Source organism: Euprymna scolopes, chromosome 1, assembly GCF_053919585.1.
Source record: "Euprymna scolopes isolate OS-2025 chromosome 1, ASM5391958v1, whole genome shotgun sequence".
Lineage (NCBI taxonomy): Eukaryota > Metazoa > Mollusca > Cephalopoda > Sepiida > Sepiolidae > Euprymna > Euprymna scolopes.
In genome coordinates this window covers 43,630,049-43,766,036 of record NC_136482.1, presented here as the reverse complement: position 1 = coordinate 43,766,036, position 135,988 = coordinate 43,630,049, and the positions used below count along the sequence as shown (strand labels likewise).

Here is a 135,988-nt window from a genome sequence, read left to right as displayed (position 1 = left end):
TTTAGACGCAAAATTGTCGGAGGAGTTTGGTAGAGTTCTCAAAGATAAAATCCTTTAACTTCTTTAACCCTTTAATCGCCAAATTTCTGTCCGAAAACCGATCACATCGATTTTCCCAAATCTCAGTACCCTGTATATTAAATTTCCAGTCTGTAGATTACAATTGCCAGTTATTGCATAGGGAAATGTAGACAAACACACACATACACACAAAGACAGACACGTTCACTTTTATAGATATATATCTAGATAGATAGACTAGCATTTCAGCCCGGCGTTTCCCGGATGTTTGGATGTGTATGCTGAGCAAAAAAAAAAAAAAAAAAAAAAGAGAATGATCAATTTTTTTAAAGTTGACCTCTATTATGACCCCTTAACATTCATTGTTTTGGGCTCATATCATGTTATTAAGTTAGATCCATATCCAAGGAATCTATATCTAAAATTCCAAGAGTTTAGACTCAAAAATTCTCGGAGGAGTTTGGTAGAGTTCTCAAAGGTTATTGTTGGTTTTTTACCCCTTATCAGCCATATTTCTGACCGAAAATAGATCACATAGATTTTCCTTAATCTCAGTACCATGTATATCAAATTTCGAGTTTGTAGACTAAAAATTAACAGAGTTATTGCGAATGAAAATGTACACAGACAGACAGACATGTTCACTTTTATAGATGTATAGATAGATTTAACGAAAGGAAATTTACATTAAAGCCATAACCTAATTATCATATTACATAAAATTTCAATTTTTATAATTATCTCAATGTTATGTATTGTATATAATAATAGGCTTATTTTGATAATTATATTTTTAAATATTATTTAATATTGTTTTATTTTATTTATTTGTAATTTAGTTTAAATTTATATTTAATTAATTTTTTTCAATTTTTCTTTACCGGTACAGATGCTTCTTAAACGGAAGCAAGTTTATTTATTTAAGCCGTGAGATTTATTTCCTTTTTATGCTATGAGAGTTATGTTCAGTTTAGTTTTCATAGAAGGAAAGAGATGTGTTTTATGCTTCCATAAATCTGACATGTGTTTCACATTCAGTAAAATTGTAACGTACGTTATTCAGTGGATTTTTAATATTATGTGACTAAACCAGCCGCCATCCAATATGTTAGAGCGTGGTAACGCGGGGTATATGCAACTACTTGGGATATTTCCACTTGGACATGACAGACTACTAATTGGGATCATGCCTGGAGGTGACTATGTGGGAAGTTCATCCGCGAGATGTTTGTTCGCGTAATATTTTTAAATCATCTCTACGCATCAGTACTGTCACAAAACATAAGCTAGAAGGGAATTCTAATATTCTTGCAGTGTCTAGAAGAATTAAATTGCCAGAAAATGCGTTTGATTTTCTGCGTATCGTGTAAATTGGGAGTATGTACGTCGAAGAGGGACAAATGTGGTGTGAGCTCATCAGACAAGAAAAAGTAACAAGAAATTGTTAGAATAACGCAGGAAAAATATCTCGTATGAAGGCTGTCTGTATAAACATTACACAACGGAAAGTAATGCTAAAAAATACCCAGTCTCAGTTCATAAAACGAATTACCAACGTAAGAACAACTAATATCCAAGACTGTTAAAAAGAACTAGAACAGTTTTACTAACGGTCAATTAAATATTTTGTCAATATTAAAACTAATGTTTATATTAGTTGATAAAGCTAAAGCTATTTCGGCTCTTATTCAGTGCCATTTCTGAAAGTCTAAAACCAACGTTTCCGCTATTAAAAGAATCAACAGACTTTATACCCTTGAACGTGTAAAACCCTAATTTCTAAGTATCCAGAAATTTGGAATTCCTTTATAAAAAAGGAAATTTTGACAAACGGAAAAAAGGTCAAGCAATTCATATGGGCATTGTATTTTTTATTTATTCATGTTTTTGCTTTGGAATGTTAGATTATATAAAACGATTTTATAGGATTGTTTGGGAAAAGGATGTAACGTAGTCAAGACGTTTACAGTGTTGCGTGAATGTTACGTTACAGACTCATATGCATATATCTTTATTAGAATCGTAAGAAGGAGAGAAGTAAATTGAAGATTTTGGAAAAAAATCGTGGTGGTCGATAAGTTTAGCTTGATGGCCACCGCGAGTCTTCTCTCTCCTACACTCTCCCCTTTTTAAATCCGAACTTCGTGAAAATTATCGATGTGTCGAGGCCATTTCAGTCATAATTTGTGTCTGGTGTAATGAGAACCAGTTTGGTTGTGTTCTATGTTTTAAAATTCGGTCGACATGGCGGTCAGTTTGTGAGTACATTTGCCACCATCGTTGAAATATGCGACTTGCGTGATAGAATGAACGAAATAAATACCTTTACTTCCTCACTAGTGTGGTTTCAAGTTTTTAATGCATTTACAATTCTCTAAACACAACGCCCACTTTAACAGTGACAACAACAGATAATTAGTGAAAACAAAGGATATCAAACATCAACTAAAGAGTGTTGTTATACGTCAACCTGACTACTAATTAAGCATGACCTGCATAATTTGAGTGCTAACGCCGACACATATTTTAATGGTCTTTATAATAAGTGAAAACGTTTGGTATTATAAAGCTGAGGTGACCACACCGCACCCCCATTCCAAAACTTTACTCCGCATGTGTCTCACATAGTTTACTCCTAGGATTTATCACGATAAATCTGGAAATATCGGTTTCGAGCCATAGACTACGTAAATCATATCTCCAATCTTTACAATTAGTTTTGTGTCTGAGTTTCTATAGTAATATTATCCAATTGTTTCTGAATGACATCCCGATTTCATCTCGCAATCTCCGCTATTTGGTATTTCTATGTTCATACAAAGAAACTTACATATTTGTAGTCGGGCATAATTTATATTTATTAATACTAATTTATATTTATTAATACTAATTTATATTTATTCATACTAATCGCGGTGCCGTTTGAGATTGTTTTTATTTTTTATTTTTTGCTTAAAGCTGCAAGCTATGTCTGTTACTTTATTTACATAACTTTTTTCGATACTCCCTTGCTTTATTTTAATTTTTATTGTTTCTCTCGTAGTTGCGTGTTTTCAAGATTTCGTTACGAATTACCATGTTTTTTTAACTTCCTTGTTGATCTTCTGTATATATTTGGTTTCTAATGAAGTATATAGATTATTTTATGTCTTTTGTTGTTTTTCATGTTTTGGATTTCGCTTAATTTTCGTATATCATATTTACGTGTCAGTAACTTTCTTAGCTTCTATAGTTTTGGCCAAAGTTGACCGAAGAATCACAAATATTAAAGTGATGTATTCAATCTAGTCGTCATCAATTTTTGACGCTTCTTATTTGTTGTAATTTTTTTAACGTAAGGTTTACAATAATTTCACCCTATAATGCAATTTTTGTGGCAAATACTGATCTAACAAATTTGTTGGTTGATTTATTCAACTTTCTACATGTACACAGGTTGATTATAAAAACCCACAATCTAGTTGTAATTTGACGTTTTATTCATTTTTCATTTACTTTATTATTTACTTGTACATACTTTCTGATATTTGTCCCTTCTATTTGCTCAGATTATATAGATTTAAGCGCGGGTTTTATTTCCTTTTTTCATACTTCAATATAAAAAATTATGTCCAATTTTATTACAAATAAATAAGAGCTAAAACGGTATGGGCGATCATTAAACAAATGAAGGGCTCCACAGGAATTCGTTGTGATTTTCAAGCATTTTTATTAGAGCCACCTAATTTTTATTTGATACCAGCTTTACATAAATATTACGCATTTGAGATTATTAACGCTAACTTCAGAAATTTTGAAATCGTGACTGTGTTTATTGACGTTGGAGGCAAACTTTATATATTCTTTGTTTACTTGTTAAGTTAAATTCAGACATTTCCACTTTTTGTGGAAAGGAAAAGTTTTTGAGCTAAATAGATTTGTTAGAATTTTAACACATTTATCAAAAGTTAAGTCGTTATATTTTTGTGGGTAGGATATAGTCAACGAAATTGTTATATGCAGCGGTACGTAATTTAGAGTAGAAAGTTAACGTTTTAGAGTTAGCTAATTTTTCATAATCTATTTTACAAAGGTCTTTATACTTTCTGAAATATGTAGCGAAGGTTTTATCCTCGGCGTTTGAATAAGTATATAATTTTGTGAAAAAAGTATTATTATTTTCGATATTTTGACCCTATAGAACAATTCTGTAATAGGTATTATTTAACTTTTTACTATCTTAGCTAGTTATTTCGCTGTCGTTTATTTTGCTGATGTTGCCACATTTCTTAATCATTTTTGTTGTTATTTCCATAGATGATTGAATGTTTCGTTGTTTTATTGTTGCAGCTCAATTTCCTATTTAACATCGTCGTGCATATTGACTTAAAGTCTTGCATATTTTGTTCGTGTACAACTTATAGATTATAAACCTCCGTTGCTGACGTTAGAAAAGCAAGCAAGGTTAAAAACTTTTGCTTCTTATGCCAAGAAATAACACTATATTTTTGTACATTTTCCTGTAAAAAATATTTATGGCACGACTGCAAGTTAGCAGTAAAATGAATGTGTATAATTTCGACGGTGATACTTTTTCCTCGTTAGATAAAAAAAAACATCTATATATTCTTTATTGAATAAATTTGGAATTATCTTGAGACGAGTAATATGTCTAATTTGATTTTATTTAATTATTTGGATTATTATCCTCATTATCTAGTTGTTGTTTTCACTACGTTTCGGCCAAGTATTTGTCTGGCTTTGGTCAATTTTACCGCGACGGGATAAGAATGCTGATTGCTCCAACTACACTACTCAATTACTGTATTCAATAGTTGTTGTCATCTCATCACGATTTGACCAACAAATCATCTGACCTGCTTTGGGTGAGATTGAACCCGCTACCGCCAGACAATGCTCACCTGGAATCATAGATATTCTACGTCTTTATTCACTCCGCTACGGGCCCAGAAGGACAATCAAAGTTGTATTATGGGTCTTATAAATCCAGATTTTCATATTATGTTTGGTCTTCCAATTGCCCTGTCCGTACCTATTATATTATTGAATTGAGGAACATATTTTCCTGGTATTTATAAAAACTAGAAAGATTCATAATTATAATTGTACAGTGGACACACAAGACAATGTTCTGTATTGGCATAATATATTCTGATTTAAAAAAAAATACGACGTCACCTTTTGTAAAACAGGTAGTATTGAGGGTAAATAGTTCTGTTGGATTGTTAACACATTCTGCAAAAGTCATGTCGTTGTTTTTCAAGGGAGAATATAGTCAACGAAGGTGTTATGTACAGTGGTCCTTAATTTTCAGAGGAAAAAGTGAGCCTTTTTAGAGTCAACTTATCATGTCGAGCAGTTATTTAAATAAACTTACATTAATGTCACCTGCATGAAAACATATCGACGCCTCTATTATAAACGTTGCAACTTTCTTTTTTTTTATAACAATTTCACCCTAAACAAGGCACGTTGCCACTTTGGTGCAGGGGCTACTATCAGGTGCAATAACTACTGAGGTACTATGTTGGGATTTGGGCAGCAAGATGTCGGTTCACGTTACACTTGAACTTCTGCATGTCAGTACAGTTGGAGAAGTAGTGGCCTGGGGAAGAAACTACAGTAATAGAAAGATCTTTTACATCTATGGATCTCAACTGTGTGGGGTGAGATTTAGCTGCCTATCCTGTTTGTCGATGGTGTCTACGTCGTGGGGGCACAAGTTTCTGCAGTTCGCCAGAGCATTCACAATTAAAATACTTGTAGAACAGGCAGAGAGATGCAACATGTCGTTGATGGGACAGAGGCTGAAGCTTAGATGCCAGTTAAGGGCCTATCAGATTGGCGACTATCTTTTGAACCTTGTCTAGGAGCGAGGGACTAGTAGCAGATGCACCAGCCAAATGTGACAGCAATACTCCATACATGGGCGAATGGTGGCCTTATAGAGGTACAGGATACTTGCGAGTGTTAGTAGTTTTCTAGCTCGGTAGAGAGGGCCTACCTTCTTCGCAGCGGCCCTGTCAACGCTTTCAATGTAATTGTTCCAACTCATGTTTCCTGTAAACGTAAGGCCAAGGAGTTTCAAAGATATACTCTCAGATAAAGAGTCACTGGCCATTGCTATTGGTGGTAGAGAAGGCTTCCTGTAATTATTGAAGAGAACCAGTTTAGTCTTGGCAGCATTGAATGTGGCCATCCATTTTTGTTCCCATTCCACTACAGATTGGAGGTCATCCTCTAGTGTTTTGCCATTTCTTTAGATATAGGTTCATTTGTTTTCCTGGCATGCCTGTTATAGAGTGTGGTGTCATCAGCATATATACCCATCTCAGAGGCAATTTTGTCGGGGAGGTCATTAATGAATATTAGGAACAATAGAGGCCCAATGATAGACCTCTAAGAAGGATTTAATTATGTTAAGTATTCTACCAGTGATACCGTATGAGCTAATTTTCCTGAGGAGACCCTTATGCCATACCCTGTCAACAGCCTTAGATATATCTAGAGCTACAGCTCTGCCCTACCCCGCTTTGTTCAGCGAATGGTATATACGTTCAGAGATTACAGTGAGGATGTCTGTTGTGGCACGGGCTTGTCTAAATCTATATTGTTTTTCAGCCAGAAGTTTAGCATATCTAAGGTGATGGATTAGATCGTGGTTAATTAAGGTCTCAAATATTTGGCAAAGAGTGGGAGGAGGCTAATGGGGCGATAATTAGAGGGTCAGGTTTTTCACCAGAATTCTTGAATACTGGTACCACACAAACAGTTTTCCAACAGTCCGGAAAGCAAGATTCATTAAGGCATTTGTTGTAGAGCTTGGAGAGAACTGGAGCTACTTCGGCTGAGCACTTTTTAATAGCATCACTGGGATGATATCGGGTCCACATGCTTTTGAAGTGTCAAGGTTTTTTATGATAGCATGCACCTGAGCAGGGGTGATTTTTAGATCTTCTAACGTGACGTCTGTCCGCAAAGGAAAGTCAGGCAGGGGGTGGTTGGAAGGGTCCAGTGTGGAGTTTGAGCCAAACTGACTGGCAAGCATATTAGTTTTGTCGGTTGCTGAGCAAACAACCTCGTGATTGTTGGTTAGTGGGGGAATTGTTGATTGCCTATTATTTACTACACTGTTGTAGATTTTTCAGAAATCACGAGTTCTTAATTTTTGTGCTTCGATGCGGTTTTTAGTGGTTTCAGTAAATTCTCTCTTAGCTGTCGCTATTTCTTTCTTAACGTTACTTCTAGCTTCTATATACTTCTGTCTATTTGACTTGGACTCATGTCGGTTAAATCCGTTGTATGCATGCTGCCTTTGAGAAATGGCAGTTGTGCAAGTAGAAGTAAACCACTGGGAAGAGTGGCGCTTGCTATAAAATTTCCGCACGGGAACATGTGCTTCCATTGCTGTTTTGAACCATTCAGTGGTCTCATTTGCGCACTGTTAAGCCCGAAGAGAAAAATATTTCCCCATGGGGCATCTCTGACAAGATATCTGATGGCTTCCCAGTCAGCCTTTTTATAATATCTCGTGGTTTTGAGCACTTGCTCTCCAGTCTTGGGTCTAGAGTTTATGGCGATTTCTACCATTATCACTGCATGATCAGCATTCCCGAGTAGATCAACAACAGATCTAGAAATGATGCGTGTTGTTCTTGCTGGTCAGAGAAACGGGTTGGAAACGTAACCATTAGTGATACGGAGTGAGATATATCGAAGCTATGTGTTGTGCTACCCGCTGTTTCTGTGTAAGTAGAGAATCCAAGCCAGTTTTTGTGGTGGACATTGCCGTCACAAAATACATGTACTTATTCGCTAGTGTTTAGGGAAAGTGCTGTGTCTATGCTGTCAGAGACTTTGTTAATTATGGTGCAGTCCTGGGTGGAGGGAGAGCGGTAGAGAAAATAAAAGTAGGTAATGTTATGTTGTATGTGTAGTCTAAAGCACATAAAAGCTTGATCGTCCGATTCTAGGTTTGTTTCTCTTGTCAAGGGTAGGGTGTTACGAATGTAGACTCCAAGTCCGTGCATATGTCTGTCAGAGTCCTTCCGGCAGAGGGGCAGATAGCCAGGCATGTTAAAGTAGTTAGAGGGGATGGAGGAGTGTAGGTTAGTCTCACTTACTGCTAAGATATCCAGGGTGTTTGTTATGAGAAATGTTTCGACATCATTTTAATTAGTTCTAAGCCCACGGATGTTTGTAAATGCAAGCCTCAAGGGAGAAGGCAGGTTGGTTTTGTTTGAGCTAACACCTAGTTTTAGCGTAATTTTTGATTGTACTGTAATTTTTATTTTAGAGTTTCAGTTTAGGTAAGGGATGCTGAACAAGTCTTTATGCAGAATACCAGACACTTGAAACAACACTATCTATTATTGATATTGATACAAGCAGACCATCAGTTGTCCTAAGGTAAAATCTGGAATAAAAAGTTAGCGAAAGTAAAACTTGAGGCTTTGTCGTTACTAGGACGAATCTTCTTTGCAGCTATCCGTCAAACAAGTCCAAAATCGGTCCAGATATGTTCCCGACTTGCGAGCTGTTTAAACTCCAAATAAGTGTTTTTCATGCGTTATATTCTAAAGGTATTTATGCATATTATTTTTTCGTCATGAACTATAATTAAATTTACATAAACACACAGCAAACACTCGGATAAACTCCTACACTGGACTTTAATAGAAAACCATAAATATATACACTCATGTTATACAGACGCTTACAAGACATATTCATTTTCGACGCCGCGGCTAATTATATTCGTAGAGGAATAAAAATTAATCTCAGTTACTACGAAAAATGGGAACAAGTAAGAGTGGTACTTAAATATAAACATGACTGTATTTAAAAAAAGATTGAACTGTTGTACTGTAATCAAAATGACAGAAATAATACATTACACGCACACACACGGAGACTGCAAAAAATAGATATATGTTAAACTAGGTTGGAAGAAATAGAAAGAGATAAGAATTAAGGAAACACAAACAGACACAAGGTAAACGAAGGGAAACATTAAAAATACATGACGTATAGTTATGACCTAATGCACCGACCGCTAGATCCTCTTTCCTTGACAAGCTCAACTTTCTGTCTCTCCAATGCCCTCTTGCATCGCTGTGTTTGTTTTACAAGGACGTCCACGAAATGTGCTTCAAGATATGTCCTGCACCTGTATTTTTTTAGCCTACATATCCTTAACAAATCTAACTTGCAAAAAAATTCCACTTTCTCATATAGAGGTCGCTAGATGCAGTAAACATACCTGATTAGCTTCTTTGTTACGTCCGTTTGTTTTTCATTCCTTCTATTAATCTAATATTTACAACTGCTTCTAAAACCTTGAATAAAAGTAAAAGCAATAACGGAAATTAATTAAATTTTACATTGAGAGTATGAATAATCAAGTAACGTAATATTCCCTAATTTCTTAAACTCTTATCTCGAAATGTTTTCACCTCTGATTAGCTTTCTTCATTTGCCTTTGATCGCGTTTAGTTTATGCGTTTCATTCTGTTATAATATAGTATGTTTCGATATATTAGTTTTTTTCACATGTACACGAAATACAACAATAATTACGAAAACGATGCTTTAAATAGTTCTCTTTTAATAGAAAGTATAAAAGCGTTCTTAAAGAAGTTCCTGAAGAAGCAACTATTTTTGTAACTGTTTTTAGTTTTAAATCAATATTGCATCACTGACAGACCCTTTGAGAAGGTATGAAGCCATCCATCTCAAAACCGCCTCTGTAGTAGTCTTGGGTCTAGAGTTTATGGCGATTTCTACCATTATCACTGCATGATCAGCATTCCCGACTAGATCAACAACAGATCTAGAAATGATGCGTGTTGTTCTTGCTGGTCAGGGAAACGGGTTGGAAACGTAACCATTTGTGATACGGAGTGAGATATATCGAAGCTATGTGTTGTGCTACCCGCTGTTTCTGTGTAAGTAGAGAATCCAAGCCAGTTTTTGTGGTGGACATTGCCGTCACAAAATACATGTATTTGTGCGCTAGTGTTGAGGGAAAGTGCTGTGTCTATGCTGTCAGAGACTTTGTTAATTATGGTGCAGTCCTGGGTGGAGGGAGAGCGGTAGAGAAAATAAAAGTAGGTAATGTTATGTTGTATGTGTAGTCTAAAGCACATAAAAGCTTGATCGTCCGATTCTAGGTTTCTTTCTCTTGTCAAGGGTAGGGTGTTACGAATGTAGACTCCAAATCCGTGCATATGTCTGTCAGAGTCCTTACGGCAGAGGGTCATATTGCCAGGCATGTTAAAGTAGTTAGAGGGGATGGAGGAGTGTAGGTTAGTCTCACTTACTGCTAAGATATCCAGGGTGTTTGTTAGGAGAAATGTTTCGACATCATTTTAATTAGTTCTAAGCCCACGGATGTTTGTAAATGCAAGCCTCAAGGGAGAAGGCAGGTTGGTTTTGTTTGAGTTTAGACCTGGTTTTAGCGTAATTTTTGATTGTACTGTAATTTTTATTTTAGAGTTTCAGTTTAGGTAGGGGATGCTGAACAAGTGTTTATGCAGAATACCCGACACTTGAAACAACACTATCTATTATTGATATTGATACAAGCAGACCATCAGTTGTCCTAAGGTAAAATCTGGAATAAAAAGTTACCGAAAATAAAACTTGAGGCTTTGTCGTTTCTAGGACGAACCTTCTTTGCAGCTATCCCTCAAACAAGTCCAAAATCGGTCCAGATATGTTCCCGACTTGCGAGCTGTTTAAACTCCAAATAAGTGTTTTTCATGCGTTATATTCTAAAGGTATTTATGTATATTATTTTTTCGTCATGAACTATAATTAAATAAACACACAGCACACACTCGGATAAACTCCTACGCTGGACTTTAATAGAAAACCATAAATATATACACTCATGTTATACAGACGCTTACAAGACATATTAATTTTCGACGCCGCGACTAATTATATTCGTAGAGGAATAAAAATTAATCTCAGTTACTACGAAAAATGGGAACAAGTAAGAGTGGTACTTAAATATAAACATGACTGTATTTAAAAAAAGATTGAACTGTTGTACTGTAATCAAAATGACAGAAATAATACATTACACGCACACACACGGAGACTGCAAAAAATAGATATATGTTAAACTAGGTTAGAAGAAATAGAAAGAGATAAGAATTAAGGAAACACAAACAGACACAAGGTAAACGAAGGGAAACATTAAAAATACATGACGTATAGTTATGATCTAATGCACCGACCGCTAGATCCTCTTTCCTTGACAAGCTCAACTTTCTGTCTCTCCACTGCCCTCTTGCATCGCTGTGTTTGTTTTACAACGACGTCCACGAAATGTGCTTCAAGATATGTCCTGCACCTGTATTTTTTTAGCCTACATATCCTTAACAAATCTAACTTGCAAAAAAATCCACTTTCTCATATAGAGGTCGCTAGATGCAGTAAACATACCTGATTAGCTTCTTTGTTACGTCCGTTTGTTTTTCATTCCTTCTATTAATCTAATATTTACAACTGCTTCTAAAGCCTTGAATAAAAGTAAAAGCAATAACGGAAATTAATTAAATTTTACATTGAGAGTATGAATAATCAAGTAACGTAATATTCCCTAATTTCTTAAACTCTTATCTCGAAATGTTTTCACCTCTGATTAGCTTTCTTCATTTGCCTTTGATCGCGTTTAGTTTATGCGTTTCATTCTGTTATAATATAGTATGTTTCGATATATTAGTTTTTTTTCACATGTACACGAAATACAACAATAATTACGAAAACGATGCTTTAAATAGTTCTCTTTTAATAGAAAGTATAAAAGCGTTCTTAAAGAAGTTCCTGAAGAAGCAACTATTTTTGTAACTGTTTTTAGTTTTAAATCAATATTGCATCACTGACAGACCCTTGGAGAAGGTATGAAGTCATCCATCTCAAAACCGCCTCTGTAGTAGATAATAGATTTTAGACAACTTGCAACCTTTGATTTTACGATCATTGCATGAGAAGAAAAACTTGGAAATTTAACCAGTCTTTTCTGCTTTGCTCTTTATTTCATTTTATTACTAATATCATCCTTTGGAATATGTGATTCATTAAAACGTATACTCTGTAAATGCATGCAAACTCATCGATTCAATGTCATCAAATTTATTCAATAACGACTAACCAATCATCAATCACCATTAAAGAGAGATGAATTCAAATGATGAAGTGCACCTATTATTTATGTTTAATATTCAAGAAATCAGTACATTTCAAATGTTTTTATTTTCATATTTTGTCGTTTATGTTTTTGTTTTACGATATTTTAATTTATTATCAATCTTACTGCATGAAACTAAGCAAACATTTCAGTACCAAAGTCTTTTTCTTTAAATTGTCTGTCTAAATAATACTATACATCAAGATTGGTGATTATAATATGTCCGTTTCAAGCATAACGTGAAAAAGTTCTTATAGAATAATTAAACACAAATTTAACTATCACTGATAATCACGGTGTTGTCTCATAAACCAATTGAAACCCATTAAAGTTTATCCTCTTGTTGCTTTCGAGTCTTGATGTGCGATGCCCTAACTAAGTAAAAAAAAAACAAACTCAAACATACTTTTACGCATACATTAGAACATTTTTCCGATCATCTAGCCCGGGTACGTGTATACAATAGTTATTTACCTTTCTAGTATCGCGGGTTCGTGACAAAAGAAGTGAATAGCAAAGCTGGCCCCCAAAAAGGTCTTACTATTGTTGCTACAAGGGTTTTCCAATAAAAATATCTTTTCTGAATGTGGAAACGTAAACCCTGCGACAAAAGAACTTCTTAGGACAGCACAGCTTCAGCGTTCATCTCGATAGAATTTAAAAACTTACTAACTTTAATATAGTCCAGGCATTTCGAACAGATTGCTACGTATCATCAACTGGAATGACAAAATCTAGGCGGGATATGCATATAAAGGAATGTAACGTGTTACCTCCATTAATGAACAGAATAATATTGTGTAAAAGTAACTCTAAACAATTGGCATTTACTATCTGAAGTGTTCCTGGTTTAGGACAACAAAATTAAAGAAAAAAAAAAAAAGAATTCGTCTTTGCAAGCCAATAATCGCCGGGTTTTAGATCACCACTGTCACCAACTTCCGTCTGTCTGCCTCTCCCGACCTAACCTATCAACTCCTTTTATACATGTCTCCCGCGTGATTTCGCGTAATTTCGCGTGACTTCCACCAGAACACACTTTTAAAACTACGGGCGCCATCTTGATTTCTCTCTCTCTCTTTCGCCCAACCTCGCCCGACACACACACATGGTAAGACCTCTGTTCGTTTGATCTGTTTCCCCTTTCATTTTCTCCTTTCCTTCTGCTAACTTGAAACAACACTATCTATTATTAATAATTTGTAAAGTTGTATACTTCATATCGTGTTTTATTTTGTATTTATAACAATGTATTCAGTTTAATATCGACACATCATCGTTTTCACTTACAGATTTGGAAAAAAAGTATCAATCTCCAAATCGATTAATCAAATAGTTTAATTTACTCCCAAACCTTAATATGATATCAAATATCAAGTTTGATGTTCTATAAACGAAAATGCTGTGAAACCGATCCGTCTGGGGATTTCAGTTTACTTAGCTTTTATTTGTGTGACTTTAAAAACGTAATATGTAGTATGGATTGAGAAATATATGCACTTATATCCCAGAGAAAATACGAACTATTGAGTGTTTATTAAAATAGTAATCGAGTAGCGTATTTGGACACACACTTGGCCTGAGAAAAAAATCAGCTAAGTAAAACGTACAAACACTTGGGTGGAAAATAATAACCGGTGTTTGATGCAGCGACGAGTATAACTGCAGTCGTTACTTAATCAGATTCTAACCCCCTATTGTTAGCTAAATCGCGTCGGCACATTCTGGCATAGTTAGGTAAGCGGGCGGAGAATTTTCACAACGCCTAGACGGTTGGAGATGATATTGTGAGAATGTTGCGTTGTAATACAACAGCACAATATTACATAATTAATGGATAAATGCACAAAAAATATTTATTATAAATTTACTTATATGAATAAAAAAAAATATTTTTAAAGAAAAGTATGCAAACATTTGGTTGTTTATTGCAACAAAAGTTTAAAGTGAATTTTATTTTTTCTTAAAAAATAGTTTAAGGACGAAAACGGGAGACAACTGCAAAAAAAAAACAAAAAAAAACAACAAACAAATGCATTTTTATTTCTCAATTATTCTTTTAAAACACAAATTCATAAAAAAATATTGTTTATTGATAACTGATTGTCCAGTGGCCAATCACGTCTGCATCTTTGGAATGTTTCCGTGATAACGCCGGAAGAGGTTTTTGTGATGTTTCCAGAACTTTAGTTCGAATCCTAATAAGTATTACATTATCACCGAACTTGACCTTTAAATGAAAATACGTGAGTCGGTAAATAAAAATACAGTTTTGGAATCTCGGCACCGTTGGGATATTGATTATCTTTCTACTGCATATATACGCTTTGATGAGCAGTGTGGTTTTAGTGCGTTAATATCCAAAATGTAATATTAACTAATCGGAAGTATAAGCAACAACAGATCGCCAGGAAACACATTTTACATAACAAATTTACTCAATTCTCCTGATCTTTATACTCTCTCAGCGTGTATGTTCGACACAGCCGAGCAATTAAATATGCCATTATATTCCATTCATGAACGCTTGTCGCTTTTAAATCAAATATAGAACAACAGTGCGTTTTAACTTTCTTGACTGGGACGTTTTCTTAATTTTACTTTACATATAAAAACGTTTTCCTGTTATATTTCTGCTTCTACGTTAACAGGTGAAAATCTATTTTTATTGTTTTCTTTACGATAAATGATTCCCCCTTAGCTTACATTAGTTTTCAGAGTGAAACGCTTTTTTTGTTTCTAATTTCTACATTTTATTGACATGTAAAAGTAATTAATCGTGACTTATACTTTAATTAAGTTTTTCCTCATCTACAATTCGTGCTTCTTCTCAGACTGTATGTCTACGTTTCAGGAATGGATAGGTTTATTACATGACAACTGGCACTTTCCCAAGAACTCTCGAGGGGATCGACTAAGATATTTTAGGTTAAATTGGCATAATAGTCTTTTACAGTATACATTAGCTTTTACGGATCTTGTTCTGTCAACAAATTTTGTAGTTCCTCTCGGATATAGAGTTATCGATTGACGTTTTCCATTACCGCAGTGCAAAGCGAGAAATAGTTGTACTTGACCGTCAAATTTTATACAACTTACAATGTATTTTTAACGGATTCAGAGTTTCGAAATTATTTTTGGTACATGCACTTTGTTACCGTGATAAATCCGGAGTTTCACGAGCGTTTCCAGGCAGATAACGAACAAAACCAGAGTGTACCAGTGCAAAAACGTCTCAAGACAGAAACCACAAATAACCAAAAAAGTTTATAATATTTTAAGAGGAGAATAAGTAAAACACTACTGGTAATTTTAAACTTTTGTTTTACTAGAAAACATAAATAAAATAAAAGAATAGAAATAACAAAATATGAAATATTTCTTTTTTATATATGTTTTTATATTACATGAACGAACACAACGTAATAAGATCTTGTTTTAGATTTATTAGTTTGAGGTTAGTATTATTTGGCAGACATTGTTATCATTTTTGCCTTAATGTGTGTAAAACGAAGTTTTTGTTTGTTTTTAAACGTGAACAAAAACCTAGAAAAAAACAAAATAAGACTTTTCTACTTTTATTTTGAGATTTAATATATTTTGTGGCACACTACCAGCAGTCGGACACGACTTGTTCCAAACACAGTTTATTTTTATTATTAGTGAATGGAGAGGTTTGGTATTCCGGTTTCATACGAAAACTATAAAACCCTCCTTCTCTGCAGGGCTGTATCACACATAATATTTACTTTTTTTTTAAAATTCAATTTCCACCCCAAACAAGGCACAGTTCCACTTTGAAGCAGAGGACTACTATTAGGGACTTTATTAGAAGGGACATTATGAAGGGAGATGAGTAGAAAGATGTTTATTCACATTACGCTTGAACTTCTGCATATCAGTACAGTTGGGAAAGCAGAATCCCGGAAGGGAATTCCAAAGACCTGCAGTTCTAGGGAAGAAACTATTGGAGTAAAAGGCTTTCTTACACCTGGGGATCTCTACTGTAAAGAGATGAGACTTAGTAGCTTGCCGGGTTTGTCGGGGGTAGTTAGGTCGAGGAGGTACAAGTGCTTGCAGTTCGTCAGAGCATTCACCATTAAAGTATTTGTAGTACAGGCAGAGGGATGCAACATCTCGTCGGTCGGACAGAGGCTGAAGCATAGATGACAGTTCAGGACCTATCAGGTTGGCGACTCTCTTTTGAACCCTGTCCAAGAGCGAGAGACAAGAAGCAGACGCACCAGCCCAGATGTGACAACAGTACTCCATACATGGGCGAATGGTGACCTTATAGAGGTACAGGATACTGTCAGACGTAAGTAGTTTTCTAGCACGGTAGAGGGAGCCAACTTCCTTGCAGCAACCTTGGCAATGCTCTCAATGTATCTATTCCAGTTCATATTCCCTGTGAACGTTAGGCCGAGGAGTTTAAAAGAAGTACTTTCAGGCAATGTGTTCTTGGCCATTGCTATTGGTGGTTGAGAAGGTTTCTTGTAGTTATTGAAGGAAACAAGCTTAGTTTTAGCAGCATTGAATTGACCATCCATTTTTGTCCCCATTCCACTACAGATTGTAAATCATCCACTAGTGTTTCTGCCATTTCCTTTGATATGTGTTCCTTTGTTTTCCCTCATATCTGTTATAGAAAGTGGTGTCATCGGCAAATATACCCATCTCCGAAACAATTTTATCAGAGGTTATTTTTGACTATCAGGAAGAATAGAAGTCTAAGGATAGACCCCTGAGGTACTCGCGCATTTATGTCATATTGTTTAGATGTACGACTGTCGAGGACAAGTTGGATTTTTCTCTTACTTAAGAAGGATTTAATTACATTATGAATTCGTCCAGTGATTCCATATGATCTAATTTTCCTTAGAAGACCAGCATGCCATACCCTGTCAAAAGCCTTAGATATAACAAGGGCTACCGCTCTACCCTCCCCTGTTTTTTCCAATGAACGGTATATACGTTCAGAAACTACAGTTAAGATATCTGCTGTGTAACGGGCTTGCCTGAATCCATATTGTTTGTCAGTCAGGAGTTTAACAGCTGTTAGGTGCTGGACTAGAGCTTGGTTAACTAAGGACTCAAATATTTTGGCGAAAAGCGTGAGGAGGCTAATGGGGCGATAATTTAGTGGGTCAGTTCTTTCACCAGAATTCTTGAAGACTGGTACCACAGAAGCGGTGTTCCAGCAGTCGGGAAAGTAAGATTCGTTAAGGAATTTATTGTAAAGTTTTGAGAGAACTGGGACAACCACGGCAGAGCATTTTTTAATAGCACAGCCGGGATAAGATCTGGTCCACATGCTTTTGAGGTGTTTAGGTTTTTTATAATAGCATGTACCTGAGAAGGGTGATTTTTAAATCATGTAGTGTGGCGTCTGTTCGCAGAGGAAAATCAGGGAGGGAGTGGTGTACCGGATTCAGTGTGGAGTTTGAGTTAAACCGACTGGCAAGCAGATTAGCCTTGTCAGTTGACGTGCAAGCAACCCCATAAGTGTTTGATAGTTGGGGAAGAGAGATTTATCAATCTATACTGCATGCCCTTGGCCTACCATCTATCGAGGGTCCCAACGAAAACTGTTTCTTCAAAACGTTTTGTCTCGTCAGATAGTGTATGTTCGGACTTGATGTCAAACTAACGGCGAAAGTGTTTTAAATATCGCCATCTCGTACGGCTATAGATATATGAATTTTATACTTTGCCTAACTGAAGGATGAGACTATAAAGAAAACGTTCCTTCCTGCAACTCAGTCCACATCCTGCATTTCGGATTATGACATATCCAGACAGCTTCTCTTTTTTTCAGATGATAAGGATACTCATATGCTCGACATTTTTTCAACATGTCGATCAGCTTCCCTTAGCATATTGGATAGAAGACCTCTCGAATTTAAGTTATTTGCTTACCTGCGATTAATTAATTTTGATGATTGCTTGTGACCTTTGGCAAGACATTTATTGATTTGAATGAAAAAATGACTTGTTTTCCCGTCTTCTATTATAAATTTGATTTGATAAGCAGTTCGGCATATCCCAATCCTTTCCTTTATCTGCCCGAAAACCTTGTTAAAGTTCAGATTAATCGCGGTAACAAAACTGGGTAAGTACCATTATTTTTCTTTACAAGTTTTATAAACAGATACTCCTTCATCATTATTGTGTCCATGTTTTTATACTTTGTTTGTGTTGAATTGTGAAATAAACTTCCTTAATGAAATAAGACAAAGTGATAATAAAGTTTCTGTGTCGTGGCCATCATGAATATGATAATGATGGTGAGACTTGCGTATGACATTTTTATAGCAAGCGTTTCACAATCTGCAACGCCTCTTTTTGACACTGCTTTCTAGCAGTCCTCTTTCTCTTTATATATATCTTTATATATACATATATATATATACATATACAAACATATATACACACATACACACACAATTATATATATATATATATATATATATATATATATATATATATATATATATATACTAGCGTAAACGGCTAGCCCGTTCACCATGACTAGTCTTGTGGCCAAGAATTAACATAAGTAAATATTATCTGTCCGTTTTGTATGAAACGATTGAGTGAATTTAACAATATTTTTTCTTTGTATCCATTTTATTTTTCTGCATTATTTCAACAATATTCGAACCATCTTTTCTTCACTTATTTTAAAGTAAATTACTAAAACCAGTGTAGTCTATTCACCATGTTTAATTGATAATATTACTTCAATCTCTAAATATTTTATGCTGAATTATTTAGAAGAGGGCAAAACTTTATTTAAGTGTGATACTTATTATCTTTTCTAGCCATGGGATGGCGATATGATACCTGGTATTGACCCCAGGCGTATAGTTATCCCTTTTAACGTGAGGGATCCATAAATATTGTCAGCTTACGCAACTGCGTTATGTTATGCTGTCGTTCTATTTATTCATAAATCGTTTACTAAAATGCTCGGCAAACGCATATAATAAACACTATCAATATAAGTATATAAAAAAGTGTCAATTTTATTCTTGCAATAATACTTCCACAAATATACTATGGAGTGACGGAGAGAGAAATGATGTGTGGTGGAGTGTTGTAGGTGACGGCAAAATGACAAAAAGTTGATGGGCTCGGTCTCCGTCACTCTCTCTCTCTCTCTCTCTCTTTCTCTCTCTCTTTCTCTCTCTCTCTCTCTCTCTCTCTGACTGAATTCATCCTTGGCTGGCATTGTTTTTATTTACAAAAAGGTTTTGGTAGGAATTTCGTTTTTCCATGCCGCATTCCACTGACCCTAATCAAATTCGTCTAAGGCCAAAATTCAATATGACTATTTTCCAAACTTGTTAGTTGAAGAATGTTTATTTCAAAGGTTCTGCACATTTAAAAAAAATTATAACGTTTGATGACATTCCTTGCTTTGCCAACAATAAATCCAGGTCCATATGCGTGTGTGCACCCAGCAATAATTCCCGTGAGGCTAGAATACCATTCAACAAATGAAAGAGGGTAGGCTCTGATATAAAGCTTATGTTTTTGATTCCATGTCACTGGAATCAAGTAAAAACATAGCTGACTATCATGCTGAACGCAACGTGTAGTCGAGAATTCTTATTCTCTTTGCTTACTAAGTATTGTGAAATTATTGGTTATTTACCTCAACTTATATTTCGTGCTCATAATATTCTGGTACTTCCCCATTCTTTTGAAGCTTTTAAACAATCATTCTCCGACTATATGTATGCTTAAATATAAAGCCTATAACTGTTGTAAGTATATGGTTCATTATGGACGAGACTGTAATAAGATCAAATGTCTTTTTTTAAATATCGCTTTTAAAGGATTGGGTAATTTGCCTTCGAGCTGACTGTCTGTGTCTGTTTTGCATGCTAAACATAACGTCTTATAATTATTAATTCTCCCCTAATTCCTTATGTATTTTTATACAATATTCTCGGAGGTTTGATTATCTCTTTTGTTCCAATTGGACAAAAACCAGCTATCGTCTTCGCAAGCTCATATAAAATCACATATATTACACTTTGAACGTACCATGGAAGAAATGGTTTATCTGTCGGTCAGTAACTTTAGAAAGCAGAACATTACAATCAGATACTATATTAGTAGACATGCATTATCTATAATATACACTTCTACTATTAATTATCTATAAGATGAATAATCAGCCATAGTTTGAACTTATACTAAAGGTTATATTAAGTAGAAACCCAATCATTTTCTTGACTTTAGGTGGGCAAAATTACTGGTGCTTGTATCAACATGAACACTTAAATCTTGAATCATACCCTTACATCTTACAGACTATTTTTTCAATATATTATTTAACCCACGACGCTATTTATCCTCGTTTTACTTTAGAAGAAAATAACCTTAAATCTAAAATCCATATTCATAAATAACTCCAAGCTTCATAACTACGACTTTCAATCTTTATTCTATTTTGAAAAGTGTTACTTTGATACTAACTCAATTAATCATAACTTCGCAGGCAGTGGCGTAGAAATATCTGGCGTTGAAACCATGTATACGTATATGTTAGTATTAAGACTGTAACCTTTTTTCAAATGAATATATCAAAGTTCAGCTGTCGGTGGTAAATAGGTACATAACAAAAATGTATACATATACATACATACATATATATATATATATATAGAGAGAGAGAGATAGATAGATAGATAGATAGATAGATAGATTGATAGATAGATAGATAGATAGATAGATATACGAAGCTAAGGGGTTGCTTTTGACTGTTACGATCACCTTACCAGCGATATTTTTAATTTTCAGCACGGATAATTGCGTAAGCCATAAACAGTTGTGTCGGTAGGTATTAAGATCTATAGAAATAAAAATGAAATTGTTCGTATGTTACTAATTCATAATCGAAAAGAACGTACATTAAAAAAAATGTCTTAATATCTCTAAAAGTACTTGTCTCTGCCAAATTTGAATAGGAGTTTCCTCATCAGCATAGTCGAAAATTGGTATAACTCATCATTCTAAAGAAGGTTGTAGAGGTGGACCTAATGTACACATTTACCCCCCCCCCCAACAAGATGACGTGTACGCAATTCCGAGAATCAGTCCGGAAAAGAAAATTAAATACAATACTCCCCAGAATATAAAATTGGTGAACACGTAATTATATAACAAAAAATTGTTTCCTATGTAATGAAATTTACGATAAAATGTTGCGTAAGTAGTCAGTGTAATCAGTAATTATGCATAAAAACAGACCCAATCATAACAGTAGAAGCCAGAAGATTACATTATGGTCACGGCCGGCAATGTCCGCAATCTTTAGAGATAATAATGACTGTAAGGAAAAACTTCTGCTATCTTTCTGTGTTAAGATTTTTTTAAACTGTCATTCCATATAAGTAATATACGTAACTCACATACGATAGTGTATTAAATAATCATTAGTTTTCGAGTGGGGCGTGGTGGTGTGATATTTTATTTACAAAATTTGTTCTTGCATTGTGTCATATTTCCTCCGGGCAACGCCCATACGCGCACTCAGTACAAATACATTTTTTTTTCAAATCAACCGTAGAATCTCTACATTGAAACGAAATGTAGACTAAAATGTATTGTGGATTACGTAACTGCGGGTAGACCTATCCAGCTTCTTTCTCATGCACCGTCGTGGATCCTTGAATAGAGCATGCAATCAATCGATTTGATTTGAAAATAGGGAACATTCACCGATCGACGAGAATTAGATGTGTGGAACATTGCTTGACTCTAATTCAATGTTGGACAACGCCGGACATGACTGCTAAAATTTAATATAAATACTATTTTTAATTTTCTTTTCAAGTCCCACACCTAGTCGTTTAAAGAGTCCGTATACTGTTGTTGAAGCAACCGTGTTCAGGCAACTTCTTTTATTCCGATATTTTCAGGCATCAGTGTTCCTTTAAAACATAGGTAGCAACTTTGACGGTAAACTTCGTAAGGTGCACATCTCATTGAAAAGAAATATTATACAATGATTGCATTAAACATACATTAATCAAAATCGATTCATTTCAGTTTCTCAATAAACAGATTGTTCTTTTCACCGAATCTATCTACAAAACAATATTCTTTTACAATATTAATATTACTGAAGACCTTGTAGCGATTGGATTTGTTCAGATTATTAACGAAAAGATATCACAAAAATATGCATTACGTCTTGAAATACTAATAGTTTTTAGCAAAAGAATATTTTTAGAAAAATAATTTACCGATTAAAGAAATCTCAAGAAATTACATTTAAATCTCTTATAAAACTTGTTTGCTATTCTCATTAATTATTTGTGAAATAAAAACATTATTTAAAATAGATATTTTTTCGCACAAATTATTTTTCTAATATACTTTAGTTTTGTATAAAACATTTCGTTTTTCAAGACGATTGTAAGCCATTTTAATTTTGTTAGTATTTAACAATGATCGGAAAAATGGACTTAATAAAAAAGTGAATAAATCTAAATTGCAATCTGTTCGCTAAAGTGATTTGTCCCCCGTGTATTCTCGACTTTTCGCCTGACAACCAATTAGATTTAGTTTTTCATTTTACTTTTATCTAATCTTTCATTTGTTTCACATGTTTATTATGAATCTTTACTATTCTCATTTATTCCTCTACGCTATTTCCTTAAATGAAAAATCTATTTGAAACTGCATTAGGCTTTATAATCCGCCACTTTAATGTATCATGAAACATTAATGCGTTGAATTATATTTGTTCGTGTTTTATTTAAATATTAACTACACCCTATAGCTACGCCAAGTAGGAACTTTTATTACATACGTATATAACTATTTCACCTTCACTTATCGCGTGAGAATTCTAAACGTTTCTAAATAAGGACAAATGCGTATTTCTTTACTTTGGAGACTAAACATTCTTAATAATAAATAGGATTTCTTTTTCATTTAATACGGCAGTCACTGTAGCCTTAATGAGTGGCACTATTGATTTTTAGACAATAATAATTGGAGGTCCATCAACACTTGTACATAGCATGGTGAAGATAGAACATACATACATACAGATGTGAAAAATAATATTTATTAAAATAATTATATGCAGGGGGGAACGATAGATTTGTCGCCCTAAAGAAAACAACACTACACTTTATTTTAACACTTTTATTGAAACTATTAATTACAGTAACTTGATTATGTAGCAGAGCTGGCATCTATTCAATGTATTCACCTTCAGCCTCAATTACCGCCTCGATACGAGTCCGGAACTGGAAGGAAGCGAGGAAGAGGAAAATGGCGTCGGTCGGGCTGGTATTGGTGTTGTAGGAGGTCAAGTTCTTGACATGACCAAAGGAATGAGTCCAGCTGGTTTATGTCGGGGAGGAGGGGGCCCACTAGGAGAAAGGTTTTAAGTCGTAGCACTCCGTCTGAAGTCTAGCCTTGGTCTTTTTGAACTTGTGGGCAGGCGCCGAGTCCTATTGCCACGCCTAGGGTATACCAGCGACCGACTGATTGCACAATGTTGATGACCAGGATCTTCAGCACATACAGGTACTCCTTTAAAGCCAACGGCGAAGATGTGAAGTGGCTTTATGTGGCTATTACTTGAAATAAAACCAAATACCCTAACCCTGGTCGGAAACTTCGTTAAGCTGTTCCCTCATGCGTTGAACCGTTCGGATTTGCATCTTGAGGGCGCTGGCATTGATGTTGTTGTAATAACTTAAGTCGGTAGAGAGTATGAATTATACAGCGTCGCATCTCCGATCTCGCTTGCTGAACATTGTGTCACTCTCAGACATGATAGAAGGCTTTTATCGCTCTTGAGATTTGTACACAACTGGCCAACGAATAAATGGTCTGCAACAAAAAACCGGTATTTATGAAACGGAAAAGGTATGATATTAGCTTTTCGAGGGTGTATAAGAATATACACATAGAATTATTTTTAATATATAAAATATGTTGTAATTATTGGTTATACGAAAAATAATATCCCTAAGAGTTTTTTTTTACCTTTTTATAGAAAAGTACAATATCCCATGTTTATTATTAGTAAGTCATATTGATAGCAATTTAAGTTATATATAAATCACAGTTTCGCTTATCTGTCTGGCGGTTGGAATTTCAGTCAGATTCTTCCATGAAAAAATTAATTTGATAGTGAATATCCAGAACTTTAGTGAAACTCAATCATGTTAATCATGACATTGTTGGTAGTTATTCAAGAGTCCCTTGATTTTATATTCCATGAATCACTATATTGTAGTACTGTCATATTCAACTCACTATATTTGATACATGTATATACGATTTATCCATATACTTCCCATTTTCACAGATTGTGGGGACGTGGTGTTCCGGAATAGGGAAGAATTCAATTTTAACATTTGCTAATGCGGCTACATTAGCTGATTATTAAATATAATTAAATTTATACGCCCATGTAATACTAGATATATATCATTTATAAATAAAAATATACTGTCATTGCTATACCGACTACTTCTAGTGTTACTGCCAATAATAATAGTGTATGGGCCTTACATCAATATTGCCCAAGTTTCGAACGATTGCTGTTTTAATAATTTCTACTTGTCTTTGAATGTCCCTATTTACTTATTTCTTCACTAAGGCCTTGTTAAAAACAAGGACAACTTATAGTATATTGGGGAAATCAGCTACTCCAAAAAGATTGAATGGGGGTGAACAAATTAAAATTGCATCAGTGTCATTCACTGAAAAAGATGATATGTAGTATCAGAAAAAATGCTAAATTTCGTTCCTACCTACAAGGTCAAAGTGTACAAGTTTGTAATTTGCAATTGTAATCTCAATGAACATCAATTCGCTTCTATTCCTTGTTACAAATATATATATTTATTTAAGGGCTTTAATAAAAACATTGTTGGCGATTCGGTCCCTGCGAGGGTATAAGATCAATTATGTTAACTAGTTTGCATAGCTAAATGCAAAAATGTTAGAAAATAATAAACATTTTTACAAGAATGGAATTGGTAGCAACTAAGCAAACATATAACCATGGCAATCAGAAATATTTTGATAAACGATAGAATATCATTATATACTGGAAAAATATTTGCAATAACAGACGGTTGGTCTTTAATAGATTAAAGTCAGCATTAAAAACATTAAACATATTTATTATAAACATTTACAAAAACTGCATAAGAGAGAGAGAGAGAGAAAGAGAGAGAGAGAGAAGGAGAGAGAGAGAGAGAGAGAGAGAGAGAGAGTTTCCAGATCTAGGAGCCGAGTTTGGACTGAGAGGTCTCCCTGCCCAAATGACGACGACTTAGCTTCCGGGATTCTAAACGGAACATTAAGGTGCAAAAACTAGAAAATAAAAACTTGAGTTGCGACTCCAAGCAGCAATGAACATAGGGCTGACATAGAAGCTAAAGTTTATGAAAGTATTTTGTATTATCTGCGAGACGCTACTTCATTAGATGAAAAGTCCCTATTTCATGACAAGAAGGACTTATAATAATATGCCCTGGAGAAACCAATGGCAAAACAAAAGAAGTACGTAAATTAAAAAAAACTTAAAGCACTGTCTTACATGTATATTTATCCAGTCTTATGTGGAATGTAGTTTATGATAAAAAAATTGTGAGTTTGTGACACATGCCCGCACACACTCACTCACGCAGTGAAGTGGGTGTATTGTAATACATTTAAGAAGAACACTTATGCCAGTATATGCGCAAGAAAAACGATACGATCCGTATGAAAAATGGATAAATAAGACTGTATATTAAATCTTATCCCTTAGTGGCTTCCGGGACTTGATAAGTGGTGACCACTGTGTAACAAAACAGTTACAAACTCGAAAATCTACAAAAGTCTCAGTTGCTTTCACAAAGACAAGATTGATATGACGCTGGTTGCAACAGTTAATTATCCTTTCTCTTTTTCTTCCTTTGTTTTTTCATTAAGTTAAGTTGCAAATAATAATAATAATAATAATAATAATAATAATAATAATAACTGACCCTGCAAATAATAATAATAATAATAATAATAATAATAATAATAATAATAATAATAATAATAATAACTAACTAACTCTGGTTGTAGTTCTCGTATGAAATTAATTATTCACAAGAAGAGAAAAATAAAAAAAAATGATTATCTCGTAAAGATTTTCACAGGAGAATTAAAAATTAATAGAATAAAAATGTTGATAACAACCTTTTTGTCTGGTAGTTACGATACTCGATGAACTAACCTTGGCTTGTTTTCAACAACCGATTCATTGCTTAGCAATTGTTAAAAGGACAAGTGCTTTCTCTATCGGGCTGGGATGTTCACGGTGGACAGTCACCCTCCGAGCTCAGACACTCCAAACATGTTCGAACTGATTTCCTTTGCTCTGCAGTGCCTTACATATGAAGGGCGTTGTCGTTGTGTGCGTCGAAGCAGCTATGGGTTTTCTATCTATCCAACCCCCGATCGCCCCCTCACGCTTTGGTTCGCCCTGATTGAATAATACGCCATCTCGATCATCCTAACTAGGTATTTTTCCACAGAACATGGTTCACAGCGATTTTGTTCTCATGCGCTTTGCCGCATTAGTCCTTGAACCTTTTATTTCAAACAATCGACCAGATATATCCAAGTAATCACCTCTATAGTTCATATTTTCGACTTTTCCGTTACAAGAAAATGTATTTCACATCTAGGACCACGCCATCTCTCTTTCTAGCTGGCAAGGTTATCTGCTGCCATCCGGGATCTTCCAGTAAATTAAAAAAGGCTCTAATTCATCTTTCATTGGACCCTTTTTTGGGATAATTTTCAATCATGGCTCTAATTCAGCCTTACTAAACAACTCATCTTGGGGAATCTCTTACCATCCTGGCTGGTTGGGTCACAGCATACTGTAACCCCAAAAGCGGGGTCTTTTCAACCATGCTATAAGACTCATTTGGGGATGAGAAAAATTACATCATTCCTTTTCACATTTAGATAGATCAAAAATCGCAAAACGGGAGCGCCTCTTACAGTCTTGTGCCAGTCCCATGACTAAAAACCAGTTGATAGGTTTATATAATTTTGAGTAAACAAATAGTTCCGGGGATTCGTATTTTATTGTAGTATATAATGAATTCAACTTCTTTGTTGATTGAACTTTTTTAAATTATTATTATAGAAATAAAGGTGAACACAATATGGAAAGCATAATTAAACTCATCCGTGATAGATTACAGATGTGGCAACTATTACTATCCACAACTCACATTTTCTGTAAGTATTAGATACTAATTATTACTCAAAATTCTCTAGAAATCACATGAAACCTATACGTCAAACATCTGCGCCGTAAACAAACTATGTTGAGTTATCCACATCTATATCCGAAGCAATAAGAACACACGAAGTCCTCATTAAATAGTTACCTGAAACAAGATGAAAAGACAACAGTATATGTCTAGTACGTAATATAAAGTTTACAATGCGAAACGTGCGTATACTTGTACATCAGTAACAGCGCTCTCTTCAAAGAACATCGCAGTGTGTTATCGACCTTACATACATATAAAACGTAATCAAATCATTCTATACATCAGGTCAACTAGCAGGGCAATATTTTAAAAAGGCTTAACTCAAGCTACATATTTTTAACACCTACACAATGCAGACTTATGAATGTTACACACGAATACAAGCGCCACTTGACACGAATATAAAATTATACTGACATTTTGCAAATTATATTTATCAGTCTTATACTCATGACTGCAATTTTACAATAATATATTCACAAAAGAGCAAAGCGTTTCTAAATATATTGATTTTTGATAACGCATCCACACACAAACGAAACGTATAGCCATATTATGACCCTTTAACATTTATTATTTTGTGCTCAAATTGAATTATTAAGTAAGATCCATGTCCAAGGTACTATAACTAAAATTCAATTGTTTATACCCAAAATTGGCGGAGAATTTTGGTAGAGTTCCAAGCAAAAAATTAGAAGGGAGGGGATGACTTTCGAAAATATCGGCGAAGAAAGCGACCCCTCCCTGTTGAAAAGTTCCCAGTTGGGGGTGATGAAATTAATGTTTTTAGCCAATTCTTCGGTATTTTTCGTCCGAAGGGTCGAGCTTCAAAACGATACTGATCTTTTGAAAATCTGTCGCCTCTGTCGAAAGTTTTATGCAGACATGCAAACATACAGGCATTTATATATTAGTAACAAAAATTTTCGACCCAAACCGATGAAAAAGTTTGCCCTATCTCTGACTACTCTTTATGTTAAATTACAAATGTTTCAACAAGAGATTGTCTGAGTAATTTGGTAGAGGCCGCAGATAGCAAAATTTTTATAAACACTGACCTCTATTATGACCCCTTAACATTTATTGATTTATTTGCTGTTAAGGGGTAAAAGTTCAACGATTTGACCTTTAAGAACTCTACCAAACTTTTCCGATAATTTTGGGTCTAAACACTTGTAATTTTAGATATAGGTTCCTTGGAGATGGATATAACTTAATAACTAGATTTGAGCCCAAAACAATAAATGTTAAGGTGTCATAATAGGGGTCAAATTAAAAAAAAATTGACCTTTTTTTCGTTTTTTTTTATCAGCATACACCTCCAAACACCCGGGCAACGCCCGGCACCCATGGTAGTATATCGATAAAAGTGAACGTGTCTGCGTGTCTGTGTGTGTGTGCGTGTCTGTCTGTGTTTCTGTGTGCATTTTCTGTCGCAATAACTCTGTTAATTTTCAGTCTACATATTCAAGATTTGATAGACAGGATACTGAGATTTGGGAAAATCGATGTGATCGATTTCCGGCCAGAAATTTTGCTGCTACGGGGTAAAAGTTCAACTATTTGAACTTTGAGAACTCTACCAATTCCCTCCAACAATTTTGGGTTCAAACACTGGAAATTTTATATTTAGATCTCTTGTGCATGGATCTAACTTAATAACTAATTTAAGCCGAAAACAATAAATGTTAAGGGGTCATAATAGGGGTCAAAGCTAAAAAAGTAGACTTTTTTTTCTCAGCCTACACCGGGCACCCATGCTAGTATATCTATAAAACTGAATGTGTCTGTGTGTCTGTATATGTGTTTCGGTCTGTCTGTGTGTATGTATACTTTTCCCTACGCAATAACTTTGTCAATTTTTAGTCTACAGACTTGAAATATGATATACAGTGTACTGAGATTCTGTAAAATCGATGTGAATGGGTTTGGGCCAGAGATTTGGCTGTTAATGGATAAAAGTTCAACGGTTTAGCCTTTGAAAACTCTACCAAACTCCCCCGAAAATTTTTGGTCCACACTCTTGAATTTTTAAATATATGTTCTTTGTACATGGATCTAACTTAATAACTTGATTTCAGCCCAAAACAACAAAGGTTAAGGGGTCATATTAGTAGTCAAAACTAAAAAAAAATTGACCGTTTTTTTTGCTCAGCATACATCTCCAAACACCTGGACAACGCCAGGCTGAAATGCTAGCATATATATATATATATATATATATATATATATATATATATATATATATATAAAGGTTGACCACACACGGTAACTGGGTGCCTTGCGGCCCCAGGCTAAACTTCTAGGAGATCTTGGAGTAGTAGGGGACTCCAGAAGCAATGGGTTATGGCCCACTGATGTGTGGACATTCCCTGGCACACTACCAACCCCCCTACCCCACTGTCTTGTGTGTGCCCCTGGTTGAGCGAAGACTAGGCGAACCAGCCCCCAAATTAAACATCACTGCCTTGTGGACCTTATCACAGCAAAATGCTATGAACCACTATACACACACAAACACACACACATGTACATTAAATATATATATATATATATATAGTCATCCACATACAGTACTGTTTCGCTGTTTCACAGCTCATCAGTGCGGCTAGACAGGCAACTACCTCAAGCCAGGATTGAAACCCGACCGTTTTTACGGCAGTCAAGGCTCCTAACCATTACGCTATTGGCGGTTGCTTGAACGAGTAGTGAGTTTAACGATGTTTTGATATCGTCCGAAATACCTCCGCTCGATTTGTTTACACAAAGAGCGTCGCTTATATGCTAATGGTAATTCGTGTTTCACTTCTCAATATGCTCAACTCAAGGTGAGGAGCACTATAGTCATCCACATACAGTACTGAACTGGTCGTTTATAGCAGGTATCTCAAAATGTAATTAATTTTATTAGTAATATTAAAAGTTAAGAATATCTATTAAATATTGGTATTATTTAAATTCTTTGGGCTACTGTTTTCATATTGATTTTTATTTCCATAATACTTCGGTCGATTCAAACTTCGACCTTCTTCATCTGTGCCTTATCCGCAAGGATCTGTGACCTGGTGAATACAATATGTGGCAAAATTCCGTTGGTACATGTACACTCTTGTGGAGATTCAAAGTTTAATCCCACTGCGTGTGCCACTCAAAATATACAATTGCAAATTACTTTAGAATTCTACCTAGTTATGTCTGGCGAGAGCATACTGACAAGTTGATTTAATAAAAGATTGCGTCAAATAGTTATATGCAGATATTTAAGATGAACAGAAAAAATCCCAAGGTCGAAAGAAATGTTATTGAGTTCAACAGGATGCCCCCAAAGAACTGCGGAGGTTATCGATCGATACATTGTGAACACGAAACTCATCTAAAATGTCAGACACGTAATATCCAACAATTTATGCTGAATTCCCCACCTCCTCATGAAGATAATAATGCACTTCTTTTAGTCAATTACGTGCGAACACTCTAGTGTAAGCGAACAATTTAATAAATAAATTTCAACTATAATACTCTTGAACTTCCACCCCTATTTTAAGAGAATTTCGAGCTATCAACACTAAAATAATAAATTAAAACCAATAGTAAAAATATTCAAAACCAACAAGTTACACTTTATAACCAGCAACACCATTTTTAAATAAATAACATAATACAAATCCATCCTCTATCGCTAACTCTAGCGTTGAAGTTATTTAAATTGTTGAGGTTGTTATTGAAATGAGAAAACGTTTGCTTGGCGTTTAAATTCACATGCCTGTTTCCAGACTACGTCTGTAGTAAATACGGCTCTTTCCTTAGCGTTTTGTAATATTTGCTTTCTCAGACGATAGCGACACAACGAAAAATTGAAAATATCCATGGTAAATATGGGATTTTTTTATTTTGACACAAAACACATCACCAAAGTAACTGAAATTTCATGTAGATCAGGAAGGAGTTGGGCCTAGATACCCCAGCATTAATACTGTGAGCTTCTGCTCTCTTATAAACCTATTAGAGAGAAATGATTTAATAATTGAGAAGACATTTTCAGCTATACCATAGCTGGAGTCTTGTGAAGTAAACCTTTATGTCATCCCCTATTAAAGGCCTTCGATATGTCAAGAGCAATTGCTCTAGAAAGGTTGCCTATGTCGAGAGAATCGAGAGTTCCCGATTCAAAATTTTATACTCATCTCTATTTGCTACCTAAATGCTATTTCTCTTTCCCGCTTCCTGCAGATTCCCTATCGAACATTCTCATCTCAGTCTAATTCCTTTAGTGAATCGTTTGCTTTGACTATGGCACAAGTCACAGATACGCCATATAATCGGCTGTCGAATTCAGAACTTATTTCCTCAACTTGATACTGTTTCCCTGCTCATTCAACTCTAATCGTACCACGTACGAACATGAGTTGTAGTACCACAATAAATTTTGATCTAATCAGCAAAGAGAAGTGTTTATCTTTTTCTAATGCAACATACTAGATCTTTAGGCTCAGAACATTTAACTTATAGTAAATGTGGACGTAGTTTTTAACCAATCATACCCCAAAATAACGTTCCTTTTTAAGTTCTGTACTACAAACAAATGGCGGTGAGGTATTATTCCTCAAACTCCAACGTCGTTTCTCCTTTCATTTTCAAGTCGCTGTCTGTAAACCTATTTTCTTGTTTGTTACGGTATGAGTCGGATTTATCGATTTTATAAACCTACTATGTACTACCGAAACTTTGGCAATACTCTGTTGTCTTTGTGCCTACCCTAACTGATCGTGTTAGGAGAGCCTTCCGTCCTTAATACATATATCGGGGTGGTAACTGACGTCTGTTGTCGCTGCGTACTTCGCTCGGGCGAGGCCCCTTTCTCAACTTTTATCTTTTACACTTTCTAGCCACGTGACCTATTTCGCCACCGTTGGAACAAACTCACTAGCAAGTTGTGCGCCTATCAAATTGTCTTTCATTCGACGCTGGATACCTATTTTTATATCTCAGTGGCACTTGATTGAATCTTGAATCGAATATTTTAAACAAACGCATTTCAGTTGAAAATATTATTATATACTTATGCATCATGCCAAATAAGTATAACTTCCAAAACTATGGAAAATGACTCAGAACAAAACGAGAAAAATAAGGTGTTGTGTAATTAAGGGGCCTTTAAAAGAAACGCATTTAAGATGTAACTTTATTAAGTGATTAGAGAGACGTATATGTCTCTCACAATTTTAGTTGCTTAGTGATTCTAGACAGTTGAGTGCTTGTCGGTGTCTCCGTGCTCGACTATAAACCCAGTAGTAACGAAAGTCCTTCCTCCAACAAGAAAATAAAACATCAGTAAATAGCCAGATTTGGAAAAAATACGACTATTTAATTTAATTTTATTTAATCAGAAAGGAGTTTTTTTGTCTGTGAGATATGTGCAAGTCATGGTCTCTCGTAACTGGGAAATCTTCCGCGACTGAGCCAATTCTTTTTCAGCATTTTTCATGAAGAAACCCCTGCGAATGAATATATTAAGTTTGTAAATATTACATATTCATCCATTATTATTATTTATCCATTTGCATGGACTTCATTAGTAAAAGATTGAGTAATTTGTCCGTTAAGAGTTTTAATATGCCACTCTGTCTAGTGCAGATTTTTACGTCGTGTGATGGAATCCTAATTACGTGATAATTTTGAGCAGCAGCAATTTAGCCTGCGAATAACATTCTGGAAATCACGGAATCGTTGCTGAGATTGAGTGGGATTTTAACGTCTTTGGACGGAGTCTGACAGGAGCGACAATTACGGGCAGCAATTATAGTGACTTGCGGAAACACTGTCTAAATGGTGTTATTTTAAGGGCTTTCCCGAATGCTCCAACTTATTCACTGTCGACATACGTGAATAGACAAAATATAGACCCAAGGATTTGTGCGTAAAGGGACGCATTACGACTGGTGACAAAATCAAATTGTTCTTGAAATTAATAAATTCCGGGCGAATAGATTCTTTTGACTACGTGAGGAACGACTTCATTTAGCTGTGTAACGCTAAAAAAAGAAAAGATGAGAGCAGTGTTATTGGATGTAAGCGTACGCTGCTGCTGGTGTTGTTGTAGACGCGTGACTGTTGGTATGAAACTTTAAAAGCGAATCGTTCAGAGTTCATGCAAAAAAAAATGTGTGCAACGAGTTTCCGTTAGCGTGACACTATGTTTGCAATCAGCTAAGACTATGTAACCGTTCGAAAATCTTTGACCATCGAAAAATAATGGATTAAAGGATTTTAAGAAAACAACTTATGAAATTGGTTGAAGTCAGGTAACGACTGCAAAGTGGCCGGCCATTGTTTTCGTAAAAAAGTATTAGTGTTCAAAAGAGGGAAAAAGTAACGATTAAAATGAAATAATCCCTGTAATTAGTGGCCATGTATTACTATGAAATAATACCCCCCGTGTCTGATGGGAATGTGTAAGGAGAAAGTGTTGAGGGAGTAAGTAATGCGCTACGCCCTCTATATGTATATCGTTTGGGAGAGTGATGTTTGTTTAAATTAATATAGGAAGCTACGATACTAGTTAAAAAAAAAGAAGCGTAATAGCCGGAAACATGCAATAGATATAAGGAAATTGTGTGAGCATATAAATTGTCATGCGTCGTCTTTCTTTTTCAAAACTATACTGTCTTTACAAAAGAGGGGAAAATATTTATCGTTTTAATATATTAGAGATTAATCGGTTTAAAAGAAATTCAAAGAAAATGGAGCGCATTTTCAGATTATTTTTTGAAACCAACGCATTTCAGGGGAAACATTATTGCATACTGATGTGCCATTTCGAAATTAGTACAATTTTTATAAAATATGGATAATGAACCAGTAAAAAAAAAAACTTTACGATAAATGTGGTGTTAGTGCAGATGTACGATCTTTTAAACCAACGCATTTCAGATGAAACAATATTATCTACTTACTTGTTTTATCGAATCTAGTATAAATACTTACATTATGGGAAAACAACAGAAAAATTTAATAGGCGAGATCGAAACTTGGTGTTAGTAGTGTGTGGATTCCTCCTATATTCAGGATTTCGGTAGAGCTATACCTTGCTTTTTTTCCGTTACTTACTTATGAAATACCTTTTGTTTTTTTATTATATTTTGCTGTAATATGGTACACAAACTATGTTTTAAAAAATAATTTCCAGAAAAATGAGAAAAAGTTTTAATAGAAATCTGTTTATCATACATTTTTACTATTACTTTTTATATACGACATAATCACGTTGACACACTGGTTCCCGTCAGATCATCGAAGTTAAGCAACGTTGAGCCTTGTTATTATCAAAATGGGGGATCACTTTGGGAATATGAAGGCGGTGTATGTAGAAAGACGTCGACACCTCCCTGCAAGTGTTGCAAAAACCTAACATCGTCATCTCTCCTAACGAGGATATACATGAAACTGGAGACCGCTTGTGAATCTCATACCTCTATGAAACTTCCTCTTCTGGACGAAGCCCGTTAAACCCGGATAGAGTTAGTGCCGACCGACATTATTATTTTATCAATAATGTGAAATACATTATTATTACAATGGGGCACTCGATATATAGTGTAGATAACATAGTGCTGAAGATGTTTTATGTATCAAGTGCGAGCAATAATGAATTAGAACGTGCTTGATGCTGAAATCAAACTAAAATCTTTAAACACAGCTGGTATATGTTATAGTATTGGTTTACCCTTATTGAGTCTTCTGTTGTGTAGAATAGTGTACCATTATCGAGACAAAATATATATATGAAAGCTGAGAGAGAGGGAGAGAAAGAGGGAGAGGGAGTGATTTACGTACATAAGGCAAATAAAACTGAAAAAGATGTAGAAATACACAAGAGTAGATTTCTTTTTCTCGTTGTTATTCTATATATCAAATGTTAATATGTTTTCTCAAAAACATTACTATTCAACCAAGTAGAATAGGGAAGCAAAAATAATTTCAACTTCTTACAGGCATAAAAGAGCATATTTATTTAAAAAAAAATAAATAAAAAGCAAATAGGTAATATATCGTCTTAATAGATAATAATATAATTTAGAAAAGCGTTCTTTGCAATGGATAGAAAATTATTTAACAAATTGCTTTCAAAACAGAGATTAATGATAAGATATTAAATTTGAAATTCCAAAGTGCACTTTTGTAAACTTTGCAGAGTAAATATAAAACTTCAATTTAATTCTAAAAATTACCTTGGATTTATTGTACATTATGTTCATTCCATTACACTTCTGGAAAATTAAATTATCTAATAGTTAATGATCTATAATCATTTTAAATAAAATAAAAGAACAGTTTAATGAAAAATTGCAGATAAACCAGACGTGAACTCACCCCCCCTTGATGCTTGCACACACGAATATACGTGGGCTTAGTACTAGTGTAAATGATGTTGATGATGTAGAAGTTCGATAATCAAAAAAATCCGGTCAAAGAATAAACAATTCGATTTGGACAAAAGTTAACACCCTCACACTGCCGAACATCACAATTGCATTTGAGAATGTTTATCACATCACAAGCGGAAGGGCCCCCCCCCCGTATAAAATGAATAGTAGGATTATTGGTAAGACAAGGACGTGTTAAAAATGAATGTTTTTGTTTAGAGCACTGTTGAACCATAACAGTTGACCTTTGAATTTTACACTTAATTCAATCCATAAACCTAACAGCCAGCCATGGTTCTCCCCAGAATGTGCTGCTGCTATCGCGCACAGAAATCACTTTTTCCATAACTACCAACGTAATAGATGCACTGAGACTAAAGCTGCTTTCAGGACTGCCAGCAACCACTGTAAAAGAGTAATAAAAAATGCAAGAGAGCTATATGCCCAGTCTGTTAAATCCAAGGTAGCTGATCAGCGGCTTGGTTCCCACCAGTTTTGGCAAATAACAAATAGGATCCTGAACAGAAGTGTGCGTTCTATCCCAACCATTATCAATGGACCAGAGGTTATCTCGTCAGCGTCAGACAAGGCCAAACTATTTGCAAAGAACTTTGCAGCTAATTCTACCCTATGCGACGAAGGCCATCAACTCCCCATATTTCCTCCTATAACACAGAACAAGCTAGGTAATATACAAATATCCGTGCATGAGGTCGCCAAGCTAATAAAAAACCTAGATTCCAGTAAAGCAACTGGCCCTGATGGCATCCCAATTATAGTGTTAAAAAAGCTTCAACCAGAACTTGCTCCCATACTTACGAAACTATTTAAGCGCTGCCTTAAGGAGAAGTGCTTTCCGACCCCCTGGAAGACCTCATCAGTTTGCCCTGTATTTAAGAATTCAGGTGATAAGTCATCTCCCTCTCAATACAGACCAATAAGTCTTCTCTGTGTTATGAGTAAGTTACTGGAATCAATATTAAATAGAGAAATAGTCAACCACCTCAGCAGAAACAACCTTCTTAGTGACACACAATATGGTTTCCGCTCTGCAAGATCTACTGCAGATGTGCTGACGGTTATATCCCACAGGATTAGTGAATCTCTTGACAAAGGCTTCCTTTCTAGGGCAATTGCTCTTGACATATCAAAGGCCTTTGACAAAGTATGGCATAAGGGTCTACTTCACAAGATTTCCAGCTACGGTATAACTGGAAATGTTTTCTCAATCATTAAATCATTTCTCTCCGATAGGCTCATAAGAGTAGTGGTAGATGGACAAAAATCGGAGGCCTGCAATATAAATGCTGGAGTCCCTCAGGGGTCAATCCTCGGCCCAACTCTCTTCCTGATCTACATCAATGACCTCCCTAAACACATACTTAAATCATTCGTTGACATCTATGCTGATGACACGACCATCTACGGCAACACATCAAAGGCTGTAAATGACGAAGTTCTCTCTGATTCTCTCTCCTCTGATCTCGAGCGCGTGGTTCAGTGGGGGAAGATGTGGCTAGTTACCTTTAATGCATCTAAAACCAAACTCCTATCCTTACATCATCAACGCTCTGATCCCCAGCTGGCATCAATTGTGATGGATGGCTCTCGTCTGGGTGAGGCCCCGTGTTTTGACAAGCTTCTGGGTTTGACCTTTACTCCTGATCTGAAATGGAACACGTACATCAAGTCTGTTGCCAAGGTCGCAGGAAAGATGGTGGGATCCTTCTACCGCTCCAGAAGATATCTCACTACTGATGCAATTCTCTATCTATATAAAAGCCAAGTACGGCCAAGGATGGAATACTGTTGCCATATCTGGGCAGGAGCTGCCAAAAACAGCCTATCATGCCTTGACAGAGTACAAAATAGACTTCGTGGTTTAGTGGGGGATGCCCTTTTCTCTACCCTGCAACCCCTCTCCCACAGAAGAGACGTTGCGAGCCTATCCTTGTTTTATCGTTATTTTCATGGCAGGTGCTCGTCTGAACTCCAATCTCTGGTCCCCCCTCGCCAAACTTTCACGAAAATCACCCGTCTAGCTGAATCCACTGTGAAAAATTTCCCCCACTCTATATCTGTGCCTAAATCAAAACGCGGATTTCATGAGCAAAGTTTCTTTCTTAGAACTGCACGCCTGTGGAACTCTGTTCCGTCTGCCTGCTTCTCTCCGGACTACAACTTGGATGCCTTCAAGTCTAATGTTAACAAATTCCTAATGAGCCGCCCCCCTAATTAAACACTTCATAAAATCTCCTCACTAACGTGATGTACTTGCAATAACCCTTATCCCTGAGTGGCTTCCGGGCCTTGATAAGTGGTGATCACTGTGTAAAAAAAAAAAAAAAAAAAATAATAATATCAAAATGATTTCATTAAATCTCATAAAATCAATAGTAGGTTTTCTACAGTGCAATGTGGACTACAGTGTATTGCAAATGGTCATTGCAGGAAGGCATGTGAAGCCCCTTCCCAGTACACCACGGTGGGTTACTGATATGATCCGACAACAATTTCGATAAAATTAAATGTATAAAAAAGGCGATATTCGCTGATTCTGATTCAATCACGGGGCAACGCCAGGTTCTTCTACTAAGATATAACGTTTCGGCCAATTATTCCTCTAGCCTTCGTAAGGTGGTAAACCGCGACGCTATAGGAATGCTGAGTCTTTTAACTGTATCCTCAATAATTACTGTCTTCCATAGTTATCGTCTCTCCACGTTTTCGGCCAACTAAGCCACTGCCCGTCTTTGTGTAGGATTGAAACCGCTATCTTCAGAGAATGCTCATCTGGAACCATAGAGAAGGCCAGAACGCTACTCGAAGATAAAGAGTACTTAAATGAAGGTGCTCGTGTAATAATCGTTAATAGTGTAAATTGGGTAGAAATTCATTATATATAGAGAGAGATCGAGAGAGAGAGTGCAAGAGGGAGAGAAGGAGAGTGTGGGAGAGAGAGAAAGCCAGAGAGATGTTGTGTGAGACATATATATATATATATATATATATATATATATATATATATATATTTGTAGTCATCGGCATACAGTCCTGTTTCGTTGTATCACAACTCATCAGTGCCGCTGGACTAGCATCTCTCCCAAGCCAAGGATTGAACCTAGAACCGTCGTGTTGACAGTCGGCAGTTCTCCGACTCGATCATGAAATCGACGCCCATAAATAATTCGTCGGAATGTCTATTTAAATATACACCCAACACCTCTTTATAGTGCTCACATCGCCTGTTCGTAAACAAACAAACAAACAACGAGCTTCGCATTTTTCAGCCAATTAAGTGGCAGGTGAGATTATTTACGACAGTGCTCTACCCAAAGAGGGTTGCTTAAAATATATTTGTAGTCATCGACATACAGTCCTGTTTCGTTGTATCACAACTCATAAGTGCCGCTGGACTAGCATCTCTCCTATATACATATACATATATATATATATATATATATATATGTATAGATGGATAGATCAATGGATAGATACGCACACATACGATTTGGAAATACAAGGCCTGAATCAAATGCTGAGGCCAGCTGCTTGATATGTCGAAAACTTAAATGTTCCGTTCTACCCATTGAAGTCCTTTGGTCCAGACCTAATCGGCGAACATAAATTACAATTGGCTAATCAAACGAACAAAAATCGAATCACCTTACTTTTGTTTTGCTCTTGTTTGTCGTTCCCGTTTAGAGACAAATAGTCGATCGAACCTTTTGACAAGCTTTGCCTTGACAATAAAATCAAACAATAAACTAATTAAACATACGGCAAGAAAAGAATGTCGTTTTGTAGACAGGAAAGCACGTTTTTTTCCATTGTGCATGACATCTTTTTGTTACGTAGTTTTTTGTTTAATTTACGGTTGGATCTTTTTATTCTTGATTGATCTATCTTTATTATAATCAATTTAAGCGAATGTTTTTAAGTCGTATATAAGTAAGAAAAGAAAAAAAAACTTGCCCATTAGAATCACCTGTCGACTTCAGTGTTTGTCAGCTCGGAAACCGAACAATGATGACGCTTCTCCTCGTTCTGTCTGTTATTTTGGCCGCCTTGGAACCAATTGCCGAAGGGGTAAGTTGTAACTTAACGTTAAAATGTGCGTATAATGCTTTTAGTTCCTCACCAAAATTCCAATACTTGATAAACGGAAACTAGATATTATTTAATTATTGAAAGAAATTAGAATATATTTAAGCTCCGTTTGAAACATGATAAAGAATATGTACACCCTCGTAGGCCTTATCAAAAATGCATGTAATATCAAAGTGACATGAATAAAAAATTCAGCGGAATTCATTTCATATCAGATGACAATACCTATTATGTAATGACTGATACACACACGTACACATTCATATATATATGTGTGTGTGTATTTATATATGTATATATACATGTACACATGTATATATATATACACATTTTTACTAAATTTAGTGTGAGTTTATTTATATGTACACATGTATATATATATACACATATATATATGTATATATATACACATATATATATACATGTACACATGTATATATATATATATACATCTATATATAGTCATCCACATACAGTACTGTTTCGCTGTATCATAGCTCATCAGTGCAGCTAGACAGGCAACTACCTCAAACCAAGTCAAGGCTTCTAACCATTACGCTAATAAGCTGGTGCTGTGCGGGCCGTGAATTTACGATGCTTTGACATCGTCCGAAATAACTAACCTCGATATGTTTACACAAAAAAACATCGCTTAATACGCTAATGTTAATTTGTGCATCACTTCCCAATATGCTCAACTCAAGATAAGGAGCATTATAGTCATAAACATACAGTACTGTCTAGCTGTATCACAGCTCATCAGTGCGGCGGAACATCCATCCACCCCCAAGCCCGGATTGAAACCCGGCCGCTCGTACGACAGTGAAGGCCTCTAACTATTATAGTATATATACATGTGTAATTATTTAACTTTTAACGGTACATTTCCTCATAACCAATCCCAGGAAAAGTAAATTTAAGTGAAAAGTTGAGAATTAATGATTTTTGAATTTGAAATTGTTTAAGGATTAGTTTTAAAGTTTTTTGTACTAGCCTTTCTATTAATAATAATAAAATTCGTAACACTATTATTAACAAATTCTGGTGAGATTCTTTGTTTAGTCCCGACCGTAACTTAAACCTGTCTTCCCTTCATTTTACATTTAGTAAACTCCTTTAATATTTTTTTTTATTTATTTCTGTGTATAATAATATCGTTAAAAAGTTATGTTTATCTTCGTAAAAATGTACAATTCAAACAATTTTTTTGTTTTATTATATAAACGTCTGGAACTGTTTCAAAAAAATCGACACGACGGAATATTTGTGGCATTAGAACACATTCTCTGATTAACCCAGAAAAGTTGTTGTTTGTTTGGAAGAGTATTGTTGGTTTAGCAGAATGTTTGTAATTTTTATTGTTTACAGCCTCACGTCGACGGCATCTGATAAACTCACACTAAATTTAGTAAAAATGTTCCGTCAAAGTCTAAAGTAGGGGTGTTTTTATTTTAAGATATCTAAATAGAAGATTATGGTCAAGGTAAGGTAATAGTTGAAGGTAACATTTCGATTATGTTCATCAATACATCGCGTATCTTCTACCCAATAATTTCTGCAACGTATATTATTTTATTTATTACCTAAAAGTTAAGGTACAGAGCAACTCGCTTTTTTGGAATATCAATTAAAACGCAAGTAATGCTAGTATTCATGCATTTCTTAAAACTGCGACGAGTAAGCCATTGCTATCTTATTTATTCATTAGTTTTAAATATGATATCCGTAAGTTGGCGTCCATTCTCCTGTATAAACTGAGTTGAACTTTGAAGTTTTGGGTAACTCTTTCCAGCGAATCGATGGACATCTTTGCGACAGCTCGACGAATGTTGTTTTGCAGGCGAGTAAAGAAACCAGGACGTGTAAACAATTGATTTCAGATATCCCCATAAAGAATAGGCCCCTGGTGATAAATAAGGCACCGTGCTGGTTAATGCAGGTCGCCGCTCAATGAGAAGAGAATCGACCATGCCACAATATGATTCATAAACCGTAGAGGTTCAAAAGTATATTCACGATCGTAATTGTGACGGATTTTAAAATTTCCATTATATATATATATATATATATATATATATATATATATATATATATATATATATATATATATATATATATATATATATTTGATAACAATAATTATCAAGCAAAATTTTAGACTAATCACAAAAATTGATATAATCTAAGTAACTTATAATACACTGATGAAAAAAAAAATCGAGACGTACCCATCAAGGCAGATAGATAACGTTTTAGAGCTTACAAGTGTTGTTGTTTTTATGATCTGTTTTACCTTTCCCATATACATTTGAATAATAATAATAACAACAACAACAATAATAATAATAATAATAATAATAATAATAATAATAATAATAAATGTTGAATGACAAAAAGCAAATATGGACAACCCTTTGCAAACAAACAACATAAAAATTGCCTACGTTTTCGTAAAAAGCATGTGCAAAGTTATTGACGGACATTGATAAATCAAACAAATAGTATTTCCGATATCGGTTGGCTTTACTTTTCAGCTTTGTTGTTTTATTCTTTACACAAGCACACAGACACAAAGACACGGATACAGACACAGAACACACTGACACTGACACACACACGCACGCATATATATATATATATATATATATGCATGTATATATATATATATATATATATATATATATATATATATATATACTAGAAGTTCAGCCTGTCTTTGTTCAAGCCCTATGTACTGTTTATAATTGTATGTGCATATGTATACACATTAAAAGTTTGATTAATATCCTGGTAACCTACATCTTAAATTGCAAATGTTTTAACCCAAAATTAGCAGAGGACTTTTGTAGAGTTTCAAAGGAAAACTTTTTCAACTTTGACCTCTTGGCAGCCTAATTTTCGCCCCAAACCTGATGAAAAGACTTGCTTCATATCTGAATACCCTTTATGTAAAATTTCAAATGTTTGGACTAAAATTGGCTGAATAGTCTCCTAGAGACCGAAAAGGTAAAATCTTTTGGACTTTGACTTCCTGGCAGTAAAAATTTTCGGCCAAAAACCAAGTAAAAAGCTTGCGTCTTTCTGAATACACTTCATGTAAAATTTCGAATATTTAGAACAAGAATTAGCTGAGTAATTTGGTAGAAACCGCAGAGGTCAATTTTCCTTAAATTTGACCCCAAATTTTGATCACTCCACATTTATTTTTTTGGACCCAAATCAAACTTTCACTTTGCTTTATGTCCAAGTAACCTACATCTAAAATTTCAAGTGGTTAAACCAAAACTTGGCGGAGGAGTTTGGTGGAGTCTGCAAACGTCTAATCCTTGAACTTTGACCCTTTGAGAGTTAAATTATTGGCCGAAAACCGATTAAAAGGATTTTTCCAAATCTCAATATCCCTTATATCAAATCATACGTCTATAGACTGAAAATTGCCAGTAGTTCTGTAGGGAATGTGTACACACAAACATACACACACATAGACAATCACACTTTTATAGATATAGTAGCAGTTTAGCCCGGCTTTCTTCGTGCTCTATGTATTGTTCCTAACTGTATGTGCATATATATATATATATATATATATATATATATATAATAAGTAATGTGATTTATAATTTAAAATTTAAAAATCAAATTTTAATTAAATTAAAAATCCGTTTCATAAGAAGGAACAACAACAAAATCAATTATCTGCACGATCGTTTCGGAAAACAATGCTTTTTATTGTGGTATACGTCAAGTTATGTAGAATAATTATATATAGTTTTTTGGTAAGCAAGGTCTCCTCATCAGCAAATTTAGGAGGGTTTTTATTGAATTTAAAAGACACCATGAATAAACCTAGCATTAAAAGTAAGGCAGATGAATCTTTTAATTTTTCTTTTTTTGAAATCAGGAACTGTGGTTAAAGTAGTCATTTAGATGTTTGCTATAGATTTTTATCTTTCTGATTTCAAATTTAACAAAAATACTTGGTAAGAAAGAAAGGCTAAACATTTTATAGGAAACTAAACGTAACACATTTTTGATACGGATTCCTTACTAGGTTCTATCACACACGTACACATACATATATATAAACTAGCAAAAGTACCCGTCGTTGACTGGGTTAAAAAAAGCCTAAAGAAAATGGACTCTGATTTATGAAAGTATAATAGGTTATGAAAATGAATTGTTGTAAAGAAGTAGCTTCGAATTTGGGGGTATCATAACAAAAGAAAAATATGACGAAAGTAAAAATAAAATAGTTAAACCCCATAATTTATTATACCATGCCTGTTCACACTGAAACACTTATCACAATATTCTGTGGATCTATATTTAAAAACCTTCTTTAACTTTGTGACATATTTCCATTCTATGGAGGTCAGGTGCGAACGAATACTTTTATTATACCATATTTCTTCAACCTGAAACATAATTATCAAAGTATACTTACGTAGATAGATATGAAAAATCTTTATTAAAGCTTGTGCCTATTTCCATTCTATGGAGTCCAGGCGGGAACGCAGACCCCACAATTTTTTTATACCATCCCTATTTAAGTTAAAGCTTACTTATCAAATTAATATTATGTACATCTATATCAAAAACACTTGCAAAACGTTTTTTTTTTTTGTATTTTTAAATTTTTTATTTCCATACTTTGTGGACCAGGCGCGAACGTAGACTCCACAATTTTAATGAACCACCGTTCTGCCTGATCAAACATACCCATTCCTATGTCTCGATACATCTTCTACCATTATATGTAATCAGTTTTTTAACATAGTCAATCATATAGGAGCCTATTCGTCACCAGACACACACACACACACACACACACCGACATTCAGCTTTATATATATATATATATATATATATATTTATTTATATATATGTATATATATAGTCTTTGAAGTTTTTAACCTTTAAAACTATACAAAAAATACTTTTTATCATTAGTTAGAAAACCATCTAGTCAGTAAGTCATGTAATCACCTGCAATCACTGCATCAACTCGCTCTCGAATTTACTATAATACCAATAAATTATTTTTCAAGCGATCATCAGTTGTTTACCATAATTTAGAAAAAGTAAATTGAACTAAACAATAAGTGTTCACTGATAAAATAAACCTACTAAAATAGAAATATTTAATCCGATTAGGAAAAGCAAAATTTATAATGACGTAAAAGGATAATAAGTAAATTTACATAGGGTTTACTTAGTAAATAAACGATTACCAATATGAACCCGAGGGACAAAATTCTTTAGACCGTGCTATTTCGAGGCGGATATTTCTCGTCAGAAAAGTAGGAAAATATTGCATTATGGATATTATTAATTGATATATATATATCTAAATTTATTTTATTTCGTACATGGTTAATATATATATATATATATATATATATATATATATATATATATATATATATATATATATATATATATAACATTCGCTTAACTACAATTGCGAAATGGACTCCACATAAACCTATAGTAAATAATGTGTATAAATTACTCAATTACTTATCTATTTTTGTTTTTTCTACTGTGATTGGTTCTCTCTCTCTCTCTCTTTCTCTCTCTCTCTCTCTCTCTATATATATATATATATATATATATATATATATATATATATATATATATATATATATATATATATATATATATATATATATATATATATTCAACGATATTTCTTACGGTTACCGCTGGGCGAATGGATTTGGTCCTCGCTAATGGAGTCAGAGATGGCTTCGTTGCCGAGTTCGAATCTGTCGATCGGTGTTAATCGTGACACCCTGCACTGATGATTCCCAAAGACTGAAATACGTGAGTCTGTAAGTATTTAACAATTATTATAATAAATAATTATGTCAGTCCCCTTCAGAAACTCGTTTCCTATCATTGAACACGTTACAATTGAAACAAAGTCAGTCAATTTAGCTCACATGAGAAGATCATCATATAATGATTAGATCACTCATACATTTAAAGAAAACCTGTTTAAATTTCAACGATATTTCTCGCGGTTAACATTGGCCGAATGGATTTGTTTCTCGCTAATGGAGTCAGAGATGGCTCCGTTGCTAGCTTCAAATCGGTTGACCAGTGTTAATCGTGACACCCAGCACTATGTTATGGTGATTTCAGTATGTACACGAAGGTCTCTACCAAAATGCTTTGTAAATATTTGGTCTGCAGATTTAAACTTTTATATATTTATATATAAAGATATTTGGACCTGTGCTACCATTTCGATTTCGTTTTTAATCGGCATAAAAATGCTGGAAATGAGTAAAAATAAAAAAATACACCGTTGTTCTTTGTAAGATAAATCCAATAAAATATGACGCCAGCTATTTTTTGCGTATGATCAGTATTTTACAATGTAGTTCAGACGGTAACGACGCTGGAAAGATAGTAAGCACTAAGAGTGAACCGCTAACTGTCTCGGTTTCCATTCTAGCCGAGGTGCTCAAGTCATACAGTCTTTTATAACTTTAAAAACCATTACTATATATTAGATAATAATCATAAGAGAATTAGTTCTCTAATCATTAATAAGAAACCTGCCTGAATTAAATGCCATAGTTATGTGTATTTTACAACCGAGAGAACCCGAGCGGCCGGCTATTAAATAATAAAGAGATAATAAAATAAAATAAATAATAAAAATAAAATAAACAAATCATTTTTTTCTGCCAGCTAAATTTAAAAACAAAAATATGCGGACCCCAATAACATAAAATAGGTATTATACAGAGGTTGAATAGAGTCAAATATTTTCAAACGATGAACTGGTCATCCTATATTGGATTTGATACTGGTTTTACTGATGTATTTCTGACATTGTGCAAATGTTTTAAAATTAATATTATTCTCTTATATTAAAAATATTTTCTTTATAATCAGGCACTTTGCTGGCATTGTTTCCTTTAATTAATACACATTATATATATATATATATATATATATATATATATATATATATATATATAAAACTACCCGATTACATCGTATATAAATACTTTAAAATAATTAAAACCGTAAACATATTTTTTTGTTTTCAAAATCGTTCCAACTTGCAATGCTAATACAAAAAAAGAAGCCATTTACAGTGTTGTTTTTCTTTGCATATTTTATACGCGGAAAATTTGTAGATTAAATAAAAGCTTTAATTGCATTGATTTTTATTTATTTACGCATGTGCAAAAAAATTTTTCATCCCAGAAGCTCTAAATCGAATGGACGGTTTCAAGGCCTAAGCAAGACGATAATATATATATATATATATATATTTATATATATATATATATATATATATATATATATATATATATATATATATATGTATATATATATACACACATATATGCATATATATACAGATATATACATATATATACATATATATATACACATAAATATATGCATATATATACATATATATACATAAATATATTTATTATTGCAACGTCTTGTCCAACGAGTGCCACTCCCTCAGCCACTGAAAGTCCATGAGCCCAAATACCTGAGGGAATATCTATACAAAGATGATGTTACAGAGTTTTAGCTTTGTACGACAGCTAAGTCTCTCTCTCTCTCTCTCTCGGTTCAAAATGTTCAGATCCAGCAAAAAGCAAGAGCAAGATAGCCAGCAACATGTTAAATTGCAGACCAGCATAATGCGGGTACTGGTCTGCCGCTTTATGGTTTTTTAAATCAGAGATTTGCTTCTCCTAGAAAGGTTGCATTTACTACGGCTTACGGGAGTCCTCTCTACCCCAACACACACACACACACACATACACACACACACACATATATATATATATATATATATATATATATATATACATACAAATATGTACGGTGCTAATTGGCCGGTGAACCAGAAAAGGGTTCATTCGCCCTTTGAAAGGTCTTGTATTTAATCCTTCAGAGAGACTAGCCGTCCTCCTTACCAAACAAGTCTGGTGAGGGAACCAGTTTAGTCGCCGGTGATCCGACCATTAGGCAGGTTGTACTGGGTTACATGGTACCAGTAGCATATGACATGACCTGACATACATGTGTGTATATATATATATATATATATATATATATATATATATACATAAGTATATATACATATGTATATATACATATGTATATATATATATACATAAGTATATATACATATGTATATATACATACATATATATATATATATATATATATATATATATATATATATATATATATATAAAGAACAGGAGGTAAAAAGAACATGAATGAAAGAAGGAAACAAGGAAAAACAGAGAACGAGAAAGAGAGAAGTGGGTGTAATGCGATTAAAAAGAATATTTTCTTTCTATTTTATACTAAATTGCTTTTGATATTCGCTTTTCCGCTTGCAAATAATTTATACAAAAAACCCCGAGCTCAATGGGTGATCAAAGAAATCACATATTCCTCGCATTATTTAGATTCGACTTTGTTTTCCATAACACTCGCTGTGTCGTTATCAATCCTTGACTCTAAAATTTGAAAAATGCATCTTCGTCTGTGATATTTAAACCTGATTAAAAAAACAAAAACAAACCTTTAATGTTTTTTGCACTCTATTTTTCACAAGGAAATGCATTCCTCTCGTTAAATACCAACAACTAATTAGCGGAAGTAACGGGGTAAAATACTGTACTCGTTTTAAGGTTTCTGCGTGCTTGTCGTGATTCAAGGATAGGAACTTTACCGGTTTTCCATCTAATTACCCCACCATAAAAAAGCTACGCACTATTCGAATACATTCTTTTCTTTAGAAAAGGTGCAAGTACGCTTTAAGTAGACCCAACAGTTCGATACGAAATGGTGAAATATTTCGTATGTTGCAGCCACGCAGTCTGTGGTCTTCTCGGAAAACCGCACCTAATAGGATCGTGTATACAGTCGCGAGGAATTTTATTTTTAATGAAAATAATAAAACAAATTGCGTGCATATTTTTCGTTCGAATTAATTATCGTCTCATATATTTTAATGGATGCACCATGTGAAATTACTCTTAACCCTTACACGATTGTTACACTCACATGCAACAAGACCATACGTAATGATGGACTCATATTATTGTAGGTACATGCACAAAACATACACATACACATATGTATACACATGTCTCTTAGTTCAGAAAAAAGGTCATGTTGTAGCTCAATAGTATTTTACACTCCAGAGCTGCTAATAATAATAATAATAATAATAATAATAATAAAAAAGAGAAGAAGAAAACATTCCAGATTTCATCCAACAATACTATTGGGCAATTGTTTCTGTCCATTATATTGTTTTCTGATACGCAACTATTATAAACACATTAAACTATATTCAACACAATTTAGTAGTGCTCAGTACGTGAGTAAAATTACTTAAAAAGTTATGCAAATATATATGGCAATTAAGCTACGAAATTGCTGCGTTTCTTCCTCTTAAGTATCTGTTAGCCTGACGAATCCTTACGGAAAAACACGTGGAAAGTTCTGTGTAGGTTACGTTTTTTACAAGGAAGTCACCACTTATCAAGACCCGGAGGCCATTCGGGGATTAGGGTTAGTGCGTGTACAGTAATCAATGGGATAATATCGTAGTAATCCCTAGTAATGGCTATGTGATAAAGTGTCTTACTTAAGGGGGCGGTTCCACAGGAACTTGTTTATGTCGGACTTATACATCAAAGTTATAGTCAGGTGGGAAACTGGCAAACGGAAGAGAGTGCACTTCTAAGAAAGAAGCTTTGCTCATGGAATCTACGTTTTTATTTAGGCACATATAAAGAGTGTGGGAAATTTCTGCCAGTGGTTTCAACTAGACGAATGCGTTTCGTGAAATACTGGCGAGGGGGGGACAAAGAGTGGAGCTCAGACAAGCACTCCCCATGAAACTAACGATAAAACTAAGACAGGCTCGCAAAATCCCTTTTGTGGGAGAGAGGTTGCAGGGAAGAGAAAAGGGCATCCCCCACTAAGCTATGAAGTATATTTTGTACTCTGTAAAGGCAGGATAGACTGGTTTTAGAAGCTTCTGCCCAGATATGGCAGCAGTACTCCATCATTGGACCTAATTGGCTTTTATATAGATAGAGAATTGCATCAGCAGTGAGATATCTACTGGAGCGGTAGAAGGATCCCATCATTTTTCCAGCGACCTTAGCAACAGATTTTATGTGCGTGTTCCATTTCAGATCAGGAGTAAAGGTCAAACCCAGAAGCTTGTCAAAACATGGAGCCTCTCCAAGACGAGAGCCATCCATTTAAATTGATGTCAGATGGGGATCAGAGCGTTGATGATGTAAAGATAGAAGCTTGGTTTTAGATGCATTTAAAGTAACCAGCCACCACTTCCCCCATTGTACCACACGCTCAAGATCAGAGGAGAAAGAATCAGAGAGAATTTTGTCATTTATCCCCTTTGATGTGTTGTCATAGATGGTGGTGTCATCAGCATAGATGTCAACAAATGATTTAAGTATGTGTTTTGAGAGATCCTTGATGTAGATCAAGAAGAGCGTTGGGCCCAGGATCGACCCTTGAGGGACACCAGCATTAATACTGTGTGCTTCTGATTTCTGCTCATCAATCACTATTCTTATGACCCTATCAGAGAGAAATGATTTAATAATTGAGAAAACATTTCCAGTAATACCTTAGCTGGAAATCTTGTGAAGTAGATCTTTATGCAATACCTTATCAAAGGCATTTGATATGTCAAGAAAAATTGCCCTAAAAAGAAGCCTTTGTCGAGAGATTCACTAATCCTATGAGATATAACCATAGCACATTAGCTGTACATCTAGCAGAACGGTAACCATATTGCATGCCACTAAGAAGGTTATTTCTGTTGAGCTGGTTGACTACTTCCCTATTTAATATGGATTCCAGCAACTTACTCATGACACACAGGAGACTTATTAGTCTGTACTGAGAGGGAGATGACCTGTCACCTGAATTCTTTAATAGAGAGCATACTGAGGAGTTTTTCCAGGGTGTTGGGAAGCAATTCTCGTAAAGACAACGCTTACACAGTTTTGTAAGTATGGGGGTAAGTTCTGGTTGAAGTTTTTTTTGACACTATAATTGGAATGACGTCAGGAGCAGTTGCTTTACTGGATCAATGTTCTTAATTATCTTGGCAACCTCACGCACAGATATTTATATGTTGCATAGCGTGTTGTATTTTGTAGGAGGAAATGGCCTTGGTCGCATAGGGTAGAATTAGCTGCAAAGTTCTTCGCAAAGATTTTGGCTTTGTCTGATGCTGACGAGATGACCTCAGGTCCATTGCTGATGGTTGGGATAGAACACACGCTTCTGTTCAGGATCCTGTTTGCTATTTGCCAAAACCGATGGAACCAATCCGCTGCTCAGCTACTTGGGATTTAACAGACTAAGCATGTAGCTCTCTTGCATTTTTATTACTCTTTTACAGAAGTTGCTAGCTGTCCTGAAAATAATTTAATCTCAGTACATGTATGACGTTGGTAGCTATGGAAAAAGTGATTTCTGTGCGCGATGGCAGCAGCACATTATGGCAAGAACACTGGCTGGCTGTTAGGTTTTCGTTGTAATTTTTTGGATGGTATGAATCGGTCTATGCCTACAATTAACCATTCGATCAGATCTGATACTCTAGTCGACACATCCTTTTTAAACATGGAATGCAAGGGTAGATCGTATATTAATGTACGGAAGCTATCCCAGTCAGCTATAGTCTGAAGTTATTGATAGTAAAAAATAAAGCTGAAATATAAATCTACAATGGTAAGGCAACGCTGTCTAGATAAAATACAAACTCGACTAGGTAAAGGAATAAGAGAGATATCTTCTTATGCAATGACGTTTAGCAGCGTAATGCTTCTCGTCCTCAAAGGTGAAAAAGCGCCTATACAAATATATAGGAAAAAACAACACAAAAAAATAAAGATCCGGTATTTTGTACCAACTGATATTAAAAAAAAATCATTACGAACTGGATTATCATACATACCGCTCACTTGTGTGCATGAACTTAATAAATCCCGTAACATAGCCCTCCAAACTGCATTTATCACAATAATAATCAGGCCAAAACGTTATTTAAATCTCTGAACTTATTTACTAATACTGAAATTTTTACCAGCCAACACTAAATTTTCTTTAAAGAACATGAGAAACATTTTCATATAAACTCGTCCATCAGAAAAAAAATATGCCCATCTACAGCTGACTCAAGGAAAAATTAGGAAATCCCCCTATGGCAACCATCGGAAAATGTGATCAATCGTCTTTTCACTATTAATGATACATCCCGTTTAAGCTGAAAAGAATAAGTTCGCGTAAAACTTTATCAGGTTTCATATTGATAGCTATAATCAATTGATTTTTCCCATTCGTCTTAAAAAAAACATAATTGTAGCCCAAGTTAATTCCGACTTTGAAAGCAATTTTATTCTACTTGTCAGGAATCTGACCACGCTGTAGACAACAAACATTGGATTAGAATAGATACCTATGTAATTTTCATATTACAATAAAAGCTCCTAACTCAAATCATATTACTGACTTGTTAGCTCATACCTTTTCCCTACTAAGGTTATGGGATTGAGCATACAATAGAAACATAAGTGAAATACAAACGTTTTTCTAAAGAGTGCAGATTAATATTAATTTATTTTTATTTCGGACTATTATTCTCATCTTTTTTTGTTGTTTTTTTTCATCAACAACTAAAAAAGATGAGAATAATAGTCCGAAATAAAAATAAATTAATATATATAATGCTCATCTAAAAATATGAATTCCAAATAAGGAATAATAGATATAGTGCAGATTAACTATCAATTTGACAGAGCACAACCTTGTAAATCTCGTCGAGCTCATCTTAACTGACATTTTGGGTTCGTTAGCGTTTATCATAAACCGAATCCATCATTATGTGACGTCCATAAAGTATCGAACAATCCCAAATTCGTCATTAATTCTATCATTCCAGCTGACCCCAGTGTATTATCTAAACATCCAATCAAGTTCCTGATATTAGAATAGAATTCTAACTTTTATAATAATGCTCTTTTGAATTCACGTTATATCAAATGTAACACTTACAATCCTAGGCATCACTCCGAAATTGTTACGCTTGACATGATATTGACAAACGTAATTTTAGAAACGGGTGCTTATTGTTCTACACATAAAAATAATAACTATAAACAAAAAGTTATAAACCTCAGGCCAGCGAAAGAATGTTACTGAAACTGACAAAACTACAGATTTCTCAACTAGTTTAAAATATTTACCAGTCATTTTAGTAATCAGAGCTATTTTCTAAAACATAGACCCCTCAAAAGCATGTGGTCCCGATCTCATCCCGGTAGTGTTGTTAAAAATGCTCCGCTGAGGTTGTAATCGTTTTCTCCAAACTTTAAAACAAATGACTTCCTAATCTTGCTTTCCTGACTGCTGGAAAACAGCTTCTATGATACCAGTTTTCAAGAACTCTGGCGAAAGAACTGCTCCATTAAATGTCTGCTCCATTAGCCTCCTCCCGCTTTTCGCCAAAATATTTGAGACCATAATTAATCAAGCTCTTGTTAATCACCTTAGAGCTGCTAAACTTCTGACCGACAATCAATATGGAGAGAGGCAAACCTGTTCCACATCATACATCCTAACTTTAATCTCTGAAAGTATATACCGTTCATTGGACAAAGCAGGGATGGGTAGAGCGGTAGCTCTTGATATATCTAAGGCTTTTGACAGAGTATGGCACGACGGTCTTCTACGGAAAACCAGATCATAGGGTATCACTAGAAGAATACATAATGCAATAAAATCCTTCTTAAGTAGCAGAAAATGTAGGCTGTCCTCGATCGTCGTAGATCTATACAATATGATATAGATGCGGGAGTACCTCAGGGTTCTATCCTGGGATCTTTATTATTCCTGATATTCATAAATGCCCTTCCAGATAAAATTATTTCTGGATGGGTATATTTTTTGGTGACACAACTCTCTATGGTAGACGCGAGAAGAAAACATATGAGCACATATCTAAGGAAATGGCAGAAACACTAGAATATTACCCCCAATCTGTAGTTGAATGACGACACAAATGGATGATCACATTCAATGCTACAAAGACTAATCTTGTTTTTTTCAATAATTACAAGAAACCCTCTCTATCACCAATAGCAATCGCCAAAAAACATTATCTGAAAGTACTTTTTTTTCAAACTACTCGGCCTAACGTTCACAGGAAACATGAACTGAAATAGATATATAGAGAGAATTTCAAGGCTGCTGCGAAGAAAGTTGGTTCTCTCTTCCGTGCTAGAAAGCTACTCACACCTTAAAGAATTGTGCACCTCTATAAGGCCACCATTCGCTCATGTATGGTGTACTGTTGTCACATTTGGGCTGGTGCATCTGCTACTTGCATCCACTTCCTGGATATTGTTCAAAAGAGGGTCGCCAACCTGATAGGTTCTGAACTGTTATCTAAGCTTCGGCCTCTGTCCGATCGGCGAAATATTTCATCCCTCTGCCTGGTGAATGTTCTGACGAACTACAATCACTTGTACTCTTTCGACGTGACCCCCTGATACAAACCTGACAAGCAGCTACGTCACACCTATTCACAGTAGAGATCTCTATGTGTAAAAAAACCTTCCTACTCCAATACTTTCTTCCTCAGAACTGCTAGACTTTGCAACCTTCTCTCGGGTTTCTGTTTTTCCCAACTGAAATGGCATGCAGAAGTTCAAGTGTAATATGAAAAGACATCTTGCAACTTATCTCTCTTCATAATTCTCCCGCAACTTATGTCCCCGATAGTAGCTCCCTACATCGAAGTGACACTGTGCCTTGTTTGGGGTGAAAATTGAATATAAAAAAGGAAATAAAATATTACTTCAAACTAAAGACATTTTCATGGGTTTAGAGGCGTCAATTTCTTGTAAAAATCTTTATTCACATAGATCAGAATATATATATATATATATATATATATATATATATATGAGTGTAGTTATGCAGCATGCCTTTATTCAGGCAAACATTATTAAAAACAACAGAGATACCTTACTTAATGATTCTTTTTTTTTTCATTTTTTCGATCTTTCGTAAAATGTTTTTACTTTAAGATGGAAGGTATTTACAAATGTTTCATGGTTCACACGAGCGCTTTCGATTCTTTCTTGAATCATCATCAGATGGAGATAAAATATTAAAAATAAAAGTGAAATATATAGTTACGAATGATAAAAAGAGTCAATGAAAAGTCGATTAAAATATACATTTACGAGTGATAAACAACTCGATTCAAAATTAGGATGATAAAGGCAATGTTAGTAATGTAAGTATATATTTCCGGATAAATTGTGCACGTGTTCTTATCTATTTATGGAATAAAAGTCGTTACGTTCAGATGTGTAAATATTAAAATTACATTTTTTTAAAGAAAAAAAGAAGTCCTAATTTTTTTTTTAATTTAAAAGACCTAATTTTATCTACTCTAATGGAGAAAAATAATTCTCGCATTACGTTTTGTTTTTTATCACTAGTTTACTTTGTAGCATGGGGAGGGTGACGAATTAGACAGGAAAGTAGATACCAATAAATAAAAATACATAAATAAAACAAGAAAAAAAGGTTAAAGAAGGTAACATGTAAAACATTTAGGATGAATTTATAAAATACTTAACGTCCGTTTGCCATAATAGTCTTGCGTCTTTTTGCCAACTGGCATGTTATCGTGTCTTTCCAGAGCGTAAGAAGATTTCTATTTCCGGATAAATTGTGCACCTGTTCCTCTATATTTATAGTCGTTACGTTCAGATGTGTAAATATTAAAATCACATTTTTTTAAAAGAAAAAAACATCCTAATTTTTTTTTTTTAAATTAATTAATTTTTTATTTAAATTTTATTTTAGTATGTGTCCGTCAGCGTTCTGCCATTTATTAGTTTGTTTTCCCGATTTATTTAGTAGTTTTTATAAATTCACGGTTCAAATATATATTATTTATTCAAGTGACTTCTGTCAAAAATGCACATTTGCAAAAACACTATGTGTGCCTGCTTTATGTCTTAATAATTCTTAATATCTTATGTCTTAATAATTATTAATATCTAATGTCTTAATAATTCTTAATGCCTTATTTCTAAATAATTCGTTAATTTTATAAACTTGTGTCATGTCGATCATTTGCATACGCGAACGATTTCCACAAAGACCAGTAAACATAAAAGTGTAACAGTTCACATATGAAAGCATTTTGCTGTTTTACTTGAATAATAAATTTCCGCAAAATATTTTCGTTTAAATAAATAAAACTAAAGTCTAAACATATTTTTATAGTTTTATTAAATCTTATCAAAATAATTAGTCAATTATTGTTAACTAATTTGAAAATAAATAGCAACGTATTTCTTACTGTGGCAATAATTGTAGGTTAACTAGTCTAAAACAAAACAAATGGCGCTTTTGGAAAATGTATGTATTTTAATTTGCTACAACTTGCTATGTTAAAACTGCGTTAAAACAAAATGAACTCAAAACTAAGCGTGAAATGTTGGCTTAATTCGACGAATAAATATTCCCCGTCAAAATTCTGGTGCAACCAGATCAGAAAAAATCTTTTTTCCTGGCCTAAATTGCATCAATCATTGATGCTAGTTTTTATTTCATTTTCTTTATAAAACTTTATTATATTCTGCAAAATGATAATAAAAAAACAAGCAACAATCTATAGTCCTATAATCGTTTTTGTATGTGCTGAAATTCATATTAAAACCTTTTTTTTATTTTTCTTTGAACAAAAAACAAAACTTTTTATATATAGTTTGTATATTCATTTAAACATTTATTTCAATTAATTTAATTAAGTATTTTTCTTTTTCTCCTGAGATAATCGTCTTTATCAAACTATTACGTGTAATTATATTCATGGAGATATCCTACATGATTTATACTTGATGTTTACGTAAAACGGTTATTTAAAACTCAAACCCTGTTCTTGCATTTATGTATGCGTATATATATATATATATATATATATATATATATTTATATATATATATAGTTAGTTAGTTATAAAATATATATGGCGATTAAGCTACACTGAATATTCTGCGTAGCTTAATCGCCGTATATATTTTATAGCTTACTGACTAGCTCTACCTAAGTATTGAGCACTTTTGAAGTAAATATTTAAAGTTTACGCATAAATTTATACTTTCGTATATTAATTTTATGTGAGTAAATTAGGTAGTTATATATATATATATATATATATATATATATATATATATATATATATATATATATATATATATATATATAAGATATGGTGCCCACAAAATTCATATGCCAGTTTTTTAGTTTATAGACATGGGACTTTGTATATTTGGTATTCAAACCCATGCGAGACTTTATATTTTGTTTTTTAGCCGAGACAAATCGGAACAAAAGTGTGGAAATTTTTTAAAATAATTTGAATTTTCCAAGTGAAGGTTACACGAGGGCATAACAAATATGCATGCACAACGTAATAATTATTGGTTCATGTTTTAATTTTCAACTTCCAGCAAACTTGCACTCCGGCTCAGCATTTAACGTCAAAGGAAAAAGTAAATCGCAAGCTAAACGTTTAGGTTTCGATTATCGGTGGTGGCGCAGGAGTCATTATTTATAAACTTTTAAAATCATTACAATATATTGGGTCCAGTATAATATAATAATAAATACGAAATCTGCATTAAGTGAAACAGCATATTTAAGCGTATTTTACGAGCGGGAAATGCCGGGAAGCCTACTTGTTTTACTCGAAAAAGATATAAAAAGCTTGGGCACAAAAACATTTTATAAACTTATTGAATATGGAGTAACATATCTGCGAAAGGATTATAATGCCGGCAAACAAGAGTAGCATTTCAAACAACGTTTCGATGGCTCATTTTGAAATGGACAGAATATATACACCTGCACAACATCAGTTTTCTGATTTACTTAGCACATTTTAGGCAATCAATCCACCTCTTCTTGCTGGCTGTACATGTAAAACAGGATTAAGCTTCGTTTATTACACTGTTTGTCTGTTTGTTTCATTCATTTGCACAAACTATTGAAAACAACGCTCATGTATTATTATTCGTTTCAGGCGTGTCCGCCGAATACAAACTGTCCGATACCCTTCGATGAGAAAATGAAGAAAGAGATATTGGAGTATCATAATAAAGTGCGTTCCAAGCCTGATCCACCAGCTAAGGATATGCAACTGCTTGTAAGTGTTCTCTAATAATAATTAGTCGACGTACAATCATATTAAAGATAGACAATCAGTAATTCGACATTTTACAAAATACGTTGTACATGTTAAAGGATTTTTAATTAGTTAAGCCGACAACCAGCACTCGGAGTCATATAAAATGTTTAAAACATCGATAAAATTTGTTTTACTTTAAGATATAAATAACTAAATTATACATGCCACCGCGGCTACGAGCAAAGACGCATAATAATTATCAAAGTTTCACAGGGGACATATTATAGTTTAACATGAAGCTGGATTTAAGCAGCATCAAATTGATAAAAACTTGTAAATTCTGCTTTCTACATTATACTGAGTATATACTATTCAGCATCGGGAGAAGAAATAGTATATCGCTTAAGTCTATCAGGACATTTAAACAGCAGTATTCATTATTAATATTTATAAGTGTGTCCGCACCCACTCTGCAGGTCTGCATATGTTAATAGTGATATCATACGAAAAAAATAAACAATCAACAGCTTACGGAAATGAAATGGTAATGTGCGATAATTTATGAAGATCAAGTGGGTTAGGTTTCCAAGTGCCTATAAAAAGTCTTCAATAAAAATCGAGCCATATATCCATGCAAAATTTCAACCTGCGTATAAGCTATATATAAAAGGCAACCAGACCCGTTTTTACCAGGATGGTTCGAATAAAATCGTATATTCATGACTAGATGGCTTCTACGCATGCGTCGACACACGCAAAAGACGTCTTACTTGAATTCGTTTAAATACTATAAACCCCAACCTGCATTCGTCCACGCGTCTATGGCTCGATGTGTTAAATGACAGTGTCGTTACCTTAAGAGTTCAGGTTCAATCCCAGTTATCGGATATGTTTTTTCTCTCGATTTTTAAACATTTGATAACAAAACAAGGTTATAAATATAATTTTTTCGCTTTTTACTGTGTTTTTTTGTTTTTGTTTTTTTCCTTTTTTGCAGTTTTTATCCGATTGTTTTAAAGAAGTTTTACGTCCGTTCGCTGTTTTTTCCGATTTTTTAAAGAAGTTCTGTACCCCCCCCCTCTACACACACCTCCAACACCCCGGAAATGCCGGGTACTCTCGCAAGTATATATATAAAAACAACTGCTCGTTCTACGTTTTGCCTGTAATGAAACGAAGTGATTTTATTATTTTTTCATGTTATTCCATGACACATTCCTAAATTCAATGTAGGACTCTTTTATTATGCTCATTAATATAAAATATTTTTCACTAACAGATTTTCTGTTGATTTTATATAAAGAAAAGTTCATATTAGCAATAATTCTCACTGGACTAATAAATATTTTAATATTAATTGTCGCTCACCACAATATAAACATTTTTTATGACATCAACATCATGAGCCAACTGTAAAATAAAAGTGAAATTTGATATCCCAAAATCGTCCAAGAAAAGAAATTAGATGCGTTCAGCATGCAATAGACAACAAGTCAGATACCACACAGGCAAGGTATCTTGAATAACATATAAAAGATGGCTTAACTGGTCCGGACATGCATTAAGATTGACACCAAAGAGAACTTATTTAAGGAAGTATCCATTACATTATAAAACATAATATTTTAAAGGTTTTAAACAATCCAAACAAATCATCAGCGTGTCATAAGACCAACCATGCATTGTTATCATTCTGATTAGTTTCTGATGATTAATATGGATTTTTTAAAGTATTTACAAGGCAGAGGAACTACAATTAAACTATAATAGTCTCTGAATTCTAACATATAGTTTGTACAAAAATTATATATATATATATATATATATATATATATATATACACCTACATCTCACTCTCTGTCTGTATGTACCTAGAGAGAGAGAGAGAGAGAGAGAGAGAGAGAGAGTGAGAGAGAGCGAGTACGATTTTAAAGAATTGCAATGCTGAAATAAAAGTAACAATCGTAGTTTCTGTTATTGCACTAGGTTTTTATTAATCCCAATGATTTGTGAGGAGGGTTTTAAAAAGTAATGTTTTTACACCGTTTTTCATTTTTTTGTTTTCATTTTGCATTTAAGTATTGGGATGACACAATGGCTGAAATGGCTATGAACTACTCTGCAAAATGCATCTGGGCGCATAACAGTGCCGCTGACCGACGTTTTAATGGTAAGTATTCGGCACCACATAAGATCATTTTTTATTGTTGCATGTATGTTTTTTTAATTATTCAAAAATGTACACTCGACGTCTTTTAATATACATCTAAGTAATCGTTTTATGTATGACGTATATTATATGTCTTTAATCCGTGCTTTCTTAGGTTTAACAGCTTTCATTAAAATTACCTCACGTGGAAATTAATAAATATATTTTAAGAGAGCTATCGAAAATCTCTCGTTTGTCATCTTTCCGTAAATACTATTTACCCTAACAAATTATTGCACATACACAGTAGAGTTTAAGAATCCAATTACAAACGACTAAGACCAAACAATTATTTATCATTTCTCTTTAAGAATTAGGAATACAAATTGTCTTTTCTTTCAAGAATTTTTTTTTTCTTTATAATATTTCCAAACATTATTTTATATTATTTATTTTGATAACAATGAGTCGTTTTGATCGTAATTATATAACAAATGAATTCGGTACTCCAATGATTTATTCTAAAACGGGAATGGAACTGCCTGGTAACATTCTGTTAGGTCTTCTGACAGTTGAATCAAAATTACTTCTGGACCACTAACCCCTTCTATCCAGTCATGGCTAACGACAAATTTGACAAAAAATCTGTGGAGATTTTTCTAGTTTCTTGACAAGCATAAATGTTATCCATAAAAACAATTTCCTTTTTCGAAACTATTTTGGTAAAATTGATAATCGATGTCACAAATTATATATATATAGCTTAATTCGTTATTATTTTTATTTTTAATTCGGAGGAGATTTTTTTCTCTTATTCTTAATTTTTAAAGAACCTTTTTTTATTTACTAGACTACCCGTGACTCGTTGGGTCAGTATATTAGAATAGCTATGGAATTTATGTATGAGCGTGACACTTGTGACGGAAAGAAATTAGTTTTTGTAACCTAACAGAAACATATCTATGAAAATATCTTAAAATAAAAAAAAGAATATAGATAGATTTCTATGAGTCATTCTTTTTATAATTGTTTATTTTGGAAAAAGAATAACAACAAATCTTCACAGCCATTGAATTATAAGTGGTTCGCCATATTTACATGTAAATGTGCATTGAACAGATACCATAATACTTGAAGTTACATTCACATTTTGATATATCCTTTAATTTTAAACGCGAAAAAAAAACGGGACGCTGAAAACCTGCACAGTAAACCATATGTTTTATTGTCGAGTAAATCGCCGCTGTAAAATGCTCTTATGGTTGCCAACGGGTTAAAGTAGATTTATTTTTAAGAAAATTGTGTTATAATAACTTAAACCTAATACGGATATGGACGATGTAAAAAAAAGCAGAAAGTTTAACAATTGTTTATTTGGATAATTTAAACGCGAAAAAAAAATTGGGAGCTGAAAACGTACACCGTAAAACAGTACGTTTTATTGTCGCGTTGATTATTTAGTATAATATATATCATGTATATGAAACAGGTCGATGATTATACGTACTATTTGTAATCACGTTTTGCGTTTGGTTCCCATATCTTGTTTTTATTTTTTATTCAATAGATTTATTCAATAAATTTTTATTCAATACATTTATTTAATAAATTTAAGATATTTGCTTTTCTAAGGACGTCCGTTTGTTTGAACGAAACCGGTCCAGCGATTTGTGTCTATTTGTTTACGCCGGAAGCGTATACCGGATATTGGGTTACAACACCCGTTATAACGTCATTTGAGTATTATAATTATATAGATTGTGTTATCCGTTTCTTACACTGTATTTAGTAGTTTTCTTTGGCCATGTAAACTATAAGTACGCCGATCTAATTTATAAGTTGTTTTTGAAAAACTTCTTCTCCAGAATACATTGTTTCCCTTATTTTTCAACGCCGATACCTGGGAGAAGGGGGTATAGGGTTAGAGGAAAATAATTAAAACTAATGTCCTCATATAATTGCATCCCCACGAAGGCAGAGTTAGTCAGACACAGGGCCAATTTTCCATGTCAGCAAAATCCATCATCCTATACATTATAAAAATTTAATCGGTGTTGTCCAGGATTTATTAAAATGATTATTTTGTAGCAAGTTAATTGCCTGTGAAATAAAATTTCTTGATCATGTATTAAATTAAAACGGTCACTTTTTACGACGTGACCCAGCGTCGTTTCACCCCTGAAAAAATTAGGACTTACTTTTTGGGAGCCTAATACGTTGAAACAGTCTTTATAAATAATATGAAGGAAGAAATTTTGAAGAAAAGCAGAGTAACATTTTAGCGTGAGGGATAACCTTTCTATATGAATTAAACGTGAAATGAGCACCCACTTTATAGTCACAAAGCGTTACACGAGGCATGAAATCTCTAGCATTTTTTAAAGTTTGGCAATGGAGGGGGGCAAAACATTACAAATACATGTTTTTTTCGTTCTTTTGATGGTGGGAGGGGGGATTACATTTTAAACATAAAATAACCATGAATTTAATTATTTATATGAGACTTTCGCCTAACAATTTTATAAACAAAACGAACCTCAAAATATGACAAATTCAATTTGTTTGTGGGGGGGATTACATTAGAAATATAAAATGACAAACAATTTAATTTAATTGCTTTCGAATAATTTTTTTTTAGATCTCACGGGCATTCGCAGCTATTTTTACTGAAGCAAAAGTTGTCATAATTTATTTTTACTTTTTTTTGTTGGTTGGGGTTCTTAAAAGTGCTGAATATCCGGAGAATAGTTTCTTCTCTTGTAGCCATGGCTCATGCACTGACTTAGTCCACGATACATTATTCTTTACATTATACTGTTGAGAATCTATTGTTGTTCTATATAATTATTTGTAAATATTGTCTTCACTTTAAGTTCAAAATGCAGAAGTAAATTATCATGGTGCATTCATTTTGATGAGGCCTTTATCTTATGAAAACATCTGCAGTTAATTTTTTCGGGAGTCGTTCCTGGTGATGCAGTCATAAGATTTCTCAAATCCATTTAGGATGTTAGCTTGTAGCAAAGTGTGCACTTTCGTCAAAATCGAACCGCCTCTTTTAATCGGCTCTTTCGATCATCGATTCTCAATGATTATCTAACGAATTTCGATACAAAACCTACGTAAATACACGTATATATATATATATATATATATATATATATATATATATATATATAATATATATATATATATATATATACCCGTGACTAATGTGGTATCCGGGAGTGGAAGAACTGATAGACGGTAGAGGATCAGGGGATAGATATGAGAATTGCATACCTCCGCCCGATCCTTCAAAGGCAGGTTTCCCAAGGCCAACAAATGAGATGAGACCTTGACCGCTTCCAATACTTCCGACCAATTTTTCTCCAGCTGGAGGCCGGAGCCAATCCAGACGCCGAGTTGCTTGCACGGCTCATTGGTCCAACCAAAGGGTCCCTGAAGGGGCATACCCGTCCAGGCACCGATACATAAGCCAATAGACTTAACGTAGTTAATTATGGCCCCTGTAACCTTAGCATACCGACTTGTTTCTATGTCGACGACGCTAATCTCGGCACTGCTCGTTACAAGCACGGTCACGTCGTCAGCATAGGCGGTATACTTTACCGGGGTAGAGCCACCTGGCAAAGTAATCCCGCGAAGTACCGGATTCACCGTGAGCTGGCGCAAATATGGCTCCAGCGCCAGCACATACATCATTGGGGATAACGGACAACCTTGACGGATCGATCTTGTTAACATAAAGGGCTTCAATCTCACCCCATTCACTTCCACCAAAGCACCAGGGTTGGCATACAAGAGGCGAATCCAAGAGCGAAACTGGGGACCAAACCCAGCCGAGCGAAGAACAGCCTCTAGGTAACGATGGTCTACTGTGTCGACTGTTTTGGACTGATCTAATTGATTAGCGCGGCTTCTGTGTTGATTTTTTCTACGATCAAGCGTATCGCGTGCAAATTATCTTGAATCGCCCGGCTCTTAACAGAACAAGTCCATTCGGGAGTTACTAAACGGTATAAAACAATCTGCAGACGATTTGCTAAGATCTTGGCCAAAATCTTTAACTCTGTGTTTAACATAGTTAAGGGCTGGAAATGACCTATCCCATCCCTCCATTTTTATATTTGCGTAACAATTTAATGATCCTCTCTGTAAAGTACTAAGGTATGCACCCGTTCCTAAGCCAGGAGTTAAAAAGTACAGTCAGCAAAAGAATAAAAATGGGCGACACCTTCAAATACACCTCGTAGGGCAGACCATCAATCCCAGCGGTTCTGTCTAGCCCGACCTGTTTCAAGGCCTCAATGAATTCTTTCTCTTTTATGCTACCTTCACACCTAGCCGCTTCGGTCGCATCAAGGTGAGAAAAGTCGGCAAAATAGGTGTCAAACTGTTCAATAGTCAGACCGGGCTCCTTGGTAAAAAGTTCCTGAAAATCAGTTCGAAAACCCTCCAAGATTCCGTCATCCGAAGTTACGGTTCGTCCGTCCGGCAATGTGACATTGACAATGTGTCGATCAGCAGAACGTCGAAATTTCTCCGCACGCAGTGACGCGGTCATATTTGTTGCTCGTTTGGCGCTCTTTTTAACCTAGCCCTTACTAGTAATCCCTGGTCCTCCCTGTTATGCAAGGAGTCCAGTTCAGCCTTAACTATAGTATAGCTAGCACTATTCCCCTCCTTCACCGCCCTTTCTAATCTATCTTCTAATGCCACTTTCCCTTCTCTAGAATTAAGGTTGAGCCGGCGACTAAAATCAGCAGCGAATGACCTAATGGCTTTTTTTTTAGGTTACCCCACCATTTATTCCGATAATAGCCCCCGTCAATTTTTTTTTTTTTTTTTTTTTTTTTACACAGTGGTCACCACTTTGTTCCCGGAAGTTCTTCGCATCGAACAACGAACTTCCAGTAACTAGCCATCCTAGGTTTAACACTATCTAAGTTTACTCGAACCCGGACAAGCCTATGATCCGAATAAACTATATTATGAAATCTTGGATAGTCTATAAGCCCTAGGTTGACTCTCCTTACTAAGAACCGATCGATGTAACTCGAAAGTTGCACCGAATCGGAGCCGCGTCTATCTGTCCAAGTCCATGCTAAATCCCCGGCTTTTTCGTTTGGAAATTTATCGACAAGATCAAACTTGTCGGCAAAGTCTCGAAACGCTTTAGCATCCCGGTTCTGAATAGTATCCCTTGTGGTATTAACCCCACGATCTAACTCGGGATCCAGGACCGCGTTCTAGTCTCCCGCTAAAACTAACCGGCGAGACGAATTCATGAAAGGCTTGATTCGCCGAAAAAAGGAAACTAGCTCAGTACGGTTATTGGGCGCATAAACCCCAATAAAACGAAATGCCACATCCTTTACCACAGCATCCAGAACTAGCAATCTCCCCTCTGGATATGCATAAATCGGGCCACACGATACATCAAAAGTGCGCGCAACTAGCTAGGTAACCCCCTTGCGTGGGTATCATAATGTGCTGAGTAGAGCTGAAAGTCTCTAATGAGCACATCCTTATAGTCACTTGGAATAAAGTGAGTCTCCTGTAAACAACATATATCGACACCGAGGCGTTGAAGGTCGCGTGCAACCCTCAGACATTCAACGTAGCTAATCTTAAGGAAGCTATCTTGATCTACTTAGGCTTGGGCATCCTGACCGAACATAGACGGTGTCAAGACACCGACAACTGGCCCCATGGATCCTGTGGTCATCTCAATGGTGATTGACCCGCCAGGGGATAGACCGCTGATGTCAAGAGGAAAGGTTAGTTTAATGGCCCTATACAGTGATGGATGCATTTTGATAGGGACCCGTCCAACACATGATTCCTTCTTTTTTAGAATGTCACTATCATTTAAAAAGAAACGGCTGGAGGAAACAAATTAAAGGCACTATTTGCTTCCTCTATCATTGTCCACACTCCACTGGCCTCCGCTCTGGGTCTTGCCACAGTCAATATTCTTGGGGCTTTGAGGAAGTTTTCGGGATTAATGATACCTTTTTTTAAAAAATATTTTTTAAAGCTAGCAGGTTTTTATAATCTTTGTTTTTGTGAGCCTTCATCATAGTCTCTCTTTCTGTTGTTATTTGGCAAACTGATTTGCCTGTAAAAAAAGGAGGCATTTTTTCCGGGATTCTCTCTCAGAAGAGGGGCTCCTTTGCCTTTTTTTCTGACTGGGTGGGAGGGACATATCTGTTTTAATGGGAGAGGGGGAAGGGGTGCTCTGAGGCGTGTTAGCAGGAGTGCGAAAGGGGAAAGGTCTCGGGCTTCTCTTTTTGGGAGGAGTGCCTAGAGAGGTCATATTTTTCCCTCTAGTCGGGGGTGTAGAAATTATTGGGGCTGGGAGTTTTTTAGGGGAGCGTTTTTCCTTTTGGCTTGGATTAGGTTTCTCTGGGGACAGGGACTCGGGGAAGGGCACGGGTATTCGTTTCTACGTTTTTCATCCAGGGATTCTTTCGATTTGAGTAGTTCTTTAAATTTATTACCTCCGGGATCTTTGCTTGTGCGTATTTCTTTTTTCTGTTCCTTTGTTAGGGATTTTGCATAGGTTGGTGGTGATGATTTTTTGATTGGTACAGTTTTCCATTTACCTTTCTCTGGTGATACTGCTTCAGTGTTAAAAAACAGCTTCGATCTCGTCAGGTTATCGACTGGGAGGGTTAGTTTCCTCTATCGTCTCTGTTATTTTAGATCCAGGTTGTGCGTCCGGATCTAAGTGCGGTAATACCCGATTTTTTTGGTTTCTTGTCGTTGTTGTCTGCTTCTTGGGACACGTATAAGTTAAGTGCCCCACTTCTCCACATATCCAGCAAGCCGGACGCCTTCCTGCCACCACTATCGGTAATTGCTCCTCCCTCTTGCGCTTCGATTGTAGTAGGTAAGCCGCTAAATATTCCTCTGGTATTACACTTGGGACTTCGATAATGGAAATGGTTGTCCGTCTCCGTCCCAGATATTCCATCCTCAGGATGTGTCTGGAGTAATGATCTTGTTTTTAGAGAGCTTGATACAGCCCTCTTCAGATTTGAAAAGGGCTGCCCAGGTGTTGTAACCTTTTGTCTTAGTAATCCTCTCTGCTCTCATCCCTACAACCGCAATTAACTTGGTTACGGTGTCTTTGGTCGATCTGACCAGTTTTTTGGTTTTCCTGTCTATGAAAAAAAGTGATATTGTCTTTTTAGCAAATTCATCCAATCTTAATTGTTCCACAGTAATGCCGTTTGTGGTAACATGCTCCATGCATTTCTAAGCTTAGGAACGATTCCACGTCTATTTTAATCGCTGGCGGCTTCTTCCAAACTGCATTCTCCACCTCTTGCTTTTCCTTGGCAGGCTTCGACGACTCACAGCTGGAAGATGACATGGCCGATGGATAGAAAAAAAAACGAGAAGATCCGGCACTTAAATAAGTAGCAACGGTGGAGGAGAAGGAAGTGGAATAACAAATTTAACAATAGATAACAATAATAGTAAAAATAATAATAACAATAATAATAACAATAATAGTAACAATAATAATAACCGAATAAAGCGCAATAGATAACATATACGATCAAAAAAACGAACTAATGGGATAAATATTTATTTTCAAAAAATACTAAATTTTTACAAATATTTGGCACAAGGCCGAATATGGTGGAGGGGGAAGGGCGGTCTTCTCTCTCTAAACCAAATAATCTAAACTAACTAGTTCCTACTGTCACTCAACATTTACCACAATACCACATTCATACTATACATCCATTAGCGTATAAATCCTCCGTCAGTCACCATAAGAACATCATCCCATGATAAACTAATAAAACCCATAAGAAAAAATAGGGGTTTGGGATATAAAAATTTTATAATACAAAGATAAAAATGAAGTAGTAACAAAAGACCCCCCCCCCTGTTGCTAAACTGGGGCAGGTGCGCTAGTTCGTCAGTCGAAAAGGTGATGCGGGCCCGAACGCTTTATTTAAACACCTCTTACGAACCTCTTACGAACACTTCGAAAGGAACCCGCATCTCTCGCGAATCAAGCGATCTGTCAGCTAAATTGGGGAGGGGAATGGGACTAAAAAAATTAAAAAAAACGGGACAAACTTAAAAAGGGCCTAATGATCTCTATCACACACTAGTTTGGTTATGAAGGGTTCTCCTCTGGGGATTTCATCTCGGTTTTAGGTCGTTTCATGGTGGGAGGCTTGGGAAAACTTGTAGAAGTTGTGCTTCCCAAGTGTTGTCCGGTAAGTCTTTTGGGGTTTGGTGGAGGTTTCTTTATGGGGCACTTAGACATAAGTTGCCCAATCTCACTGCAATTCCAACAAGTTGGTCTTCTGCTAGCAACTATTATGGGAAGTTTTTCTTCTCCAACCTCAAGGAAGTAAGGAAGGTTTACACAATTTTCCTTATCAAGGAGGATGTCGAAGGACAATATACCATGGAACTCGTCTACTTGTACCGATACCATTTCGCCGAATTTTAAGAAGAAGCGCCGAGATGTTCTCCTTCGATGTGGTGCGGAACATGAAAAACGGAAACCGTAGTCAGACGTTTCCCCATATTATTCAGTTCTTAAAATGTATTGTGGTGTAATTATTTCTTTTTGTGAAATGGTTATGCATTCTTCTGGTGAATTGAGAAGCACATTCCATGTATTATAACCCTTACACTTTACAATGCGTAAAGGTCTAAATTCTGCTGAAGCCAAAAGGTTGATGACGATGCCTGTACTTGCTCTTATGGCCGTTTTCGTTTTTCGGTCCACTACAAATAGTGTAAGGCACTTTTTTCGAATTTTCTCCAACCTTGGCAAGTTGACAATCAAACCTGTATCGGTGACGAGCTCCAGGCATTGTTTTTTTTTTCTTTTGAACGAAGTCTTTGACAGTGATGTCTATTTTTTTTGTGGGGGGGTAGACCAGATGTTAGGCATAGAAGGTGTGACGTTTTCCGACTCCATCGTATCGATGATAATGGGGGTCTGGCTCGCAGAAGCGGCCATAGCCGGACCGTTTAAAAAACGGTTAAGAAAAAAGTCCAAAAAGCTGTTAAAAATAACAGTATAAAAAGCAGGAAAAAAAGCGTCGTGTAGAAAAAATCCGGCGTTGATAAAAATAAAAAGAAAAGGAGAGAAAGGAGAGAAATCTCTTACAAAATGACGCACCCCGCAAGTCAAAAGTCGCAGTAATGGGGTAGCTATTTATTTGGTGTCCACCACACCAAAATGTGGCAAAAGGCCGGATGGTGGAAATAGACAAGCTCCCCTTAAGGAGGGGCACTCTTGCCTCATAAAAATTTGCCTGGGTACCCCCGTCGGCATTCTCAGGTAGGGTCGCCTCAGGCGACAAGCAATTAACTTGCCCCGCCAGAAAGCCCGGTGGCAAGGCCTGGGAGGGTTGACATCCTAGGTAGTACCAAGGCGGCATACCTCAGTCCAATAGGTGCTGTCCGGTTCCCGGCCCCTCACTGCTTGGCTGAGTGTCAAGAAGGTATCTTTGACGAGTACTACTACCCTGTCTCCCTGCAGCCTAAGCCGCTAGGAGACACATCCCATCCTTACGACGAAGTAATGGGGTATGATCCCACACAGTCGGACGATTCTATTTATAAACGATGCTGCTAGGAACTGACGAATCGAATTAATTCACGTTCTGCTACCAACCAATCACAAACCTGAATTGCTTCATAAATATTAAACCCGTTCTGAAGCAATTTCACATGTTTTTTTTCCGTCTCGACACAGTAAGAATATTTTTTTCTTTATGGAAGTGTCTACTGCAAACAAGTCACCTCTCAGGACTTTTGTGTAACAACGAACCATCGGAAACTGTTCTGTCTACTGCAAACCAGTCACCTCTCAAGACTTGTTTAGAACAACGAATCAACTGAAAAGTTTCTGAAACTAAACATGGATTACACTTCTAGAATTACCCATAATTTCCAAGGGCAAAAGGCTTTTTAAGAAATGGACCTGTTCGCACCTATCCTTAAGAACAACCGCGGAACGAACATTATTGTCGCTTCCAGTAATTAATTTGATTATTCTACCAAGATTCCAAAATTGTCTGGTTTTGTTGGGAGTCTTAATAAGTACTATCTCTCCAACAGATAACTTAGGGGCACAATTGCTCCCGATTTTGACATAGATTTCTCTTAGTGACAAGAGGCAATCATTATGCCAGATATGTCTGAATTTTTCAACAAATTTATTCTTCATTTCGAGGGAATGTAATAAGGCAGTCCTATTTGGAGGGTCAGGACATAATTCTGATGCTGAATTATGTATAAGCAAACGAGGTTGATATCCTGCTTGGAGAAAATGATTCAGAGTTAAAATACTAAAGTATTTATTGGCAGAAACAATGTAATTGACGAGTTTGTCATTTATTGCCGTTTGCACATCAGAGAGTACAGTCAGAAATTTATAATAATCCAACTTTCTTCTGACAAAAGTTTCCTCAAACATTGTTTGACAATTTTAATTAGTCTCTGCTAGGCTCCCTTTGTCAGGTAGAGTAAAGGGGAACTGTTCGATGGACGATGTGTATGGATTTAAATTGTTCCTTCAACTCGTCCGATTCGAGCATGTTCGATAACAATATTCCGGACGCAACAAATGATTTCGCGTTATCGAAATTTACACGCGTAGGGATACAAAATAAATGGGTGAATCTAACAAAGGCCAGCATAAAAGAGCTGGTGCTCATATCCGGCAATAATTCCAATGGAATCGCACGCAAACTCATGCATGTAAAGAGTAATATGTACCTTTTAACTTCTACCCCTCCAACTTTAATAGACATTTGACCGGTGAAATCCACACCGACTTGTTTTAATGGGCGAACAAAATTCACCCTATGAGCAGGCAATACTGATTCTGCAGGTGCCTTACAAGGCAGATAATTTATTTTTTTGTATACGGTGCAAGTACGCACGAATGCTTCTACGGCTTGTCTCCCCCGACGAATCCAAACCCCAGGCAGCCTTAACTTACTGAGGGTTGAATTAACCCCCATGTGGCAGCAGTTAAGATGAGCTTCCTTAATCGCCAGTTTTGTTAAGTAATGATATTTTCCCAACAAAAGGGGAAACTTGACCTCGAAGGGCAGATTATCAGAATTCTGTATCCTACCTCTGGTTCTAATTAACCAATCTATATCAAGGAATAACCATAAGGCAGTTACCTTAGGGAGAGGCACTTTCCCGGATGGTTGTTTCAAGTAACCTAATTCCTGAGGGAAAGCCTCCATTTGCATATTTGCAAATAGCAATAATTTGGCCATATTAAAATTGTCAGCACTACGGTGACATAACACATCATAAAATTTCAACACTTTTCCAAAGACGCTGATTGCCTTAGCTATACTGGAATACATTGTAATATTCAACGGTGAGGTATTTTCAGAAGGATGTGCCTCCTGATAGTACAAACATGATATCATTTTTTTATTAGTTTCGTTTAGACAAGGTAAGGGTGAGATTGGCCAATCAATGCCATCTCTATTGAGCTATTCCGGGCCATACATCCAGAAACTGAATTACTGGGAACATTTAGAAGTATTTATACCTCTAGTTAAAAGATCTACCGGATTTTCCGACGAAAAAGCATATTTTAATTTTGGTAGAACGCAAAATTTAATATTAATATCTTCTGAAAATTTTTTGATCTCTGCGATCCTGTTTTTAATGAATATATTTTTCTTGGATCCTTTACCGTTCAGGACCTACGAGAGGGCAACTTGGGAACCAGATATCAGGAAAAAAATTATCAATATTAAAGGGCCCCAGAGCACCCAAAACTTGAGGGGCTACCTTAAGGCCTATAAACATAGCCAATAGTTCCAAAGTGGGAAGTGACTTCCCTTTGATTGGGGCCACTCTGGCTTTTGCGAACAACAAAGAACAATTCGCTCCCGGGTTCGCATACAGGGTGAATCCGTACGCGTTTTTTCGATGCGTCACAGAAACAAATAAATTCGACAGACTGATTTTATGACAATACAGGAAATTCAAACTTCCCCAAGTCATTTAAATCCTTGGTATGGGTTTGTCACAGCTTATTGAGCTCTTCGGGTATCCGATAATACCGCGACAACTAGCTTTTCCAGATCGAACTGACAATGATCTTCCCCTGTATCGTGACGGGAGAAGCATAGAAAAAGGCTAATACACTCCTTATATTTATGAGGGTGGATTGAAGCCTTTCTTCTCCGACTCCGCAGTTGAACGAGAGGTAGAGACGTTGCTCAGTCTCGACTCATTGGGAATTGATAAAGAAGCAAGTTATCGGCTGTGCGCAAGGAAAAAATAGAAGAGTTCAAAAACTCCATCGTATGGGAGGAGGGGAAATATTAGGTAAACTTACCGTGGCATCATGATAGGATCCCAGTGGTAAAAAGTGACTTTGCGACTTCCTTAAAGGTAATGGAGAAAGTGGCAGAATCATTAGAAAGGAAGGGAATGTATAGTGAGTATCTCCAAGTGTTTGAGGATTATGAGGAATGTGGAGTAGTGGAGCAGTTTTTGTCCCGCCTAGGAAGCATGAAGATTATATTTGGGTTCCTCATGAACTCGTTATTAAGGAGGGAACTGGAGTGATGACAAAAATTCGTCCCGTATTCAACTGCTCCCTGAAACGTCGAGAGGGTATGTCAATTAATGACGCTGCCTACAGAAGCGTGAACTTATCTGCTAAATTATTGGATTTATTGCTCGTACTCAGGAAAAATGAATATGCCCTTCTATGTGATATAAGAAAAACCTTTTGACAAATTCACTTTAAGTCGGAAGAGGATAAAAACAGATTTTGTTTTTTCCTTAAAAAATATGACAAATTATATACTTATACGTACAAAACAATTATATTTGAGTTCAATGCAAGTCTCTTCATTCTGAACTTCATTCTGAACTTCATTTTGAACTTCATGCGGAAAAACATGCAAAAGATGCAGCATCGCATGCTATTTTCAACACTTTTTATGTGGATAATCTTGACGCTACCAGTTGTGACGGAGAGACCCTACTTGCTGTTGCATTGAGGGAGGGATTTCACAATTAAAGGGAAGCGAATCTACCTTATTCAAATCTTTATTCAAAAAATGTCGGCGCTCGCCAAACGGAATTTAAATAACTTATTTTTTTATTACATTTTCACCCCAAACAATGGACATTGCCACTTTGGTGTAGGGGGCTACTATCAGGGGTAGCATCTACTGGGGTACTATGTAGGAATTTGTGCAGCAAGGTGTCTGTTCACGTTACACTTGCACTTCTGCACGTCACTACAGTTGGGGAAGCAGGGACCCGGAATGGAATTCCAAAGTCTAGCGGTTCTGGGGAAGAAACTACTGGAATAGAAAGATCTTTTACATCTAGGGATCTCTACTGTGTGGGGGCGAAGATTTAGTTTCCTGTCGGGTTTGTCGAGGATGTTTACGTCGTGGGGGCACAAGTTTCTGCAGTTCGCCAGAGCATTCTCCATTAAAATACTTGTAGAACAGGCAGATAGATGCAACATTTCGTCGATAGGACAGAGGCTGAAGCTCAGATGCCAGTTCAGGGCCTATCAGATTGGCGACTCTCTTTTGAACCTTGTCTAGGAGCGAGAGACTAATAGCAGATGCACCAGGCCAAATATGACAGCAATACTCCATACATGGGCGAATGGTGGGCTTATAGAGGTACAGGATACTTTCGGGTGTTAGTAATATTCAAGCTCGGTAGAGTTGGCCATTGCTGTTGGTGCTAGAGAAGGTTTCTTGTATTTATTGAAGTTAACTAGTTTAGTCTTGGCGGCATTGAACGTGACCATCCATTTTTGTCTCCATTCCATTACAGATCCGAGATCATCCTCTAGTGTTTCTGCCATTTCTTTAGATATGTGTTCATTTGTTTTCCTGTCATGCCTGTTATAGAGTGTGGTGTCATCAGCATATATACCCATCTAAAAGGCAATTTTATCGGGGAGGTCATTTATGAATATTAGGAACAACGGAGGTCCAAGGATAGACCCTTAGGGCACTCCCTCATTTATATCATATTGTTTAGATGTACGACCGTCGAGGACAACCTGGATTTTTTCTCTTATCTAAAAAGGATTTAATTATCTTTAGTATTCTATCAGTGATACCGTATGATCTAATTTTCCTGAAGACACCCTCATGCCATATCCTGTCAAAAGCCTTAGATATATCTAGAGCTACCGCTCTGTCTTCCTCAGCTTTGTCCAGTGAGTGGTATATACGTTCAGAGATTACAGTGAGGATGTCTGCTGTTTAACGGGCTTGTCTAAATCCATATTGTTGGTCAGTACGAAGTTTAGCATCTGTATGGGGATTGACTAGAGCATGGTTAATTAAGGTCTCAAATATTTTGGAAAAAAGTGGGAGGAGTTTAATGGGGCGATAATTTAATAGGTCCGTTCTTTCTCCAGAATTATTGAATACTGGTACCACATAAGCAGTTTTCGAACAGCCCGCAAAGCAACATTCATTAAGGCATTTGTTGTATAGTTTGGAGAGAACTAGAGCTACTTCAGCTGAACACTTTTTTAATAGCACAGCTGGGATGAGATCGGGTCTGCATGCCTTTGAAGTGTCTTTTATGATAGCTTGCACCTGGGCAGGGGTGATTTTCAGATCGTCTAGCGTGGCGTCTGTCCGCATAGGAAGTCAGGTAGGGGGTGTAGAGGGTCCAGTGCGGAGTTTGCGGTAAACCGACTGGCAAGCATGTTAGCTTCTCAGTTGCTGAGCAAACAACCTCGTGATTGTTGGTTAGTGGGGGAATTGTTGATTGCCCATTATTTACTACACTGTTGTAGATTTTCCAGAAGTCATGAGTTCCTAATTTTTGTGCTTCGATGCGTTTTTTAGTGGTTTCAGTAAATTCTCTTTTAGCTGTCGCTATTTCTTTCTCAACGTTACTTCTAGCTATACCTCTATATACTTCTGTCTGTTTGAACTAGACATGTCGGTTAAGTCTGTGGTATGCAAGCTGTCTCTAGGTGTTCGCCCAGACAACGAGTACATAATTTTAACATTTTGCCTCGAAGGTAGGAACCTTACTAGAGTTCTTAATCGGATGATCTGTAATTTTGCACAGTTGACATAATAAAGTGGCATGCCCTTCACGTAAGGAAGAAGACACCATATTGGATTTCATCTTGGGTGAAGAAGGCGCCAATTTTGCGCGCAAATATCCCGCCGAACATCGAGCGGGGCGGCTGATAAATATTTGAATAATATTATGTCCCATGTGTTTGAAATTATGGAATATTTATCAGGACAAGTTGTTTAAAACGGGAAAATATTGTCAACTTTAACTGAATATGTGAGCGACTCAAAAATTCAATTGCAAATTACTGATAACTTCTGACTAGGCATCGTTTACGAAAAGAAAGCATGCGACTCTAATGGATTAAATAAAGTTGACAATATTTTCCCGTTTTAAACGACTTGTCCTGATTTTCTTTTTACTATATTTTACTTGATTTTTATGCACATATTTACTTTTCACATTAAATTGTATGAACCACTTACAATGCCATACATAACCTGAATTCAAAAATATACGACTAATTAATAACTTCTTTTGCGTGAATATTTAAGAGGTGATCTCACGGGAGTACATAGCGAAGGCTGGTATATGGGAGTCTGCCACTTTTGCTTGCATGGTAGCTTCCTTCAGTCTTGATAGATTATAGATACCCACTGTAAGAGTCGCTGCATTTTTAATTTTTGCAGCAAGAGAAAATGTAATTGGTATTTTGTTGCACTTTCAAGATTTGAAATATTTATGAATTTTCTCATTATAAAAAAAACGATTATTATATTGATGATAATTTTTAGACAGAGAAATAAACTGAATTGCACAAAAACATTAGAAGGAAAATGTTAAATCTGGATTTTACCTAAATCTAATTTAAATCTAAAATCTGTATTTTATCAATAAATCATGTCCTAGTTTTATGTAAGATAATTAGATTAATTTTAATTTGCAAAAGAAAAATCGACATGGTAAAATATCCATAATTAGCAAATTATCAATACATTTTGCAAACAACAACCATTGTTTTCTTTTAATAATATTAATAAGAAAAATGTTTTATTTCATTAAAATAAATTATTTTACATATATACCACTATCCGCCGGTCACTGACATAAAAAATGAAATCAATTTACAATGTGATCATAATCCAAATTTATTTGGAAAATTTCCCATAATTTATTAATAGAATTGGATAGTTTTGCATTTTTTTCCTAATGTGTAGTTCATTTTATTATTTTTTATATAAACATCGCAACTTATCAAGGCAAACAGTCCACTCAACGATTAGGGTTAAAGAGTGTACAGTAGAAATTGGAAAATATAGTAATCGTTAGTAATGGAAATTCGGTAAATTTGTTAACTTATATGGAACGGCTCATCAAGAACTTGTTTACGTTAGACTTGAAGACAACCATATTGTAGTCAGCTGGAAAGCAGGGAAACGGAAACAATTCCATAGGCCTTCGGTTCTTAGAAAGAAGCTTTGTTCATGGAATCTACGTTTAGGTTTAGGCACAGATAAAGAGTGGGGGAAATTATTGATAATGTTTTCTGCTAGACGGGTGTTTCTTGTGAAAGTTTGGCGAGGGGGGGACCATATTCGTCCGTCAAAATATTAATCAATGCAAAAACTGTTATTATGACGAAATAATTAATAGATATTTTACATCTTAAAATCTGTAACAAAATGCTGATTACATTTTCATTAGTGCATCACATCACATTAAGTTGAAATAAAATAGTATTTTTTAAATGCTAGTAACTTTCTTTTTATAGTGTAATAATAATAATAATATATTTTTTTTTTATACAATATTTTACGGTAAAACATTTTGTTGAACATTGTTCTGGTGAGGCAGACATCTTAGATCAAGAAAATGTTTAAATTCGCTATGGTTTAAACATTGTTTTAATAATGGTGATTGTGAGGCATAGAAAAAAAATAAAATATGTGAAAATTAAAGATAATTACAAATAATGGTACTTGTGCATTTAACGCACCAAACGTAACTCAACATCTGCTCGGTTTTTTCCGGCGCATGACATCAACAGCCGGATAAAACCGAGCGTTGGCGATGAAATAAAAACAACGCCACAACAAAATAACTGTACAAAGAAATTGTAAAACGTAGAAACATAAAAAAATTAAATGAGTAAAAAGCAAAAACCTACCGTTCATTTATGTCTTTTTTTATTAATATTGTTTGAAATTGTTTTGTTTTCAAAATAAATACATATAAAACAAGCTTTTTTTTTGTTAAATAATAGGACACTTTTTTTTTGTCTAAACTGTTTTTTTTTCAATTTTTAATGTAAAAAAACATATTGTCTATGTCTTAAACACGTAAAAGTTATTATTTTTTTTGCAGCCCTTTATGTCAAATAAATGGAAAAGCCTCAATAAGGACAATAAAAAATATGGGGGGGCAGGAACAAGGATTATTGGTACATTTTTTTTCGCCAGAAACAAGGACGTTTTTTGCCAGAAACAAGGATTTTTTTATTTATTAGTGGAAGGAAGGTTTCGGCGTTCCTATTTGGTACAGTGACCACGAAACCTTCCTTTTCGGCAGGGTCGTATCCACCGAAAACCCAGAGACCGGTGTCAGAAGTTTGTCAACGTTGTGTTTTCTGCGGTTAAAAACGGATTCGTCGATTTCTATCGTATGGCCTGGGCCTCCAATCTGCCGGGGATTCCTAAGAAAATAGTCCCTGCATATATCACGCAGGAAAATATTCCAATCCACAATTGTGTGGCGAGAACGTAACCCACATTCGCGATGGAGATTTTTTGTAGATGCCATCTCGAACGCCCATAAGTATATTATTTTTATTATACATGCGATGGTTAGTCGGGATTTTGAGAAGAAGGTCCCAATCCTAATGGAGGTCCATCGACGACATGTTACATTTCTACACCTCCAACCGTAACCGTCGGAAAGGCTTGTTCTCTTTGCAAAGTACACAATCCTGGCCAAAATGTAAACACTTTTTCTCTTCTGCCAACAATTTCCGTTGCTGGCAAAAGTTTAGTGCAGCCTCTGGGGTCTGGAGCTGGTCCGCAAGGTTTGTAATATTCATTATTATTTCGTCAGTTATCTTTTTAAAACAAACTTTTTAAAACTCTCTTCAAATAAGCTTTTCTTGAGTTGTGACACTCTTCCAATTGATAGCGAAATTCCCGTCTGCTTAATCGGCAACGCTCGATTATATCCGGCTGTTGACGTCATGCGTCGGACAAAACCGAGCAAATGCTGAGTTACGTCTGGTTCGTTAAATGCACAAGTATCCAAATAATAATTGCCAAACAATAAAAATACAATACATATACCGAACTGTTGGTTTAAACCTTTTGAAACAATTTGAAACTCTTACTATCAGAGTATTTATGTCGTTAACAGATTCACCAAACAAAATTGTGTCTAATGACTCGTATAAATTAATGTTTTTATTTTCTGTTAACATTATTATGATGAGTATTTATTTCTTCTAGGATATCTAAGTATTGGACAAAACCTATGGGGCACTTCTGGCGGGAGACCAGAAAGCTATTACAGCCCAGTTAGAGCTTGGTACAATGAAAAAAGATGGTTCACATATGGAAAGAAAACAACAAAAGTTGTTGGACATTACACACAGGTATTTACCATAAAAATCTATATTTAAAACGCTATCTGCCTTTACCAAGGTAAACATAGGGGCATGTATTGGTACTCTATGCAAAGCTTATGTAAACTAGTATTTATATTGAGAGTTTTTTTATTGTGCATATCAGGACAATTTTATGGTGAACGAAGATGGGTCTAGTGCAACTAAAGGGATTGACGCGAAGGTTCAAAGGTCAGCTGTCTTGAAAAAAACACGCTATTGCAGGTTTGGCGTTGACTTGTTATAAATGGAAATTGTGTCACGTGTGCGACTGGAGTTTGATGTACACACTTATTCACATGACTACATTTAGCACATTCCCACACATCAACAGGATTACATTTAACATACGCACACACAGCCACAAGAATATATCTAACATATACACATCCATCTACAGTAATACAGTAATATATTTAATGTAGCACACACACAGAGTTCGGAAATTATCTAAAAAAGAAAGTTTTAATAAATTTATTGATTTTGGTTTTGTTTTTCTCGTCAAACTAAGCATATTGAAACATAACAGGCTAATATTTGATATTAGACTTAAAGACAACCATATTGAAAGCAGGAAATGGAAGACAATTCCACAGGCGTGCAGTTCTAAGAAAGAAGCTTTGTCCATAGAATTTATGTTTAGGGTTAGCCGAGATAAAGAGTGGGGGTAATTATTGATAGTATTTTCTGCCAGACGAGTGTATTTTGTGGAAGTTTGGCGAGGGGGTACCATAGATTGAAGCTCAGTCGAACACTTTCCATGAAAATAACGATAAAGCAGAAACAAACTCGCAACATCTCTTCTGTAAGAAAAAGGTTGTATCGGAGAGAAAATAATATCTTCTACGAGGCTACGAGGTCTATTTTGAACTCTACTGAGGCAAGACAAGTCCTTTCTAGCAGCTCCTGCTCAGATATGAGACATTATATTTATTCTATTGCAGGTCTGTAAATATGTAGGGTGCCCTCTAGTGTAAGTAATTCTCTAGAACAGTAGAACAGAATTTGGCAAAAATTACCTGTCATTTCAAACACCTATTCATCCAAAAAATACAAGATTAGAGATAAGAACGTGATTTTAGATTAGCCTGCTATATGACTTAACATTGCTCATAATGGGTTTATTCCTATAAAAGTATTTCGATATAAAGGACCTTTTTGTTTTATATTTACAGGTGATGCAAGCGAAGTCAGCTCGGATTGGATGTGGCATGGCTCATTGCCCCAATTTCAGACTAAAACACATAGTCACTTGCCATTATCTGAAAGGGTAAGTAAAGTACTATCTTTATGATTTGGAAACAGCACAGGTGCGCATGTTCAACCCTCCCAATCACAAGCCCTCCATATATATATATATATATATATATATATATATATATATATATAATTAAATGAATCGTTGTTGGCATCGATAAATAAGCACATTTTTTCCGATTCCGATATCGATACAGATATCCCTAAAAATGCCGATATATTCGATTCCCGGTTCCGATTTCGATTAATCGTTCCAACATACTGTGTATGTCTATTCATATATATACATAATATATATGTAAATGCATATATATATTGCGTATATTTGTATTTACTCACACACACGCATACACAGTGATGATCATATTTATTGGCACGGTAAAATAAAAGTTAAATTTTGTCTAATAAATTCTAAAAAAGGGATTAAATTAAAGAAAATAACAAAGTATATTATGTATTTTTAACTGGCCTTTCCGATGCAGCAATCGGAATAAATATGATCATCACTGTATATATATATATATATATATATATATATATATATATATATATATATGTTTATATATATATATATATATATATATATATATATATATATATATATATATAATTAGTTACATTAAGCTTTACTCGAAATTAACGATGATTCAGTTTTTATCATAACAATATTTAAAAAAAAAACCTTTATAATATATATATATATATATATATATATATATATAATATAAAGCTGAATATCTGTGTGTGCTTGCGTGTGTGTGTGTGTGTGTGTGTGTGTGGTCACGAAGAGGCTCTTATATGGTTTACCATTTATAAAAACTGATTACATATAATGATAGAAGATGTATCGAGACACAGGAATGGGTATGTTTTATCTGGCAGAACGGTGGTTCATTACAATTATGGGGTTTGCGGTCGCGCCTGGTCCACAAAGTATGAAAAAAAACTAAAAATTAAAAAAAAAGTTTACAAGTGTTTTTGATATAGATGTACATAAGAATAATTTGATAAGCATGTTTTAACTTACATAGGGATGGTATAATAAAATGGTGGGGTCTGCATTCGCGCCTGGCCTCCATAGAATGGAAATAGGCACACACTTTCATAAAGACTTTTCATATCTATCTGCGTAAGTATACTTTGATAATTATGTTTCACTTTGAAGAGATAAGGTATAATAAAATTATGGGATGTTCGGTCGCACCTGACCTCCATAGAATGGAAATAGGTCACAAAGTGTAACAAGTTTTTTTTTTAAATATAGATCCACAGAATATTGTGATAAGTGTTTCAGTGTGAACAGGTATGGTATAATAAATTATGGTTTTATCTATTTTTTTTTAGTTTCATCATATTTTGCTTTGGTTTTGATACCCCCAAATTCAACCCAAATTTTCCACCCTTTCTTTTCATAACTTATCATACTTTCATAAATCAATAAGGAATAAACTTACTGGGAGAAATCAAAACTTGTGAGGGAAAACATTCTGGACTAAACAGAATACATGTTCGAGATCAACAAGTCGACTGTCGAATTATAAGTGATTTATACTTTATGAAATTAGCCTTAAGTTACAAATTTTTGGAATGTATTTGTGTCTTCGGATATCTATTGTAAATGTACTCTATTCCTTTTAATATGTCTTCATTCTATAAATTAGTCGATTAATAAGAAACCGAAAATCGTATAAAGTATACGTAGGAAGCGTCAGATAGTGGCAAAAGAAAAAAAATAGAATTAGTTAAATCGAAGCGTTATCCAGAATAATATAATGAGGGCTTTTATAACACGTTCTGTTCTCGTAAGGAAGCAATTAAATAGAGAATAACGCATTTTACTTTGCTAGAAGTTGTATAGATAATTTGTTAATACACCGAATTGTTCTATCAGAAGTAAAGAATAAACGAATGATAAAATTGCGATTAATCGAATATCCTTATAATCAGAAGGTTAATAAGTGACGGCCGATCTTAACTTAGAAATAAGCACGTAATAAGTAGGTTGAGTATTGTAAAATAAATAAATAACACTCATTACATTATACCGTAATTGTTTACGAGATCCATTTCAATAGTCTTTGTGAAGCGCCTAAAGAGTACATTTAAAGATAATGAAGAGAATAGCCATAAGGAGAAAAAAGAAACGGAATATAGGAAAGACTACGAAATAGATACAAGACAGCGTAAATAATAATAATACATATAAAAATTACACTCATCGCTTGAAAAATTTCAAAGAATATTGCTTGAAGCTTTCCCACTGTTTTTCTCTATCTTTAGCCAAATGACAAACAATTGATTATTCAAAAAAGTTAGTAAACTGATGTAAACCAACCAACAGATTTCCAAAAAATAAAATTTTCATAAATCATCATTTTTTTATGTAAAACTTCTTTTTTTGTGACGTTTTTGAATTCTTTGTTTGTATTCATCAAATTGACATACACTCAAATAGAGGGCTCTTTTAAGGATTCCGACCGTCCCGTTAAATGAGATTGCTTGAATACTTTTTCATGTTCCATTCAGTGGCTTGTGTGGTTACTGGAATGATTATAATCTTCCCGAAGTTTTTGTCACTGCAGTGCCCTTTCCTGCCTTTTTATGCTTCAAAACCTGCTTCGCAACCATTGTATGGTATAATCATGTATTCTATTTTCAACCTTAATCTCGCAGAAGAGATATTGTGCGTCTTTGTTTGCAGTTTTGCTGTTTTCGTGGCAAGTGCTCAATCGAATAAATTTCATCAATAAAATCTTCTTTCTTAGAACTGCCCGCTTAGCAACTGTCTTTAACAGATTATAAATAAATCGTTTTAAAGTCCAGTGTAAAGAAGTTCCGGTATAGTCATACTTTAAAATAATCAAATCCTTCCTAATTCCCGCTATAATCGATCATCTTGCTGACTACTTTACACTCTTTAACGATTATCATTGAGTGATTCTCATGCCTTAATAAGTTTGGACTCCATTTAAAAAAAAAAAATTTTAATATAAAATATTTGTATTCTAGAGACTTTACTCCTCACCGCTAAAAAATTGTGAAAGCTCGACAATTCGCATTTAGATTTTTGTTCTATGAATATTGCAATATCCAAGCTTCTGTAATTGCCAAAGGATTACGGGTTAATCGGGCTTCAAGATCTATTAGTAACCATTCGTAGTTTCTATTCCTCCAGCTGTGTCTTGTTAAACATTTTGTAGTAAGGTGTTTTCTTTTATTAGGAAGCTAAATATTTAAATTTAGATCTTTTTGGATTACTATATTATCGTTGAGTAAAGTTCCCGAATAATGAATAGCAAGAAGTCCTTTTAGACTGAGGAAGGAAGGTTTACGTTCGTAATGAATCATCAGTAATCATTGCAGCAAGATGTACGTAAAATAATGTTCATATATGTTTAACAATATAAATCCATCACAGCATCCCTTTTACATTCCATCTGCATAAATATTATGCGGGAATAATTTACAATAAATCGGATCCGATGCAATTTATTGCCTTATGTCCTAGCGAAGGTTTTCCTGGAACTAAAATAACGAGATTCAAGCACCATTTATTAAAATCACGTTTGAAATAACGCGTGAGCGTTATTTCCTCTAAATAAGAAAAAACAAAAGTTTTTTTTAATGCAACTTCCATATTGCGATAGTAAGGTTCTACCTGCGAATTCGAACAGTATTAATAGACTTTACATTCTCAGGTTTCTTTAGGTTGACATTAATAATGACGTTGCCCTTTTCTGGCTTTGCTCCTCTCTTCTCCCCCTCCAACTGCCCCTCTCTCTCTCTGGATCAATTTCTTTCGTCGGTTTTAACAGCGGCATGTTCTACATATGAATCTGCAGAGCTTGTCTAATTATAGTGTAGCCACGATTATTTTCTCTACTGGATATTGAAAATTTATCAAATGACCGATATATGGTATTTACATAATCTTTTGTTTCGAATTGTGCAGGGGTTGCTTCTCCCAGTAAAACCTTACATTAGATAGTTGTCGTATTTGCAAAAATAGTCAGATACTGATTCAACTAACGTATATTTATTACAGATACAAAATTCTACTTTATCCACTTGTCTTAATACTTAAGCGTAGATATATTACTAAGTCCCTAACTAAAAGCAGGTTGTTTCGTTGTGGTTATACATACTATCTTTACCGGTATTAATTTTTTATTTCAGACAATATGACTTCTTGAGGCCATATAAACTAGGAAAACCATGTGAAATGTGTCCGGAATCCTGTGTAAATAACATGTGTGGTAAGTATATTATTATATATTGGAACTCAAACAGACACATACACGTACATAACCGCACCTATACACACACATACATGATCACACATATCTCTATCCTCATGAATTGAGGTATGTGTATCTTTATAATTTTGGGATTCATCTAACTGTTCTTATCCTGGGTGTTATTTTCACAACGTTTTGTTCGGTGTAACTTTGTGCCTCCTTATTTCCGATACATTCTTGTCCAGAAATCCGAGATTAAACTTGAATGCTAATTGGAAGTGACCTTAGTGCCTACTAGACTTCGAGTGTATAAGGTCACTTTGTACAGGGTTTGATGGCTGGCATTAGAATACTTCATCTACAAGTAAACAAATATCCAAAGTAACATAATATCTGCAGATGAAATAAGATTCCATCAAGAAAGTTAACCCACAATTCCATATACGAACAATGGCGAACCTTCAATAAGTAACAGCGCTAAAGTGATTACCTCACCCTGAACTCCGGTAAGAATATGAGAATACAGATAAAATATACTATAACGTATTTAACTGGTAAACTAGTTAGAGAAATAGTAATGTTCATACCTTCTTTACTAACGAGGAGTTTCAGAGATATGATAGAAGTTCAATAGATTTTTCGATAAACTATATATCACAAATATGGATGCAGTAGCACGATTTCTGAATAAAACTCAAACGTTAAACATGTATACACAACTCAAACGTTAAACATGTATTAAACATGTATACACATATATACTCATAAATTACAAAGCTATATATATGTTTCCTTGTGATTTATCTATCTATCAATCTATCTATATATATATATATATATATATATATATATATATATATATATATATAAACCCTACCTGTGTATCACTTTGTTGAAGATCAATATTTTTTTTTAATTTGGAAATTGCTATGAAATAAAGAGAAGTTAAATTTGGTACACTGGAAGACATAAGAAGCTGCCTCATTTCCCTGATGTTTTTTTTTTTAATTTGAATAAATATTTAAAAGTTTCTGCTAATTCTTACATGTTAAGATAATTATAAGTCTGTATTACTTTATTACAAGTGTCTAAAAATGTATATTCTCGGTAATAAAACAGTATTCGCACTCATTATTTACAGGAAATAAAGAACATACCCAGTAACAGTATTAACCAAAAACAATAACGAATTTCACATTATTTTACTTAAGGGAATATTTATTTATCAACATAACTTCTATGCTTTAAAATCACTTCGAATTGTCTCTTGTAAACTGATAATGTCAATCAGCGGATTTGAGATGATGTGATGCTATAGGAAATTTCGAAAATTTTCCTTCAAACTTTTCATTCGGCTAAAATTTCACACCTCTTTTATAAACTTTCGTCTTTTTATTGACTGGAGCTGTTTTACTGAATTTATATCTTGAGAACAAGGTGCTCATGCCATCATATTTTCTCTACTAATGCATAATGAGTTAAGGAAGGATTCTCTAGCCTTGACTGAGTGGGATGACGCATTGTCGTGCATAAAAATTAATTTGCGGTGACGCGGCAATGAAGACATGGTGACAAATGCTCCTTTAAAAATATTAGACTGGCTTGTCAGTTTTACACCTTATGGCACTTGAAATTGTCCAATTAGTTCATCGCAGATTATTCCAGCTCAAAACATGACACTCCTCCTGTTGACGATAGAATCTATGAAAATGAAAGCACCCCAAGAGGATCCTAAACTTTGGCCCACCTCTCTTTTATCAAGCGTTAGTCTGGCCTAACTAGTTGACGAAACAAATTTACAAAGCTAGCTGTCATGTTTTTCTTAGCCCAATCACAACGTTTTTCCTTATGAGTTTGGTTTAAAACATGTATTGTCATGGGCTTAATTATTCTTGCAATTTCGTTTAAGACATTGCAACGTGTCTTCTGGATAAAGAAGGTATTCCAGCCTTGAACAATATAGTGGCACTGTTGCTGCCCAGCTGCTTGAGAAGTTGACGGCATATTTTTCTAGCATAACGAGCATAAACTGACTTTCTTGTGGTTTTGTCATTCCTTGGTTTTATGTCTGGATTTTCGATTAATGAAGACAATGTTCTTCTATGTCTTTCAATTTCCTTGGCTAGATCTACGAGAGAAAAAGCATCTGCAATATCTGCAACCAACAATACGTTTCCTTTAACTAGCCTGCAATCGACCACTTTCTGGGCATTTTGGAAACCTGCAATAAAGTGATACACACTTAGAATTAACCGAAAAAACATAAATAAGCATAACTTTCAAAATATATTTTAAAAATCCACAACAATAAGGCAGATAAAGCACCTTGTTATGCTCTCTCAGTGTGCCAAATTTCACTTCTCTGTGTTTCATAGTAATACACAAATTAAAGGAATACTGTAACTGCAATAAAGCGATACACAGGGTTTATATATATATATATAATATATATATATATATATATATATGATGGGAAAGTTTTAATTTCTTCCCAAATTACGATATAATTACCGATTCTATTCAAGTCCCGCTTGCGATGCTCTTAGGGAAAGTACCTTTCTAACACGGAAGATACAGTCCAACTTCTTTGCAGCAGCCTTGACAATGTCCTCAATGTATCTGTTCCAAGTCATGTTCCTCGTGAACGGTATGTGGAAGAGTTTCAACATAGTACTTTCAGATAGTGTATCATTAGCCATTGCTATCAGTGGTTGAGAACATTTCTTGTAGCTATTAAATAAAACAAACTTAGTCTTGGCAGTATTGAATGTGACTATCCATTTTCTCCTATTCCAATACATACGAGGTTTTCCTCTAGGTTATCCGCCATTGTCTTTGATACGTGTTTATTCGTTTTTCCCTAATATCTCTTATAGGACGTGGTGTCGTCGGCAAACATACCCATCTTAGAGACAACTTAATTTTGGAGGTACTTTATGAATATCAGGAATATTAAATGTCCAATGATCGACCCCTGAGGTACACTCACGTTTATATCAAATTGTTCTGACGTACAACTATCGAGGACAACCTGGATTTTCTCGTACTAAGAAAGGATTGAATTGTGTTAAGTATTCGTCCAATAATACCATACGAGTTGATTTCATGAAAAGATCCTCATCCCAAACTCTGTCAAATGCCTTACATATATCTAGGGTTACTGCCATAGCCTCCTCTGCTTTATTCAGGGCATGCTATATACGTTCAGAGATTGCAGTTAGGATATCTGCAGTAGAACACTCTTGCCTAAGTTTAAACTGCTGGTCGGACATACGATTTGTAGTTGTCGGGTTGTGAACTAGAGCTTGCTTAATTATAAACTCAAATATTTGGGCTGAAGCAGTTTTTAAGCTGACAGGAAAGCAACATTGGTAACGGCATTAATTGAACAGTTTTGAGAGAACAGTATGACCTTCAGCTTCACCGAGGTGAACGATTTATATGACCTTCACCGAGGTGCGCGACTTGACACACAAAAATAAACCACCTCTTAATCACCTACTAACGCATGCGTCACTGTAACGTCCAATGACAACAACCACCCCAACCTTCTCACTCGACCTGCCTTTATACCACTATCTCAATCCCTTCTCTTGCGCATGCGCCTGTAGATTCTTGACAACCTCGAGACTTCCGCTTATAAAAACCCAAGGCACAAACACGAGGGCGTTTGTTGTGTTAGTAAGTACTACACTCCCCCCTGATCTGATGATCACATAAAGTGCACTCCGGGGGTGGCCTCTTAGTTCGTTGGCTTCTGCGAAGGGTGGTATTTACACTCTCGGATTCAGGTTCTGGTTCTGGTTCTGGTTCTGGTTCTGTGTGAGGTTCTGGTTCTGGTTCTAAACTACCACTCTCTTGCTCGGTGACCTCACTCATCAGCAGCTCATCATCTGATGATTCGTCGCTCTCTGTAGTGGTGGGATGTACTTCACTAGCCGGGCGAAGATCGCGCACATGGCGTGGGGTTCCATCAACAAGGACCGACTGCTGGCTGACCACTCCAGATATTCCTCCTCGTTTGAACTTGGTGGCGCACCGGTTTCCAGGGGGTCTAACCCAAACTGGATCCCCTACCTTGTATTTGTTATGACTCTCCTCGTCGATTGGTTGGACAGTGTCAATGCCCTTTATCCTAACACGGTATTTGTGTATGGCATTGGCCGGTGCTGTTGTTAGTGTCTTCCCATCCTTTGGTGTGACGTTATACCAATACGTGGCCTCCGTAATGCTGCATTGTTTTCTGGCAGCAATTCTGTTTATGCTGCGATGACTCCTCTCAGCAATGCCATTCCCTGATGGCACATGGTCACATCGCAGTCGTAGTCGGACACCCCACTCATTCAACAACTGCCGAACTTGGTGGCTACAAAAAGCAGCATCGTTGTCCGTCAATATCTCTTCCGGCGCACCTCGCTCAGAAAAGATAGATGACAGTTGGCGGACAACATTCGCTGAGTCCTGCCTGGTCATTTGCCGCCACACCGCAAAACGAGTGGGTCCATAGTCGATAAGGGTTAAAAAGGCTTACCACTGTAATGGGTAATATCCATCGCTAATCGTTGCCACACATGCTCAACTTCCAATCGCCCCTTCTTCCATTGCTCAGGTGCAGGATCGATAGACGGGCATGCCTCACAGTGCCTGATGATCTGCCTGACATCCGCCCTTGTCACTGCCGGGTCTACACGCTTCGCAAAATACAAAGTTCTTTTGATACCTGGATGTCCACTCTGCACATGAATTCTTTGTATTTGGCATGAGCTAATCGCACCAACTGCGCAAGATCGAGCAGTGAACTCCACGCCTGTCTTTACAGCTTCATACCATTTATGAGGCACACGGGTATGTTGGTCTGCACGATTACAGTGTGATGCCACGAGCGTTACACTCACCGACAGGTCATATTCTGATACCAGACTCTTCAGGGTGTTTAGCCTCCGCCGGATTAACATCTCACTGGCTGCCTTAGTACGTACTCTTGTTCGTCCCGAGAGAGTGTCGGACACCCAGTGGTAGACGCAGAGAGAATCCGTGTACAAATGTAACGTCTTCGACTGCCATTGCAGTGCCAGATTTAAACCCTTCACAACAGCATCCAGTTCCGCCAGGTTGATGTGTTGAGCATCATTCACGGGTCGCAACCAGCATGCGTCTTCAATTACATTTCCACGTTGCTCCAATAACACTCCCAATGCCAAAGAACTAGCGTCAACCCACACATTCACAGTGTCCCCATCGACACACCATTCTCCACGGGCAGGATCCTCCTTGTTAACTCTCTCTAGGGTGTCTGTCGTCATCAGAGTTAGAAGAGCATCATCAGATACATCATCCCAACCTGTAGTTACTAAACTGATGACGCCCACAGCTGCTCGGAGCCAGTCACACGCTGGTAAGTGACCAATAAGTTTCCCACACAAGGAAAAAATAGTCCGCCGCGTAATAACATCAGGGACGGTTGGAATCTCACTGCCACGCCTCCATCGTAAGGTACCGTCTTTCCCGCAAACGTCCAATCCTAATACCCGTGCTCCATCCCTCAGACGTTCGGGATCCTTGCACTCCAACCCGAATTGAGCTAACTTTTCTCTGACGTGCGACGCAGATTGTACGTCTTCATTGACATACACATCATCAATATAGGCCGATGTTGCGTCCTCAGTAGTCTTTTCCTGGGACACCACTGCATTTACGATGGTCTTCATGATTTGCGGTGCCACATTCAGCCCAAAGCCAAGCCGAGTAAGGCAGCATCTCTGACCCCGGAACCACACTGTCCGGAACGGCCACAATGTCTCATCCATTCGCACCTGCAAATAAGCCTTCCGTACGTCTACTATAGACACATTGGAGCCCTTCTGGTGCCATTCCCTCAGCTTGCTGGCGCACACGTCAGCATCGGCAGTGTACGTCTCAATGTATCTATTGAGTTCACAATAGTCCAGCACCGGACGAACTTTTGATTTGTTATGCTGGACTACAGCCATTAAGGGAATCAGACCCTTGGGTGGTCCCATCTTGTTGGGGTAGGGGATCAGCCATCCATCCTGGATCCATGCCTAAAGTTCCTCTCGTAATAATTACGGGCCTCGTCGGGTATCGAGTACTCTGCAATGCTATTCTTGAGTTCGGTTGGCGCCCTTCCTTCTGTCCACTTCCACGATGCAGTCCATGCTTTTTGGTGAGGGTCGTAGTCCACCTTAAAATCGGGCCGATCAATGTGAACTGGAGCACACACTGGGGTTTCCAAAAATCGCACAGCCCCATCTCTTCCGATAACCACTTCCCCCAGTGCCTTAATAGCATCATATCCCAATAGTACATCGAATCCCAGCAAATCCCCTCGCATCACCAGCATATTAATGTTTGCGGCCACACCAGAGTCTGTGTGGACTTTGACAGTTCCGGCTCCACAGCAAGCTTGCGTATTGCCACCTATTGTGGTTACTTTGATGTTCTGCTTTGACCAGTTTCGACACAACTTGGCACTCATGATGGTGTGTGAGCACCCGGAGTCGAGAAGAGCTGAACAAAGCACTTGGTCCACGTACACATTTATTGTCGGTTGCGCCTCAATTAAATCTTGTCCGGGGAACAGGGCGGCGCTGACGTCCTGCCCCCTGATGCATTTCCCGCACAATTTTGGGATAAATGTCCATAGCTACCACATTGGAAACAGTGCGGGCGCCCCCGCCCCTTGTTAGTCCAATTTCTTGCGATGTGGCCTCGCTGGCCACAGCAGAAACATCTCATATTGGTCGTGGGTCTCAAACTGGGACTCTTTTCAGCATTAGTCTTGGCTGCCTGCGCCATCATTACAACCGGTTTCCTCAGGTCCTCCTCATCTCTGATAATGGCTCGAGCGCGTTCTAACAAATGTTCCATGGGCGTTACAGATATGCTGGTGGAAGCCCTCAACAGTTGCTTAACATGGGTGGGAAGGCCGGCCACAAACGCATACGCCAGTGTTTGCTCTGACACTCCATTGCCAAATAGAACTGCAAGTTTCTTCAGCTCCACGAAGAAGACGTCCACGGTTTCTCCTGCCATGAGCTTCCTAGTGGCAAATGTTTCGTAGGCCGTACAGGGATCCATGACAAATGCCTTGTATAAAGCATTTTTTATACAGGTAATATCAGCCTTCTCCACAGCACTCAGTTTCTGATATACACTTAGGGCGCCTCCAGCCAATCTTAGAGGAATCACGGTATGCACCCCCTTTACTTCACAGAGGTTGCAGGTCAGCTCAACCCTTTAGACCCAGTCGACAACAGAAGTGGATTCGTCGAATTCGGGTATCAGTTTTAAATCAAACTTTGCCCCAGCCATAGTTGTCCAGGAAAAGAGACAAAATGAAATAGCCGAAATAGCTTATGACCTTCACCTTCACCGAGGTGAACGATTTATATGACCTTCACCGAGGTGCGCGACTTGACACACAAAAATAAACCGCCTCTTAATCACCTGCTAACGCATGCGTCACTGTAACGTCCAATGACAACAACCACCCCAACCTTCTCACTCGACCTGCCTTTATACCACTATCTCAATCCCTTCCTGACAACCTCGAGACTTCCGCTTATAAAAACCCAAGTTTTGTTGTCGCGCATGCCTATACAAGGCACAAACACGAGGGCGTTTGTTGTGTTGGTAAGTACTACAAACAGAAGGAACCTGAGTCGAGCATTTTGAGCGGGATAAGACAGGCCCACATGCTTTTGATGTACCTATGTTTTTATGGTATCATGTACTTGTTCTCAAAACATGATTTACAGTTCAGTAATGTGTTTATTTATCCACATAAGAAAATCTGTGAGGAATTGGTTTACTGGGTAAATGTAGAGGTGGAGGCAAACCGACGGCTGAGCAGACTAACCTTCTCAGTTGCAATGTAAACAACTTTAAGATTGTTAAATAGTGGACGAATTATTTATTGCCCATTATTTACTACATTTCTATATATTTTTCAGAAGTCACGAGTTCCTTATTTTTGTACTTCAATGCGATTTTTGGTAGTTTCGGTATATTCGCTCTTGTTTATGGCTAGTTCCTTCTTACAATTACTCATGGATTCTATATACCTTTGTGCGTACTGGATTTATGTCAGATAAATATGCGGTATACATGCCTTTTAGTAATGGCTGTTGCGCAAGTAGAAGTAAGCCATTGGGAAAAGTGATGCTTGCTACAGAACTTACGTGTTGGCACGTGTGTTTCAATTGTTGCTTTGAACTATTCAGTTGTCTTATTGGCGCGTTGTTTAGCAGAAAGATAAAATATAATTTCCGCAGGAGCAGTTCCTATGTGATCCCCGATCGTTTGTAGCAGTGGCTCCTCAACTTCGGGCCGAATGTTTAGGGGAATGTCGATCATTATCACAGCGTGATCAGCATTACCGAGAGGGCAGTTGGCATTTATTAAAAATTATCCACAGAAAGTGTGATTGAAAATAGGTGCAAAAGTGAGGCCTGCTGAGCCTGTCGCTCTGGTAGACGGGTCGGAAATGTTACTGTCAGTGTAACAAATGTGATAGATAAAAGTTATTTGTTATGCTATCAGATGTGTCAGTGTAGTTGGAGAAGCCAAACCAATTACTTTGGTTGACATCAAAATCACCAAATACTAGTATTTAGCCGCTACTGTGTGGGGAGTGTCTGATATCAATGCTGAAAAAATGTGATTGAATGGAATACGGTCCTGGATCGAAAGAGGGTGATAAAAGGTATAAGTAGCTAAGGCTATTTTGTAAAATTAGTTTGAAGTATATGAAGGCCTGGTCGTCTGATTCTAGTTTGGATTCCTTAGTCATGTCGAGGGTGTTACGAATATGGCCTACAAAATCCGTGCATGTGTCTGCCAAGGTTCTTATGGCAAGGCACCAAAGTTATGTTAAATTTTATTGAGGGAATAGAGAAGTGCAAGCTAGTTTCACTTAACGCTAAGATATACGACAAGTTTTCAGACAGAAATGATTCTACCTCGTCTAAATAAGTTTTATGTCCACGGATATTTGTAAATGCAAGCCGCAAAAGTGGGGGCGAAGCGTTGCTCAATTGCGTGTCTGATCTGATCATTACTTTAGATTGAACTTTCATTTTTATAGTTTAAGTTAAGGGTGAAGGGGGCTAGGCAAACTTAATGTGAATTGCCATCATCATGCAACACAAAAGACCATCAACCGACTCCTTATGTAAAGCAATATGACCTCGAAAATTCCCACCGCAGATGAATTCAGGGTCGCTTACCATGCAGGATATCGCACTATAACAACTCCGATATTATACAACCAAATGCTACTATAAAGTTAGGGCCCCTGTACTGGCAGTTGGAATACAGCTGCCAGCCAAACTGTCCAATCGATACTCTCAAACCTGTCAGACAAAAGTGGGCAGTTCAATCATGTAAGCATTATTGGCAAACAAGCACCCTAAGATGCCTAGTTATAGAGGAAGGGCAGATGTGGGGATCCGCATTTATTGTCCTTGTTAGAAAACAAGGCCGGGAAACACAGGTTTTACGCCAGGAATTTTCTTTTCCGAGACAGATGACCTTACGAGATTTACGGGTCAATCAGCACGGGCCAATCAGCACCAAGAGGATTAACCCCGTGCTCGGTTTCAAAGTCAAGTATTTCTACGCCCCTGCTTGAGTATTTAGGAATAATCAAGTTACTAGCAAATTTACTAAATAAAAAATTCGTAGAACGTTATAATGAAAAAGTGATATATAAAAACACACATGCATCACATTAAACTTTTATAGCAACATTTTAAGTAACGCGGTAAGGTAGTTTTTTTTTTAGATTACATTTTAGTAACATACAAACAATTACATTTCTATTTACATCAATCTGATAAAAATCTTTTCATTTCACATTGTTTTTATGCCACATATATCACCTGCCCTACGTTTACATATAATAACGAACGTGTTATATCTGTGTTCATAAGAATAGATAGTATTTCTTTAAAATTAATAGATTTTATACCCCAAGTTCCTAGCTTAGTTACAAAATGACAAAAAGGTAGGATATGTAATCCTGATGCTGTTAATCTATATAGAACTAATAAAAGAAAATTGTAAACTACATATGTAATGCATAAACTATGTTATGTGCATATAATATTTTAATTTTTAATATATATTTTTGAACAACTGATAAATATGAATATATTGTGAGTAAATAAAAATGTAAATATGTTAATAACATATTAATAACAAAAAGAAGGTGATATATGTAATATAATGAATCCAATCTCAGCACAGGTCAATAAGTCTGCTGTATGCCACTAGTAAGTTGATGGAATTTTTGTAAATAGAGAAGTAGTCTACTACTATAATAACCTTCCTACTGACATTCAACATTGTTTGGGTTCTGCTAGATCTACAGCTAGATCAACAGCATAGGATTACCGAATTTCTAGGAAGAGGTATCCTTTCTACGGCAATTGATTTTGACATATCAAAGGCCTTTGATAGGGTATGGCATAAGGTTTACTTTCAAAAGATCTCCAATTACGGTATATCTGTAAATGTTTCCTCAATTATTAATAATTTTTCACTGATAGGGATTTATGTTTTGACACTCTTCTTGGCTTGATCTTTACTCCTGATCTGAAATAGTACACGTACATCAAATTTGTTGCCAAGGTCGCTAGAAAAATTGTGGGAGTCTTTCTACCTCTCCATTAGATGTCTCACTGCTGATGCAATTCTTTACCTATATAAAAGCTTGGTACGTGCAACGATGGGGTACTGTTGCCACATTTGGGTTGGAACTCTTAAAAATACTAATTCAGCCTTGACCGAGTTCAAAATAGATTCCGTAGCCTAGTGGGCGGTATTCCTTTCACTTCCTTGCAACCTCTTTCCCACAGAAGAGACGTTACGAGTCCGTATATGCTTTACGGTTATGGTCATGGCAATTGCTCATCGGACCTAAATCTATCCCCCCCTCGCTAGACTTCCAGGAATAACACTCGTACAACTAAAACAACTGTTCACAATTTTCCCCAATCTTTATCTGTGCCTAAACCTTAGCATGGATTCCATGAACAAAGCTTTTTTTCTTAGAACTGCACGGCTGCCTCTTCTGTTTGCCTATTTTCCAGCTGACTACAATTTGCCAATCGTCAAGTCCAACTTAAATAAATTCTTGATTAATTGTCCCTTTAAGTTATCCAATTTACCATATTTCCTTTACTAATGATTACTACGATATAAATCAAGTGCATATTGTACATTCAATAACCCTTATCCTCGGGTAGCTTCCGGGTTTTGAAAAGTGGTGACTTCTATGTAAAAAAAACCCCGAACAATATATATATATATATATATATATATATATATATATATATATATATATATATATATATATATATACAGTTAGTGAACATTATTTATGTATTAATAAAATATCATTAGTATTTAGACTTTCTCTAAGAAAGTCTAAATACTAGTGATAGCACGGCTGTGAATAAATGTAACTGCCAAAAACATGAGGAATGCCCAATAAAAATGAATGTCTAACCTCATCAGTGGTATACCAGGCTAGGATATTCCCAGTAGAGAACCCAACAGATGAAAGATTCTACATAGGTAGTACCCAAATTACTTTCAAAAATAGATTCTATGGGCATACACGTTCGATGAATAATCAAACGTATAAAAAGGACACTTCCTTATCGTTATACTACTGGGAATTAGTTAGAGAAAATAGAATAGAAGGGCCAATACCTGCCACTCATTAAACTCACCATGTCCATAAGCATAAGCTTATCAGAAAAACTTGAAATAACTAGGTTTAAAGATAGGGATAAACTGCATAATATTAAACAAGAAACTGCTATATCCTGCAAACATTTCAGAATACATGCACTTAAAGAACTCTAAATTAGAAAATCAGAACAACTATGAGTATAACTATCCCCCATCCAGTAACCCCCCAAAGAGGATAAGTGAGATCGTAACTATGATCATACCCGTATGGATTACATAAGTCGCTTAATATTTTACTTTCTCAAGCAGTTATAATATTATCAACCTAAATAAATACCTGCATGAAAGTATATTTGAACCAAGCGAGTAATAGATTGTTCAGGTGAACCTCGTTATAATGTATGCATGTGGATATGTTTGGGTGTGGGCATGTATGTGTTTATGATCTCTATGTATATATACGTTGGTTGAAAAAAATAAAGAAAGAAATAAAAAATAAAGGGAAAGAAATATAAAATAATAATAATAATAATAATAATAATAATAATAATAAAAAGTAATAAAACATAAAATAAAATAAATTAATAAATAATAATAATAATAAATAAATAAATAGATAAATAGATAAAAAAGTAAAAATGAAAAGTGAAAGAGAAGAAAAGGAAATAAAGAAATAGGGGGAACGAATAAAGATGAAGGTAAGTACTACAATATAAATCTTTATACTCCGTTTATATAACCTAAATACTCTTTTTTTTGTCATATGTAATATATTATTGTTATATCGTTGTATATCGTATGTATATATGTGTAACCCTCGAAAGAGTGCTTACTAAATATGAGGATAGACTTATGGACTTCAAGCTGAATTCACTATAAATTTTTACGTAGTATAAATTTTTACGTAGTACAAAAAAGTACAACTTATGAAAAAATAACAAGCGAGTGGGGGCGGGTAATATAACTTTGGGTGTGGGGTTGGATAGAAAGAAGAATTATGTAGTGAATGAGTACATTTCTATTTCTATGTTGGATGTATCATTTGGTGGCAGTGTACATATATATGTCTGTATTTTGTGTAAATATGTGTGTATAAGTGTATTTATGTATGTATCTGCATGCATGTGTGTATATATTGTGTATATGTGTATATGGGTGTATGTATATGAGTGTATATGTATATATATGTATATATATATATATATATATATATATATATATATATCTGAACTATTAAAATAGGCTGTCTCGTATACGATGATTGTAATAATGTAAATTACAAGAATGTATGCGTGTCTGGATATATATACATGTATGTTGTGTATGTATATATACGCCCGTGAGGACTGGAGTGGTACGCTGTTTAATATATAAAAGGGCTACCACACTACTGAAGAAAAAAGGACACCTTATTATTATTATTATTATTAAAAAAAGGGTTTTGCATTTGTGCATGTATTGCTGTGTTTTTATGCGTTGTGTGTGAGCGGGTATCTGTGTGTCCATGCGTGTGTATGTATATGGGTAGATTCATGAGTCTATGTTGGTGTCTATATGTATATGTGTCTCATATACGTCTGTGAAGATTTGGGGACACGTGTGGATGGGGATGTGTGTCTGCGCCTACGGATGGTCTGACTGTGTGTGTATGTGTTCTGTGTATAATGGTGTGTGTGTATGTGTGTGTTTGCGTTTTATATATATATATATATATATATATATATGTTTTATGTGTATGTGTATGTATGTATGTAGGTGTGTGTATGTATAAATATGTATATATATATGTATGTATGTGTATATATATGTATGTATGTATATCTGTATTTTGTTGGGACGTCTGTCCGTTGAGGTCCACAGGTTTTGGGGTTCCAATCGACAGTCTTATTATTGGTGGTGTCATTAGTATGATCAATATTATAAGAATAATTATTATTAGGATTGTTAGGGGGATTAATATTAGTTTTGATATAATAACAGTCATGATATATGGTATCTAGGTGTGTACATGGATATCTGTGTTTGAGCGTCCATGCATTGATATAACTGTGTATATAGGTAGAGATGTAAACATGTTATAACTATATGTGAGCATTATATGTCTATGTATGTGTATATGTGTGTATGTGTATATAGGCGCGGGTGAATAAAGGTGTGGGTGTATATACGTGTATTTATATATATATGTATGCGTGAGGAGTTTGATAACTTTCGGCGTTTTATTTTTTTTTGGGTTGTTTGTTTGTTTTTTATTTTGTTTGTTTTATTTTTGTTTTGTTTTGTTTTATCTATTTATTTAATTTATTTTAATTTTAATTTTATTCCTGTGTCGATATAGTTATGGCCTGTTTTCAGTGCGTGTGTGTGTGAGTGTGAATGTGTGTGAGTAAAATACAACGCTCCTGAGTATAGATATAAGCGCATGTTTCCTTTTAGGGCGTGTGTGTGTGTGTGTGTGTGTTTGTGTGTGTGTGTGTGGATTGAACGGCACCGGTCAGTATTCAATGCGCATGTGAATGTTTTTAATTTACATACCGCAAGACAAACTACTACATTCTCAAGTGCCTTATGCCACAAAAACCAGAAGATGTGATAGATGAACTTAAAAAAAGGGAATATAAAAAAGGGAAATAAAAAAGACCTCACTTGTCCTTTCCCCGCTCATAACCCCTACCCATGTTACATTCTAACTTTGTAAACGAAATAAGAAAATGCGAAATACGAAAATGTTTTTGTTTGAAATATCAGATCTCGACGATGATGCTTCGCCTGAAGACGTAATCCCACAACGCGGGTGATTACAGAAACATGTATGCACATATGTAGCCATCAATGTTTGTATAAATAAATTTCATATATCTGTTCTGTTTACTCATCGAGCACTCTTTGGTAGACACATGTTGTTTCATTGGATGTACTTCTAGGAAACTAAACTCTACTGGCTTAATACTTATATATATATATAAATATATATTTACATATACACGCACATATACATGTGTACACAATAAATATACACATAGGGACATCTACAAAAATAAACATACGTACAGAGATACTATTATAGAGACATAAGTTTATATTTAAATAAATAGTATTAGAATATTTCAATTAAAATGAATTATATTTAAATTTAAAATTTGCGATCGAAAGCAACCATGGAATTAATAAGAGAATTTAAAATTTAATCGGGAAAATGAAAAAGTATACAGATCTATATAGATATGCAAATACGAAAATCTACGCATATTATTATTAATAAACAATTATTGCCATTATCACATTATTATGAGTTATAAAAGGTGTAAACCCTATCACATTATTATATGTGTTATGTAAAGTAAAGTAAAGTATATATATATATATATATATATATATATATATATATATATATATATATATATATATATATATATATATATATATATATATACTCGGGTTTTTTATATTCAAAAGTAATGGACTAATGAATTCAACGAGGTTGTTAGATAGTGCTCAATAAAAAGAGCTGATAATACTTGTTTATTGTTATATATACATGCTCACATCCCGCTGCTACAAATAGCCACTTGTTTCAATCAAACAACAGATATCATCAGGCAGCGACTTGACTATTCAAAAGTTCAATGAATAATCATTGATAATAATCATTGATTATTCATTGAACTTTTGAATAGTCAAGTCGCTGCCTGATGATATCTGTTGTTTGATTGAAACAAGTGGCTATTTGTAGCAGCGGGATGTGAGCATGTTTATATAACAATAAACAAGTATATATATATATATATATATATATATATATTTTCTTTTATAAATATTATTTTTTTTCCTTGTACACATGAATTATTCCATGGATTTCTGCCTTTGGATTATTATGGCCCATCTTCTTCCAATTACGGGATGTCTTTGGATTTTACTTGTAAAAATGGAAATTCTTTTAACTTTCTTGAAGTTTTACATTTGGATTTTACCGTCACTGGATGTTTTATCTTCCAGCAGACTATCCATTCATGTGTAATCACCTTTTTCTTTACCATATTCCCTCTGCTTAACTTATTTTGTTTTCAAGTAAGATCTTTGACTAACTTGTTGTTTCATCAAATACTTCTGCATGCAAAATCCGATCTCGCATTTTGCGAATTCCTACCCTCTGATGAGAAGGAAAGTATTTCTTCGAAACTCCGCGGATTATGGACTATCCATTTATCTAGTATTTCCTTTTCAGATTAAATATGCTTTTAACTCATTCAAAGTGTTTTTTTAACATATTTTATTAACTGTTTGCTCATATATATATATATATATATATATATATATATATATATATATATATATATATATATATATATACACTTTTATTTTATGTGTATTGCCATTCATATACACACCTTTTTTTCTATTTATTTAACAGGAAAATATCAGGGTTTTTTTTATATATGGGGCGTGGAATTGCATTCATCTACAAAAATACAGCTAATTTGCATAATCTTTTTTAACAGTCACTTTAATTAAATCCCTATTAGGTTTTATTTTCGGGTTCCTTATTAGTTAATCATCTTTAGTTATCTATTCCGTACAATTAAATTCATGCAGATATTCTACATGATTTAGACTTTGGTAATAAGGTTATAGTAAACACAAATCCTCCTCTATATATACTATTCTATGCGTATATATATATATATATATATATATATATATATATATATATATATCTTTATTTATTTAAAAAACATTGCCTCTCAATTCTTCTGTCAGTTTTTGGTTTACAGATATTAAACGCACTATATAAGGTATTCGAACCCATGCAGAACTTTACATTTGGTATTTAACCGGAGAAATTGATTGCAATAGTGTAAAAATTAAAGGAATAGAATTTACCAGGTAAAGGTCGGACGACGGCATTAGGAATATGCATGCGTAACTTAATAGCTATTAGTTCATATTTCAATTTTTAGCCTTGACGCAAACATGTCTTCATAGTTAAGAGAGTAACGTCAGAGAAAATGGTAAATTGTACGTTTAGTTTCGATTCTAGGTGGTGCCGCACATGTTATTTTGGTAAAAACTTTTAAATCATTACTATATAATGCGTCCAATATGGTATAGTAATAAATACAAAATCGGCATCAATCATAATAAAATATTTAAGCGTAATTTTTGACCGGGCAATGTCATGAAGCCTGCTAGTATATATATATATATATATATATATATATATATATATATATATATATATATATATATATATATATAATATTGTCGGATATTATCCATTTCAATAATCATACACACACACACGCATATGTGTGTGTGAGTGTGTGTAAAGTTCGTGGTTAAAAACTACAGAAAAATTGCTCACTCATAAAGTACATAACTAAACAAGGATAGGTACCCGGCGTTTCCCGCGTGACATGAAATTTCCTTTGGAACACACCTGCTAAACTAATCATTTTAATCATGGGAGAACGTCGATACCCACAATAATTTCATCCATAAAAGAACGGTTAAAAACATGTAACTCTAATCACCCCCTAAAAAGAAGTACGTGATACCCTCTCCACCAGGTATTTCGACAGAAGAGATAGAAAAAGAAGAAACTATTATTTCATTGAGCGCTGGAATCCCCCATTCCTGAAAAATAAATAAATAAAAATAAATCCCTTACGTCTTATGATTTCATGACCCTTAAATAATAACGCTTAGAAACATTCATGCGTGCATTGCTTGCGTTTGTTTTTTTCTTTTTACTTTTTGTAAAGACACTTGCTATACTGGCTTTTGTAAAGCCACTTTTTATACTGCCTTTTCATAAATAAAGGGAGTTTTCAATTTGCTCTTTCTGTCGGGGGTCTTTTTAGATATGCTATTTTTTGGGGTAAGGGGCTTTTTTGTTTCTAAAGGGTAACTTCAGTTTGAAATCGAAACGGTTAAATATTAATATAGCGGTTTAAAGACTAATGAAAAAAAACTAATGAAATATTTTCAATTTATTCCTAAGTTTGTTTTTTTTTTTGTTTGAATATTTAAAAAAAAAAGCCAAACATTTTTCTTTCTACACGGAATTACTTTTTAAAGCTAGAAATTTATTGAGATTACCAAATTATTTTATTTGATGAAAAGTTTGTTTTGTTGTTTAGTTTCGAAGTTTAGAAATGGGAAAATAACTCTCGACCCGTTTTTAAACAGGTCGATGTCGGAATAATTATTCCAAATAAATTAAATTAAATATATTATCAACATTATTAAATTTATTAAGTAACAATAAAAAAAAAACACTTAAAACAATTCTATCGCTAGAAACATTAACAAACATACAGCTATTGAGTAAAATCGATTTTCCTTAATGCAATATGCAAATGAAGTAACCTCTTAACTGCATATTTTTCAAGAATCATACCATATATAGAAATAAATGAAAGAGTAGAGTAACGGATTTAAGGGACTTTTTGTATATAGTAAGCAAATTGTGAACACAAACAAAACGGAATACGAATTTATATATATATATATAGATGAGAGCGTATTATTTATTTATACAAATATTAATAAAGATTGCTAAAACAGCGATACTGCCGAATAATTATACACACCAAATATTATACTACACTTTTTTTTATTTCACAGATTGCAAAGGTAAAGTATGTCACAACGGTGGAAAAATCAATCTCAACACCTGCAAGTGCAAATGCAAAGGACGTACTTATGGAGAAACCTGCAAAGATGGTATGTTATAATTTACACCTAATTATATAATTTAAAACTACTATCAGCGTAAATAATACACACCCACTGCTGGAAAACAGAATAAATACACGTACATATCCCAATATATAAGGTTCGTGCAAAAACAATATCGTCTTCTCAAATATGTTACTTTTATATATGATTTTTTCATTAAAGCACTGATATATACATATATATATATATATATATATATATATATATATATATATATATATATATATATATATATATATATAGGCAGCATTATTCGCGCATATTTTATTGAAGAGGATCTTCGTTCTTCTTTTTATGATCTTTCGTTCAAATTTTTCTTGTTTTCGTACAAGTATTTTTGTTGTGGGATCCAAAGTCCCCTAGTTTACTGAACGTTTTCGGTCTCGATTGACATCAGAACACCTATAGTGCTATTTGCAAACACCTCGAACAAGAACATAACATAATAAACACCACCTCCAAACAATACAAAATATACTAAATAAACTTTGACAACAACAGCCGAATTCTCCACCTATTCTAACACGATAAAGGTGAAGAGGAAGGAAAAAAAGGGGGAAAATTCAAATTAGGCGAAACCACACATAGTAAATTAGTAAATAAACAGTAAAATGACAGAGAACAAATTAATCAATAAGTAGGATGCACAGGAAGAACAACCCTGACGATAATAATAAAATAAAATATGCGCGAATATGTATATATATATATATATATATATATATATATATATAGAGAGAGAGAGAGAGAGAGAGAGACAGAGACAGAGACAGAGAGATGCTATATATAATTTTGCAGCGTGCATTTCGCTCTGTTGAATCTTGTTATTCGTAGCTGTTCTCAATCACTTCATGCATTTTTTGCAAGCTTTTCGATAGCATTGACACAATTCAAATCCGCACGATTTTCTTGTGTCGAAAAGCTGCCGAGCCAGCTCGTGATATCAATGAGACGTTTTACCCAGAAACCACTAATGAACGTGTGGCAAACCGTGGTTCAAGAAATTTAGCAATTGTGACGAGAGTTCGGATATGGAGACGGTCGTAGCCAGCCGAATGCGGTTGATAATGAACATTTGAAAGCCTTAATTGAAGCCGATCATCAAAAAACCTCACAAGAAGTTGCTGTTGAACTCGAGATCTATCACTCAACTGTCGTTCGCTATTTAAACTAAAGAGGAAGTAAAAAATATTGGATAAACGGGTGCAGCATGAATTGAACGATAATAAAAAGGAATGGTCGTTCCTTCAGCGCAACAAAAGTGACCATTTCTTGAGCGGATTGTAACATGTGATGACAACCGACGACGAGTGTTTTGATGCCGGAGGAGCTCCACAACACTTCACAAAGCCTAAATTGCACCAAAACACGTTATGGTGGACGTTTGGTGGTCTGCGGCTAGTTTCATGCATCACAGCTTCTTGAATCTGGGCGATACGATGATGGCGAAGTACTGCCGACAAATTGACGAAATGCACCAGAAGCTTCAACATATGCGCCCGAGATTGGTCAATATGAAGGGAGCAATTCTCTTCCATGACAATACTCGCCCACGTGGTGCTCAATTTACCATAAAAAGCTGATTGAATTAGGCTACGAGTCTCTGTTTCATCCGCTATATTCACCGGACATCTCACCCATCGATTATCCCTTTTTCAAGCATCTCCACAACTTCCTGCGCGAAAAATGCTTCAAGAGCTGAGATGATGCCGAATCGGCCTTAAATGACTTCATCGATTCCATAACTTTGGATTTCTATGCTAATGGAATAAATAAATTTTTTTCTCGTTGGCAAAAATGTGTCGATTCTAATGGTTCTTATTTCGATTTATAAAGTTTATTATGAAAGGAGTTATAATCTTTTGAAGTTGATCATCAAACACCATTATTTTGCACCAACCTAATACATTAACATTAAAATTGTACATGGTGTCCAAAAAGTAACTGATGTTTGAACTTTGATATATTCTTTAATTTTGATGATATTTGTTGGTAATTTTAACACAATCTGACAAAAATATTGGGAAATCTAAAAAAATACATAAATAAAACATTTATCTATGAAAAAATAATCTTTTTTAAATGTTGTCGATTTTCATATATTTGTACCCTTTTCAAAGCATTATTCATGACGGATTGCAGAATCCATGGATTGTGATTTAACTCGATTATTTCGTTTCTGATGTTTTCCTCCAATTTTTGCAGAGTTTAGGGTGTCCAAAACCTCATTGCAAGAATTGAAAGAAAACATCGGGAACGAAATATCTGGGTTTTATCCCAATCAAGAGATTCTACAATTAGTCACGAATAGAAGAGCACACATATGCGAAACGTAAATCAGGCTTTAGGACATTATTTTTCAAAAATAAAGATTGTTAAAATTTAACTTTTTTTAAAAAGTTCTCCAATGTCTTTGCCAGATTGTATTGAAATTACCGAAAAATATCAAAAGATATCATCAAGATTAAAGAATCTATTTAAGTTCAAACCGTTCAATTACTTCTGGACACATGGGAGTATCAAGCAAAGTATGCAAAAACACACACACACACACACACACACACACACACACATATATATATATATATATATATGAATACAAAGGTGAAGAAATATGTACATATATGTATGCATGAACATATGCATGCGTATAGATGAATATACATTTTTACATACAGGTTGGAGACATAAAGTTGTCGCCCTAATGAAAACAACACTACAGCTTTATTTTAAAACATTTATTGAAAATAAAATCAGGTAACTTGATTATGTAGTTGTATTAGTATTAGTATTAGTAGTAGTATTAGTAGTTGAAATAGTAGTATAGTTTACATCTATTCAACGTAGCAGCCTTCTTCCTCAATCACTGCATCGGTACATCGGAACTGGGAACATGCCTTTTCCACAACTCCGGCCGGAGTTCGGCGAATACTTGGCGAATGGCGGCGAGCAGGCTGGTTCTACTATTGTGTGAGATCTTGCTGGTGACGTATTCGACGTATGATTAAACGAAGTATTCCAGTAGGTTCAGCTGGTGGTAGGAGGAGCAATAAAAGAACGGTAAAATGTCGTAGCACTCCTTCTGAAGACAATGCTGCGTATCTTTGGCCCCGTGTACCGGCGCCTAGTTATGCCATCAAATACAGGATCTGCCAGCGGTCAGCTGATTGCCTCAGGCTATCACCACAGACTTCGGCACATCTAGGGAAACTTTGGCCTTGACTTTCAAGCATAATTTGGCGATGTAAGGTGGCATGATGTAGCCCTCACTCGTAACCACACCAGAGGTCATAACCATAAGCGGCATCTTTGTTCTCATAATACTGGGCACGTCCTTGTTATTAGTGTGAAACCAACGATGCATTTTGAAGGTGCTGGCAATCGTTCTGTTGTTATAACATGGATCAGCAAAGAGCATGAGTTGTACAGTGGCGCATCACCAATCTCGCTCGTATAACATTCTGTACTTTTCAGACATAATAGAAGGCTGCTATCGCTCTTGCATTTGCAAAAAAAAAAACTGGTCAACTTGTAGATAGTCTGCAACAAACAAAAATCAATTTTTCCTCAAACGGAAATAGAATAATGTTGTCTTTTCTCGGGCGGCAGCTTCAGCTTTCCACCCTGTATAATATCTGGGTACCTCCATATCTATCTATCTATCTATCTATCTATCTATATATCTATCTATCTCTGTCTCTGTCTCTCTGTCTATCTGTCTCTCTCTCTCCCTCTCTCTCTCTCTTTTTATATATAATTATATAGCTTTAAGCAAAGTGGTCGGCAAAACCCAAGAGGCCCATTTCATCAACAGGTTCATCAGGAGTTTATCGTTGATCCTAGAAAATAAATAAAAACATATCTCGCAAGAATAAACTTAATGGGGTGTATGTGTAAATTTACGAAGGGAGAGAGGAAAAAAACGGGTGAAAACACGAATAAAATAAAATCAAATATTTACAATAATATAACATATATGTACAAGTAGGGGCAAGGGGAGAGTACATATATCCCCAAATAATTCTAACAATCTGACGAGCTCCCTCCGTCGACAGATATATGGTTTGCGTAGGAGAATAGGGGACTGACTCTTAAACCCGAAAGTGATTTTTAGAGTCAGCCCGATGCAAAATCCTAAAACACTCCATTTCATATGCATTGGCACACGCTGGATTTTCATAGAGGTCTTGGCCAGACGCAGATTCCAAGTTTGAAGAAAGGGGTAAGAGTGACACGTTTTGCCCAATCTTATTTTTTCTGGAACATGTTGGTTGATTCGAGTCTGCAAATTTAAGGACGTTCTACCTACATAATCAGCAGCACAGATATTTAAATTCATAAACTACAGTACTTTTTGTGATGTAAGGTAAAACATCCTTAAGAACTAGGGGAAATGCAGACTCTATACGAAAGACCAAACATAGATCAACGGAAGGAAAAAAAATTGACCCAGATTTAAAGATTCGCCTAACCAAAGACTGACCGGCCTCCCCAATTCAAGGGACGTTTAAGTAGACAGGACAATTAGAGTGACGAAAGAACGCAGGAGAATTGTATTTTTTAACTTTATTTTTATAATATAATCAATTCAATTCTTCGAATAACCGTTTTGAATGAAGATATCATTGACGGTCTTCAATTTGTGTTCTAGTTTTCCAGAAGAACAAAATCTAAGAGCTCTATACACTAACGTTTGAATAAGGGCAATATTCCTGGAAGTAGGCACAAATGAACGCCAGTTCATATATATAGGCCGGTAAATGTCGTCGCACGGTAGACTGTTGTATGAAAATAACTCTTTTGCGTCCAACTAAAACATCAAAGAAAAGCGAGCAAATATCATTCTCGTTTTCCATACTTAATAATAACGTTGTATGGAGAGAATTGAGTTTGTTGAAAAATGTTTTCGCCTCATTTTCAGAGGCTAAAGATGCAAAGGTGTCATCGACGTATCTGAAATATATTGATGGCTTCGATACATCATTAAACAATGTCGACTCATAAAATCCCAAAAAAAATATCAACTAGTGCAGGATGAACCCTGTCATTGTAACGTTGTTGAAACTAAATTGTACTGCTTTAGTACAGATCAACATGAGTTCAACAAATATGTCCCTGGAGAAGAGAGTCAACAAATATGTCCCTGGAGAAGAGAGTAGTTTTATGCAGTGGGGCATTTGTAAATTGTAAACACGTCGTATGAATATATACAGTTATTTTCAACGCCAGCTTGCAGCTCATGTTACTGTCCAACACTCCTAAACGAGTGAGGAATGCAATTTTAGTGTACAGAGCCAGGACTGAGTCCATAATTGTCAATAGCCATTGGGCTATAGAATGTTGGGCAGACCCCGTCAGAGACAAGATAGGTCTAAGCGGGATACCTTCCTTATGTGTTTTAGCAATGCCATAGAGTCTAGGTCTCAGTGAACCAGAAGGACTTATTTTATCGTATATTTATTTAGTAAAATAACCTTTCTTATAGACGTATAAAATACGCTTTTTGATCTTGACTTCATTTTTATAAGTATTATCGCAGGTTTCCATAGGACAAGTACTGTTACAGGAAAAGGCCATATTAAGAAGAGGCGGGGACATGTAACGGGTACATGTAATTCAAGATATACGATGGTGATGAGAGAGAGAAAGCATTTATACATTTCTGTAGATTCTTATAACACAGAAAGGGACAGTCATTACTTATGATGGGTTATACAAAGTTCATTAAAAATGATTACACATTACCTTTTCTGTAGAATGACGACGCGACACAGTTTTATAAAAACATGATAATAACTTCTTTATTATCATATCGGCTAGTCGAATGATAATGACGTCAAGGAATTTAAAGTCGATGATTAAACCGTTCTCCCTTCGCTTCTAAAGGGGCCCTCCTCATGTCAGCTCTGTCCGGCTGACTGTACTAACTTTGATCCGGACTCGACTTCCTCCGATCTTCGTCTCCAACTAATTGATTTCTAATCCTGGCTCCTATATTGAGAATTCATTTTTGCTATGACGTCAGATATATGCTTAAAAACGTGACTCACTCACGTGGGAAACTCACGTGGCTGACATGTTTACCAAACACACAACAAAAAATTCTCACTAACCTATTTTCCCTTACCTATTTTTCAACATATTTAAAGTGCATTGTTCATTATTTTCTTGCTAACCTTATTTTACTTCCTTTTTCATAAAAAAAGAATTGAACGATTAAATTCTTTTTACAAACAAACATATCTAAACTATTTTATATGAAATTGAACAATGCGAAATTCTATTTCTGAACCTTGCTTACAAAGTTCGAATCTAAGTCTATCTTAATCTCATTTTCACTTTTCTAATGTTTTTCGTACTTCACTTCCATTTCTGTATATTTCTAGCTCAAATAACCCTTTTCTTGTAACATAACGACTAAACTTAGTAGGATTAAATAAAATAATCAACATTTTCTGGACATAATCTGTACGGATCAGGATAACTACGCCAGCACCCATACCTGGTTTGCAGATATAAATATCGTTATCGAATTTCAATAACTTGCTTGTTTTAAAATGTGTTCTGGACCAACCAAAGTCACCATAATCAATATGGGGTTCGAAACATGTTTTCAACTTCATCAAAGCAAGATAGTGCGCACCGAGCAGCTACCTCTGAGACTTAGTCAGATTACTCATTTTTAGGACGTACTCGGATCCTATACATATAGAGGGTTGCATCTCCATTGAGATCCTACTCAAGCATGTGGAAAGATTCAACCATTTTTCTAGCGATCGTGGCAAGAGATTTTATGTATGTGTTCTATTTAACATTAGGGGTTAAAGTTAGTCCCAAAAGCTTTTTAAAGCATGGTTCTTCCCCAAGACAAACACTATTCATTTCAATTTCGGTCGGATTGCAGGTTAGAGCGATTGTGATGAAAGGAGAACAGTTTTGTTTTTGATGCCTAAAAATTAAGCAACTAGCTTTTTTTCTCATTATACCGTGTGTGGGGGACAGGATGGCCCCCTTATGTAATTGATGATCCTTTCCTCCATGTTGAGTTAAATGACTGGTAGGGTGATTGAGAAACTAAGGTCGCATAATTAAGGGACGAAACATACCGATATATGATAGTGAAAGAATGTAGATTTATTTACATACATGCGCGGAAATAAATATAGAGATAGTAAGAGTAATAGTTCGTTGAGCAAAGAGTATCGTTACTTGCTGTTAGTATTTGATGATAGCCTACGGCTTAGTCAGGAGAGCTGGGTGGTTGGGCATGATAACTGGAGCGCATTATTGTCACATCTTGACATGAAAGAGCTAGAAATATACGGAACAGGAAGTTACGTGACTGTGTCGCTCTCTGGTTATCAGAGTTAAAGGGCGATAATTCAATTATCCCAGGGATGAGTTCGCCATTTAATCTTAAGATCAAAAAAAGGGGAGAATCAGAAAGACCTTAGTTATTGCTTTGAAATGTTGCCATAGGTTGTGGTGTTATCTTGCTGAATGCCTTTCTGTTACTGCTTAACGGTTTAAATTTTGTGAAATTTTTATAACCATTAAAAGATTCAAGAATTGTTAAACGAAGTAAAGTACATAGACAGCGTATGTGTTGGACAATAAATGTGTAGTCGTTGAATCGCTAGTGAAGACCCACGAAAGATTCCAAATAAATACATTATTTTATACGTACATTGCATAGTTGTAGCTAATCTGAATATTTTCGTTGTTTTTCCTTGTATGCGTTTTCCTGTATAATGTCCGTCGTCTTGTGGTACTCGATAGGCTGTTTCAGTCAAATGAAAACACAAGCAGCCTTCATAAAATTTATCGCTGACAGTTACAAAATACATACCAAAGAATTATGCCCTTTCAAATGATAGGCAAACATGAATTATTTCTTACTTAATTTTCATGCTTAGATTTTAAATTATCGACGAACAGTTATCGTGTCGAAATTAAATCACGCTAGTTGTGCTCGCTAATCTCCGTTTATCGTGAAGCCGTGCCGAAACGTACTTTATGTAACACCTCCGAAAATTATAATAGTCAAAACAATCTCAACACACTAGCGTAGTGATCTAATATAACAATCAGGGGGTAATAATTTAAAATATTTGGATGATTTTATTTTGTATGTTTTTTTCATATGTTGACCGATGTATTTTCCAACATAATTCATGGATTTCGCTTTAAACTTGAGAATCATTAGTTCAACCTAGTAAAACTGTACGGAATTTCAAACGATGCCCTTTATTAACTACAACAGTGAACGTGTAGAAGTCATAAGTAATTAATATTCTTATTATCGTCCGTTCTGATTAACATTCTGATGAAAACTGTTTTTGAAAACTGATTAACTTAGTAATTATAATTGAACAATTGATAATGACTAAAAAGAGTTTATTTTTGAATTAGTAAATGAACTGACTATCAAACTGAATTGGTTGATCGGCTTTCCCAAGAATGTTGAGCTGATTTCCAATAACGTTATATGCTCAAATAAAGAGAAAAATTCCCTTTATGCCATTTTTTTTTAATATTTTAAACGTATTCTGTTCTCGTTTCAGTTAAATGTGAAAAGAATGACAGGAAAATTTGCGAAAGATTTAAAAATATGTGCCCAACAAAGTATGGGTTCAATTTCAGAAATACGTGTGTCCATATGTGTGGACTTTGCAAAGAATAGCGAATTAAAGGATATCCTGACACCTAATTGACCAATAACTACTACCCGTTTACAAAAAAAAAAAATACATTTTTTCGATGATGATTTTTACTTCTTATTTTCAAGTGACATAAAAATAAATAAATGCATCTGAAAGCACGCTTGCTCTTGTTTTTTTCATTTTTCAATATTTTGTTGAGTCAACATTGCAGAAGTTTGTCATCGTTTCACTTTGAATCTTTGTTATTTTTGTTATTAAGCATCATTTATGACGATTTTGTTGGCATTCGTTACCCGATATCGTTTTTTATTTCTTTACTTCTAAGCAAGACACATTGCAACTTTTATGTCAGGGGCTATTATTTAAGAAACAATAGTAAAGAGATACTATGAAGGGAGTTAAGCAGCGAGATGTCTTGGATTTCTCGTGTTAGTACAGTCAGGGAAAAAGTATGTGGGAAGAAATTCCAAAGTATAGCAGTGCGAGGAGAAAAAACTGTTAGAGAAGAAGGCTTTCCGGTATCAGCACAGAAGTATGAATTTGCTCATTGTCGGGTAACTCGGAGTATTTACGTTGAGTAGGTGAAAGTACTTGGTCAGAACACATCCCATTAAAGTACTTGAAACACAGACACGTGCAAGCTTCATTGGTGTGGGATTTATTAGGTTGAATACGTTTTTTGGAACTTGTCCAAAAGCGAGAGACAAGTGGCAAGTGATCCAGCCCAGATGCAGCAATACTTCATAGACATGCGAATTGTTGGTTTATAAATATCTAGTGCGCTCTCAAGTGGGAGTAATTTTTAGCACGGTAAAGACTCTACTTTTTTCGAAGCAGCCTTGGCAATGTCCCCAATGTATTTCTTCTCAATCAAGTTGCGTTTGAATGTTAGGCCGAGGAGTTTGATTGAAGGTGTTTCAAATAGCGCATGCAGTCAAGAAAATCAAGGTATTTTGTAATGTTACAACAAGAGTCTTAGTCTTGGTAACATTGAATGCTACCCTGTATTTACCTTTCTATTTCTCTATAAACTGAGAGGTGTGCCTCTAACGCCTTAGCTTTGCATTCATGCGTTTTTTCCTTCTGTCTCTTATAAAGCGTGATTCCGTCAGAATAGAAAAGCTACCTGGAAGAAAATTTTACATGGATTCCAAGAAAAATAAAGGTCCATTATCAACACTTATTGTATGCCTATATTTATATAGTTTTGTCAGGATAGCATTGAATGTTACCTTCTATTAACCCTTCTGTTTTCTTATAAACGGAGGGTTTTCCTCTAAAATATTACTTTAGATATGTGTTCTTTTGTTTTCCCAGTGTTATAGAGCGTGATGCTATCAGAAAAGGAAAGCAATCTGGAATAAACATTTTATAAGATAGCAAGAAAAATAAAGGTCCAAGTATCAATACTTGTTGCATGTCTGCATATATATTGCTTTGATCTACAGCCATCATGTTTTTCCTCTTGTCAAAGAAGGGTTAGATGATACAAAGTATTCGTCTGCATGATTTAGCTTTTATAGTGAATACCCTAATGCCAGACTCTGTCAAAAGCTTTATATATATCTAGTGTTACTGCCCACCCACCTCTGCTTTATCGTGTGCACGATATTTACGACCAGATTATCACGGTCTTAAATTTAAGAGGTAGAATTTCAGCATATAGTTATCGAAAGTTTTAAAAATAAAACATGTGCAATAGAAATACACGAAATATCGACTACGTACTTTATTAAAGACTTCGAGGGATTATTGCATTTCAAAGTAACTCTGTTTAAGTTATAATGCAAAGAGAGTCCGTTTGAAACTTTATAGCATTATATATATACATATATATATATACATATATATATATATATAATGTTATGGTTTTAAACGAAAATAAAAAAACGCTGTGTTAACAAGTACGACCATATTCGTGGGCTATAACACTTTGATAAACTGATAAACAACAGTTGGGCAATATCATCACTGGTGAACTGCTACATGCTTGTAAAAAATATATAACTCTAACGGTTACAACAATTGTACGTATGGTGTATGAAAAAGACCAACCCATTAAATATAAGTAAAACAATGTGTTTATTCATGTTAACGAGATATTTTTATCAATGTGTATATATATATATATACATATATATATATACATATATATACATACATATATATACAAATATATATATATATGTGCGTGCGTATGTGTGTGTGTGTGTGTGTGTGTGTGTGTGTGTGTGTAAAAGCTCTCACTAACTAGAACGATTATGATCGTTGTCAATGTAAGGAAAAATAATTATTTAGTAAATATGTGAGGAAATTGGACAAGGTAAAACTGAAGGTATCGTGGCCACGTTTTCAAACTAGGATAAACGCGAATTTAGCATATGTAGAACTAATAACGTTTTGCAGTCTGCGGGGAAACAATGTTTTAAATCCTGAAAAACATTCGATTACCGACCGACCGAAAAGTACTGCTTCGGAGTAAACAGACAGTCTTTATTTGAGTGACTATTTTCCCGAAGCTGGTTACGTAATTAAAAAAGCCCATTACAATAATATAAATTAAATGTAGGGTCTTTGGAATTTTATGCCCGGATTGCCGCTAGCGATATTATAAGGTATAACATGCTATGTTTCTCTTTTGATCCCATCTTCGCCTTTGTAAAATTATATATATTCAGCACAATAGAAGGTTCGTGCTGAATATACACTTTCACTTAATGCTGAGTAATAAATATTGAATATATGTTTTCATTTGCTTTTGTGTGTTCCATAAGTTTTATATAAAATTAAATTATTATGATTCATAGTTATATCAATTGGAGCAATTAAATTGAGATCATTACATTTTTTATTGGAATGTTATATATTTGTAGTTTATTTAGGGATAATATTTTATTATTGTGATGGTAATAGTGATAATAATAATAATAATAATAATAATAATAATAATAATAATAATAATAATAGTAGTAGTAATTAAAATAATATATGCAAAACAATAGTAATAATTACATATATAATAATAATAATAATAATATTAATAATAATAATAATAGTAGTAGTAATTAAAATAATATATGCAAAACAATAGTAATAATTACATATATAATAATAATAATAATAATATTAATAATAATAATAATAGTAGTAGTAATTAAAATAATATATGCAAAACAATAGTAATAATTACATATATAATAATAATAATAATAATATTAATAATAATAATAATAATAATAGTAATTAAAATAATATATGCAAAACAATAGTAATAATTACATATATAATAATAATAATAATAATAATAATAATAATAATAATAATAATAATAATAATAATAATAATGAGAAAGATCATATTAATTCTTTTTTAAGGGGGGAATTAAATCTGTTGAATTTCAGCACATCGTTTATGTATGCATCTTGATGATATTCCATAGAACCTAGTATATGCTTTCAAAGAATCTAGTATACTCCAGGGGATTTTTATATATTTGAGGTGCCAAATATATTTTGTTAATGTGTTTCTCTTAAAATCATATTTACCTAAATCTCATACCCGCAACGGACATGGCATATGTGGATAAATTAACGATGTATTTTTCTTTCGGCAGGAACATCTCAAAATAAAATAAACATTTATCGTACCCTCGCTTCCAAGTATGAGTTACACACAGCATCGCATTCCTATTTGCTCTATATTGTGCCCACTGCGACGATGTCACAATCTTTCACAGTATCGCGGATCAAATATAACAATTCCTGGTTACTCATCTCTTACTCAACATTCACATATGTGCTAACTTCAACATTGACAGAGTCCATTCTTATAAAACAAATTATGAAGGGGGGTTCTGTCATGATTTCTCCTTTGCCTATGAACAGATCGAAATGAGCAATTTAAGATCATTCTGGTTATTTTCAGACCTACTGCCATGTACTGCACCTATTCTTTTTTACGTCTCCAAATAAGAATTTAAACAAACAGAAATAATTCCTTAAATGCCCTTTTCCAACGCATAATGTATTGTCAATTTATGACTGATACTTTTTTCACAGATACATATAGGATATAACAATAAGCACTATGTGTGTAAGCTCTATAGCATCCAACTAAACGTAATGGCTTACTATTGGCATAAATACTGATATACCGTCTGAAAACAAATTAAATTAAGTTGACTGTGATTCTTTTAAGCGGAATAGATGTCCATGAACTAAAGCCGCCTATGTGTCTGCCTGGAACCCCTGCCAAACTGTAAAGTCCCAAATAAATGATCATATTGCTTCACGAGGGAGGAGAGAATGTTATAACTCGCAGTAGCACAGTCCAAAACTATTCCGTACGGATAGATATATGATATTTACAGGGGTTTTTTGTATAATTTCATAGCACTTTCGAAATTGATATTTCTGTTTGGAGCAGAATTGAACCGTGATACTTAACTTTTGCAATTAAATGTTAATGTAAGCCATGATATATAAAACTAATTTAATGATATCTACAGTTGATTGTCTACCGTGCAATGCAGACTACAATATATTGTGGATTAACTCACTGTGATAAGGCATATAACGCCTCTTCACAGTGCACCGCGGATGGTTTCAGTCAATCAATTGATTTAATTGAAAAATAGATGATTACACTAATTTCAATGACAATAAAAATATAGGAGTGTGAGAAATTTGTTAATCATCATTCAATCCCGAATTATATATATATATATATATATATATATATATATATATATATATATATATATATATATATATATATATATATATATATATATAATGATACATTTGTGGAAAGGAAGTATATTTATTTATCATTATAAGGTAGCAAACTGTCCACTGGCTAATTATACACATAGATAATATAAAAATGCTAAGCATAATTTCTACTATAGAAAATCGTTATGGAAATTTAAAAAAATCTGTATATATCTGTATACATTTATATATTTATTAAATCACAACAATCGAGAAATACACGGATCTAATCGTTCTTTCTTATTAATAGCAATGTCTAGTTTTAAATTTATACGAATAAAATTTTATTTCCGTTCCTAGCTTTTGCCTATGACGATAACGTTGATCCCGTCACTCATCACCTAATTGCCTCTCCTGCTCTCCGAATTACTTAGTCACACTCGACAGACAGCTTCATGCCGCAGTCTTTCTTTGAATGTTTCGCCGTCAAACAATATGTAAGGCGTGCAAAGCAAATTGCTAATAGAAAATAAATAAACAAAATTAAGATATCTATCTTTTGACAACGCTGTGTGGATTTTGAAAGACGGAAAATATGTAAAAATGAAAGGGTTCCTAAAAGAAAATCATATTCTTTTATTGCACGTAATATTTTATTTTATGTTAAGTTATGAAACATTGTATATTACGTACGAGTATACGGGAATTTTCAATAACTGTGCGACTTACCTAATTAGCACGTGTGCATTATTCAACGGGTCGGTCGTGGAATGAAATGAATGAAGAAGAAAGAAACAAACATGGCTGCCTTATCTTTTTAGATGCCTGCAATATGACCACCCGATATGCAAATGAGATGCTCCTGGTTGGAGATAAAAAAGGGTTGATTTTTTAGAGGGACGTTCATTTTGAAGTTGGATTTTGAAGAAATAAGTTGAATTAGCAGAAGTTCGTTGGGAGTTGAGAGAAGGTGCGTTACGTATACAGAAGTTTGGAAGTTGGAAGTTTGGACAAAAGCGTTAACCTTACCCAGGAAATTATTGATGTGACGGGCGGAAGAAATAACACTCAAGTTATTGACTTATAAGCTATTTCGGCTCTCGGCGTGCGGTGACTCGAAAGGCAGAAAATGGACGGATTCGACTTTCGCTTGATACCTTTGATGGATCTACCACGGGACCGTCTGTCGTCGAATGGGTGGCAAAGGCTGAGAAGATCTGTAAACTATGCAGAATTAAAGTCATTCCTTTGAGCTTAATCGGAGGGGCCTATGCAGTCTGCCAGCAACTCGGGGATGAACCAGACTGGGATACAATCAAACACAGCCTGTATACAGCGTTTGGTACAGATCCGTTTGTTGTATGGCAACAGTTCACGAGCCGTCGACCTCACCCCAGGGAAACAGTTGATGTGTACCTAACTGACCTACGAAAGTTGTCGCTACGATATGGTGGAGTTAACGATAAGATATTAAGATGTGCCTTTTTTGTAGGCTTACCTGAGGAGGTCAGCAAACTGTTGCGGGCATCGTCACGAATTGATGAATTGACAACATACGAGTTATTAACCTGAGCATGTTGTGGTAAAGGGACAGTCACGATCTGTACTGAGAATGGTGACACATCCAAAATTGATGTTCTGTTGATGCAAGAAACACCCTTGACTATGGCATGTTGATTGGAATTGATGCAATACAAACAGTAGGAGGCGTCATAATACCAGCGACTGGAGGTGTAATGATTGGAGAGGGAAAAGAAGTCTGTGCAGCTATGTCTGTTGAAGAAAAGGACTTCTGTGCTATGTTTGACGACAATGAAAAGGCGTGTACTGTAAAGTGGAAATGGACTATGAGCTAGGCACCAGATCGGCTGTGCAACACCATTCCAGAGTATGCAGTTTCCACAAAGAATAGGGCAGTACATGAAGAAGAATTTCAGATGTGTATTGATAACGGATGGATAATACCGTACCCAAAGGAACCTCTGGGATCACCCAAAGGATTAATTCCGCTCATGGCGGTTGAACAACCTACTAAATACAAAATTCGGCTCGTAATGGATTACCGAGAATTGAATCAACATGTTGATGTTTTCACTGGAATGTGTGCGCTGCTAAACTAAGAGAGTGGCGTCAGAAAGGGAGTAATGCAGCACTGCTCGATTTGAAGATAGCCTACCTGCAGATACGTGTCCAGGAGTCATTATGGCCATTTCAGACAGTGATAATCAAAGGAAAAATGTATTGTTTGACACGTTTAGGTTTTGGCCTAAACGTAGCACCTTTAATAATGACAACTATTATTAAAACTGTTTTGATGCAGGATGAGATCACAGCAAAAGCTGCTTCAGCTTACATTGACGACATCTACGTTAATAAGGATATAATGTCTGCAGATGTGGTTCGAACAAAACTGGAATCGTTTGGGTTAATAAGTAAATACCATAAGCGCCTAAAGGACGGGGTGCCCGTGTTAGGCCTATAGGTCTATGAGAAGGGCAATACTTTGCGATGGAAGCGAGGGAGCGCAATTCCAGAGTTACCCAGTGTATTGACAAGACCCATAGGGTTTTCTATTTGCGGTAAATTAGTAGGACATCTACCTGTCTGTGGCAACAGGTTTAAAAAGACGAGTAACTGCAGTAACCAAAGGATGGGACATGGTGAATGATGCTTCTCTCCAGCAAATGATGGCTGAAATATTGTCCAGAGTTCATAGAAACGACCCTGCCCAGGGTGAGTGGCAAGTATCTGGAAACGAACTGAATGCATGGGGTGACGCATATTCACTGGCTACAGGTGTCGTGTTGGAACAGTTGGGTGCGGTTGTGGAAGATGCGTGCTGGCTTCGTCCGAAAGATGATGCCCAGCACATGAATTTGGCAGAATTTGATGTCACGTTAAAAGGGCTTAATCTTGCATTGCAATGGCAGGATAAGGTTGTGCATATCCACACGTACTCGTTGTGTGTTTACCACTGGTTGACCGAAACCTTGACTGGAAAGGCTCGAGTTAATACTAGAGCAGCAAGTGAGATGTTAGTACGAAGGAGACTGGCAATAATAAAGCGTATAGTTGACGAATACAGCTTGCAGGTGGATATTACCTTAGGTTCGTCGATACAGAATTTGGCTGATAGCTTTACCAAAGCAGTGGATTGATGTTTAGTACCAAAGCAGTGGATTGATGTAATGAGGCAGGGATCTGATCCTCCACAACAGACATGCGCGTCCGTAACAGATAAATTAACACCTGACCAGATCCGTACAATACATCAGCAGAGTGGACATCCCTGAATTCGAAGGACAGCATATTTTGTCCGAAGAGTGTGTCCTTCAACTACAAGAGCATCAATCAAGGCAGCTATACGCTCGTGTGAAGAGTGTCAGCGAATTGATCCAGCACCGTCCCAATGGCAAAAAGGGAAGCTTGAGGTGGAGGACAACTGGTATCGAGTAGGAATGGATGCAACGCATTATGAGGGCAAGCATTTTTTGACCTTGACAGATTGTGGTCCGACACGTTTCACGATATGGCGCCTGTTGACACGACAGGATGCATCTAGTATTATACGACAGTTGAGAGCTGTCTTTTTTTAACATGGTGCCACGCGGGAAAATCTGACTGATAACGCCACTACATTTCGATGTCAAGAATTTTAGAAATTTACGCATGAATGAGGGATTAGAATGCGTTACCGATGTGCATATTTTCCAGAAGGTAACGGTATAGCGGAGCGGTGTCACCGCACCATTAAAAGAATTGTGGTCAGGACACAGTGTTCTATTCCGGAAGCTGTGTACTGGTATAATGTGACACCAAATGGCGATGCAACACCAGAAACTGCACCAGCTAATAGGATTTACCGCTATGAAGAGCGTATAAAAGGAATTGATGTCACACCATCAGTGGTTAGCGTTGTCAATACACCATATCAAGTGGGACACCGTGTTTAGGTACAACCCCCAAATGCTGGGTGCACTGTAAAATTTTGCAGAGGAAAAATAGACAAAATCATAAGTCCTCAGACCATGTTGATTAATGGTGTACCACGTCATGTAAAAGATATCCCCCCTGTTATACCTCTTCTGATTCTGAGTATAATGAGGAAGATCACATATAGTTCAGGGATGATCCTGATCGCCTACTGCCCCTAAAAGTGAGCACAGAAACACTACCTACAGAACCAGATGAGGGAATGATGGAACATACTAGTGGCAATAGTGATGAGAACGATGGGCATGAGGAAGTAATACCACCAGTTCCTCATCAAAGTAGCCTTTGTAAGGTATCTAGCTAAGAGTACTGAAGTTTTTGTTAGTGCAGAACAAGAGCAGACATTAGGTACACGATTGTTCAAAAAGTGGTTCTAGGAAAGGAAGTTGCTGCAGAATGCCGGATTTGTGGTAAGACCTCAGGGTCAGTTGCGCACCTTTCAACAGGGTGTAGTGGACTGGCCCAGAGAGAGTACCGCAAATAGCACGATCGCATGTGACGCCGGATATATTGGGAGGTGAGTAAGAGGGTTAGGCTGAAGTGTGATGGAAAATAGTTTGGTGGATTGGTTGGTTTTTTGTTTACGGCATACCAGCCTTTTTCAGGTTATTTAATGCCGAATCTAGTTATTTTGAGGAACGATTTTTAATGGAGTATATTTGTTTTTTTTTTAAGTCGGATTCTGTTTAACCCATAGTTGGGACCCTAACATGTACTACCACTCCGGGGCAGAGTGGATCTGCGAGCAATGGCAATTAAAGGGTGGCTCCACACTCCCCAAGGCCCACAAGGTGGGCCTCATCATCGGATACAGTTTTAGGTCATATACAGGGCCGGAAAATAGAATGGGGAGGTCCCTGATGAAATGAGAACAAGTGTGGATGGCAAGGTAGAGGTATGGTGGGACAAAAGTGTCATAACGACCAAGCAATTGGAACATAATCGTCCGGATTTTGTCGTCATTGACAATGTCTCAAAAACTGGCAGATTGTAGACTTTTCAGTACGCTGGGTCAAGAATGTGAGAGAGAAGGAGAATGGGAAGCGGAGCAATTATGCTCCATTGACATTGGAGATAAGGTGTATACACGGGGTTAAAATAAAAATAATCCCGTTCGTACTTGGTACACTAGAAGTAGTATAAAGTTGTCTGGAAGGGCAATTGAAAAAACTACAACCCCCCGATGTTTTAGGCGGCCTTTAAACTTCTGCAATTATAGATACCACCAACATCCTTAGGAAAACCTCTGATCTTTGAAGCTCCTGGTTTGAAGCCGGGATTAAGGGAAATCCCATCCCTTTCTCGAGAGACGTTCATAAACGAAATCAGAATTATTATTATTATTATTATTATTATTATTATTATTATATTAAATATAATGGAATTATAATTTAAACCTTAAATTCACGGTTAAACGAGGAATTGTTTTGCACATGTTCGGATGTTTTATGGTTGTGTTTTTGTGTACATTTTTTTCAGCAATCAGTAACGTCAGTGGCGTAGTTAAAAAAGATTACATAACAGACGAAACAAGTAAGCGTTTCTAACTAGAATTATAATAACTATTATTATTGTCATTATTATTATTGTCATTATTATTATTGTCATTATTATTATTATTATTATTATTATATTAAATATAATGGAATTATAATTTAAACCTTAAATTCACGGTTAAACGAGGAATTGCTTTGCACATGTTCGGATGTTTTATGTTTGTGTTTTTGTGTACATTTTTTTCAGCAATCAGTAACAGCAGTGGCGTAGTTAAAAAAAAATTACATAACAGACGAAACAAGTAAGCGTTTCTAACTGAAATTATAATAACTATTATTATTGTCATTATTATTATTGTCATTATTATTATTGTCATTATTATTATTATTATTATTATTATTATTATTATTATCATTATTATTAACCTTTAACCTTGTGGGAACTCTTCTAGAGATGATGTCTCGAGAACATTATCGGTGGTAGTGTAAGCTAAAATTAACTACACCTTTTATCGGATAATGGCAAATCAAATTACTAAAAATAACGACGTAAATGAGGCTGGAACATTTTTCGATGGTCTCACATCCGGTAGGTGTCCCACTGGTCAACTGGGGGGTCCTGTCGCCATAATAGAACGAAATTCTGAGGATGTGGCTGGATATAGGGGAAGTGAGAATTCCCAGAGGGGGTCCCAAGACCCGAAGGGAGTTGGAACAGGAAATGTAAAAAAAATATGGATGGATGAGGAAAGAAGAGTACTGTCGGAATGCTTTGTAAGAAGTGGTGTACCAAATCTGAAGAAGGAATGGGGATTGAGAGGAGGAGGAGCTAGAAGTGTCGCGAGTCTGATATCCCAGTTAAAACAAATTAAAAATAACAACCTACTTTCAGTGATTTCAAGAGAAGAGATTGAATGAAAGATTAGGAATGGAATGAATAACGATAGTAAAATTGAGGAAAAGCTCTGATGAAAGAACTGAGAGATTGGAAGTGCAGAAGGGAAATGTAAGCGATGATGGTAGGCGAACAACTAAGGAGGAATGGAATCTTATAGTTAGGGAAAGTGATGAGAAGGAGTTTGAAAGATCTAAGGAAGATGAGATCATTGGCTCTGAGACAATGGGACCAGTGGAAGGAGCAGCTGTATGGAGAAGTGGTGATGAAGTTTGAATTTTGACTTTTGTAGAAAAAGAAGTAATTCAGAAGTTAAGAGAGGTTCTTCTTAGAGACGATATAGATTCCAAGTATGAAGAGTAGTGATAGGCGGAATGTGAAAACCGAGGTAAAAATAGGCGAAAGAGTAATTCACAACATCATAAGAAAGAAGATATTGATTACGTAACTTAACAGGCTTCTTTATGCAGCGTCATACGTAATTTCGAATCGTCTTTGCTTAATACAGAGGAAAAAGAAAGAAATGAAGGATAGAAGGCCACACTGACAGAGGCGGATTGAAGAAAGTATTAAACAGGGGTGGAAAGACATTGGTAGACTCTACTGTTTATGGATGATTTTAAAATATTCGGTAGAAAAGAAAAGGAAATAAAGACACAAGTAGAACTTGTGGGGGAATACTTAGAAGATATTGGGATGGATTTTGTGATTAGTCAATGCGCAGTGCTGCCAATGAAAAGAAGTAAAGCTTCATTCGGATTGAATAGTGCTGCCAAATGGAGAAATCATGAAAGAAATAGAAGATATAGGATATAAGTATTTGGGAGTGCTGGAGGGTGAAAACATCATGAACAGAGAATGAAGGAGAAATTCAGGAAGGAGTATCTTAGAAGGGTGAAACTAATTGCAAACTCGAAACTGTATGAAGGAAACCTAATGAAAACAGTGAATGTATGGGCAGTCAGTGTTTTGAGATACAGTTCGGGAATTTTAGAATGGTCTGACAAGGATTTGCATGCCATGGATATTAAAACAAGAAACGCTTTAGCAATGTTTGGTATATTTCACATTCGAAGTAGCACAGCAAGATTATCAAGGGAGAAAAGACTGTGGGAGAGGATTGAAAAGTGTAAAAGATTGTGTTAGAACCTGAGAGATGTCATTGAAGGAGCATGTGGTTAGAAATAAGGAATGGATGCTTAAGGTTGTAACCAATGAAATGGAGGTATGTGAGACAAAGGCTAATTATGTGAAACGTATGGATAGAGAACGGGCAGAGGAACTGATTGGAAGAAAATGCATGGAAGGTTTTCCAGGATATAGCAGAAATGTCTGATGAAAGATCATGGCAATGACCGAGAGCTGAGTGTCTGGCTAAGAATACTGAAGCTTTTGTTTGTGCAGCAGAAGAGCAGGCATTAGGAGCACGATTGTTCAAAAAAGTGGTTTTAGGTGAGGAAGTTGCTGCAGTATGGCGGATTTGTGGTAAGACCTCAGGGTCAATTGCGCACCTTGCAGCAGAGTGTAGTGGACTGGACCAGAGAGATTACCGCGAAAGACACGATTGCATGTGACTCCGGATATATTGGAAGGTGTGGGTACAGTGTTCTGGAAAATAGTTTAAGGAGGTGCCTGATGAAGTGAGAACAAGTGAGGATGGCAAAGTAGAGGTGTGGTGGGACAAAAGTGTCATAACGACCAAGCAATTGGAACATAATCGTCCGGATTTGGTCGTCATTTCAATGTCTAAAAAAACTGGCAGATTGTAGACTTTTCAGTACCCTGCGAAAGGGATGTGAGAGAGAATGAGAATGAGAAGTTGGACAATTATGCTCCATTGGCCTTGGAGATAAGGCGTATACACGGGGTTAAAACACAAATAATCCCGTTCGTAGTTGGTACACTAGTACTAGATAGTAGCATGAAGCCGTTTAGAAGCACAATTATATTCTCTTATAAAATTTAAATATAAAAATAAATTGCACGTATATAAATTTTCCATCTGATTGAAAGAAAAATTTGCAAAATAAATGAAATGTCATTGAATGAAATTTCTAAATACGTACGCATTACTGTGTTTCGATCGATAAACTTTAAAATTGCGCACATACAATTCAAATAATATTATCAACAAAAGCGATGGAATCCCATAATAAATAAAACAATAATAATGCCTTATTTAATTTTCTAAATCTCCTGAAGAATTTAAAACAAAGAGAAAGACTGACGGCAAAATGTGATAAAAAAATACTTTATCAAAGGTAAAAATATCGAATAATTTAATCTAAATACGAAACATAGAGAACTTCTTAATGTTGTCAATCAGATAAAACTAAATCACAATACAAAGAGAACGGATTAATAAACTAACAAGTTTATGATTTCTATGGAGACGAAACACAATACGTTTTGTGAATAATATAAAAACAGTGAAATAAAGATTTTTTAGACTCTATTAGAGCTAGAAAATACAATAATCAATTGAAAATCTGAGGAGAAAATAATGAGTATAAAATCCCTATAAAAATGCGTGTACATGTGTGCATGCGGTCCGGATCGATTTTTTATTTATATATCGAACTTTTCTTATTTACTGTGATGTTCCTGGTCAGTGTTGTTTCGGTACTTCTATGTGTGGACGGAGTGCTGGAAAGCTATACTTCCGTACAGATTAAAATTAACACAACCTAATCAATTGTTTGTGTTATATACATTAATTATTTGTAATCTCTGATGCACTAATGGTAATTTGAAAGCGAGAGACATAGTACAGTTTTACTTTAAATTCTAAATCCATATTAATGTATCATCTAACTCGTTTCTAGCCAAATAATTCATAATTTAACAATGACTTAAAAATAAATATATTTTCAAAGTTTCAAAATCATGCAATGTAGTAATGAAACAAATGCATTAAAACCAAAAAATACATTATTTTTTATAAAGCAATGAACAAAAATATAGATTCTGAATTAAATGAAAATCCTTCCACACAAATAATATTAAAGCTTTCATATGAAAATAAATTCAACAATAAAACAAACATGCGAGGAGAACCCACTGATTAAACACTATTATTGAAAAATATCATCCTTATCAAAACTCATTTTTTTTTATGAAGACAGTGGTCTGATTCTTAGAAAGTTAGAAATACAAATATTAAGTAATACTTATTTCTCACTGAATAAAATGAATACAAACAAGATGTTTTCTTTGTTATTTGTGTATTTAAACACAACAAACCGAATAGTGGAATATAAACGGAGAGTATTTTTTATTATATGGATCTACAGTTCTATTTTCACATTTAATCTCATGTACTGCCAATTAAATGTAAGGGCACACTATTTAGGTTCCTACGTAAATAGTGTAATGAACGCTAAGGGTCCAGATATCTGTATTCATTAGATTTACATTGCCGAATGTTAGCACAGTCAGTGATGATGGAAACAGGGTAAGATTTCCAGAGTCCGAGGGAAGAAACTAATGCAGCAGATGTCTTTCGGAATACACTGAATGTGTGGATGCTTTTTTTCTGTTCAGGTTGGTCGCTAGTTTATAACCGTGAGGGGAACAAGTGCCAGACGTTTCTCAGAGCAAATTCTATTAAATATTTGTAAAAAAAAAGTTGAGGTTCCCCTCAAATCTTTTACAAATATTTAATAGAATTTTCTCTGAGAAACTTCTAGCAATAGCTCAGCCCGAGTGGAGAGAGGTGTTTAAAAAAGTGATAGTATCGGCTGGGGTGGGAGACAACAGCAGGAAGCCCGGGGGGGAGATATGTATTTGAATTTATTTAAGTGACTTGAGTGAAATACAAATATATTTTTTTTATTTTGACGAAAAATTAATCTTTGTTTACGAGTTTTTTTTCCATAATCTCTACAATTATATATATGTAACTTTGTCTATGTGTTTTTGTGAGGTCATTCCCTTAAGACTCGGAAACGGCTTAATATATTTTCTTCCACATTTACAGAACATTAGCGTATAAGTCTGGGAGTCATCTTAGTTTAGTTTTGTAATTTTTTATTTATATAATTCTAATGTAGATAGATAGATAGATAGATAGAACGAAACGAAGAAATGATTTGCGGCGATTTGATCATCTTTTATTGTAAATTGAGCTCATTCATAAGAAAAAAATAAAATGATGAGGTACACCCGGGCGTGAACGCGGGATTATTCGATATGTATTCAAATGCTCTAAAACATAGATTTATCTACAGATGTCAATAAGTATTCTTTCTTGATAGAAAGAAAATACCATCAATGGATTTAAAATAACCAAACTGTTATTTTTCAAAATTTTTTAAAATAACCGAACTGTTAACTGATCTTTATTGCATAAATTATTAAAAGACACAAAAACTCCATGTAGGGGTCAGGATCCAGTAAACAGATAAAGTACGAGCCAAGCAGTGAATCAGAATCATCCACCTCACTCCGTGCATGAGAGAACCCTCAGATTTTGGGACTGGCGCTGACTGTCCACCATGACATACGCACAAAGAAGCTGATGAATCATCTCAATGCTCATGGCTACGCTGTTTCTATGGTCGTAGCCTTCTCATGGAAACTGCTCTGGCAAATGCTGTTGTAGAAAACATCAGATCATACCAAGGACTCTAAGAACCGCCATTCCTGAAGAATGGACCATTTTTGTTATTCGCAGTAGATTAAACAGATTTTGCAGAGGATACTTCTGATGGGAAATGAACAACCCACGGAATGATCAGAACAGTGTATAAGGTTTGATCCTTCTAAAGAACCTGTCGCAGAACGTCTGATCATAGAGGATGCAAAAAATCTATCAGTCACACCCTACTTAGACAAGTTTAACTGTTACAAGCCAAAAGCTCAACCTGCAAAGAGGTCAGCACACTTTGCCATCAGCCATGGGTGATGAGGATCCTATCTGCTGACACAGCTTGCATGATTTTTTGCACCTGCTTTATCCATAATGAAACTCCAAGAAAGTAGCAGCAAGACTCCAAACTAGGCAAGATACAACTCACTGCTGTCTGAAAGCCTTCCCTTAACACATGTTAGAGCCTTGCCACTACTCCTACATGTGACACACGAGTGGTCAACACTGTTCACTGCGATCATACAAGCAAATCAGCTGACGCAGTTGACAGTTTGGAAAGATCACCCTCACGACTATACACTTTGGCATGGCTCTATATGAAGGTGGTACCGTTCCTAGACACCAGGCCTGACTTGAAACAAATGGTTGTTCCCAGATTGAGTTAGATGCATGTCATGATGGCTGCTCTCAGAGCGCTTGGTGCCTCCATGTAGAAATCAGGCATAGATGTTGCCTGGGTGGATGCATGTGTGTATGGTCCTGCAAAAGCAAGACAAATTGTGACGAAAGCAAACAGCATCCTTTTGAAAGCTTTGATCACTGCTGAGGTCATCACAGCATTCAAATAATAGAAGGAACAGAAATCCCAGAATGCGATGTTCAAGGCCATGATGAGGTACCTAGATTGGGTTGAAATAATTCTGTTCTTTGTAGCAGCAACTCGAGATGATGACCTGGAACTCTATCTGCAAGCTAGAGAAGCAGTGAGCAAGCTATGCTTTGATATGGACTGCAGCAAGTATAAGCGACTCTGGCCAATATATATTGCAGATATGTATGACGAGGACCAATCACCCTCAGACATGGGAGGAACTACGAGCAGGCAATATATCAGTATCGAAAAGTGTCATTTCGTTTGTGCCTCTTGGGACAGACAATACATTTTAACACGTGAACAAGCTAATGAAGACTAGCTTTGGCATCATAGGAATCTCCATCAATGCCAAAGCCAGACAGATTTTTCCAGGTAACACTAGAACTTTCACGTCTGTCGAATAAATTCAAGAGTCAGTTTGATATGAAAGCTGACAAAATCACAGAACATCATGTGCTTGGACAAAGTGCAGTCATCAGAGTACATAGTAGTGTCGACAAGATCAAGGAAGACACACCCAATCATGGAACCCCCTTTACGACTAAAGGGGGCAAGCTGTTCGATGAATGATAAAAAAAAATACCAAATTAGCAAAATCCTTTGAATATGAATACAAGTCAATGACCCATATATAAGAAAGTTGCATTTTCTTTTTGAAATAAATAAGGGAAACTTTTTAATGAGAATATCAATGCACAAAATAAAACAAATTCATATAAGTATAGATTTGTTTAAAATTAAAGCCCTATCAATGTAATCGAGCATATCCTAATAACGAAATGAATAAATTATATATATATATATATATATATATATATATATATATATATATATATATATATATTGAGACATTTAATTACAATGTTGTAGTGGCTTATCACGTTCTAGCGACTGAGGAACACCTAAAAAAATCGATAATGGTGCAAATTGGGCAGAAATTAATTAGTTACGAAGACAGCCATAAAAAAAACTTTCTTACTTGATAATAGACATTTACCATGTTATAGTAAGCTGAGAAGTAACCCCGATGTATTATCTCATACAGACTGGCAGAATAAGAGTAAGGAACATTTTGACGGTAATTATAGCTAAATAGGTTTTCCTGTAAATGTCTTACACGGGTTACAATAGATTGAAGCTGAGTTGCGTACCTGCAATAAAATAACGGTATAGCAGACATATTCGCTATATTCCTTCCGCCAGAAAGACGTTGCAGGGAGAAAAAGATGTACACACTACAAGATTTCGAAGCTAGTCTTGTAATTGTTGGACAACTATTATGCTATCCTCTTTCAAAAATAAACATCTGTCTGGTAGTAAATCGTATAATAAATTTTATCACATAACTAAAAAATCGAAACGAAAAAAATTCCATTCAATATAAGATTTTCTGTTTGAAAATAAATCATAAATGGAAAGAACGTTCAGGATACCAGCAAACTTACCATGACACCCTAGTAATGCCGATCCATCGCTATATATAATATTCCATATATTTTCAATAGGTTCGCTGTCATTTTCGAGGAGAAACACAATAGTTATCCTTATTAAAAAAAAACAAAGATTAAACATGTTTTTGTTCTCCTGTTTTGACATGCAATCCAATGAAATAATACAATATATATCAAGAAAAAAACTAAATTAAGACATGTGCACATTGTGAACGAAAGCGGATTTGATAATCAATTTTAAAAATCTGTTTTTTCTCATCTATTTTGAGAAACTCATCGATTTCAATTACAAATCATACTTTCATTAAGTATTTCGAATTTCATATAAACAAGACAAATCCTAGAATAACCAATTCACATTTACTTATCAAATTCCGTGGTTGACAACTCGAAACCGAATAATGATAAACATTTCTATTCAATCGCATTCTTTGCTATATTGAGTTCAGTTGTAACAGCGGTAAATAATGATTGTTACTAATTTTCTCTCTTTTGAATTCATTCGCATATTATCTGTGAGTTTAACCCACACATAATTTCTACGTAAGCGCGCTGTACGTGCAGTGCCTAACATTATCTATCTGATACTGACCAGCCTTATAGCTGGTTAGCTTGGGTGATTTGGCGAGAACCGGTGTGTCAACGTGATTATTCAGTGTATATAATCACGTTGGCACAATAATATATATATATATATATATATATATATATATACATACATATATATGTATATATACATATATATATATATATAATCACGTTGGCACAATGACGTATATATACATATATATATATATACATATATATATATAATCACGTTGGCACAATGACGTATATATACATATATATATATATATATATATATATATATATATAAATGTTTTTAGTTTTATATATACTGGTGTGAGTGGTATGCAAATAAAACTATTATAAAAATATACAAAAAAAATTCGAAAATGCGACCCTCCTAAAGCATATACATAGTAGGTCAACACACTGTCTGCTGGAATTTGCACTTATATCTTACTCTACTAACACTATCAAACAAAGGATTTTTAACATTTCTTTCCACTTATCTAAAATGATATTGCAGGAAAATAATCTAGACACTGGTTAATAATATATATTTGTTCGTTTTTTGTATAATAGTTTTATTTGCATACACTCCCCAGTATATATAAAACTAAAAACACCGACCCTCTCGTGAAAAAAGCCTGCATAATTCGGGAACAAAAACATTGAACCTCTGGTTTTCCGCTTCCTTTTCACATCATATATATATATATATATATATATATATATATATATATATATATATATATATAATTATTCACATCCATATTGTTTCGTTGTATCGCAGCTCATCAGCGCTGCTAGATAAGCAACTGTTTCAATCTAGGTCAATTGTTTCGCTATTCACTGCTGATACGACATGTTTGTGATTGAATAAACGGTGTTCAACATTGTCCAAACGCCTAAGATTTATTTTTTTATACAACGAGCATTGCCTAATATGCACTTTGGTTATCCCTTCCTATAGGCTCAAACCAGGATATGGATCATAAATAATGTTGACAGACTGACGTCATTTCTACATGCGAATAATAATGCTGCTACTACTACTACTACTACTACTACTACTACTAATATATATATATATATATATATATATATATATATATATATATATAGGTATTCTTTAATAGATAATTGCAGCGGCATAGGTATTCTTTAATAGATAATTGCAGCGGCATAGGTATTCTTTAATAGATAATTGCAGCTATAATGGTTTTTATAGAAATCACCAGAATGAAGTTGAGATGCTTTATTATTTGATTGAATCGGAATGTAAAACATAATTTAAATTAATAATTTTTGTAATCGATATTTCACGTAAAACGTAAACAAATATATATTCATAAATACTTCTTAACAATAGACAGACTTATAGGATAGCTTAATAACTTATTAAGAACTTCTACATAAGAAGACATGGATTTGGAAATATCAGGATATATTATATGCTTATTGCAGTATCGTTGATGGTAGTTTTGATCTTTTGTTACCATAAGATAAGTTCAATTGTTAGCCAGGGGAATGGCGCTTGGGATTGCGAAAACAATTCATTTCCTACAAAAAATCGAATGATAAAATGTAAACAATTGTTCTATGAGATGTATATTAGATGAGTTATAAAGATTGTTTATTATATTGGTACATTATTCATCCTATTAAAATTAATTTCTTTATACATTTACAGCCATGAATTCATTTAATGAGAAAATATTATTTGTCTAAAATGGAAAATTAAAATTTAAAAAATAACTTCAGCTCTTTAGAACCCCATTCGCTACTTCATAATTGTATCTCTTTTGTTAAAGAAATAAATTCTAATTTCTTGGCCTGTTATCAGAAAATCAAATCATTTAACGGTGGAGCATACATTAACACAAGAAAAAAGCGTTTTACATTTTTTTAGACGATTCCAAGACATAAAACCTACATGATGGATATGATACAGGCCGTGAATCCTTTTATTAAAATACCTCGATGGATGATCTTCGACCATAAAAGTAGAGAGGCAAACGGTACTGATTGGAACACACAAACCTACGAGGATTACACAACCACAACAGAAAATGAAAATATAGAAATTCCTTATAATGGAAAATATAAAATTAAATCCAGGAAATTCGCACCAGTAATTTCGGCCTAGAAGGCGTTGGAATAAGACATGTTAAACTGGATAAAATCCTCGAAGAATCAAGAGAAAACACAATTACAAAAATTAATAACACTTTAAAAATTATAAATAATCTAGACAAATCCATGAATGTATACAACATGAATTTTGAAACATACAACAAGCTAATTATTAACTCAATAAAAATTTAGCAGGTAATAAAGAACTGAACAGTATAAACTCCGTAACCTTAAAAATAAGAGAAAAAATTAACATACAGGATTAGATAAATGGGTACCAAATATTGTGTCCACGGTTTACTCTAAAAGATCATAATCCATATATTTCAGATTCGGGAAACATTAGGAAAAAAATATTAGATCAAATTGTACCTAACTTAAAGTCCAAAAGTAACCATTTCCTCTGGAAATAATCCGAAGAAGAAATTGGATGGTTCAGTAAAGTAACCACAGGCCAAAATAGAAAATTCTTTATGCTTGACATATACTCCTATTACTCATCCATTTCACCCAGTCTCTTTGACTTTGTATTAGAACTAGCTAGAAAACAAACAAGGAATAAAAATGTAGAATTAGACTCTTCACAAGTAACGGACCTTGTTGACCTTTATATACTAAATGAACTACATAAGAAATCCAGGACTTAAAGGAGGACTATAACAGAATGATGAATTGTTTTACATGGACTTCAAAAATGGATTATTTGAAAGAAAACAAAGAAAAAATTACACACTTCTTCAGTGAGCTGAACCTAGATAAAACAATAGACCCACAAAATAAATGTGTAAATTTCTTAGACATAACTTTGAATCTAGACAACAACAGTAATGAACCATACACCTACCTAAACATTATTCTACATAGACCACAAACCCAATCATCCGAATACTATGAAAAAAATTATACCTACTATCTCAAAAAATATATAAAAAATATCACAAGACGAAGGATTATTTTATAAAAAAATAAAGAATATTATAACAAAACCTTAGCTAGATTAGGATATAAAGAACAAATCAAATTTGTTAAGGAGATTCGAAATAATAATACAAGTATACAAAGAACAACAAACAATGCATATATAATATCTTACAACATGTCTATGAAGAAATAAAAAAGTAAAAAAGAGCAAAAACCAACGAAAAAATGGAACATACGATAAACACTAAAAAGTAAAAATGAAAAGCGTCACGATTATAGAAAAAATAGAAGGAAGACCCAATCGTGGTTTAACCCACCGTTCACATAAAAAATAAGGAATTCTACCAAATTATAGACAAACTTTTCCCGCAGGGTACTAAATTAAGAAAGATAATTATTAAAAACAGTTAAGTCATTATTCTAACTTAACAGATACTTTATTTGTCTTCAACAACACAAAATTAAACTTATTTATGGACAATAGAGACAGCACCGAAAATGAATCTAACAACTAAAAATAATGTAACTGCCGGGACCCTACTATATGTCCATTGGGTAGACTGCTAAACATCAAACATAGTATAAAAATGTGAAGGTATAACACGTAATGAAAGTAAAGTATATCTACGGAGACTCGGAACTTTCTTTCAGGGCAGGTATCGTAATCATCCAACATCGTTCAAAAAAGACACTAAGAAAGAAAATAACACTACATGTAACGAAAACAACAACAACGAAAACAACAGAAGAGATAATAATAATAATAGAGATACTCACTATAATGAAGCTAGCAACAGAACCAATAGCATTAACGAAAATAACAAGAAAAAACTACGTAAAATTCAACCACATTAGCAGTATGGGTTAAGGAATTAAAAAAAATAAAATTGAATATAAATCACGAGGGGCCATAGTAGATGGAGCGGAAAAATATAAACCAAGCAAATTAAAAAGATGCACGCTTTGCGTACTAGAAGCATACATATAATATCAGAAGATCAGAAAATCTGAAAGATGCAAGCTTTGCATACTAGGAGCATGCCATATAATATCAGAAGATAAAATATTAAACAGGGAACACGATGTAATTCACGGATGTCTGCACAGAAATCGATACTTAATTTAACGCATTAGACCAGCAACCTCCACAAAAAACAATAACAACAACAACAACATAACCGGAACTGTGTACTTTGACTTTGACATACAGATGTTTGAGGTCCAGTTTTGGACCTGTGCATCGTTCCAAGGGGGGGAAAAAATTCATAAACAACTTTGTGTCATGCGTGGCATAGAAATCCAGGAACTTGCACTTTCATTAAGGAGGATGGACAATATAAACGCGGCAGCAATCTCCAATAGGCATCAAGTCTGCTTTTGAATGCGTTTACCGCCTGTGCTTGTACAACTGCATCTGGGAGATAATTCCATGTGTTGACAACCCTCTGTTAGAAGGTCCCTTTGCGGACATCTAGCCTAAATTCTTTTTACGATTTTGAGGCTGTTCTCCCTGGTTGCGCTATTTTTTGCGATATGAAAAATGGCTTTCTTGTATCATAGATCCAATGGATGTACTTGCAGAGATCGATCATGTCACCACGATTTCTCCGATGCTCAACAGTGCGCAGTCTCAGGGTTTTCAATCTTTCAGAATATGGCTTTAGAGCGAGTAACATAAAAATTGAAGAACATAGATCAATCAACCATGTAAGAATAATGTTAACATAAATAGAAAGTAAGAATCGAATAAAAAAAATATTATTATTAAAAATGAATAAAATGACAAAGAAAGAACCAATTAAATGAGAAAATTAACAAACACCAAACGTATAAAATAACGGAAACGATGTAAGGGAAGTAACTCTAATAAAAAATATATATTCCATGAGAGTGACCTCTCTTGAAACTAACAGTAATTCGAAACCAAACGAAATGAATATTAGAATAAATACGCATAAATTTAGTAATAAAAATTATTTACAAAAAGGAAAGAAAAAATAACTGGGAAAAATTGGAAATTAAGACTAAACAAAAAATATTAAATAGAGTTTAAAACAGTTTGTTTAAAGATTGGTTTACACGGTATCCAGCATGACCGACATGTAACAACGTTGGGATGGAATCCCTTTTACCCCAATTGAACGCACCAGATTTATCATGTACAAACTTATCTTTTTGCTGGTAACATCGAATGGGAATCATATCTGACGGGTAGATGAGAAAGAGGATTTTAATGAGAACAAAACATCATAAAATTTCCATCTCATTAACGAAACGGCTATAATGAAAAATCCAGGATGAAATAAACAACAGTTATAAAATAGAAAAATGTAAGTTTGGTATTATATATATATATATATATATATATATATATATATATATATATATATATATATGTGTGTGTGTGTGTGTGTGTGTGTGTGTGTGTGTGTTTTCGTCTCTGCGCGCACGCAAGTATGTGTGTTTAGAGACTAAAATGGAACAAACCAAGTTATATGTTCATCACTTTAACAGGAATTAAAAATACAAAAAATTAAAAGGATTT

At 35.1% G+C, this 135,988-nt stretch overlaps 1 protein-coding gene across 1 annotated transcript; it reads left to right on the top strand.

The window, feature by feature from the left end:
• Window positions 1-39,855: 39,855 nt before the first annotated feature.
• Window positions 39,856-111,965, top strand: LOC145294102 (allurin-like). The gene is made up of 8 exons (XM_080141220.1): window positions 39,856-40,049; window positions 58,234-58,356; window positions 60,418-60,508; window positions 79,033-79,178; window positions 80,363-80,457; window positions 84,621-84,700; window positions 103,031-103,129; window positions 111,709-111,965. The coding sequence occupies exons 1-8, from the start codon at window positions 39,987-39,989 to the stop codon at window positions 111,825-111,827; spliced, it is 816 nt and encodes a 271-aa protein (XP_079997346.1). The 5' UTR covers window positions 39,856-39,986; the 3' UTR covers window positions 111,828-111,965.
• The last annotated feature ends 24,023 nt before the right edge of the window (window positions 111,966-135,988 follow it).

Coding starts and splice junctions, on each gene's coding strand:
- LOC145294102 (XM_080141220.1), top strand. CDS start 39,987: ATGATGACGCTTCTCCTCGTTCTGTCTGTTATTTTGGCCGCCTTGGAA. Junction 58,357..60,417: donor CTAAGGATATGCAACTGCTT/GTAAGTGTTCTC, acceptor TTTGCATTTAAG/TATTGGGATGACACAATGGC. Junction 60,509..79,032: donor CGCTGACCGACGTTTTAATG/GTAAGTATTCGG, acceptor TATTTCTTCTAG/GATATCTAAGTATTGGACAA.